At 33.4% G+C, this 144,179-nt stretch overlaps 6 protein-coding genes across 17 annotated transcripts in view; 3 read left to right on the top strand and 3 right to left on the bottom strand.

The window, feature by feature from the left end:
* Nucleotides 1-29,669, top strand: part of LOC113511525 (uncharacterized) — a 371,241-nt gene extending 341,572 nt beyond the window's left edge. For 4 of the 5 annotated variants that reach the window (XM_052894558.1, XM_031909263.2, XM_026895154.3 and 1 more), the window contains 14 exons: nucleotides 4,381-4,542; nucleotides 5,481-5,559; nucleotides 6,405-6,508; nucleotides 16,841-16,961; nucleotides 17,356-17,463; nucleotides 18,533-18,690; nucleotides 19,978-20,175; nucleotides 21,034-21,229; nucleotides 21,873-22,005; nucleotides 23,209-23,344; nucleotides 24,376-24,581; nucleotides 25,566-25,711; nucleotides 26,008-27,577; nucleotides 27,897-29,669. In XM_052894558.1, the coding sequence (XP_052750518.1) occupies nucleotides 4,381-4,542; nucleotides 5,481-5,559; nucleotides 6,405-6,508; nucleotides 16,841-16,961; nucleotides 17,356-17,463; nucleotides 18,533-18,690; nucleotides 19,978-20,175; nucleotides 21,034-21,229; nucleotides 21,873-22,005; nucleotides 23,209-23,344; nucleotides 24,376-24,581; nucleotides 25,566-25,711; nucleotides 26,008-27,577; nucleotides 27,897-28,232 (3,653 nt within the window). In that variant the 3' untranslated portion in view covers nucleotides 28,233-29,669. The remainder of the gene's footprint in view (nucleotides 1-4,380; nucleotides 4,543-5,480; nucleotides 5,560-6,404; nucleotides 6,509-16,840; nucleotides 16,962-17,355; nucleotides 17,464-18,532; nucleotides 18,691-19,977; nucleotides 20,176-21,033; nucleotides 21,230-21,872; nucleotides 22,006-23,208; nucleotides 23,345-24,375; nucleotides 24,582-25,565; nucleotides 25,712-26,007; nucleotides 27,578-27,896) is intronic. The other variant, XM_031909262.2, reaches the window with a different exon arrangement.
* A 1,710-nt stretch (nucleotides 29,670-31,379) lies between these two features.
* LOC113511761 (hydroxysteroid dehydrogenase-like protein 2) lies at nucleotides 31,380-50,667 on the top strand. 2 transcript variants are annotated; one of them, XM_026895487.3, is made up of 12 exons: nucleotides 31,380-31,600; nucleotides 31,675-31,838; nucleotides 34,274-34,365; nucleotides 37,492-37,613; nucleotides 39,830-39,916; nucleotides 40,757-40,875; nucleotides 41,719-41,815; nucleotides 42,682-42,776; nucleotides 47,502-47,581; nucleotides 48,258-48,369; nucleotides 49,010-49,138; nucleotides 49,477-50,667. In XM_026895487.3, the coding sequence occupies exons 1-12, from the start codon at nucleotides 31,578-31,580 to the stop codon at nucleotides 49,587-49,589; spliced, it is 1,233 nt and encodes a 410-aa protein (XP_026751288.2). In that variant the 5' UTR covers nucleotides 31,380-31,577; the 3' UTR covers nucleotides 49,590-50,667. The 2 variants fall into 2 exon arrangements, with proteins under 2 accessions (XP_026751288.2, XP_026751281.1); XM_026895480.3 differs by lacking the exon at nucleotides 47,502-47,581 and adding an exon at nucleotides 44,771-44,901 and having other exon boundaries at nucleotides 31,382-31,600.
* A 1,566-nt stretch (nucleotides 50,668-52,233) lies between these two features.
* Nucleotides 52,234-101,029, top strand: LOC113512928 (adenylosuccinate lyase). 2 transcript variants are annotated; one of them, XM_026896896.3, is made up of 3 exons: nucleotides 52,234-52,548; nucleotides 98,807-99,102; nucleotides 99,890-101,029. In XM_026896896.3, the coding sequence occupies exons 1-3, from the start codon at nucleotides 52,381-52,383 to the stop codon at nucleotides 100,902-100,904; spliced, it is 1,479 nt and encodes a 492-aa protein (XP_026752697.1). In that variant the 5' UTR covers nucleotides 52,234-52,380; the 3' UTR covers nucleotides 100,905-101,029. The 2 variants fall into 2 exon arrangements, with proteins under 2 accessions (XP_026752697.1, XP_052750626.1); XM_052894666.1 differs by lacking the exon at nucleotides 52,234-52,548 and adding an exon at nucleotides 94,537-94,642.
* Nucleotides 53,762-78,937, bottom strand: LOC113512938 (uncharacterized). 3 transcript variants are annotated; one of them, XM_031909344.2, is made up of 6 exons: nucleotides 78,377-78,937; nucleotides 63,154-63,324; nucleotides 60,896-61,001; nucleotides 57,505-57,636; nucleotides 57,229-57,270; nucleotides 53,762-56,531 (listed from the first exon to the last, which is right to left on the bottom strand). In XM_031909344.2, exons 2-6 carry the CDS (start codon nucleotides 63,283-63,285, stop codon nucleotides 56,386-56,388), a joined length of 558 nt encoding a protein of 185 aa, XP_031765204.1. In that variant the 5' UTR covers nucleotides 63,286-63,324; nucleotides 78,377-78,937; the 3' UTR covers nucleotides 53,762-56,385. The 3 variants fall into 3 exon arrangements, with proteins under 3 accessions (XP_031765204.1, XP_031765203.1, XP_031765205.1); XM_031909343.2 differs by lacking the exon at nucleotides 78,377-78,937 and adding an exon at nucleotides 68,996-69,191; XM_031909345.2 differs by lacking the exons at nucleotides 57,229-57,270; nucleotides 78,377-78,937 and adding an exon at nucleotides 68,996-69,189.
* LOC116412626 (protein snakeskin) lies at nucleotides 80,850-95,907 on the bottom strand. Of its 4 annotated transcripts, none has more exons than XM_031909346.2 (4): nucleotides 95,749-95,907; nucleotides 83,162-83,358; nucleotides 82,476-82,626; nucleotides 80,850-81,493 (listed from the first exon to the last, which is right to left on the bottom strand). In XM_031909346.2, the coding sequence occupies exons 1-4, from the start codon at nucleotides 95,797-95,799 to the stop codon at nucleotides 81,398-81,400; spliced, it is 495 nt and encodes a 164-aa protein (XP_031765206.1). In that variant the 5' UTR covers nucleotides 95,800-95,907; the 3' UTR covers nucleotides 80,850-81,397. The 4 variants fall into 4 exon arrangements, with proteins under 4 accessions (XP_031765206.1, XP_031765207.1, XP_052750644.1 ...); XM_031909347.2 differs by having other exon boundaries at nucleotides 82,476-82,605; nucleotides 95,749-95,906; XM_052894684.1 differs by lacking the exon at nucleotides 95,749-95,907 and adding an exon at nucleotides 94,386-94,463.
* Nucleotides 101,016-141,464, bottom strand: LOC113513838 (uncharacterized). The gene is made up of 9 exons (XM_031909342.2): nucleotides 140,819-141,464; nucleotides 117,827-118,135; nucleotides 114,137-114,372; nucleotides 112,968-113,165; nucleotides 112,344-112,461; nucleotides 111,122-111,232; nucleotides 110,463-110,616; nucleotides 107,362-107,574; nucleotides 101,016-106,685 (listed from the first exon to the last, which is right to left on the bottom strand). The coding sequence occupies exons 1-9, from the start codon at nucleotides 141,062-141,064 to the stop codon at nucleotides 101,368-101,370; spliced, it is 6,903 nt and encodes a 2,300-aa protein (XP_031765202.2). The 5' UTR covers nucleotides 141,065-141,464; the 3' UTR covers nucleotides 101,016-101,367.
* Nucleotides 141,465-144,179: the final 2,715 nt, after the last annotated feature.

The raw sequence follows: 144,179 nt of genomic DNA, 5'->3' as shown, positions 1-144,179 counted from the left end.
AGCGTGTCACTACTGTACAACTTGTCTTGATGTTACAAAAGTTATTTATTGATAGCAAACTCCTTCCGAACTAGACCCTTCCGAAAATGTCATTTGTAATCCGATTGTCGTGTCAATTTTCTAAACTTTTATCGACATAAATTTTATGTTTTGGCTCCATTTATTTAAAGCTAAAAATTAATACGTAAAATATTGTAAGTAGTTATAACAATCTAAACTCGAATGAAATAGCAGTAATGAAACTATGGACCAATCGAAATTCTTAGATTAATATTACCACAAAAAATAATTATTTACCTATACATGTATTTATTCAGCGCTAATACCTAATATTATAAATGTAAAATATTGTATCGAAAGATTTTTGGATGTTCGAATGAAATTTTCCCATTTTCATCTATTAAAAATATCTACGCACAAAGCCACGGGGCAAGGCTAGTTTAAAACATGCCTTCGTCCATGCCTTTACCAAATATCTATCACGAACTTAATTCCCGTCATGCGGCACAAACAGAATTCAAACAGTACGAGCAATAAGGTTGTGCAGTTTACCTTGTACACGTGGGCTCACCGTCTAATCATAATGTATTGCGTGCTCCCGAATAAGGCTATTGTACATAACCTCGGAGCCGCCTTGAGGACGGAATACATTCGGAAATCCGCCCGAGCGCCCACACTTGTATGGCCAGCTAAATACAAATTTATTGTTTCTAATTAAAGTGAAAACTCCTCTTTTGCTTGTCTACAATTTTATTTATTCATTTCAATTCATTTATTTATTTAATTTACTTTACATTGGTACCAAATTATCTTTTATTATAATTAACATCCTAAACATGTCCTGCCGTTTCTGTCATATTAATATGTAGTTAATTCATCATTCTTATACATGAAGTCAAATAAATCTATACTTATAATAAAACTGTAGGGAGGTCAATTATGTACATGAAATATATTTCCAAAATAACTATCAGGAGGTGATTAGTGATCGATACTGATGCCAAAAATGCAATCAGTAAAATTTTTGTCTGTCTGTCTGTATGTTCGTTATAGAAACAAAAACTACTCGACGGATTTTAACGAAACTTGGTACAATTATTCCTCGTACGCCTGGGCAGGTTATAGTATACTTTTCATCACTCTACAAACAATAGGAGCAGAGCAGTGAAGGGAAATGTTGGGAAAACGGGAGAAGTTACTCCATTTTTAAGTTTCCGTCGCGTGCGCAGTCTTAATGGCTGCTTTTTAAAATGTAAAAATGTCCATCCATGCGAAGCTTGGACGGGCTGCTAGTATTAAATATTATAATAACAATATTTAGAAACATAAATATTACATTGCGAAAAAAATGAGTTATGTCATATTTATATCACGTACTTATTTTGTACGTTTAAATATTATAATAAATTGTATATTTTTAAATTGATTATTTTTTAATTTTCTAAAGTACACTGCCGTGCAGTGTACACTTTTTGAAAACAGTGCTATTCTTTGTTGAGGAACATGTAGTTTGTATTTATGTCTACTTCTACTTCCTTTAATATGTCAGTTACTTTTAAATAAATATGAATATTATTAATAAATATGTACATTTTGTATACATAAAAGGAGAATTGTAGGAAGGATTTTAAGTTTTCTTAATAAAGGTATACAATTCTCCCCATAATATACTCCACAAAGCGATCTAATAATTTTTTTTTTTTTTGGTGTTTTAAATACTTTATCAATTCTACGGAATTTAGGTACGTATCATGTTAATAAATATAATATTGTGATCTGTTTGGTTAAAATATATGAAATATTATCAAATATTTAACTGATCCAATTTTAAGACTGTTAATGTCCAATAGTAGAACAAATTAAAAATCGATTAATCTATTAAATGTTTCGATTTATTACTAATTCCATGTAGATAGTGTTTTGTGTGATTATTTCAACAAAAGATGATTGGCTTTCCATTAAGTTAATAGAACTGTTCCCAATAAATATACTACAGTTTTGCCTTATTTGCTTTGCCAGTATTTGCCACGCTTGGCAGACGAGTTGGCAACCGCAGTTAGGCCTTGATGATGTTTTAAGAGAAACACTACCGTCCCTAGAACATTAAAGCCCCTTAGTCGCCTTACGACTCGGAACACCCACGAAAAAGGAAGGAAATGGAAAAGGAATAATTAGAAGATAAATTTTATTAGCCTCTTACCGGTCAGGAATACGTTAAAAATAAAATCGTTGAATATTTTATAATGATTAAAATTAAATATTTGTACCAAGTAACAAGAATCTAGACACGACTAATACAATAAGTAATTCCACAATTATTTTCTCATCTAGATATTTCATTCTCTTGAATGTTCTTTTTAAATTTATATTTTGCTCTCGAGGTTTTTGACGGCATTCCGAATTAATTCCTACCTATTTAAAACCATCCTAATAATCCATTTTTTGTCAGCTAAATTCAAGCTGACGGCCATTTCTCTTTCAGGTCAGGTCTTAGGTCTTTTATGTTGAGGTAATAACTCACTAGGCCTCGATGCTTCCAGGCAATCTAACGAACCTAAAGGGCAGTTCCCCTTTCATAATCACCGTATCATTACCAAAAGACGTGACCGTTTATCAAATCAAGTAGCTCACAAAAACATAAAAAAAAACATGTCAATCATAGATAAACTAGACCAACCATAAAACAACTAGTCATAGATAACCTAGACCAAATGTCAAAACAAATCCGAAATAAATCCTTCGTAAGCATAACGAGATTTTTATCATTCATTGGCATTTCCAATGAGTATTAAACTCTATATTTATCCGAAATAATAAATCATTTGTCAGATAAATATCGTATTTTATAACCGTACGCGCACAGCACAATCATTTAAATTTCGCCCATCTGTCTGTTTGCAGCAAATATTGAATGACATTTTAAAATAATTAAAATACACCATCAATAATGCCATCCATCTTCCATGCATCGGACATTTCGGACTGATATTTTTCCGCAAAAGTTAACTATATATTCACTTTCATTCATTTATCATGAGTTATGACACTGTTGCATGCCATTATGTAGTAAAAACTTATTTGTAAACCTTTTTTTACAAAAATAAATAACCGGTTTATACTGAACACATTTTTTGTAAGAATTTACGACATTGGGTAAACTTTTCACACTACATTTTTATTTGTATTTTATAGCTGACTGACTATCAAATATATTTAGGTCATAGGAACACGACGACGGGATATAACCTGTGAAATTATATGAAATAAAATTCAAAAATATTTTATTTATTTATTTATTTAACACTTTATTGTACCAATATTAGAGAATCTTGAAGAATTTTCAATAAGCATAGTATAGTACAAAAGGTAATTTTATGTTTTATATGCGTGCGTGCGTGCGTGCGAGCGTACGAGCGTGCGTGCGTGCGTGCGTGCATGAGTGCGTGCGTGCGTGCGTGCGTGCGTGCGTGCGTGTGTGTGTATACAATACTAATATACATATAAAAGGCCTAAGTTATTATAATTATGTGTTTGGAATAAATCAAGATAACTAAAAAATAAGGAAGGAACCATTATTAAGGCCTTTCTCTGCAGCAACTAGTCTAAAAGTAACTCCAACTTACTGCCTCATCGTTTCACTTCATCTCCAAATATTTAAATACAAACATACTCGTATTAAGGAATATTTTCAGAAATGAACAAGTAATAGCTAAATCATAAATAACTCTAACCATGATTCTGCCATTTGTATTTCTTAGAATTGACTAAAATTCACTGGTTCGTCGTATTACTTAATATAATATGCTGTTACTTTATTAAGTATATATTATAATTTACAAATAAGGAAAACGAACAGCAAGAAAATTAGAATGTACAACAAAAGGCTATTTACAACCAACTTCAAAAAAAAGAGGGCCTCAATTCGGTTGTATTTTTTTTATATTTGTTACCTCATAACTCACACATAACAGACTATACATAATCAGTTCTAAACGGATTTGGATATTTTTATCTAAAAAGATGTACATACACATTGGTTTCATAGAAATGTTGACAAAAGTCCGTCAATAGTTTAGTTTCTAAGTCAAAATAACTGGTTTTCTCTGAATTGAAGTCGGTTTTTTTTTGTGGGACCACAATCTTTAATTATCAGCAATAAACATTGAATTAGCGTTATTGACATTTATTTATTTATAAATTGCTCATCACACTTACAGTATCCCAAAACGTGTAGTAACCCATAGGTTTATCTTACAAACTTAAAAAATTTTAAACTTTTGTTTTTAATTATTTGCATATTTTATAATTTTTTAAATAATATTTTTTTTTTTTACTTTTGTTTATTTTCTGTTTTTTTTATAATTTCTTTTTTTTCTTTAGAGTTTCAATACGGCGCGCTCCTCGATGGTTGCGGGGGGGAGCTGCCGTCGCTAAGCGCTTGCGCTCCGCTCCCCCCCAACCTAGATAAAGCAACACGGCGTCAACAGAAGGATGCGCGCGCGCAACAAGACAAAATTGCTCAAGTTAACATACATTTGCATGGTATTTTTTTTTTATGTTTTATTTATTTTATATATTTTTTTCTTAATTTTTCTTTTTGTTTTACATATTCACTGCGTATTATTTTTTCTTAATAGATAATAATACAATGGTAACTCCACCTACGCTATCGGTTTACACTGACAGGGCACCAGTGAGGGATGATAGATGAGGATGAAAGCAAGTCATTTGATCAATCTTGATGAATACATAAAGAATAAATCACGATGGTTTCCAGAAGAAAGCGCATGGAGGTAAACCTAACTGGACATATTGCTAATGATGGGGCAGCTAGTCCCCATTATTAATAATCTCTTCTCCCTCCATCATTGGGATGTAGCACATACAAGAATATTATGTTAGCTGTATCTACAATATTGACACAAATAACGGTATAAAGAAAGCTCAATGATAGTCTCGAAAAGCCTAGATTGTCTTTCAATTCTCACAAGGAATAAATTAAACACCTTGTCATAATTATTATAAAATAAATAGATTTTTCATTAGAACTACATAAATATAAATCGTATCAGCCGATAACTGTCCACTGCTGAATATAAACCTCTGTCAAGCGTGGCAACTACTGGCAAAACCCCACTGCCCCACCTGCAAAGCCTAAGGGCGCATTGGCAACCTTAGGCTTTGCAAGTGTTTTAAGAGAGACGCTGCTGTCCATCCCTCGATCATTAAGTTCTCTCAGTCGCCTCTTACGACACCCTCTGGAAAGAAAGACGTGGCCCATTTTATGCCGGGACCATACGGCGGCCATAAATATGAATAAAATTATATAATAAGCAGACAGCCCACCTAATGCAATGTAGATTTCTCTCTGTCTATACACCCCGTAAGAAACTAAGTATCAAGATAGGTTAATGTTATCTATCAGTATATTTGTTAAAGTTACGTATATATTTTTAATTTTTTTTTTCTTCTTGTTTCAGCATTGTTTGCGGCGGTGGAACATGGATATTTGGATAAAGCGAGAAACATATTGGACTCTACAGATGTGGATGTTAATAGGTAATTTTTTTATTTTTTTAAGTTCTACCCAGACAAAATATACCTTGTTTATACAGGCTATTAGGGTTCATCATGTAATCCACTTTATGGTCTTTGTATCTTAGAAAATTTAGATTAATTACGTCTGCAGTTTCTTAATTTTTATTTTTAGCAAAAAGTATTATTATCGTCATGTCATTATGTATCATAAAGTAATAAAGTTGTTAAATATATGTATTAATTAATTGTCCTCTACATGAACCCTGTCAAGGTTTTGTAAATTACATATTAATTTTTGAATTATAATTATTAAAGTTTGTAAATAAGTATGGATCGTTATTACACAATCAGCCTTATACGACTGGGCAGAGTTGATTGTAATTTAGAACAGAGATAGACCATAGCCTTTTAAGATAGGATACTTTTTGTTCTTATTTACACTGACAAAACGACAAGTATGATTAATGTTCCAATAATCGTAAAAATTATTTTATGACAAGCTGACCCAACAGACGTCTGTCTTATCAAAAAAAAAAAAAACTCTCTGCTAAATTCACAATCATCAAATGCGCGAAGTTATAGTCGTTATGTTTTCTGAAACTTTCCAACTTGCTGCGCAATTTTCTTAATTTCTTCTTCCGTCTGAACGTTTTACAAAGTGTTAGAAAACAAAAAAAGTGATTAAAATCGGTTAAGTCGTTCTCAAATTATGGCGTGACCAAGGGAAAAAAGCATTCATTTTTATATATAAAGTTATATTGGAGGTGTATTTTAATTATTTGGTAGTCACTCTCTTTCATGAAATCCTGTTTGTTACTCTCAGTAGTGTAAATATACGTAAATAAACTATATTATCACTACTGCAGCCTCAACGCTGACGGGCTGTCACCCCTGGACGTCGCCGTGCTGTCCAGCAATCGACCTCTTGTCAAAATGCTCATGGAGTTTGGGGCCAAGGAAGGCACACAATGTAAGTACAATTATCTATTCTCTTTACATCGCACAAATACATTTCTGTTTTCCAAAGGTCGACTGAGAGAGAACGCTATACAGTACGTCAATTAACGCAACTGATTCCTTAAAACTAGTGTTAGTATTCATTAATGAGGTCTCAAAAAAACTTTTTTTTCCTAGAAAAAAAATATACATATTACTGAAAACTAAAAACTAAATTTGCCCTGTAGTCTCGGCATAGAATTGGCCACCCCTTCCTTTTCCGTGGGTGTCGTAAGAGGCGATTAAGAGAGAACGAGAGATGGCCACCAGCGTTTCTCTTAAAACATCTCCAAGGCCTAACTTCGATTGCTAACCTGTTTAACAAGCAAGGCAACTACTAGCAACCCCCCTTCTTATAGGGGAGGCCAATGTTTTATAGTCTGTAACGTTTCCTTTTACGAAATGTACTGTGTTTCCGACAAAAATAAAAAATACTGTTTTCTTCAAAAGTGAATCACAATCCCTGTGAATAATATATAAGTTGCTAAAACATATGTATGCCGTCACTACCGGAAAACCGAAAACTAACTCTCATTTTCTTGGTTTAACAATAATGTATTGGATTACGGGCTACGCTCCCGAAAATAATGAAAGGGATTGGTACATACTGAATTTAATAATTGAACGTACAGTTACATTATATTCGAAGATACAGTAAATTTTAACAGGAAAAGCGAAATTGAAGTAATTGTCAGAATCGACAAAAATAGTAAATTACATAAAATTTATATATAGACGTTAATATATTTGATATTAATACGTATCCTGTGTGGTCCCGGTATAGAATAGGCCACCCCTTCCTTTCCCGTGGGTTTCGTAAGAGGCGGCTAAGGGAGGGCGAGGGATAGGCAGCAGCATCCCTCTTAAAACATCTCCAAAGCCTAACTGCGATTGCCAATCCCCCTGCCAAGCGTGGTAACTACTGGCAAAACCCCCCTAGGGGGAGGCTTATGTTTAGCAGTAGACAGTTAAAGATTGATAGGTTAAAGGGTGATGATGAAGTAGTAGGTATATTTATTGCGTGAGATGATCTATTCTATGCCGTGTGGTCTCGGCATTTCTATGCCGGATCTATTCTTGGACCACTCCCTTCCTTTCCTGTGGGTGTAGTAATAGGTGACTAAGGAAATCTAATGGTCGTAGGGTAGGCAGTAGCGTCCCTTTTAAAACATCACCAAAACCTAACTGCGGTTACCAACCAGCCCTGAGGATGCCCTGGGGATGTTCAGCGGTGGACTATTAAGAAGTAATATATAATAATAATAAATATATTTATTTTTGATACTGTAATTGGATTTGTACTGTATTTCGGTTTAAAGGGTGGGATATGGCGTGAATTTACTGGGTACAGAGGAATAACACCTGAGTCCTCAGGAATGGCAACGCATAGGGGGTATCATGGGTGAAACAGTATACTCTGTTATGTCCATGGTACTGCTCATGTCTATAGGCGACGGTTATCACTTTCCATTAGGTGGACCGTCAGCTTGTTTGCCATTCTAAGTTGTATAAAATTTTTTTAATTATTTTAGTATTAAATGCACTGCCTACATAATTTTCTGCTTGCCTCATGGTTGACTGGTAGAGAATGCCGTTAGGTGTTATGTCCGCCATATATTTACTTATATAATTGTGCATTGAAATTTAAATAAATGAATAAGTTTTAAAAGTGAAAAAAATAAACATATATAATAATATCAAAGGGAGATTTTGTATAAAAGTCATTTGTTTGATTACCTCTGTCCCACTCATATTTCTGGAGCCAAACTGCTATGCTTTCATGGTCGTGTTTTGATTTGAAACGTGGGCTGTAAGATTACAAAGTATGGAAGAGGTGCAGTTACCAAAACAGGTGGATCTTAAAATAAACTACAACGATTACAATTGGAAATAAAAGGTAATTCAGTAGCATTCGAAATTGATTCTATTTTTAAACGATCTTATATTACTTTTATGTCTTTATTAATATTATAAAGATTTGATTGTTTTTAATGGATTAGTTTAAATACTAATCAACCGATTTTAAAAATTCTTTCATCCATAGAAAGCTAGATTAACAGGTAATAATATGTATTATTTTCGGAAATTCTTTTTACCCGTGAAAAGACGAACCGAATCGCTAGTATGTATTTTATAATCTCATCGCCAACTTTGCACAGATTTGTTTTTTTTTTTCAAACCACTGTATTTTACTCCCATTGATCTTGATTTCATTTCAATTTTATAATGATTAAAGCCAGTGATTGTGAAAAAAAACTTGTTTGACTTATTTGACATTCTTTCTGTTTGCTCGTATCCTTTTGCTCTTGTAATGATATTATTATGGGAGCAAAATGGTGGTAGTTATATATGAAACAGGGTTCACCAGTTATGAGCTTCGTAACCGTAAACAAAATATTTTTTTTTACGCTATAAGTCGAAACTAAGGTCAAAGCTTTGTCTGCGAAAAAATAAGAATCAAATAATTAATAAAATAATTATTAATGAACATAAGCGTAAAAAATATATATAAATAAGAAATGTGTGTCAATACATTTGCTTGACAAATTTCATTAAAAAATTAAATTGTGAGTAAATCCAAACATCTTTATAAACTCTCAAATTTACCGTAGACTGTATAAATATGCCTAATCAAGGAGTAAAAAATATTTGTTAAGCTAATTCTGTTACGTTGCAAAAGTCAGTCGAGTGCTTTGAATGTGTTTTTCATTATCTACTAAAGAGACCCTTTATATATAGGTAACACTCCAAAATTTTCGTACTGAAAACTTCTTAACCTCTTGTTACTAACTTTCTCTCTCATCTTTGGGCCACGGTAATACATATAATATTATATCCAAGAACTGTATAGCATTACAACCCAGATGTATAGGGGGAAGGGATTGTTAAAAATGCGGATTACCAGTCCTATTGCTAGCAATATACCCTGTCAGGTCGACCTCCACGTGGTTCCCCCTGGTGCTAAACCATCGTGCTGAATTCTAGGTATATTCATCACAATGGGCTAACTGACCTGCCTTTTTCATTCTTACGTATCATCCCTCACTGGTGCCCTAACAGCGTATACCGTTAGCGCAGGCGGGGTTACCATCCCATCCACAAGTGGCTAAAAAGATTCAGAGAGGGCCGAGAAAGCGTTCAGATGACCCACGTTCAGGACGTCCTTCCACTTCACATTCCGACGAAAACGTGGAAAGAATTCGAACTATTACGAGAAAACGTGGAAAGAATTCGAACTTGTGTAATTCGTTTAACGGTCAACGAAACCCCGTGGCTGAAGAGCTTAATTTGCGCAAAACCGTGGTCCACGAAATTCTAAGAAACGAACTTCAAATGAAAAAAAAGATTTGCGCCAAGATCGTTCCGTGAGTTTTTGAACCGAACACCCCCCCGAACTATCCATTTGGGGGACATAAATGAGATAAAAAAAGTACGGGGCAACAACCAGAAAAGCTATTACGTAATAGCATCATCATCATTATCATCATTTGTGCCATTATCCATCCACTGCTGGAAAAAAGCCTCCCCCATAGACTGCCATAAGGAACGGTCCTGAGTAGTAGTAGTAGTAGTAGAGCAAATAAAGTATTTGAATAATTGATTAACTGATTTTTTTTAATGGATGATAATGGAATGGTAACCCCACCCGCGCTATCAGTATACACCGGCGAGGCACCAGTGAAGGATGAAAGGTGAGGATGAAGTAGGTCAGTTAGCCCATCGTGACGAATTCAACAAGAATTGTTCACGATGGTTTCCAGGGGGAACCACGTGGAGGTCGACCTAATAAGGCATATTGCTAGCAATGAGGCTGTGAAACTCCATTGCTAACAATCCCTTTCCCTCCTTAATTAACTGATTAATTCATCGATTATTTTCAAGCATGAGCTCGATATAAAAACTATGAAGGATCCGATCCTTATAAGACGAGAGACTGCTAGGTACAAGTACAACAAGTTTTACCTTCATTAAAAACTGTAATAGATTTTTTTTAATCCTGGTCAATTTATTTATTTACTTCTAGAGGGATTAACGGTATAATGTTACATATTATTTTTTTATTAGTGAAGATTTTCCTCTTGTCGAGGAAACTAATTACATATTATTAAACATAGCAATATTCCAATCTATGATGCCCATCATTACACAACGTACTTTTGCTTTATATCATACATATTTTTAAATTAATGCTGGTTCTGGAAACTTTGACTCCTCCACAATTCCAAACACTGTCTATATGGTCACAATTGGTGGCCTAACATTTCATTTACTTTCTAAACATATGTAAAATAAAATAATATTTAACAATGTTAATATTAGACTACTAAAATAAATGAAGTTATTTTTCCACAAACCAATTCTCCGTATAAATAAATAACAAAGTAAACTCATAAATAATAATTACGCATGAAATGTAATGAATTGAAAAGGAGGCTGTTTTTGCAAATAATACAACCCCAAGTGAACTCAATTCCATTATAATTTATTTGGCCACCCTTATATTGATTATGGTGCTTTCTTAAAAGTTGATACACGAAAAAGACAGTCATACTGTGAAAATCTTAGATTATTCATTTAGTGTCGAGTCTTCCTAGAAATGCTTCGATAAAAACATTGTTTTTAAATGACGCTGTTCTTGAAATGTATATAAAAATGCATTGTTATTATAATACATACGATATGAAAAAAAAACAACACGTCCTTGGTAGTTGGCTAATCGATTTTGGGACCTATTTGACACTATATTTCATGTAGATACGTATAAATAATAAATATTTTCTTCAATAAAAATAGTAAACAAAGTACAAATATTTTAAATGATATCATAAAATCGATAATAAAATTATTTTTTTATAATAATTATGCCATTTTGGTAATTAGGTCGTGTATCAACCACGAAAAGACATAAAAACCTTATGGTAAATATAAAGGAATTCAATATACTATTGCGGAAAGCAACAATTCAGCCATTCGCAACACACGTAAACCTTAACGAGATGTGAAAGACATACAATGAATAAAACGTCTCAGGAAATGGTTCACTAAGCAAATCCCTAAACTCACTGTGCTAACACATCGCCCATACCTATCCTTTAGGAAAACGTGATTTGCATTTAATAAACGTCCCCCAAAGGGAATTTTCTCGAATCCTTGCTCGTTTACAAAAGTTTTCTATAAATAATACATACATACTTTAATGTCTATTTTTGCGAGCAGGTAAATATGTATAATATTATAGGGAAGAATTTTTACATTACAGTATTAAAGTCCACATTGTTGCATAGTAGCAGGAGTAGTAATAATAGTAACACTTATGGTATTATAAAGGTACGAACATAAAATTTTCTTCACGATCTTTCTTCACATAAAAGCAACTGACCTATCACAAGAACTCTGACACGAAACAGTATTTTGATATTTCTAAACAGGAACAACCTAATATAAAGTTTTGTGGGGGAAAAGGATTGTTAGTAATTGAGACTAAGAATCCCATTGCTAGCAATATACCCAACCAGGTCGACCTCCTCGCGGTTCTCCCTGGAAATTATCATGGTTAATTCCTGATGAATTCATCATGATGGGCTAACTGGTCTGTTTTCATTCTCATCTATCACCCTTCACTGGTGCTCCGCCAGCGTATCCCGTTAGCGCAGGCGGGGTTACCATTCCATTTTCACCCATAAAAAAAAATATATATATAAGGTTTTGTTTATATAGTAGAGTGTCTCCATACAGATGCTTCGAGAAAAGCGGGTCAACTTTTTCTTGCAATTTTGCGTGATAAATAGTTATAGCGTTTCCTTTATAACTTCTGTATTTAACATTTTTTATTATTATTACATTTTGCATCTTTTTAATGTATAAAAACTTTTTATTTATTAAATAATAAAATATAGACACGTCAAAATACATTATGTACGTAAGTATATAGAATACTGATAAAAAAACAAGTCAGCTAATTTGACAAGTAGTTGACAAGAGTTGACTAATTTTTGAGACTCGATGCTCTATCTATATAATCTAAGTATTAAGGTTATATTATCAAATTAACTGATCTAGGTACCCGTATATATTTTATTTTTTTCTGTGTGTGTGGGTGGTAATATTTATAAATTAAATTAAATGAAGAAATAACAGAGACAGAACAGAATGTTACTTATATCAAAACTTATATTAAGTTGCAGGTAAAATGTCTGCATTACCATCAGTCCTCAAACTAGGTTAGACCTGTATCTTGAGGACTAAAAATTTAGTAAATTTTAAGCTAGTTTTAATGTTTAGTTTTGCAGTCATTTGAGTTTACTGCTATACTAATTTTGTTACTATCACATTATTTCATCGTACAACATCCAAAACTATAAAATACGCAAGTTTGAACGTGCCCTCATCTTTCATGATTAGTTATTACTTATCATCTATCATTGTTGTAATCAAAATAACAAATAGCAGTTTATTGGCATTGGCCGAGATAATGAACTCGCAATGAGTACCGTTATCGAACAGTTATCGGACGATCGCATTCGTCATTGTCTCTGATTTTACTATCGTTTCGTTATCATATAGAGGCGGTACCGGTACGGTTTTGATTTTCGAATGTGACGTATACTCGAAGTTGTCTTGATAAACAAGTAGTTCGAGTGGATATGACAAAATCACTAAAAATGGTGACTGTTAAATTGCCAATTAAGAATGTATTTTAATAATTCTTCTCTCCAAACCTTAATTCTGTTTAAATTATTAATATTTTTGTTTCATCTTCTTTATATATTTGTTTAAATATTATTTTGTATATATTTATGTAAAATTGTTTTTAATTATATATATTTATATTAGTAGATGTTGCTTTTAATTAGTTTCCCTTTTACTTTAAAGTACCGCCACCAAACATGTCAGAGAACCTACCATGACATGTTTTCTGAAATTTCGAGGCTGAACAAAACACAAATTTCATATTTAAATTGCATAATAAGTACCATTTAAAAATATTAAAAATGATAAAATATCGTTACCTTTGGACTTTTGTGATAGAATTTATGACGAATAAAATACATTACATTTACTAGTCCGATTTCAGTAAGAATAAAAACACGAAATTGAGTCTAAAAATTCGGAATATCATTTCATTGTAGACCCCCAGTCTACCCTATGGTTGACTGACAGAAAATGCCTGTAGAAGTTATGTCCGCCAAGTGTTTCCTTATAATTTTGTGTACATGAAAGTTAAATAAATAAATAAATTCATTTTGTAATAGTTAATGTTTATTCCCATGTTGATGTTGACAAAACAACAAATATCTTGTGAACATATGAATACCCTTATACTCGTTTTAGATTAATAATTAATTAGTCTATGCTACATTCATAGCGCGGTAGATCTAAACATTAATCTACTACGCAGGTAGGTAAGTATTTTCCGAAGCAAATACTATTTATTGTAAAGCAAAATCTGTTAATAAACACAACACGATTCGTGTTGTGAACACGTTTCGTGTTCTAAATTTAAATATTTTCAATCTAATATGTCTATTCAATTGATAGAGTTTTTTTTTTTTTTTTTAATTAAGTGCGTTTTTGCCAGTGTCATAGAAAATTTTAACAAAAAGGTGAACTAATGTGAAGCAACAAGATGTATTTATTTGAATATTGTTTTTCACTTAAAATTATTTTAAATGTATTTGGGAATCCTTGATTCTTTTATTTGTTTATTACTAGCTTCTACTTCGTGAACAAATTATTACCAACAAAAAAAAATCAAAACCCCAAAATTTTCTCTTTATAATGTTAATGTTATTTTAAATGAAAAGGTACCCAATTTGAAAGATCTGTTACTTAGTACTCACTTATAATATTCATTCATTATTTTTATTTATTTATTTAATCTTTATTAACTACATTACAAAAAAATCTCTGGTACAAAAGGCGGGCATAATACTAGGTATATAGCATTCTCTCCCAGTCAACCTTTAGTACAACAGAAATGTAATTGTACGGTGAAAAAATTTTTAAAAACGTACGTATCCATATAGACTTAAAAATCACAATACATTATCAACAATAAGTACACATCAGTGCGTCAAATGCAATCTTGATAATGACATTTATTAGGTAATACAATTATGAAGTGCAGATAACGGTATGACGTTATAAATAATCAATGATTTCGTTATCATGGCTACCGATGTGGGCTGTAAATTTTACGGGCTTACCAAATTATCACCACCTAACACCGCGCGTCACGCCTCGTAAATACTATGTGTTAATTTCATTTATAATTAATTAATTAATAAATACCCACCCCGGCTTCGCATAAATGCAATTTAGTTAGTATTGAATTTATCTATTTATACAAAAGTTTGATTAAAATATACAGTATTTAAGTTACTTTTAAACGTTCTGTATATAATATCTAAATAACAATGAATATTATCCGTAAAATCGTTTAAAAACCACAGGTATGGTCCTTAATCTATGGTTTAAATGAATAAACAAAAACAGACGCAGTCAGCAACATAGTTTTATAATGTACTATTTAAAGGTATCCTATATTTTAAGGAACCACACGCCCCGGTATAGAATAGGCCATTCCATCCTTTCCTGTGGGTGTCGTAAGAGGAGTTTAAAGAAGCTTAATGGTAGAGGACCTACCTCAGCAGCGTCCCTCTTGAAGCGTTTCTAAAAGCCTAACTACGGTTGCCAACCCGCCTACTAAGCATGGCAACTACTAGTAAAGGGGGAAGGGATTGTTAGCAATGGAGTTTGACAGCCCCATTGCTTGCAATATGCCTTATCAGGTCGACCTCCACGTGGTTCCCCCTGGAAACCATTCTGAACAATTCTTGTTGAATTCGTCACGATGGGCTAACTGACCTACTTCATCCTCACCTATCATCCTTCACTGGTGCCCCGCCGGTGTATACTGTTAGCGCGGATGGGGTTACCATTCCATTATCACCCATTAAAAAAACTACTAGTAAAACTCCTTATGAAGTTGTGAAGCTGTTTTTAGTCATCATCCATCTGAAAAGGTCTTAACAGATTTTTTGGAATGGAATTTTTGAAGGTCGATTTTTGATGAATGGTGAATTTGTATCGATACAAAATATCGATATTTTTCTAAAGATTTGAAACTGAAATAGTTGCTGTTATGTATCAGAAGTGGTACTATTTTTAATCTATACTTTCATACAACAAAATATGGATTAAATAAATTATTAATAAATTGTCGTCTTGGTGTCAAAACGGCCTTTTTGATAAAATTACTGGTTTTTTAATATTTACCGGATAATAAAATATTTAATGTACTTTAACCATCGTATTAACCACACAGCCATTTGTAGTATGAATGTTTTAAGATATCTCATATTTGGACACCTGGAGAAAGTTTATTATGAATAGCAACATTGGCAACCGCATTTCCATTAATTTACCAAATCCCTATAGCTTAGCCCTATAGTTACCACAGCGCACGTGCGTAACAAACAAACATATACAACAGTATGTAACATACGCTAATATCCAATCCGCTCAAAAGAGAGTTGGCCCCTGAAGGCATTAGCTTCGTTGCTCCACTCACAAACTATCGATTCACAGAACTATTCTGGTACAATGTTTTCTACTCACGTTACGCAATCACTCACGATTTTTCTGTTTACAATATCTATATGTTTACAAAACAAAATACTAGAATAAATCGGTTGCATTAAAAGTAATTAACATATTATGGAATATTAAGGGTGACATAGCAGCGAAATTACAAGCTAACAAGTCTTTAGGAACACACAACACGTGTGGGATACTATATGTATCACAGAGTATTCTATAATATTCATGATATTATTCATATCTAGAGGCGATTGTTACCACTTTCCATAAGGCATGGGTAGTATGGATACCGGTCCAATGTCTATATATAAGGTTTCTTTGAATATTGATGGCGGATAAAAGGTCATCACCCATTTTGGAATTGCCCATATCGGTCGCCTATCTATTTTTGAATATGTTAAAAATCAGTATATTATGTGCATGTAAATTATTTGAAAACATTTTTAATATGTATTAATAAATCCTAAATTATTAACAGTTTACTTCAGATATAATGACATTTCAAAAAAATGAAAATTTATTTACTCTTTAAAAGTAAAAAAAAACTTTTCATTACCTTCGGAACGCAATTTCAGCCAAGAACAACGAACAAGAAACTCAGCTGTCCCATTTTTAAAAGTTTAATTATATAATTAAACAATTATACTAAGATTATGATGATAACGATTATTATTAATTATAAAATATATCTTCTTTGTTACAGTTAAAATACCAGAAGCGTTAGGCGCACACCTTCGTCGGTTGGTGAGGGAAGCGGAGTCGCGACTCCATGAGGTGGTCGGTTGCGCACAGGACAAAACCTGCCGGGATGATACGTGCACAAGGTTCTTATTATTTTTATACTAGAATAGTGACAAACAAGCATACGTTCTGTCTGATGGTATTGTAACCTATAAACACCTGCAACGCAACACCAGGAGTGTCACGTGCGCGTTGTTGACCCTTAACGATACTTCCTATTTGTACTAAGAAGTATTTATGTCTTTTATGATCTGTGCATTTTCTATGTTTTAAAAAAAAGTAAAAAAAATATCTCTTAGAAGGATATTATTTTAATTTTACTCTGTATCTGTTATGTTGCATATATGTTGCAGTCAAAACTCTTAACCAGTAAAAAGTACTATTGACTAGCAAAATCATTCAAAAGTACTTTTGACTGAACAGGTTGGTCATAAGTGCTTTCCCCCAATTAATTTAGTATTGCTTTTATTATTCAAGGTCATCGGCTGGTGGTCAAGCGGCTGGTACAACAGGGTGCGCCGGAGGTGCTGGGTCTGAAAAGGATAAGCAAGCTCAACACTGGGAAAGGAGGGTGCGAACCTTAAAGTGAGTTCTAAAATAATAATAAATAAGAAAACGATGAAAAAGGGGCGAAAGCCCTTATAACAGTGTATAGATAGATAGATACTCTTTATTGTTTCCTCCAAAAGATTACAATAGTTAACTTATTATAGATGTAAACAATTACAAGAAATAATCACAATGAGAAAACAATGGGCGACCTTATCGCTAAAAGCGATCTCTTCCAGGCAACCTTTGGATGGAGAGGAGTAATTATATATATATGGCGTTTAAAATCAATTCAATTATTAATAATCATTACTAAATAGGATAAGGGTACTCATTATTAAACCTATTCATTGTCGACCTAGGCCTTCCCCATAAACTATATTACATCCATTGACTACCTGCGACACAATTGAAGTCGTCGCTCTATTCAGAGAAGAGTCCTACAGTGCATTTGCTTGTACAGGATCGCAACTAGTGTAGAGTATTCTTCCCGATCAATCGTCGGTTCTCCGAACTATCGTCAGATCAGCCGTTAACTGTCCACTGCTGAACATAGTCCTCCCCCATAAAGGGTATTTTGCTAGTGCTCCGAACTACGTGTTCAATCAATTACCATTTAGTTTTCTGTACCTTTTAGCCTAGTTAGTCACTGATACTTCTGTGAGTATTCTTACCTCGGATTCTGCCGTCGTCTCCATAATTCTATGAATTATATTTGAATGTTATAACTACCGGTTTAACTTACATGTAATTCGATCGAGAAAGCTGGACTTATTTCGAGACCATTCGGAACCCTTGGCCTTGAGCGGCTGTAATGCGAACGTGGGTCTGACTACACGAAGGTCCCTAATTTTCCCGAATAGTCGAACGTTCTCGATTATTACATTAAAATATAATGTGTACTTAAGAAATTCTATGAATTGTCTGAGATTTGATCTAAATCTAAATGTCTTTTAAACTTAGATATCTGACATTAACATATTAAGTTCTGCTCGTCTCGAATGACATTTTTATGTACATCATTAGGCCACACAGTTTTTATACTAATTTATGAAGTGTCTGGTGTCTAATAGAACTAAAATTAAATTACTTTTAAATCTTCCAGACGTCTTCTGTTAGGCTGGCAACAGTCTCGCCCGCCGGCCGGCCCACCGCCACCCGATTTGGAAGTATGTAGTGCCCACACAGTCTGCGTACGGCTAAAGGAATCTCGTGTGACACCAGCCGCACAGAGGGACCCACCTATTGTTACCAAGTATAGAGGTAAGTTACTGTGTGTGCCCCTGCATAAAATTGGCCACCCCTTTCTATCCAATGGATGTCGTAAGAATTGACTAAAGGAGGGCGAGCGATGGGCAACAGCGTCCCTCTTAAAACATCTCTAAAGCCTGACTGCGATTGCCAATCCACCTGCCAAGCGTGGCAACTACTGGCAAAACCCCTCAAAGGGGATGCTTATGTTCAACAATGGACAGTTAAAGGCCGATATGATAATAGAGATTATGGTTCTGGACGATTATGGACAAATGGTAAACAAATCTATCGATAAATATATTGAATGGATGTATCATATATCAGATCGTATCATAGATCAGGTAGAATCATAAAAAATACTGTTCAATAATTTAAAATTATGTTTCACAAACAAACACTCTTTCTTTTTGAAGTCTATTGAAAAATTGCTATAAAAAACGGCAATTTCAGTCATCATAAAATCAAAATAAACACGGAAAAAATTCTATTGATTGCAAAAAAACAATAGTGAAAATTAGTAACGTATTGCGTAATTCAATCGTAAAAAAAAAATTAGACGAAAACCTTTGTTTTGTAAGTCGCGAACATAAACTTTTTAACAGTCGTCGGATGCTTCCTTATTGTTAAGATCCCTCGGAGCTTGTTACATCAAGTTTGAAAAGTGTCTCGTCATGGGAAATGTGTGGGTATGTGGACATAATGGAAGATTGTCTTTGTTAAACGTTGTGAGGAAATTATTCCCTATGTAGACTGAGACTCTACAACATTGTTTGTGTTGTATCAACTTTAACCCTTTGCACTCCAGCCTCGTAACCCATAGAGGACATCAGTGACAGCACTATATTAGTTACAAGTACATACCTGTGATGTAAAAGAAAAATGGAGTCGTTGCAATAAAACACATCGTTTAATTCTTAGCTGTTTTAGCGGGACGTCCCGATTTTCAGGGGTCTGAGGACGCGTCCCAATTTGTACCTGATCAGGACGCTAAATGTCCCTTTACACACACACTTAAAGTACAATTTTATTTTATAATTTCTACTAGTTTATATATATACATATATATATATATATATATATATATATATATATATATATATATATATATATATATATATATATATATATATATATATATATATATATATATATATATATATATTAGAATGGCAAACAAGCTGACACGAATGGGACAGAAGTACCCAAGCAATCGACTTTTGTACAAAGACTCCTAATATATAGTGGGTAAGATAAATAGCTTGATTAAGTTAACAAATACAATAAAAAATATTTCAGTGGAGTGGTCATCCCGCGCGGATTTCTCTAACGTGTGTGGTAGCCGTGACGTGGCCGCCTCGGGTACAAACAACGGGACCAGGGTTCTAGCGGCCGGGTTGACCAGAGGCAGGCGGTACTTCTTCCGAGCGGCCGCCGGGAATATCAAGGGATGGGGGCCGTTCACAGTCTCCGTACCCAGGAGTGTGGTTCCCAGTAGTGAGTATTTCCTTTAATTTGTTCTTTATTTTATTATGTTATGGATCATTTTGGAATGACCCCGCAAGAGTAAAGTAGTAGAAAGGTAGTAGAGTAAGAGCACGTTTTTTTTTTATACTACTTAGAATGGCAAACAAGCTGACGGTCCACCTGATGGAAAGTGGTAACCGTCGCCTATAGACATGAGCAGTACCATAGAAATAACAGAGTATACTGTTTCGCCCATGATACCCCCCATGAGTTGCCATTCCTGAGGACTCAGGTGTTATTCCTCCGTACCCAGTACATTCACGCCATATCCCACCCTTCAAACCGAAACACAGCAATACAAACACAACTGCTTCACGGTTGAAACACGAATGGGACAGAGGTACCCAAACATTCGATTTTTGTAAAAATCTCCTTCTGGTAAATAATAGTATAAATAGTAATATGGATAAAACGTTATACAAATAATTAAAATAAAGGCAAAAATATGTTGAATGGAATCAGATGTATGAAAGCAGATGAATTTGTTCATCATGAGGACATCATCTTAATTTAATCACAAAACAACTATTTAAGAGAAGAGTCGGCACTGCCTTTATATTGACAAAACTAAAAAATGAATCTATGCAACCATATAGAGATATCAACATAATTATTAATGATTATTCAATGTTACTTCCTCTCTCCAAAATATTAATATCGATAGGTATCTGCCATAAAAACTTACGTATGTACTTTAAACTTTTCAAATTCAAGGGTCAAATAGATTTCACATTAATCTTTTTTTTTTTTTTTAAGTGACGGTTGCCTTAGTGATGTGATATGTAAATTGTTGAAATAAGAATTAAAATAAATATATTATTAAATCAGGTTGGCGTGATGTGTCAAGTAGAGCGATCCGAGGGGAAGGCGGCGGTACGGCGGCAGCGCTTGAAGCGCTTGCGAGCGCTGCAGCGGGCGCTCGCTCGCGACCGCCTGCACCACCGCCTCGTGCCACCCGCAAGAAGGCCGCCACTATACGGCAACTGTTCACTGCGGCTAGCAAGTTCCAGAAGAATTTGAGGAGGTAAGCGTTATCTACACACACTACCTGACCCGGCAAACATAGGGTAGCGATTGTTAATAATGAAGGACTAAGGACCCTATTGCTAACAATATACCTAACCAGGTCGACCTCCACGTGGTCCCCTTGGAAACCATCGTACTGATTTCCAAGTGTATTCATCATGGTGGGCTAACTGACTTGTTATTTCATCTTCACCTGTCATCATTCATTGGTGCCCTGTCAGTGTATACCCATAGCGCAGGCGGGGTTAATATTCCATCATCACCCATTAAAAAAAGACCCGGCAAACATATTTACCTCGTACTTGATTTTTATGGTTTATGAACTTGAACTTTATGGTTTGGTATTAAAGTTCAAATTGACTTTTAAGTATTATACATCGTTTGAATAAGAGTATAGAAAAGTGTTGTTTTTAAACTTTTTCAGGCAATTTTTTGAATTTTTCTCTTCGTAAGAACCATCCTCTTACTTCAAGGAATATTCTAAAAAAAGAATTAGCGAAATCGATTCAGCTGTTCTCGAGACTTGCGCATAGCAACACATACAGTAACTCATTTTTATATTATAAGATACCTAACATGAATATGACAATCTCGTCACATAGGTAAATGCCCGTCTAAATTAAAACGCCTGATATTTACAGAGGTGTGTACCTGGCGTGTATTCTGTACCACGAGGACAAGGTGCTGGTCACCAGTGAGGAGTTCCTGCCAGTCATCGAGGTGGACGAAACGTATCCCACTTGTATTTATGCAGACTTCCATTGGCTAATGAAGGTAAGAGTATATTTATGCCGAGTCCTTTGTAGAGAAAATGAATTAATAAAAACTGTTTATTGATCTCCTGAAAGAATGATAAAATTATTTATATAAAATATGCAGAGGGAGACTTTGTACAAAAGTCGATTGCTTGGGTACCTCTGTCCCATTCGTGTTTCAACCGTGCAGCAGCTGTGTTTGCATTTATCTGTGGAAATATGATTGATATTGGGTCTAAAAAAATATAGAGCTATAGAGCTACATATGGTTTTTTTTATACAATATAGAATGGCAAACAAGCTGACGGCCCACCTGATGGAAAGTGGTAACCGTCGCCTATAGACATGAGCAGTACCATGGACATAACAGAGTAGGTATACTATTTGGCCTATAATTCCCCTCTACGTGTTGCCATTCCTGAGGACTCAGGTGTTATTCCTCTGTACCCAATAAATTCACGCCATATCCTACCCTTCAAACCGAAACACAGCCATGCACTGCTTCACGGTTGAAACACGAATGGGACAGAGGTACCCAAGCATTGCTATATATTACCCACCCCTAGGTGTCATGCCTCTGTACCCTCTAATTTTACTGCCATATTCTTCTCTATCCATCAAACTGCCAAAAAGCACAACCATCCAAATACAGCTGCTTTATGGCAAAAACATGAAAGGGACAAAGGTACCCAAATATAGGACGTCCTATACGTTTGTACAAAGTCTCCTTTTGACAAAGGTCGACCTGATAGAGGATATTGATATTATTATTAATAAATAATAAACTGAGTCGTAACCATTATATCGCGTAAGCAAGAAAAGAAGAAAAAAAAATTATAACTTATATATATATATATATATATATATATATATATATATATATATATATATATATATATATATATATATATATATATAGCTTTTTTGTGTATACATTATTTTATCTCTTTACTGTTTATGTATGTTGTTATTTAGATAGATAGATATATCGTTTATTTGTTTGTTACTAATCACACACAACATGTTCATAAGAATAGACAATACATAATTTGTGTGTTGTATGTAATCCAAATAAATAAATAATATTATTATTTAACAAGACTGTTACCCTATTTGTAATAATCCCTTTCGCCCTTACATCGACGGGTTCGTCGACCTCAAAATAAATCCTTTTACGATTCATACACGGCGAACATTTTTAATCCCTCTGATCTTGTGTTAGGTGGCATGTTGCTGGGACGACGTGAAAGCGCTACGGGCGGACATGGAGAAACACACGTCTTCCTCTATACACTTCAGGCTGAAACTGCTCACTGCGGCTGCGCAGATGCAGTCAGCTCTCTGCATACAAGACTTAGGTGTGCCTTCATTTCTTTATAAAGACTTTATAATTTTATTATAAGTACTTGAAAGGTTCTTGAATGGCGACCGTGTACGTGTAAATGCAGTGTGAGACGACCCCCCACTAGATGGAGTGACGACCTGAAATGCATTGCAGGGAGTCAGTAGATGCAGCTGATTCAGGACCTTTCTTTATGGCAGTCTATGAGGGAGGCTTATGCCCATCAGTGGACGGATTATGGCTGAAATGATGATGATAATGACATGAATCTATCTATCTATGTACTACATTTTTGTTTTATATGTATAACAACATCAAAGTTGAATGTTTATCGTCTGAGGTTAAAGCAAAAATTGCAAACAGCCATAGATCTTTATGTCTACCTACTAATACAGGGGTTCCTAAACTTTTAAGATAACGGAACTCCTACAAAATACTTTTTATTTTATGGAACCTCATACCAAATTATTACAATATATACAATACAATATTCTACCGCTTGTACAACGGATTGTGCTCAGAGGAATTATTTAATATGATGCCTGCGGCCACTTTCTATCGTCGTTCGGCTCGCCATCGACAGGGAGTTTACCCTCATAACTTACAGCCTAAATGGTCGCGTACAACGCGGTTTCAGAAATGTTTTCTCCCACGAACACTCAGGTTGTGGAATGAGCTCCCTGCCGAGGTTTTTCCAAGAGACTACAGCATGGGGTTCTTCAAAAAGGGGGTAAAGAGGTTTCTTCAGGGTTGACAACGCGCGCGTAATTCCTCTGGCAGGCGTTCATAGGCTACGGTAACCGCTTACCATCAGGTGGGCCGTATGCTTGTTTGCCACCTCAGTGGTATAAAAAAGAACTGTAATTTGAATAAGAACAAGAGCTTTTATTAAAAACATTTAAAAAATATAATAGTTTATAGTTTCGTTTATCTTTTAATGTGAAGAATGAAATTGTTGCACTGTATAAATAATCACACGGAACCCTAATGACTTTTTATGGAACCCACTTTAGGAATCGCTGAACTAATATATCTTTTCTCCCGCAGGACAATTATACCACAAGCCACTGCGCGACTCGCACGGCACTGTGGTGATATCAGTGGTCACAAGTGTCAAGTCGGCGAAATGTGTGTCGGCACTGAACTCGCGCTGGGCCGCCGTTAACCGACTGCGGCGCCGCGTGCTCAGTGACGACAACACAATGGGCGAACTGCTCATGGCTTCTGTGCACGACCAGATCGCCTATCACCAGGTATTACCTCTCACCACATACTCTTTCTCATAGCGATGTCGCTGCTGCTGGTCATAGCTTTCGAACACAACCAAGTCGCCTACCACCAGATGCCAAACTGGTGGCTTCTTTTAATGGATGATAATGGAATTGTAACCCTGCCTGCGCTAACAGTATACACTGACGTGGCACCAGTGAGGGATGATAGATGAGGATGAAGCAGGTCAGTTAGCCCACCGTAACGAATCTAACAATAAATTAATCACGGTGGTTTCCAGGGGGAACCACGAGGAGGTCGACCTGACAGGGTATATTGCTAGCAATGGGGTTACTATTTCCCATTACTAACAATCCCTTATCCCCCCTGCCAAATTGATGGCACCCCCTACGCCTACTACTTCTAGTCCTAACCACATCTAGGATAATCATCATGATTAGCTGCTGATAATCTTCATACATAACCAAATCACTACGTTCCAGACTCTCTCGCCATCCTTCCTACTCATAGAGGCGGCGAGGATAAAATAATCATAGGTTCTGTGCACGACTAAGTACCAAATCCTGGGGAGGGAGAAGGATTGTTAGTAATGGAGACGTTGCTAGCAATCCCTATTGCTAGCAATATACCTCATCAGGTCGACTCTCACGTGGTTCCACCTGAAAACCATCGAGATGAATTTTTGTCAAAATCGTCGCGATGGGCCAACTAACCTGACTTCTTCTTCAGCTATCATCCCTCACTGGTGTCCCGCCAGTATATACCAATAGGCGCAGGCGGGGTTACCATTTGACTATCATCAATTAAAAATACCAAATGCACTACCTTCTTTTACACACAGTCTACTGACACCGTATCTTACTGAATTGAGCTGTCCACTCCTACTCCTGTGTGTATGGAACACACAGCACATTTCCATGGGCGAACTTTAAGTAAATATCATTGATAAGGGAAGCCTATAAATCAATGTTCTCATATTTAATGTATTTAATTTTTATTAACATTAGGTGTCCCGAGTCCAATTGCCCCGAGGATTGTACCTTGGTTACCTGAAGCTGCAGTCGTCGGTGGAGGTGGTCCGCATAGTGGCACCCGCTCGCACGCCCAACGTCCCGCCGCACACTCGAGTGCGAGAGAACCCTCATGTCTCTGCGTAAGTTATTTTTAAATCCTAATAGTAATTTAGTACATAAATAAACCATATCCTGAACATATAAAATATATTTTCCAATATGTTTACACCGAAAATCCTTTAGAAGGAGACTAGAGAAATTTGAGTATTAGTCTGAGTACATAATGGAAATTTTTAATCAAATTGTTGATTTCGTCACTTGATTTATAATAATGATGTGATAAATTAAGGTAATTTACGAAGTGCTCGAATTAAATATTATGTTCGCTCAATTATGATTTTATAATTTATCATGTACCTTTTTTCGTTTTTTACAGTGAAGAATGGGATTACCTAAGAAACCAATCAGGCAAACCACACTGTGAAGAAGTTCAGCCAATAAACAGTCTTGTATCCATCAGCGGCAGTCAGGAGAAACCTTCAGAATCTCAAGAAATGTTCCTAGACCAGATCGCGTCTGCAGCACGTCGACTCTTCAAGGAAATGGAGATACCCATAGAAAGTGTCATCGCCCACCGAATTTATGATCTCGAAGTCATAGAACTTAACAACGATGTCAGTTTCGTAATGATATGCCCGCCAGCAGAGCAGGCCTGCTCAGTACCTGGGCAGAAAGAGATACTCCTGCAGAAAGGAGATTTGCTCAGTCTACCGATTCAAGCCTTCGAAATGATACATCTGCAAACGTACCACACGAATATCTTAAACAAATACTCGAAACTTAGTTGTATATTAGAATTAGATGTAGCTTTAGCCGCCCATTCCCACAGAGAGGCTTTCTCTTGTACAGAAATGCAGACAGCCAAAGAACGATTAACTAAATTAGAAGAGCTCCAAAATAATCTTAACGCGATCTGGAAAGCAGAACGATGGCTTATGGATTTGATAGGATTCGCGAGAGATAAAGACAAAGCGGTGCCAAGTTCTGGAATACTCCTGAAATATATTCTTGATAAAGCGGCGTCACAGACAAATAAAGATTACCCTGATATTAGCGGCACCAGCGATAAAGACTCCAATTTGAAGGTAGACCTCCTTCAAATACCTTCGAGAGATGGTAAGATCACCAAGATGTCACCCGGACGAGGGTCATGGCCGGGACCAGCTGGCAATGGGAATCATGCGAATTTACACCCAGAATTTAGTAAATCTGAACAGCAACTCAGCTTGGCGCCCCGACAGACATCTATATCGACACTTAATTTAACTAGCTCACAATATTTGAACGCTGAAAACCAATACACAAGTAGAAAAAGCAGTGCAGACTCTCAGTTCACCCAATCGAGTGCTATGAGTAATAATTACGTGAGCAGTAACTCGCAGTTCGATATAAAATCTACCGGTTCACAGTGTAGCAACACTCGCTTGCCACCTTCTAGGAGCGAAGACACCTTAGTGCTTCAGAATGAAAACGTCGATCAAAAACCACGTCCACACAGTATTAACACTAGCGTATCAAATTCCTCAAGTCCTCTACTCACCGTGAAAGGTTACTATCCAGGAAGCATGATAAGCATGAGAGCCTCCAAATGCAACGTCTCCGAATCCGCCCAGAGTCTATCGAGTGACTCAGAAAGCCAAAGCTGTCCAATAACATCAGTTCCTTTAAAAATCCGTCCGCAAGGAAAGCATTATAGGACTTCGTGCAACGTAATCGCTTCAAAGAGCATGACTAATGTGAAATCGTCGGATGTTGATTATACGGACACTGGTCAAGAAATGTATCCTAAAACGAATTTGTGCGTCAAACGGCAACCGTTATTGGAGACACAAGAAGACACCGAGTATAACAATAAGGTTCCTAAGACTGATGAGAGGTGTGATAACGAAGAACGCGTTAATCCAGCTTCAGACGAACGGCTTCCTGACCAACCAGGTATATTACAGGTGAGATGTTTCTTTACTATAATGATTTATTTAATACATAATTTTAAATTTGATAGAATAATAAAGCATACAGGAAATAAAGGAAAAGTTCAAAATAGTATAAAAAATATCAATGTATCAGTTATTCTATAACAAATGAAAACATAATAACCTGTTTTAAATTTTCTTTAAAAAAATCTATCGACAATTACATTTCTGCATCTACATAAAATTTTAATCATATAATCTTCATATTTAGAAAAACAATGTAGTATATGAAAAAGATGCCAATTAATGAAAAAATAATTCGATTTGTAATATAAATTTCACTTATTTTCAGGTATTCGCTGCCTATGAAACCGGTTTAGCGGCTGGTACATCTTTGAAACTTCATGTAACGCCGCGCACATCAGCCCGTGAAGTTATCGACCTAGTTGTGAAACAACTCAACATGGCTGCCGTCTTGAAGGGAAAATCGGGCCCAGTGTACGGCCCTGAGAAACTCCAAGACTTCTGCTTGGTCGCTGTCATTGGAGCGAGGGAAAGGTGTCTTAGGGATGACTTTAGACCTCTCCAGTTACAAAATCCATGGCGAAAAGGGCGTTTATATGTTAGACTCAAACACGACGTCCTAGCAGCTTTGCAACATTCGGCTAAACAACCAGCATATATATAAAGACTTACGAGTGTGTTGTGAGCTAGTAATGTACAGGATTTATCGTTGTTTCACATTAGATAGAAACTATGAATTGATACTATACGAGTATATTATTTTGGTGCCAATTCTAATTATGTTGATGCTTTAAATAGTTAAGTCGAAGTTGTGAGTAATTAATAGAAAATATTAAAACAGAATTTATGGTGCTTTTCACTGTAAAAAAAAAAATTATATCGCTTACGTCTGCAAAGAGAGAAATTGAAAATGAAAATAATGAATTCATAAATTTACTAGATATCTAGTTAGGCTGACAAATCTTTACTGTTGTAATAGTTTTTATCCTGTCTAGATGGACTCGATTCTTCGTCGTTCTATTATTAGGTAGGTAATTACCTAATCTATATTGTAGACTTTAAGTACCGTCACGGGAAGACATATTACATTGTAGGTGGAAGAAAGTAAATTCTATTTTGAAACCAATACTTATAAAAAAGTAAATAAAAAAACATTTTAATATTTATCTAACGCAATTCCATCCCTGTATCAATACAAACTCCTATAAAAGTGCCTCATTAATTTGGAAATCATTCTGATAATATTCATATCTCTTAGGAAAACAGGGTTTGCCTACAAAGGAGCAAGAATTATATGTATTTTTTAATCTTATTTCTTGTGAATTTATCTGTCACACATTTTATAAACAATGGATGTTCTGAACTCCACGAATTAATATATCAATAAAAAATTGTCTACATAATCAAAGTATTCGAAATGACACTTTTACAGAATGTTTGCTAGGGTATATAGTGTATAGATATAATATACGAGAATTTCATAATAATTGAAAAAAAAAATGGTACATATTTTGTGTAAATAAAATATTTAAGACAATGTTTCGAACATTAAATAGATTGTTATATTTTCTGCTATACGATATACTCGTATATGTGTCATTTGTTTTGTTAAAATAACTTAGCATTCAATTAATTTGCCCTCTAATAATATTTTTGTAATATCACATTTTCCGATCTCTAACTAATTAGTAGGGAGTATTTTACGTATCTTTCAATGTACATTAGTACTTGCCCTTATAAAATGAAAGGGTATATTGTTATAAATTATATAGTAATACTCAAATAGTAATATTACTGTGTTAACATTAACTCCGCGGTGTACATTATGTAGTTAGTGCCAGTGTACAAAGGAATGTAAATTAGAATGAAGTATTAAAACCTAGTAATGAAAGAAAATAAATCGATTCGAGCCATAATTATTTAAAAAAAAAAAAAGGTTGCAATTGTAATGAAGCCTAAATAAATGTCTTATGATATTAATAAACTATAGATTTTATTTTAGAATATTGTGTAATATTCACCCTATCCGGTGTTGTATTTTAGAGTTTAGAATGAATTGGAGTGTGGAAGTGATGCACAAAATAAATGTATTTCAAATCTACTGATTTTTTTCTTAACCCAATCCAGAGTCAATATAAATAATATTTTGCTATTACGGGCAAATGTATATTTGACGCCCTTGATAGTGACATCTTTTTTTTAATGGGTGATAATGGGATGGTAACCCCGCCCGCGCTATCGGTATGCGCTGCAGGGCACCAGTGAAGGATGATAGGTGACGATGAAAGAAGATCAGTCAGCCCATGTGACGAATTCTACTAAAATTAACCACGATGGTTTCCAGAGAGAACCGCGTGGAGTTCGACCTGATAGGGTATATTGCTAGCAATGGGTCAGTTAGACTCCCATTACTAACAATCTCTTTCTCCCGATACACCTTATACAATTATACTACATTCACGATAAACAAAAATAAGTCTAAGGACTTATAATCTGCTCAAACAGATATAAGTATCTGTTTAAGCAGAATGTTTTTTTAATGGATGGTAATGGAATGGTAATCCCGCTCGCGCTAACAATAAACCGGCGGAGCGCCAGTGAGTTATGATAAGTGAGAATGAAAGGCAGTGATGAACACACCTGGGATTTATCACGATGGTATGCAGGGGCGATCACGTATATTGCTAGCAAAGGAACTGTTATTCCGCATTACTAACAATCCCTTCCCCCCCAAGCAGAATGTTGAACCCAGTTTAATAGTTAATCGATCTCCATTTCGTAATATTGCCACTCGGAGCATTGCCCGAGTTAAGTTTTCATTCTGTATCCAAGTTCAGCCTTAGCTTTTTGATGGTCCTATGTATTTTTTTTTATAGCTACGTAATCATCGTAGTGCTAAGTGCCCTGGTTTTTATTGGTCGCACAGTCACTCTCTTCAGTGAAAAGTAAATACAATATCGAATTTGATAAATTCCGTTACTAGAGCAATTACTGTGACACTCCCTAGACTAATGCTACACCAAAGTATACATACTGTTACCAGAGGTGATTATTATTTCATTTTCATCCTATAAACATCTATTATGTAAACATAAAAAATAAAATTAAATACTTTTTTTTGTCGTGAACACAAATGTTTGAATTTTGCGAGGATTGAACCCATTACTATCGGTAAACAAGATACCTGGCAGGCGATTGCATATATCAGCAAACATAATTTTTTAATGGATTAAATAACTTTTTTGCAATTAACAGACTCATTTGTGATAAAGCGGCAAAAGAAGAACACATATTATAACGTAGTAACATAATATTACTCGCTCTGTGCATAATATCTTCTCCTCTGTTGCAATAGCACCAATAACCTTAGACAATATCATTTCCAACCATAGATAGAGGATATATCTGGTAACAAAACCGTCATTCCGCTTCAATCATTTCAAAAAATTACCGACGTCATTCACTACTACATACATTATTTAAGAGTCAACACTGCTTATTATAAAAAAAAGTTAAAAATAGTTTGGGTAACCATCTAGTATCAATAACAGAATAAAATCATTTAATTTCTTACTGTTGCTAAACTCTTTATAATATGACTTTCGATTATATACTAATATTAATAGATATTGTATATGACCTAGCTATTTTCTAACACAAAAATTGGATTAGTTATATAGATTTAATACAACCTTTTTTTTTATCAAGTGACAATACCCTGATGTTATTCATAGTTCATGAATGATTGAATGACTGCAAATGAGAAATAAGCGCTGGTTGCCGACATAAATAAAAGCCCTACATTTGTCTCTATCTGTCTGTTTTACCTACTTAGGTGCTTACCTACCTATTACACGTAGTGATCACTAGAAATTATTCTTTCAGTAATTATTATCATATAAGAAATTGAATAGTAATAAACTGAATTATTATCAAAAGATAAAAATATTCTGTTTTTATATATTAAAGAAGGTGGTCATTCAATACCGTCGTCTATTACACATCGAACATGAGTTTAGTGGCTAATACTGGGTGAATATATTATGGAGTAACTTTATTTATTGTACCACTTTCACATATATTTGACTTTATATATTTTTTATTAGAAAATTAGCGGGTCGCACGCTGTTTATTACTGGCGCCTCCCGTGGTATCGGAAAAGCTATTGCTTTAAAAGCTGCAAAAGATGGTGCCAACGTTGTTATTGCCGCTAAAACTGCTGAACCGCATCCAAAACTCCCAGGAACTATTTACACGGCAGCTGAAGAGAGTAAGTCCATTTATTATTCTCAAAGTCTCATCTCTAATTCTCATAGTTTTTGTGTCATCTTACACTTACCTTGAATACAATTGTTACTTTGGACTTTGAACTTGTACTATAGGATTATAACATAATTATTAAAAATTTATTTGTTCATATACATTTTTACTTTTACTTTCAATTCTTATTGTCCATTATTAATCATTTCAATTTATTGTTTTATTGAAGTATTTATATTCTTATTTTTTTTTATTCAGTGTCAAGTACTTAGGTACATCTTGTCAAGACCATTCATCACGATCAGCTGTTTTTGTTTTGGCCAATCTGTCCTTTCCAACCTGTATATGAATATATGTATATTAATATTATGAGAATATATTTTTAAATGTTAACTTTTCATTTGAGATATTTTTCAACTTAATATTTCAAAATTAAATATATTAAATAACTTAAGAGTTTCATACTTAAAAATTTAAAAGAACTGGTTTTTTGAGCACTTGATCTACTTTAGTATTTTTTTTACAGTACACATACTTGTATTTGTGACTTATTTTTTTTTTATGAGTGAAATTGGAATAGTAACCCCACCTGCGCTATTGACATACACAGACAGGCTACTAGCGATAGATAATAGTGGAGATGAAGGCAGGCTAGTTAGTCGAATGGTGATGAATTCCTCAAGAAAGCTTTCCAGGAGAAACTGCATGGAATTCAACCTTATACCTATAGCTAGTATATTGCTATATTATATATATAGTATATTGCTATATTATATATATAGTATATTGCTATATTATATATATAGTATATTGCTAGTAATTTCGTAGTTAGATGCTTTTACTAACAATCTCCTTGCCCTCTGATTTGTATATATTTTTAATGGTTGTGAATGGAATCCTAATCTCACCTGCACTATTAGTATGTGTAGGTGGAGACTAGTGTGAGACGATGGAGAGGAAGGGATTGTTAGTAATGGTGAGGCTAGTCCCCATTGCTATCAATACACACTATCAGGTCAACTTCCATGCTATTCCCCCTGGAAATGATTGTAACTTATTTATCATTAACTATCATAATGGGCTTACTGACCTGCCTTTTCATTAATTTATCACTTCTCACTGGTACACCACCAGTGTATACAGATAGCGCAGGCAGGGTGCCATGCCATTTTCACCCATAAAAGAAAAAAGTGTGAGATGATAAGTGAGAATGAAGCAGATCAGTTGGCTCATCATGATAAATTAAACAATTTTTAACCAGGATGGATGGTAGTCGCCTAGTCAAGGCCAATGATGTGAAGGTCCATCTGATAAGATATATTGCTAATACAATATATTAACTGCTAGCAATGGGTCTAACAGAGCAGTTACTTTATTGTGCATTATTCATACATAGTGTACTTACGAAAAAGTATTTTTAATAATTAAAGTATAAACTCTATTTAGTTTGAGACTATTTAGTGAAATGAAATAAAATAGCCATTTATTCTTCCCCAACTCATACTTTTTTAAGTTCTAATTTGGAGTAGACACCTTTTTGGCATAGGCCTCCTCTCTTTCCTTCCACATGATCCATTACCTCTTCATCTACCTACTGTCTGTTTGGTCGACCTCTGTTCCTTTACTTTTCTTGAGATATTTATTTTTATTGACAATGCCGTGGCCTTAGTCTTTGGGTGTTTGAATTTGATCAATATCTTTGTGCCTAATTTTAATTTCTGATCCACAGAGATGTGGTTGTTAACATAAATTTACATTAAAACTTAAAAAATAGGACTATACACTTATAGCTCATAAATAGGCTCGAAAGTGTAGTTTAAATCTTTATATAATAATTGATATACCTAACTATTAAATACTTTATGATATAGTATATATATATATAACCTTAGGTAATCTACTTTATCTAAATTGTTTTCTAGACTATATGTTAAATTTATAAACATAAATAAATGTTTATCATTTTGTTTAAACCTATAGGGTATATAAAACATGATATTTTAATAAATTTATTGTATTAAGTGACTTATATATAATAAATTATCGATAAATACAATCATTTATCATTGACCTTGACTGGAGGAAAATAATAAGATTAAATGACGTTCTGGTTTCTTTAGATAGGAGAAAATGAAACGTTAATTTAATGTGGTATATTGGTATATGCTGGTAGAGTGAGGAATGATATGTTAACTTGACTTGCTCATTTACTGGCTGACTGAAACTGAAATCACCAGGAATTGACCACATCAATTTCATGGGAAATATGTGGACAAATATGTGTGTTAACAATGGGACTGCTAGTTTCTATCACAAAAAAATCCCCTCCCTCTTCTTCTTCACTCCTGTCTCTTTAGATAAGATATTATCGAATCTAATGATAGAATTTTGACAATTTATGCAAGAATACAAAAGTGCATTTGTAATAATTTTGTTTGTTTTTAGTTGAAGCACTCGGAGGGAAAGCTTTGCCATGTATTGTGGATGTGAGGGATGAGAAACAAGTGCAAAAAGCTGTTGATGATGCTGCCAAAAAGGTAATTTAAAGAATAATTATCCTTATATAATACTAGCGGCCCGCCCTGGCTTTGCACAGGTTGTAAAACATATATGCTTAAATTTTTTTTACATTAGCTTGTTTCGGGTATGAATTAGATAAGTATATTAAGCTATCCTTAAAAGATAGACTACTAGATTTTTTGAAGACCTATAAAATAGAATCAATCATACCATACATTGTTTTGCCAGTAGTTGCCACGCTTGGTAAGCGGATTGGTAACTGCAGTTAGACTTTGGAGATGTTTTAAGAGAGACGCTGCTGCTCATCTCTCGCCCTCCTTTTGGTTGCCCCTTACGAAACCTACGGGAAAGGTAGGGGTGATCTATGCCGGAAACACACAGCATTTTAATGCTAGTACGAAACATATCGTACTAGTTTTACTACGTCCACGTGACCGGGTTTTCTTTAATGGGTGATAATGAAATGTTAACACCACCCGTGCTATCGGTATACACCAGCGGGGCACCAGTGAAGGATGATAGGTGAGGATGAAAGCAGGTCAGTTAGCCTATCGTGACGAATGCAACAAGAATTGTTCAGGATAGTTTTCAGTGGTTCCCACGTGGAGGTCGACTTAATAGGGCATATTGCTAGCAATGGGTCTGTCAAACTCCATTGCTAACAATCCCTTTGCCCCCCCCCCTTGTGTTTGCCCCAACCCGGATAAAAAGGGAGGAAAGGGATAGTTAGTAATGTGTCTAATAGCCCCATTACTAGCAATATACCTTCTCAGATTGACCTCCACGTGGTTCTCCCTGGAAACCATCATGTTTAATTCTTGTCGAATTCATCATAGTGGGTCAACTAACCTGCATTCATTCTCACTTATCATCTTCCACTGGTGCCTCGTCGGTGTATAACGATAGCGCGGGTGGAGTTACCAATCCATTTTCACCCATTAAAAAAAAAACCGGGATAAAAAGTAGCCTATCTCCCTCTCCATCTCGTAATATGCATATACCAGATTTCATATTGATTGGTTACGCCTTTAATAGCTTAACACTACAAGGTAACAAAGTTTTTTTTTTTTTATACAACAGAATGGCAAACAAGCTGACGGCCCACCTGATGGAAAGTGGTAACCGTCGCCTATAGACATGAGCAGTACCATGGACATAACAGAGTATACTGTTTCGCCCATGATACCCCCATGCGTTGCCATTCCTGAGGACTCAGGTGTTATTCCTCTGTACCCAGTAAATTCACGCCATATCTCACCCTTCAAACCGAAACACAGCCATGCAAACACAACTGCTTCACGGTTGAAACACGAATGGAACAGAGGTACCCAAGCAATCGACTTTTGTACAAAGTCACTTTCACATATTAATAAGGATACTAAGAATTGCATTTCGCGTACCTCTGTACTTGTGTAATCAGTATTTCGTACTTGTTTTTGTTACACGTAAATCTTATCTTTTAATGTTGATGATTTGTGAATATGCTTGTTGTCATAGAGCTGGCTCATAAATTTATATACCTAAATCGATTGAACTAATTATATATAGCTTACTTTCAAATTGAGACGTCGATTAAACCTTAACCAGGTCGATCTTGAGAGACTGTTTAATGTAATGTAAATTGGACTCTCTTTTCTACACTTAGCCTCTCATTTGGGCCGTTGTGCGTATATATAACTTGAGAGACTAATTTACCTATTGATATTCTTGTTAATGGATGAGAATAGAATGGTAACCATGCTAGTACTATTACTTGTTTGGCGGAGCACCAGTGAGAAATACTAGGTGAGGAAACAGTTAGTTGGGCCATTGTAATGAATACGTTAAGACAACTTACCACAACGGTTTTTAGGAGCGACCGTGCGGCGGTTAACCTGACAGGGTTTATTATTAGCAATGGAGCTGTTAGACCTTTTTTTTTAATAGATGATAATGCAATGGTAACCCGCCTGCACTAACGGTATACGCTGGCGGGACACCAGTGAGGGATGATAGGTGAGAATGAAAAGGCAGGTCAGTTAGCTTAACATAATGAATACACTTGGAATTCAGCACGGTAGTTTCCAGGGGAGACCACGTGGAGGTCGATCTGACAGGGTATATTGCCAGTAATGGGACTGGTAGTTTGCATTACTAACAATCCTTTCCCCCCCGCTGTTAGACCTTATAAGTACAAGCCTTTATCCCCCGGGTTTTCAGGGGGGAGCCACTAGTCTTGGTTACTAACAATCCCCCTCCCCCCTGCCCAACTGATCCCACTGATATGCTAGTTAGGACGCCACCGAGCGTGTGCCAAATTATGTCGTTTGTAAACAACTATTAAATTTATACTTATTATTTGGCCTTCAAACTAAAATATACTCGACTAGTTTTCACCTGCGACTACATCTGTGTAACGGATATATTGATTGATTTGAATAAAAAGTAGCCTATTCCCTTTTAAATAACACTAAATGTCATTATTGATTCAACCGTTAAGGCGACAGAAAACAAAAATAGCACATTTATAATATTTGTGAGGATTATTTTTAGGATTAGAAGTTATTTAACTGTCCACTGAGATACAGGCTCGGCCTTTGGTGGCTAGTACATCTAAGTAAATGTAATTTATTATTGTACAAAAGTCGATTGTTTGGGTACCTCTGTCCCATTCGTGTTTCTACCGTGAAGCAGTTGTGTTTGCATGGCTGTGTTTCGGTTTGAAGGGTGGGATATGGAGTTACAGGGTAAAGAGGAATAACATCTGAGTCCTCAGGAATGGCAACGCATGGGGTGTATCATGGGCGAAGCAGTATACTGTTATGTCCATTATACTACTCATGTCTATAGGCGACGGTTACCACTTTCCATCAGGTGGGCCGTCAGCTTGTTTGCCATTTTAAGTTGTATAAAAAAAATACTATCCCTCATTCATAAAATTAATAAAAATAAAAATTAAAATAAAAATTTTAACTATTACACTGTTATGTCACTTTCTTTCAAATTGACTAATTAGCGCAAAAGAAAGAGACCTCAAAACGTCAAAACAGTTGAATAGCTAAAATAGGTATATAAAAGGTTTGACTTTTTTAACCCTGTAATTATATATTTTTTTTATTTTACGTCAAAAAAAATATTAAATTATGAAATTCTTATATTTTCAGTTCAATGGTATTGATATATTAGTGAACAATGCATCGGCCATCACACTCACCGATACAGCGCACACCGACATGAAGCGATACGACCTGATGCATAATATTAACACGAGGGGTACCTTCTTAGCGTAAGTATATAAAAATAAAATAAAGAAAAAAGAATCTAAATACTTCTCTTTGAAATGGAAAAAAAAAATAAACAAAAATTGCAGCATTTTAGAAATAATTTCATATTTATTATTAGATATATTACTTATCTATATTCTAAAGTCTCCCTCACTAGAGGGAGACTTTGTACAAAAGTCGATTGCTTGGGTACCTCTGTCCCATTCGTTTTTCAGTCGTGAAGCAGTTGTGTTTACATGGCTGTGTTTTGGTTTGAAGGGTGAGATATGGCTAATAATATATAATGATTCTATATCCCTCTCCCCCCATTCCCAAGGTCAGTAAAGTATGTAATTTGTTTTTTTTTTTTCCTGATATATTTAATGCGTAAACAAGGTTGGAATATTTTAATTAAATTTAATCATAATAAGAATTAAAAAAATTACATTACTCATTACATTAAAAATAATTTTGTTCTAGCAATTGGTAATGGTATAATTTAAGGATTTACTGAATGTGCTAAGTAGACAATTTACAATAAAATACATACATGTATATGTATACATATATATAATTACTAGCTGACTCGGCAAACGTTGTTTTACCATATACATTATTTCTAGAACTATACATGAAATTTTCTCGTACTACAATTATTATATTCGATTGCTATCTTGTAACCCTTTTGAGGCATATAAAAATCGCGATTAAAAAACAGGGGTTGATCGTAAAACGGTGAAAATTTGAATTTGTATGTATTTTTCAATGCTAAGTCATAATAAAATAAAAATAAAAAAATTGTCAAAAAAATAAAATATTTAGAGGTGGGTCACCCTTATCATTGAGGGGTATGAAAAATAGATGTTGGCCGATTCTCAGACCTAGCCGATATGCACACAAAATTTCATAAAAATCGGTAAAGCCGTTTCGGAGGAGTTTGGTAACAAACACCGTGACACGAGAATTTTATATATTAGATTATAGTAATCCATGAAATAGAATAGTTTATATTACATAATATCATACAAAAATATCGAGCAAGTTACGTCAATTACACATAATAAATCATAATTGTAATTGTTTATAACGATATAAATATCTCGATATCACTCATTAATAGTAAATATTCTCTAATTAATTACTTATTAAAGTAAATATTTATTTATTACAAGGATTAATTGTATCGTTTATATTTTTATAAATATAAATGTGTACTAAATGCTTATTTATAAAATCCATTGTTCAAATAAGTTTTTTTTTTTTTTTTTAATGGGTGATAAAACCTACTTGTGCTATCGGTATTCGCTGGCGGGGCACCAGTGAATAGTAATAGGTGAGGATGAAAGCAGGAAATGTTTTCCGAAATATCGCGGGCGAACGAAACAGAAATTTGAGGTTCAAATTACATAATATCTACCGTTTAAAAATATTAAATACATTAAAATATCGTTCCTGTAGACTTTTATAATAGGATTTATAATGAATGAAATGTTAAGCTTCATTTACTGCGACGATTTCTGTATGAACGAAAACACGAAATTGGGTCCGAAATTTCGTAATTTTATTTCATGGTAGACCTCCAGGTCAATTAGCCTATCGTAAAGAATTTCATAAGAATTAACTACATTGGTTTCCGAGAGAACTCGGCGTGGAGGTCGTCCAGATACTGCTAGCAATGGGGCTGTTAGACCATGTTACTGAAAATGTTATCTACCGCATAGTTATTGATTTGTTACATTGATTACACATTATGTGAAAAAAATAAGTACTTATAAACAATCTACCATAACGGAATTTAAATTAACCAAGATAATTAAATAGTTAAATTAAAAATTGTACCTTAGAAATCTTTATTAAAAATAAGCGCCAAACAATCAGACACATTATTGCCTTTTCTCTAAATTAAGATAACACGATCTATTGATAGAGACATTATCGCTACTTCATGTATGAGATAGGTTCAGAGTGACGTCCGGCGTCTTCTTTCTCGTGCGCATGGTAACACTGATAAATTATTTTAAAAAAATAATATCCTAAATTAACTGTACTGTAACTGAGATTTGAATTTGAAACTCGTTTATGGAAAGGCTCATGTCTGCACAGCACCACGGAAGTCTTTTTTTTATACAACTTAGAATGGCAAACAAGCTGACGGCCCACCTGATGGAAAATGGTAACCGTCGCCTAAATATAAAGTCGTCAAAATGCTATAGAAATTTTAATTTTATTACATTTTCAGATCGAAGCTATGTTTGCCACATCTCAAGAACAGCAATCATGCCCACATCCTAAATTTGTCTCCGCCCCTCAACATGAACCCTTATTGGTAAGTTTATTGGAATCCTTTCTAATATTATAAACATAGTAATTCCTTTTCAAAACGGCTCCAAAGTTTAACTGCGGTTGCCAACCCTGCCATGCGTCTGCCAAACGCGGCAACTACCTGTAAACCCTCTTTATGGGGGAGGCCTGTGTTCAGCAGTGGACAGTTAATGAATGGTATGATGATTATAAATGTAAAAGTGAGTTTGTTTGTTTGTTACCTCTTATCAGCTTCACGGATCAATCAGTCGTCACGAAATTTAAAATATACAGGTTATGTTTGAAACTGAAAAAGATATAGTTTACTTTAAGTTTGGTCAAACGACACATCCTGTTCAAACGGACAAAACCGCGGGTAAAAAAATACAAGTTTTTAACCTTGTATTTTTTTATTTATTTATTCTTTATTGCACAATAAAACTTTGTACAAATGGCGAGCTTAATGCCATATGGTATTCTCTACCAGCTAACCATTGGGTAAACAGAAAGCGTATGAAGGGCAGATGTGGTGAAAAATATGTGACAGTTATAATAACAAATTAAGGCAATACACAATATAAATATATATTGTATCTACATAGCAACTACATTAAGTACGGACAACACAGTCGTCTGCAAAAGAAAGAATTTATAAATTTTTTTTTATACAACTTAGAATGGCAAACGAGCTGACGGCTCACCTGATGGAAAGTGGTAACAGTCACCTATAGACATGAGCAGTATCATGGATATAACAGAGTGTACTATATCGCCTATGATACGATTCGCAATTTGACACCTTTGTGCAGTCTGCCAATAATTTAGAAAGTATTTCTGAATATAATTATTATAATTTATGTTTTAGGTTCTCTCTCCACGTAGCGTACACGATGGCCAAATATGGAATGTCCATGTGCGTATTAGGAATGGCGGAAGAATTCAAACAGTTCAACATCGGTGTCAATGCACTGTGGCCACGCACAGGTACTGTCATTCTACTAAGTAAATTAATCGATTTATTTTCAGTACCAACAGCCATAACCAGAACAACTGATGATCCAGTACTGGATACCAGTTTCCCCACATATTAGCTTACTATAAATCGACGGTGATCAGGTAGCTTATGATGAGTATATTGCTAGCAACCATGTTTTCTCTCTTAGTTGCTTTTTACTGGCATCACAGGAATGAAAAATGTAGTAACTAACGTGAATGAAGAAACAAATTTTACCACAACAGAAATGTTAACTATACATAAAAGGATATTCAGAGTTTGGGATAGTTGTTTCCGTTACTCTTTATTTTTTTTTTAAATGGATGATAATGGAATGGTAACCCCACCCGCGCTATCGGTATACACCGGTGGGGCACCAATGAAGGATGATAGATGAGGATGAAGCAGGTCAGTTAGCCCATCGTGACGAATTCAACAAGAATTGTTCACGATGGTTTTCAGGAACCACGTGGAGGTCGACCTAATAAGGTATATTGCTAGCAATGGGGCTGTCAAACTCCATTGCTAATAATCCTTTTCCCCCTACTCTTTATATTGTTACAATAAGGTTATCACATCAATGCGGGGAAATAACACAGTTATAATGACGAACTCCGAGTGCAGTGGCGGCCATGTTGCTTTGTATAAATCCTTCGTAAAGGGTTCCATTTGCCTGTCGCCCTAGTTTAGTAAACGAATTGCTTCGGTTTTGGATGTTCTAGATTGTGTCCTCAGGTGTTCATTGCCTGGTTCCTCATAACACAGGGTATCCTTGCTTGGTGACCATTTGATTTTGTAACACTTAAAATTATAATAGTAATGTTTTTGCACAGCCATCGCCACAGCCGCCATTGAAATGCTGACCGGTGACACGTCAACCAGTAGGAAAGTTGACATCGTATCAGATGCGGCATATGTGATGCTATGCAAGTAAGTTCTTTTTTATTGTATTTATTAGAACACGTAACAGTTGCAGTCTATTTTTTTTTAATGGGTGAGGATGGAATGGTTACCCCGCCTGCGCTATCGGTATACGCTGGTAGGGCACCAGTGAGAGATGATAGGTGAGGATAAAAGCAGATAAATTAGCCTATCGTGGTGAATTCCACAAGAATTAACCAGGATGGTTTCCAAGGGGAATCGCTTAAAGGTCAACCTGAAGTAAGTAGCAATGTTAACAATCTATTAGGAAAAGTTGAAAGACTTCAAAACCGGCAAATCTTCTCTTATGACTTTGGTCAGCTTAAGACAATTTTGAAAATCAGTTTATTATTTTGTACTATAATTGTTTGGGAATGATTAAGGATCAACACTAGATTTTCCTTTGTCAGTTTAACCAGAATGATTTTGCGAAAATCCCGAACTTTATATTTCCGAAATTTATATTAAAATTAAAAAAGAAAGTAGAGAAAATATCTTGTTTTGCACAAGAATACTATAATAACATGCCTTAGGTATGCATAGAATTATAAAAACACAGGCTTTGGTTTTAAGGCTACGTTTTAAAAGAAACACTGCTGTTCATCTCTTGATAGGCAGCAGCATCAAAATTTCGATCAATATTTAATTGTAATGTTAGAATTATCAGCTAGGAACAACTTGTAAGGGAAAAATAAAAATGGAGTTCTCGGTATTTTTTAATTTTTAACCACATAAGACCCTTCGTCGGAGTTCAACTAATATTGAAAAGAAGAAACGCTGAATTGGTCCAATCATTCTTAAATTTTAAACTGTGCAGCACATTTACAGATTAGATTTTGTTTTTTCTTATAAAGATTTAATTAAAATTTTCACAGAGACCCGAAAACTTACACAGGAAACTTCGCCCTCGACGATGACATCGTCACAGAAGCTGGTGTCAAAGATTTGACTCCATATGCTTGTGACCCCAGTAAGTACAGTATATTCTTAAAAAATTTCAGAAGTAGAAATCCTTGATTGTCGTATATTTTTAGTAGCTTTTAACGAGGGTCTTAATTTATCCTTATTTTATGTGTATATACATATATACGCCAATTTTAAATCGAATTTCATTATTCCTTTTGGAATTAATGTCCCTCATGTTGGTCCCTATATTAATTTTGTTATCATTAAAATCACTGTTTTTTTTTAATTGAAATGTTAATTTTAAAGTCTGTAATGTCTATAAGTAATATATTTAGAACATGATTGGATTACCACGTGACCTATGCAGTAACTAATTTTTTTTTTTCACATACAAGTACATTATACAAGTTTGGTTGTGCTTGTTTTTTCTAAATGCCACAGAATAAGTAATGTTATAAATAATAATCAGGAATAAATCAGTTATAAGATTGTAAATTTGATATTAATATGCATATTCATAATAGATCATTCAAATAAGAAGCCTAACGGCTGAGAAACAAATAAAATCTGGTAATAAATAACGTGTAGGTATTTTCATTGTCCTTGAAAGATTTTTATGTCATGAATACAGAGTAGAAATGAAATTTACTCTCACTAGGGTATTTCATTGTTTTTAAAAGATTGTGTAAAAATTCAAATTTATATTTGAAAGTTTTATAAATTGAACTAACTGTGATCCTATATCCTGCTAATTACAAGTGTATAAGTCTATTATAACGTTACTCCAACTTTCAATAAAATTTGCCATATTTATTAATCCTGTCCTGAACTGTAGATAAACTGCCTGTATTAAATCCGCTTATACTGGCAGTTTAGCAGACGGTAACTATACGCTTTTTATTATACACAGTGTTATTTACAGCTGTAAAATGATTTTTTTTTTATTTGTTCTCTTCAATACGACGCCTTGTCGTTCTTTTTTCGAAATGAGATTGTCATGAAGAACTATCCGCCGAATTAGTTTATTTTTAACTGTCGGCTTGTGCGAAGATTTTGTTAGTTGCAACCTCCTGTTATTATTCATTTAACCTATTATTCACATAGTACGACAACTTATATCAAAAAAAGAGTAAAATTGACCTGATAAGCTCGCTTACAACGCATGTTGTTATATGTCGTCGATTCTGAGTATTTAAAGAATAGTATAATACTGATAATTAAAAAAGGAAACCTTCTATGAGTTTGATTGTCCTCAATGTCTTATTTGTTAACTATTAATGACTTTTTTTAATGTATCGAACTTTGGTGTATTTTTAATTCTCTACAAAGTTGCCCAATTAACTGACAATATATCGGAATGCTGAGATGACCTGTCATGCAATATCGATGACCGTTTTTATAATAAAATCGGCATATTAATCATGTCCCGTTTCTGTCGAAAAGTGACATATGGGCATGTCTTATTTCCTAGATTGTCTATAACTTAGTGAGGTATGGAAAAAACTATGCTCCTATTTCTCTGAAGAAGCGACACCTATTCGTCAGAGGATCAACATAACCAAATAACAGTCTGAAGTGGTACATCTAACGTACATTACGAAGTGGCAAACGTAGTAAGACTATCTGCAACTAAGAAGAACGGCAATACTTATGTAACGAATAATAACTAGAAGCAAAAATTGAGGATCTTACTCAAAGGCCAATTTTAAAGCCTATGTCTAGCAATTGACTTTAATGACTGATAATGATGATAAGAAATGGTGTAAATTTATATACGTATTTAATCTAACTAGCATAAAAAGATATTGCTTCCGATATGTTTCTCGTAATAAATAAGCTTAATTTATAGAAGTGTAACAACCCCTTTATAATAAAACTAAAACCTTCCTGCATACCTACTTTAACTATGAGAGTTCTGTCACTTTATTTCAAATTAAGAATTTAGTGAAAAAGAAAAAAGATATAAGGTGATAATATTCAATTTGTTTGCAGCCTGTTTTAAAAACTTATGGTAGTTAGATAAATCAGACATTTGACAGTCCTTATTGTTGGCCTCAGAAAACGCGGATAACCTATTATTGGACGGATTCCTTGACGACCCGGTCGCGAAAACACAACACCGCGCGACTGTGTTCTCTGTGGCGGCGCGACGTTACCATACGTCCGCGGTTAACCGCAAAGAAGAGAAGGTTTGTGTGGCAATGATGGCAACACTTATTTAAAAACATGTAGTCTAAAATCACTGGTTTCCAGAGCAGTAATTTTTTTTTTAATAAGTTTTGCCTTTGCCTTTAGTCAAGGACAAAAATGTTTTTTTTTTTTTTACTAGATAAACGAGTTTTATTAAATCTAATAAGAGACTTTTTCCCGCCAATTCATATGTCAATTCAAATGTGATGTCGAGATTGTTACGAATAATTTAATAAATAATTGCTTAACCGTAAATTATTATAAAAATACATACCATTATGACTTATAGAAGCAAACAAATAGGTTTAACCATTGGCGTATTTAATATAAGATTATTATCAAGGGGGAGCCTGGCTCCTTTAAAAAGACACATGTACTTTCAGACATGTCTTTATCCATAGTTGAGAGTTCTACTCGCATCTTTGGGTTGACACCAGACAGTCCTGTAGTGGGCATGGGTCACCCTTAAATACGCCCATGGCTATACCTATTTGTATTTATCTATATGTTACTCCAGAGAACCGAGTACCTAAATCTCGCCATTTCGTGCTTCTTCCTCTCATAACTCGTCTCATGCTTGCACGTTGGTTCCGGAGACTGTTCATTATATGTCAAATAATATGCACAATACTTAGTATAGTATATTTCAGGTACTCTTATTAGTATATATGCTTAAATTATATAGAGTGTCTCCATATAAATGCAAATTCCATGCAAAAAAAGCGGGTTAACTTTTTCATACAATTTTACGTGATAAATTGTTATGATTTCTTTTTTAATACGTAAACACTCATTAAATAATACGTCAAGATACATTACTATATAAGTATATACTTATACAATTTTTTTTATCAATGTTCTATATAGAACACATAAAAAAACGAGCCAGCTAGTTTGAAATTTAGCTGACAAATAGTTGACCCGTTTTTGAGACTCGATGCTCTATCTATTATAATCTATGTTATTATTATTATTAACTTTCGCATTCTATTTCTCTTTCGTCATCTTTTCACGCAATGATTACTATGAATATTACTTATTATTATTGTATAAATGTATTAAATATATGTACATATAAATATAAAATAAATATATTTATTTATTTATTTAACTCTTTATTGCAATAAAGATATACAATAAAAATATACAATGACAAGTGAATAATTCTAGTGAAATACAGTAACATAAATACAGATTGAAATATACACATAAAGGTACAAAAGGCGGTCTTTTTGTTTAATTATTAAATATGATTATTATTGAAATAAAATATTTCCGGAATATTTAAATAAAGCCCTATAGTGTATCTATGTATAATTTTGATACTATTGAATTGAATTTATAATTGTATCAACGATGCAAAATAGCCTAATAATAGTTTTGTTATAAAAAAACGTCAAAGATATGGTCCTGTCAGTTCTGTTTCTTTTTGTTGTTTGACATAACGTGCAAGGACTGTAGGTGCCTATTCGAATTGGTAACTCTAGATAGACACAATAGATGGCGGTGTAGTGTAATGTATTTATTTGAATTATATTTATTTATAATTATTTATGTACCTAATTGTTTTGGTTGATATAATGTATATATCGCGAACCCCTATTTTTAAGTATTTCTTGAAATAATCATTATTACTATTATAAGTCAATCTGATTACTAATTTATTACTATGATTAATGAATTACTAACTAGACATATATATGTATGTAACAAAATATGATAGAAGCATTTCGAAAATGTTATCTTCTATAAATTTTTAGATTTTGTTCCACAAAACTTCTTGACTAAATTGGTACCTATGTGACCGATAACAGTAAACCGATTGAAAACAATCGTCAATATCGGTTTTAAATTAGCGATGATTATAGTAAAAAGAAAGATTATGAGGAAAAAATCGATAATATATTTTTTTTTTTCTATACAATTGCTTAAAGATACGAGTGTAATGTTTTCAGAGTTCGAGTATGTGTATTAGTTTCTTTATTCCACCATAACTTCTCAATGCCTTCTTAAATATCACTGGTTTTTTTTTTTATAATTCTCTTTTCTGTCAGGTCAGTTGTATTTAATTCACGGAACAAAGTTTAAAAGAATAATTTAGAGAATAACGTTTCAGAAACAGTCCCTTTATTGTCATCAATTAACCAATTAATAATGTTTCACCTGACACGTTTTTTATTTAAAAAGAATATGTTTTTAAAAAAAGCAAAGGTTGAGGTTAATTGAATGCATAAATTTTACACTAATACATTTTTATCAATCAGTGGTCATAGACATGTCAAGTACACATATTATTTAATAAAAAAAAAAAAAATTACAGTCATAGTTTTTTACATATTACTGGCCATCAAACGCTTTCTCCTTCTACCTAATGGTTAGCTGGTAGAAAATACATTAGGCTAGCCATTTTTTAATACAATAAATAAGTTACAATTATATAAATTACGATCATAGACAATATAGTTTGTAATCCTGTATTAATTTTTTCACTGCAACTTTTCTAGGCTATTATAGGCTTTCAACGAAAGTTTGAAAAAAAAAATTATCTATGGGTAAAATTAACGATTATATCTGAAGTCGACAAATTGTTTGTCCACAGGTAATGTATCAAATCTATTGCTGGATTTCTTTTTGAACGAGCCCGGTTGGCCCACACAGCCAAAGAGTGAAGTTAAAAAGGTGTGATCAACTTCTAAATTCTCTATGGCCACTGATTCGTCGTTCTTGTTGTATGATTTTTATGTTATAGCCAGTGCATATTATAGTCGAGAAGTGTTAGATATATATTTCCAGGTTAGCTGTTTTCGATCTATTTCCGAAATTTCCATTGTTACCATTCTGTGGAAATTTCGAGATATCTATTCTTAAGAGATGTCCTCATATAAAGAACGAACATTCAAAATTTTAAATCATTACTGTTATTTTTTTTTTTTTTTGGCTTTTTAGTTAGAATCATATAATTTTTCATTATCACATTTCATATAATATGCCCAGGCATTATAATTTTAACAAATGCCCTTAATACCATCATACTGTATATATTATCTAAAATATATAAAAATGGGTTTTGATATTTATATATTTGAAATTCATACTTTGAAACCGTTTCACCAACTCGCCAACTATCGCAAAATGTGGTACATAAAACATTCATGCAAAAGGATTTTATGCTGTCCGATTGCTTATATGACATCTCTAGATGGCGCTGCAATACATCAACTTGTATCAACCATTTTTATATATTTTAGATATCAACAACTATATATAAACATTATTGCCATCTTTTGTTAGTTAAGAAAGTAATTTAAACATAATTGTAGTGATTTTTTTAAAACGAATGAAATATTTTACACAGCCTCAAGCAGGGGCAGGTGGTCAGATTCCACAGCTGTTTGACGCCATCAGTAAAACTCTGTCAGCTGACCTGGTGAAGAAGACACAGGCGATTTATCAGTTCAATGTGAAAGGTGAGGATTATTTTTTACTCGATTTAAAATGACAAACAGATTGAATAAAAATCTGATGGGAGTAACTATTGTTGTAGAGATGTCTGATAGTTGTAACTATTGTCCACAGACTTGAATAGTGCCATAGACACCACACAATGCACTATGATACTCGTGCATTGTGTGGTGTCAATGGCACTATTTCTTATGTGCCTTCTAAAATATACATAAAAATGAGCCGTGTCGCTCCCGGCATAGAATAGGCCACCTCCTTCCTTTCCAGTGTGTGTCGTAAGAGGCTACTAAAGGAGGGCTTAAAACATCTCCAAAGCCTAACTGTGATTGCCAATCCGCCTGCTAATCTTGGCAACTACTGGCAATACCCCCCAAGGGGAGGCTTATGTTCAGCAGTGGACAGCTAAAGGCTGACATGATAATGATACATAAAAATATAACAGAGGTAATCAAATGTACAAAGGCGAGCTTAACACTAAAAGAGTTCTCTTCCAACAAACCCAAAGTGGAAAGCAGCATCAAAGTCAGCTGGTAGAGCAGTGTACAATATTGTAACAATTTTCAAACAAATTTTTATCTTATTAGAGAAACCGTTGCCAAAACTCTGAGAACTGTTGATCTAGTAACATTATATTTAATATTTTAGGCAAAGAAGAAGGTGTATGGCACATAGATCTAAAGAACGGAGACGGTTCGTGCGGCCAGGGCGAGCCGAAGAGCCCTCCCGATGCAACCCTCACAATGGACGGCGCCAACTTCGCTGACATGTTTGCTGGTAAGCTAGTGTTTAAAAAATATATATTAAATAGTATTATCCGCGTTACTTCGAAGAAAAATGTTTATAATATGAAATCTATTTTCTTTTTAACGTCATTTAGAATGGCAAATAATCTAATTGTAAGCCGTATGATCCCCATATTGAATGAACCACCTATTCCTTTCCCTTGGGTGTCGTATGAGGCGACTAAGGGAACTTAATGATCGAGGCATAAACAGCAGCGACACTCTGCCTCTCGGCCTGCCAAGCGTGGCAACTAGTATATTGTGCAATGCCTGTCCTTAATTAATTAATAAGAATATATATTAATTTTTTTTTTTCGTGTTTCATCATAGGAAAACTGAAGCCAACTACAGCATTCATGATGGGCAAACTCAAGATCGCTGGTGACATCCAAAAGGCAATGAAACTGGAGAAGATGATGAAATCTCTGAAGAACAAAGTCTAACCCCCATCACCAAGTATACCAAAACTCAACTCAATCGCTGTACATTTATATAAACCACAAAACAATCTTGATATTTAATATTATTTTAAATCCTTGTATTTAAGTCCCAGAAGATATTATTATTTATTAGAAAAAGACAAGAATTTCAAATAATATCGTAATCAACATGATAAATAACTATCGAGAAGTCACCAACAATAAATTATGATTTTTAAAATGTCAACAATCGACACAGTATCTAGTCGACGTTAAGTCAATGAAAAAATGTGTTACTAATATGATGGCTCAAAATTAAGTCTATTTAAAGCTATTGGAACTCGAATCTTTAAAATGAATTAGAAAATTTTATAAGCATCAGTAATTAGGGCTAATTTTAATCGATTAATAGTTTTCAGTTTTTTAAATATGTATTGTGTTCTAGGTATTAAAAGAATTAGAAAAGGTCAAGATCGGACCATGCGGGTCTATATTTGTCGATTAAAATATGATTATATATTTTGTTAAATTATTAATTTCTAGCAAAATTAATTGGTAATAACAACTTTTTCGTTTAGAAACGTGTAAAATACTTGGTTGTGATGGTAGTAGTGTATATTTTTTAATAAAACTATGAATCAATAAATGGATTAAAAACTGTATTACATTTTTAAAATAAATAGTTAATTTTTAATTTCATGACTCCTTTAGTTTTGGTTTTCATACCAAACTTCGAATGTTTATTATAATAAACTACATCGCTAACGTACTGGCTGTTTCGTAACCTTTTTATGAATTAAAACTTATTGTTTTTGAATAAGGAATAATCCTTGATTTTGATCGTAGATTTTGTTAAATTTAGAATTAAGAATAATGACAAAAGAACTGCTGAAATATTACTTCCGATTTGCATTGTGGTTTCCATACTTACATGTGCCTTAATGATGTTATAGATAGATTGATATAATAAATGACAACCTTTTTGACATAAATAAGAATCATTATTATTATACTGTTATAAAAATATACATATACTGTATAATATGATGTATGTAATCAGTTTGATATATATTGTTGTAAATAAAGGTTTTATATTGCCAAATGTATTGTTACTGGGTTCTAATATAGTATATACTAGCTTACTATAATATAGTTAAAAAAACCGGTCAAGCGCGAGTCGGACTCGGGCAACGAGAGTTACGTACAAAATCATTAACTTAATTTTTTTGTGAAATAATTACAATTTTACGTAATTTTACAATTGATTCTTTACTTGTACTACACACATTTACATACATTGCTTCTTGACAAATTTCATAATTCTAGATCAACGGGTAGCGGTTTTGATTGTAAAAACATGTTTAGCATCAGTGGAGGCAATTCGTTTTTAATTGATAGAATGTTAGCCTCTCTGCGCTATTTTTTTGTTTTTTGATGGGTGAAAATGGTATAGTAACCCCGCCTGCGCTAACGGATATGCTGGCGGAGCACCAGTGAAGGGTGATAGATGAGAATGAAAACAGGCCAGTTAGCCCATCATGATGAATTCATCAGGAATTAACCATGATAATTTCCAGGAAGAACCGCGAGGAAGTCGACCTGGTTGGATATATTGCTAGTAATGGGATTTTCAGTCTCCATTACTAACAATCCCTTTCCCCCTCCCCTGCGCTATTTGTATACATTGACGGAGCACCAGTGAGAGATATTTGACGATGAACTCACATCAGTTGGTCCATCGCGAAGAATTCGACAAACATTAACCACTACGGTTTCCAGGGCGGATTATGTGGAGGTCGACCTGCCAAGATACTTCCTCTCCCCGTCAGGGTATTTTTTTTAATGGATGATAATGAAATGGTACCCCTACCTGCGCTATCAGTATACACTGGTGGGACACTAGTTTTTTTTTTAATGAGTGATAATGAAATGGTAACCCCGCCTGCACTATCGGTATACGCTAGCGGGGCACCAATGAGAGATGGTAGATGAGAATGAAAGCAGGTCAGTTAGCTCATCGTGAAGAATTTTACAAGAACTAGCAATGGGGCTGTTAGACCCCATCGCTAACAATCCCTTCCCCCCCGGCGGGACACCAGTTAGGAATGATAGGTGAGGATGAAGCAGATCAGCCCACCGTGACGAATCTAGCAATAAATTAATCGCCATGGTTTCCAGGGAAAACCACGAGGAGGTCGGCTACTAATCCCCATTACTAACAATCTCTTCTCCCCAATCCATCAGGGTATTAGCAATAGAGACTAGTCTCTTTGACTAACAAAGCCTTCCCCCCAATGGAGGCGGTTAGTTCACAGAATGTCTTAATTAAGGCAATCTACAAAGTCAAGCTCTATTTATTAATAGACAGATTAATATTCTTAGTAACCTGTCAACCAAATAGAAAATAAATTCCACTACTTTATTGCATCATTAATTATTTATCTCATATTCATAAGCGTAAGAATGTTGTTTGGAATGTCTCACAATAAATACCGTTTTATCAGTACTATATTAGTCCCCCCGATATCGCGATCCCCTACAGTAACGTACAAAACAATCGACCTATTTTCGTAATACTGTTTTCTAAATTACATCAGTTGGATAACCTTGTTATCTTACGTGCACAAGTTCAATATTCGCGGGTCTGGAAATCGACCTCGGATAGGATTGCTTGAAATGAAATCTGTCAGTGTCACTTCTATTCGACTGTCAACGACATCTCTACAGCTGTTCTGTTTTGTTCAAGCGATTCACGGTTTCGCGCAAATTATAACCTAATTTAGTTATTTCAAGTACTAAACAAAATATTAACAAGATGTTTTCCATTGATGCTCCTGTGGATATACAAAATTCGGAATATTGTAACTATAGATCGCCGTTAAGTACAAGATATGCATCTAAAGAAATGCAATATAACTTCAGTGATCAGAAGAAGTTTTCGACCTGGAGGAAACTTTGGATTTACTTAGCTAAAGCTGAAAAGGTATGTGATTGTTTATTATTCACGTGTTTTTCTAAAATCATGAGAAAATTTGTACAAGTTTTAATAAAAATTTTAAATAACCTAGAATCTACTGCAGCATCTTACAAACAAGGTTTTCCTAGTCTTCTCTAGATAATGAATGTGAATTATTATTTACACATTTAATAAGCAAAATATTTACCTGTCATTATATTTTTGTGAGCTCTAGATAAAATGAATATTTCTTAGGCATATAGCTTTATTTTTTAAGGTTTAATTTTTAAGCATAATATTTGTGTGCGTTGATTGTTGATTTATATATATACAAGTTTAATATAATATTTTTATGAAAGTACATACTCAAACCTTTAATGTAAACTTAAACCTACCCACTCATTTAAAATAAAACTATGTACCTGGCAGCTTTATAGATATTATCTTATCAACAAATGTCAACAAGAAAATGGAAAAGTAACTCCCTGAATAATTATTTATAATTCACATTTATTACTGTGATTTATAAATGTAACAACAGATTCCTGATAAATTATTCACGACGATGATTTTATATTAAGTATATTGATGTTACAATATATATTTAATTACTCTATAACATAGTCATAATGTGTACTTGCTATTGCTCATGTGGTATTTGTGTTTCTCTGCTAAGTTGAAATTTTCAAAAGTCCTTCTGTAAAATAAAGTTTCTTTTTCTTCTTTCTTTCTTTCTTTTTTCCTTCTTTTTTACCAGATGCTTGGTGTATAGAATAAACTTACAAGCTTGTTCCAAATTTCAGCTTACTACACTTGGTAGTTTAGATAGCCAGGACAAATAACTATATAAGTATAGATTAGGTATATGAAAGAGCCAGTGTTCAGTCACACCTCTCCATCATGTTTTCTACTCACCTCTTTTGCTCGAACTTCAAAGTTAGGAATTACCCCCAAAATAGTACTATTTCGAATTATGTTAATTTCTTGTTCATATCCATGTATTAATTGTTCTAACATTCATCATCATTAATTCAACCTATCAATCATTACTGCAAAACATGTTTTCCCAATATTTCACTACAAAATATGTACCAGAGCCACATACATCAATTGAATGACCTGCATTCCTGCAACAAAACTGTGTTACCAGTAGGCAACAAGAATGTGTTTTTTTTCTACACCATTTATTATTTACTTGAGTTATGTAGAATAAAATAATGTATAAAATTAAATAAGAATGTAATTTTAAATTATTTATTATCATTACGACGGGTAGGTACATGAAACAATAATACATGATATTCAAAAGGCCAATCAAGTTAATATAAATTGTGTCAAAATTAACTTAATTTTACAAGTAACTTAATTTCAATTTTACAAATCAATTTATGGTTTGCAAGAAGAAGAAAGGTATCATCTTATTATTTCATCTTAAGTTAGTAATTATTGTATGAACAATTATGTTAGTTTTTCATTATAACAATCTACAACATACAATCAATAGAGCCTGCTTCAAATTTCTTCACAATGAATTTTAGATAACTTATCTATGATATTACTTGTCCTAAATCAATTTTGAAAATGTTAATATGCTAAACATACAAATATTAAACATATAAATATTGACATAAGTCTGTCCATCTTAATAATAATTTTAATCTGTCTTACAATTTACAAATGAATTGCATTTTTTTTTTTTAATTGATTGGCGTTTCAAAAATCTAATTAATTTAGAGACAAATAGGTTTTTTTTTGCTGAAATTTTCGTTTGCGACGCGAGTACCTCACTGTGATCGAATAGGATGTATATATAAGGTAACATTAGCGCCAAATACACATACACAACTATATCCGTTCATCGCTATATACATGTCTAAATATTACATTAATATTATAATTATGTTCTTAATTACATTCACAACACATGCAATGTTTTAATCTTATATCTAATAAATAATAAATGTTTTAACTAAAGCAATGTCATAACATTAATATACCTATATTTATTAAATATGTTGATAAAAATATATTTAAACGGTTAACTGTGATATAAAGTAACCATAATATTCATAAAAGGGTAAATCTGTGTTAAACCTAGTTCTCAATTAGTGTGTTATATTATACTTATTTATTATTTAGCTCGAATGAAAGAGGTGGAATACTTCTAGAGCTGAATATATTTATAGGTTTTATATTTACGTTCCTTTCTTATGGATTAATTATGAAATAGGAGGTAATAGGTATACATTTATGCAATTGTAAATAATAATATATAACATATTTATTAATTGAAAATTGTAAATATGTTAGTAGATAAATTTAGTATTATAGAAAAAAATTGAATATTAAGTATTTAATATGTTAAGTAGAACATAAATTCAGGAAAGGAACACAAAGAGCAGCAAGAAAGAAACTTAACTACCTCTGGACGGATACTGATTACTGCTTTGGTTCTCCCTTTTTAATTTTACATAACTAAAATATAATTAACACATAATTACAATTAACAATGAGTTCAGTTCGTTAAATGGTACGATAAATAGATAGGCATATGATATTTAAGCATTTTTATTCAATTATTTTAATTTTTTCATATAATATATTTTTTTAAACTTTGTTAAAAGCACAGATTAAAAAATATGCCTTATAAAATTATTTCACTCTGGAATAGACAGTTAAAATTGTCGTACTCGTCTATTTTATTTTTGTGTTAATTAGGTATTTGCGGGGTCGGTAGTTTATTTAATTTTCAATGTTTACGTGCCTATCAAATCATCTATACATCATATTAACAAAATGTGATAAAATTAACAGAAGAATATTATTGTTTTTCTTGTGATTTATACTACACTTATTTTAAGAGTTTTACAGGTTCAATCACATCTGAAAAAAGTTATGTCTTATAACAAATAGCTATAAAATAAAAAAAATTGCTTTTCACGAACTCAATGATATTGAAAATATTGAATTTTCTAGCAGAATATAAAAAATATAGGCCTGCAATTTAAAGTTACCAAATAAATAAAAAAAAAAAAAACAGGGAAGTATCTCATATGAAGTTCTCGAATTAGAATTAAAAAAAAATCATTGAGATCGTTATGTTGCAATCTGAAGAATACAAAACTAATTCTAAAATCAATGAAACGGTGGTCACTTCGTTCAAATTATTAACAAAATATTGATTTACAAATAAGATTAATAAATAAAAAAAAAATTGCGACGCGGTCGCCTAATACTATTATAAATTTGGTCTCAGCGGAATGATTTTAGTAATAATTACATTACAAACAAAACTTAAAAACTAGCATACACTCACAATTACAAATCATTCAAAAGTAAAAGCACTTTCCTTTGCCTCTTTATTACCCATTTTTATGTGGATTATATTAAAAAAAAAGCTACTAATGTCTATTTCTACTATTTTCAAACTTGCACATTCGGCCAAAAACTTAAAAAAATTAAATAATGTATTTAACATAGCTGCATTGTGGATTTTACAATTATTAATATATTTTTATAATAGTGTATTTATTTCTCATTAGCTACTGCGCAGGGCAAACAAGCTTAAAATTAATTAATACATAATAGATATTATAATTTTTCAAAATACCGAAACCCATAGCTACCCGCAGGACAACACAATCAATCTGAAGCATTATATACAAAGCAATACTGTCTAATAAACATTTGTCTTTATTTATAAAATTATTACTTAATAATACACTATTAGTTTTAATTACGTATTATAAAAAAATATACATAAAAAAATTAACCAAAGCCGAGCTTGATCAAATCATACAAATATTATTATTTACCATATTAGAGGAATCTTAACGTAAATGGTTACAATTAAAATACAAAATATTAATAGTCGGCCTCCTTCCTGAAGGTAAAGAATGCGTGTACAAGAAACACGGCAGCATTTATAACGGCGAACACCCCAGATGCAATTAGAAGATCGTAAACTTGCTTGTTGGGACGTAGATTCGCGTAATACGAGCTATGCCAATCTGTAATTAAGAAAAAAAGACACAAGGTCAAAATTGCAACGCAAATCTGCACATAAATGCTGAACATAGACTAATGAATTTTAAAGCAATTTATATGGTACGCTATATCTACATAAATAAATCATATTAATACATACAGCGCAATTAATACACACTTAAAAAACAACCCTATTAATAATAATCGACTTGACAATTGCCTTTTTGAAATCAGTTCAATACATAGTTCTTCTTCGAGAAATTGCAAATTTTTCTAAAACATTGAAATATGTTTTAAAAATTTATTACTTAACAGAAATTACTACATATGGAAAATTAAAAAAGGCAAGATGGCATAACAGCATTTTCTATAAAATATGCCAAAGCCTTAAGAAATTAAAAAAAAAAGTCTCTAATGACTGACACTACTTTTGTCTAAATAAGAATGGTAAAAGTACTACAGTATACAGTTATAGGTACAACCTATTTTATTCTGTATACACTATGCATATTAATTAGCTATGACTAATAGGATAGTAATTCAAATTGACTGTATTTATATCTATCTACTGAAGCAGGGGATTGTTTTACCATACAAATGGAATAGATAATGACATGCATATAAAGTATTCGTGACTAAAACTACTTGTCATAATACGTAAATAATGAGGTTATATGGTTCTAAATTACAAGGTTCTGTTATCACTAAATGATTACCAACCGTAGTTGTAGTTATAAAACTGATTTTGCTCTTGCATCACATCTGTTTGCGTCCAGGTTCAATTCCGAGAGAGGTATGCGTGAAATGTGCATGTGTGTACATTAGACAGAAATATAAGTGTTTTATAACATAGGTGTATAATTCGACAACAAAGTGTTTGTCTTCACTTTTCAATTTGTAGTAATAAGCATGCTATGTTTTCTTTGCCTTCCAAATAATTAAATTAAAATAATCCAGGATTTAGTCACAGATAGAGTAATAAGGTCGTATACTTACCATAAAAAATGACCGCTGCTGCTGCTGTAAACATGATTACGCCCAACACTGAGAAACCAATAGAAGTTTTCCAACCCGCATTCTCACCAAACAGCTTAGCGATGATAAGGACCCCAGTTATGATGATGAAACCTAAAAAGTGAATAAATTGTTACAATTGAAAAAAGAATTATATTTATGAGGTTGATCAAAGAGGACGTGTTTATAGAAATCTCGCTAGTCAGTCACAATTCAATATATCTACGTAGAAAAACAATGCTAGTCATATTACATAGATAAAGAATAGTCCTTATCTATGTAATCGAGACTACCTAACTTCACATTTTAAAACGAGAAAAAGGTAGGTACTATTTTTAATCTATGTCAGGGACATAGATTAAAAATAGTGCCTACCTAAACAATAACAAAAAAAAAGTATTATTATTTATCTGTAATCAAGAGGGTGATTAGAGTAGGTATAGCAATTAGTTTATGGTTCACCGTTTAAAAGGTGCCAACAGTTTCGCTTTCACACACAAGTTCAATGAAACCAATTTTCCAGTTATTGCAGAAGTGAAATTGATTCTAAAATTGTACATTGCGAAATAATTCGTTTGTATTCTCTTTTTATGGACAATGAACGTTTGCCTAATAAGTTAATAACAAGAAAATAAAATTTAATATCTACTTATAATATCTGTAGACGTAACACATTGTATTGTATTGTACTGAAGATTTAGTTTAGAAAGCGTAAAGATTTTTTTATATATTAATGTGAGAGTAAATAAACTGTTATGGAGTCGCCTTAGAAATATTTCATGTCCCACAACGTGATATTTATCACAGTTGCACAGTAACATAACTAGTTTATCTGATTCTATACTGTGTGGTCCCGACGTAAAATGGACCATCCCTTCCTTTCCGACAGCGACTAAGGGAACTTAACGGTCGACGGATCGGTAGCAACGTCCCTCTCTAAACATCACCAAAGCCTAACAGCGTTTTCCAACCTGCCTGCCAAGCATGGCAACTATTAGCAATACCCCCCTTATAGGTAGGTCTAGGTTCAGCAGTGAATAGTTAACGGCTGTTGTAATGATGACAGGTAGTCTAAGATTTTTTTTTCTTTCGCCCAAAAACGCGGAAGGGAAAGCATTGTATGTAACACGTTAGTTCATTTCTATATAGGACAGGCACAAGTTTACTCCAATCAAAATGTAGTTCATAGGTTCATGCATTAACTAAATTGGAGAGAAATTAATTATTTATTTTTTTATTTAATCATAATAACAATAAAAGCCTAAATTGCTGGATCTTCAAATAGGAAAATTTCCACTGGGCAATAAAAAAGGCTTTTCCTGATTTTTAGAAACAGTCATAAAAATAAAACTTGAGTTACATTAAAGATGTACAAATAAATAAAAAAATCTAATCATCAACTTTTACCCTTACTTAAGAACTTTCCAGATTATCTTCTGGAATATTTTTTTTTAATTTTAATTACCTCTGAAACAGGAGAGACGTTCAAGTTCCGTACAAACACAGACGATGACAAGAAACTAACAACAACAACAACAAAAAAAAAAAAAAAGAAACTTCCAACGGATAAATATTTGAACCGTCCAATTCGTAACAATGTAAGTAGTTTACCGTACCTAATTTAGAATCGTTAAACAGAAGAAATATAAACAAGAAAACTAAGAAACAAAGTACTCTGATGTGACTCAACATCTAAAATAATGACATGCTAAATTAAAAGTTAATTATTATAATAAAATACAATAAGTACACTACCTATAGTCAGTAGTGACAGAATACTCAAACGCGTCGCTCGTAGGTTAATTAAAGATTTAAAAAGTTAATTAATTTTAGTTAAAGACTAATAGTTCCAATACATATGTATTGTATACATATGTATATGTAGTGTCCACACCATGTAAGACATAACTGTTTATTTAGTAATAAATGCACATAATTAAACTAAAATGAATTTCAAATTCTACAATTACAATTAATAATAATTATTATTATTATTTATTTGGAACAAAAACATTGGTTACAATATTATTGAAAAACGATGATATCAACGCCCCCCTCCTCATTGCAGGATTCCAAAACAGACATATAAGACGTATGGTAGCTAGCCACATCAACGAAGACATTTTGTTACATCTAGCAACCAACTACAATACTAATAAACTACAATAATTTAAAAAATTGAAAATTTAAATACAGTAACACAAAATTAACAAAGAAGTAATTTTTCATGCAACTAGGACATACAAGCAAGCACGTTTATCTGACGGAAAATGGCAACTGTCACGCACAAAAAGGTGCACACATCACGGTACACTATGACGTCCATAACAGAGGGAGATTTTGTACAAAAGTCGATTGCTTGGGTACCTCTGTCCCATTCGTGTTTTTACCGTGAAGCAGTTGTGTTTGCATGGCTGTGTTTCGGTTTGAAGGGTGGGATATGGCGTGAATTCACAGGGTACAGGAATAATATCTGAGTCCTCAGAAATGGCAACGCATGGGGGTATCATGGGCGAAACAGTATACTCTGTTATGTCCTAGGTACTGCTCATGTCTATAGGCGACGGCTACCACTTTCCATCAGGTGGGCCGTCAGCTTGTTTGCCATTCTGTTGTATAATAAAAAAAAAATCATATTTTACCATTCCTAAGGACTAATATTTTAAACCTCGTACTCTGTAATGTCATGGACTTTTCCCATTCTTAAAACCAAAACAGCCAGATTTTTGAAATGACACTCGAAATATAGTAATTAAAAAAATTACAATTAGTAGGTTCCATAAAATATTTGTATTTCTATATACCAGTAAATCGACCATGAATCGATCAACTCGGTAACAATCGTCCGTAAATTGGAAGATTAGAACTAAAATCCATTGTGACAATTAGGTCATGGACTGGTGTTGATACCCGATTGTGTTAATAACGGAAGATGGCTTTGTAATCATTTCTATTGATTTTTTTTTAAATCGGAGGTGCCTCTATATTTGTATAAAAAGGAAAGCTACCTTAAATATTGTTAATAATAAATCCAAATGTTTTGAACTGTTCCTAACCATAATTCCTTATATAAGATACAATAGCTGCAAAGCCGCAAAAAAGACGCTCGTGTGAAAATCGAATATAAGGTTTTGTGACTTTATTTTATCGAAATACAACCATTTCTTTCAAAAAACATACACAACAAATAATTTTTCTCCTCAAAAGAAAAAAACCTACATCAATTTTATTAGGTATCTATGAAATAGAAGCAAAACTCCAATTAAAACGCTATACCAGGCCGTTTGATCAGAATATTAATAGTAAGCTAATATCTTGTTATAGAAAAAGTCTTTGTCTATTAATAATTATGGTAGGAAGCAATTTGACTTACTCGAATAAGCAGAATATATAAGAGCAATATGTTGATGGTCCGATTGTACCACTCTTGGATTGTGGAGGGCGCCAATCATCAGGCCGGTCGCTATAATGGCGATAATCTGTAAAACAATAGATTGATATATTATTCAATATTAATATACCGAAGTTAAAAGTGGAGAAGAGGAGTAATGATCTCTTTGCTAGCAATATGTCCTGTCAAATGGTCATCACGAGGTTCCCCTGGAAATCATCGCTGACCTGACTTCATTCTTATTTCATTCTTCGTCAGAGGGGCCATTGTGTACTATTGGCATAAGTGAGTATGCCCACTATAAAAATATTACAAATTCTTGAAACTTTCTTTTTCACTAAATTTCATTTTAAAATACTCGCTTCCTCATCATACTTTGTTTTTGCTATGCTAATGAAAAAAAAAGTAGATAAGTAATTACCAAAAGAAATGTACGAAATGGAGACAGTCATTAGAACTCGTGATTAGTTTCTCATTATGTTTATTTTTAAATTGTATCCTCCTTTCTCTAACTTTCAACAGTTTTTAGATAATTTCAACATAGCTAACAAAAGTCACGTACGTGTATAAAATAGAAGAAAAAAAATATCAAATAGTCTATGATCAACAATATTATTTCAGTGAAAGTCTAGTGACGCCATTTTCACTAGTCATGATGCCGATATTCCTAGACACCGCAAAGTAATTTTCCAACTTCAAAGACTCTTTCCTTAGCCACTATAGGTTAGTTTTCACTTTCACATGTACTTACTTAGATGAAAATAAATTGTTTAATGTGGTTAACATTTATTTTTATGTGCTATCTATCATAGACTTGTTGAATACTTCATCTAAAATTATCGAGTTGAATGTATTCAACCGGCCATAAAGTTTAAAGTGCATGTATCAATGTGTGTGTGTTGATGCATGAATGAGATGCGTCCCTACAATGGATTACCAGTTTTTAGAGTGCAACTTTTTTACTCATGACATTGTCCACTTTATATTTTGTGTCCTTCTCCAAGTACAAAATGTATATCTAATTTCATGACGATTGGTATTACCGTAATGACAGCAAGAGATGACAAAGAATCAGATTTGCTTTCACATTTATACTATTAGTAAGTATTTACTTATTTATACTTTGTCGTATACATTAATAATATTTAAAAAATATGACAGAGGTAAGTAACTCTGCAAAGGCGAGCTTAACTCTAAAAGAGTTCTCTTTCAGCAAATTCGAAGTGGAAAAGAACATCTATGTCAGCGGGTAGAGCGGTGTACAATATTGTGACAAATTCTTGCATAGTAGATTTATACTGCCTTATCTATTTAATAATAATACATTAATCTATCCCTAAAACACCATAACATTAATTAACAACTGACAATTTTTTCAGTATTTCTATTCTATGTTTTTATGCAGAGCGGAATGGCAAACAAGCTGACGTCTTAACTGATGGAAAGTGGTAACCATAGATATCATAGTACAGAATCTGCACATTATTCTAAAAAAAGCTTCATATGAATTTTCATTAGATATATGATAGGTATATCGCAACCTCTGAAGGGCAAATTAAACTATATACCTATACTTTAATGATCGTTCTTGATAATGCCATCAAGGCTTTTCCCCCCTAGTACACCGGTCAGCTGCATTTCTCTCTGAATATCTAATTAGATATTGATTAAATTGTAGTTTCAGTCAATGTAATGAAATAAAAAAAAATTACAGTTAATTTTCTAAATAAACTCATGTAGCAATATCTACTTTTTTAATTTTTTTTTAATATTTGAAATGAATGTTTTAACACGTCACAGATATAATCGCATAAAAAGGCTTAAATCTTGAATTTCATAGATTAAATTGAGTTGCACTGCAAATTGGCACTAAAAGCATAGACAAAACAGGTTAATTTGTAATCACATGACCTAAACGTGTCAAGTTTTTACAAGTTTGCTATTTGTTTATGGCATGTATGCCGTGAAGCAGCTGTACTAGCATGATTGTGCTTCGATTTGAAGGGTGGGTTATGGCAGTGAAATTACAGAGTAGTGAAACTATAGTAAAATAGTAACGCATGAGGAGTACAATGGGTGCCACATCCTATTCTATAACGTCCATGCTGCTTTCACGTCTACAGGCGTTGATTACCAACTACTTTCCATCAAGTAAGTCGTCTGCGTCATGTTTTCATTATATGAACTTAAAAAAATAAGTCCCATATTGATAGTCGTTTATAAATGCACATCATACTTACCAGTTCGATAGCCCTGAGCCCCACACACCAGTGCTGGTTGACGGCAGCCGCCACCCGGCTGTCCCGGTCTGACGCAGTCCCCTCCTCGCCCTTCTTGGCCTGAGCCTCCGCTTCTCTGTCGCCCGCCGACATGGCCCACACAACCCGCGCTCCGCCCCCGTACTCCGACACCTGGATATTAATTAAATATTTTAAAATAGATGTAGAGGGTATAGATCAGTTAATTCAGGGTGAATTCACCATGATGGGCCAAGTGACCTGTTTTGATGTTGTATACTGATAGCACAGATCATTTCATATTATTAAGTAGTACTAACTAATGGATTCAAATAGTAATAATATTCGATTTTCGTGTGTAAAAAAATATTTGTTCATCCCGTATTCATACAGACCGAAAGAACAACCAACAAAACAAGGACACTAGACGAAGACTTTAAAAGTCGTTTGCTTGGATGCCATTTATGTTTCTGCCGTGAAGTAATTATGTTTGCATAGCATTGTTTCGATTTGAAGGGAGGAATATGGCAGTGAAATTACATATATAGAGGCATAACTCTTTAATCATCATTAATGGAAACGCATGAGGGTTATCATGGGCGACACAGTATTTTCTGTTATGTTCATGGTGTTCATGTCTATAGGCGATTGTTACCACTTCCCATCAAGTGGATCATCAAATTGTTTGCCATTCTGAATTGCATAGAAAAATGTTACCACTTTTTACTCGACTACGGCGAAGCAAATAGGATTTGATGATTTTCACTGGAATGTATGTATGGGTCTGTTCATCTGTTCTCTCATAATTTTATCCCCAGAACGTAAGATCCTCTTTTTGATGGCTCTTACATAAAATACAAGAGAAGAACAATCTAGAATAAGTGTTTAAAGTTATTCGTATATCAAAGGGAGATCTATACTCAGCGTACACTGCTAAATGATTTTGTAGTACTATGTGTGTTTTGTTGTATCTCGAAGGTGGTTTAAATGAGTCACTTTAATATTCACGTGCCGACATAGAATCATCAGTCAGTACTAACTACAATGGCCACATTGAACAGGCTCATTATCATGGAGTTATCATGATTCATCACTAGACACTGGACTAGGTAGTCCATTCAGTTTAAATATGTATATTAATCTGCTACTACATTACCAAACAACATAATGCTATGTTTACATTTTGTCATTTTTCGAGAAATATATTTATCTATTCAGGACCAGCAACTTCACAAGCGTACAATTTACTATTAAATTTACTAGGATTTTTAAAGTACTACAATTCTGCAATATATTATTTTGAGATATTTCTTAAGATTTAAACAGAATTTTTTAAATAAATGATTTTTTTTATGCAACCTGATGTTTCGTAAACATTTATCTACTTTATATTTGTTACTCAAACGGTTTTTTTAATGGGTGATAATGGAATGGCGACCCAGCCTGTGCTATCGGTATACGCTGGTGGTGGACCAGTGGGAGATGATAGATGAGGATAAATGCAGGTTAGTTAGCCCATCTTGACGAATTCAACTAAAATTAACCATGGTTTCCAGGGGTGATCACCTGGAGGTCGATCTGACAGGGTATATTGCTAGTAATGGGGCTAATTAACCCCATTACTAGCAATTCCTTTCCCTCCAGTACTCAAACGGTTAAACATATCTAAATGAATTTTAGTACGCAGGTTACATCCTAACTTAAAACATAGGATACTTTATATAAAAATTTGCGGTGGTAAAACCACGAGAAACTGTTTTTAATAATAATTTATTAAAATTTAAAAAGTAAGTTAGTGTTACTACTGTAACATGCACATATATAAATATCTCAATAAAACATTCACTTTGCAAATATTCAAAATCGGAATATTTCCCATTTTACGAGCTTCAAATTAAAAATTGTAACCAATCAATATTGTTTGTCAGTCACTAAAATCAATGCCAATTATCAGATTTTCTTTGATGTTTTCAAGAATTTGGGTTTGCGTTTTGTTAACAACGCTACAAATCTGTTTAGGTGCGAATAAGTACCTAGATTTTCGACGGTAAACAGGTTTTGATTACCGACTATACACTAATATTTAGATTAAACTTTACTTTCCACATTTACTTATATATTTCCGTAGTTTTAAAAACATTTTGTTATTGAACAAGAGAATTTGAATTTATATGTGTCTTGAAATCTACGTTTTTAGTACCTAGATATTTAAATTTTGAACTAAGACTATAACACTAATATTTTTGATGTAATAAACAATCCCTACTGTATTTAAATAGTCTGTAATGTCCTTATATTAACTAGGTCTAGAAGAGATCACCAGAGGAAAAAATAATATAAAGGAAAATAAATTAATATATCGTATAAATATTTTTATTGTATCTGTCCATAATATTGGTATCAATAGGTATCATAAAAGACCAAGCTGATTTTTGATGTAAACATTTCACATTTAAGGCACTGGTTTCATAGATATCATGCAAGTATTTTTTTTTTTTTCAAAGTGACACGGACCTAATACTATTTAATTCCTTTTTTTTTTGCATTACGTGAAATGAAATTTAAAATCAAATCTTTTTTTACTGCTATCGTAGCTACTTTATATACCAAATGTTGATTGACGTGCTTAAATTAATTTTGGCGCGTGATTAGACTTAGGCAACATTTAAAAGAAATAAATAAAGGTAACCGAAAAACGGGTTCATTAAAAATTTTACTTTTATGAATAATACAGTAAATAGATTTAGATGAAATATGTTTTATTATAATTTTCCTCAGTAATATATTAAAATTAAATTAACGTTATTCCCCAAAAGTATATACATGATAAGTATCAATATTAGAAAAGCATAGATCACAGGCCAATCGTACCTGTACATAAATCATAAACTGAATGCCAATCAGTGGAACGGAACGCACTGTGCACGCACGCCGCCGCGCCGTCCACTTTCCAATAAATGTTTGTTGATTTTTTCGTAGAACGGTGAAACTATAATGATTTATGTGACATTTTTCTAGATTTTACTAATTGAATTACATTTCCATTGTTTATTGTCTATAGTATCATATGTAGTCTATAATCTAAGATAGGTTGTAAATAACATTCTAAAAGTTACATGTTTTTTATCTATGCAATATTTGAAGCATATTAATGAGAGTAATAGACGATTTAGACTTAGATTCACTATGTCTAAATCGTAAAAACATCTTTAATGATAAGTTCCAACTTGCTACCCTCATTTATAAATGTAAATAAGCTTGTTTGTTACCTCTTGTCGCTTTAAGAACTCGACCAATCGTCATGAAATTTGATTATACATTGTAATTGGGATGGAGAAAGACATTCGATCAATATACTCCCCTAATACGAACAAAGTCGCGGGTAAAGATTAATAAATATTAATTTAAAGTTATTACTGTACTAGCTTAATGCTTTGATTTAGCTATATGTAACTCGTTAACTGCAATTAATACAACTGTTATACTAGAACCGTCGATTAGTTGGAAAACTTGGATTTAGAACCAGTACGAAACTATTATAACCACTTTTTCACGGATGTTATAGCAATGTACCTAAGTTGAAGTAATTGTACAATAAATTGCTATACTAGTAAGTTAACTATAAGTTAATGAATGTTTTTAATGAAAATGCGTTACAAATATGTAATTTATAAGAAACGAACAGTTTTAACAAACTATTAAACTGTACATTTTTTTCAATTGACTTTATCAAGAAGGGGTTCCCAATTCGGTTGTATATATATATTTTTTTTTATTTTTCACCTCCTGACGGAGTTGTCAGTTGTAAAATGATAATTAGGATTTGACATCCCTTCTATATTTCCACTTCCTTCTCAGACCAAATCGTATGGATCATATTCAAGTTATTCTGCCTACGCACATAGTTACCATTGTCTTTCCTCTCCCAATTACATTAATTATAATCTTAACGCGTCCCGTTATAAAAAGAATTCGGATCCACCTACTCATAATTACTGCGTGGGACCTGGCGTTGCGTGCATTTAATTGTAAAAATAATTATCAAAATCGGTTCTGATATGGCGAAGATCTCCACCATTGTGTTGCCATTATAATAATCGTATTATAAAAGTATCCGGCTTAAATACGACAAGGTACATTAGGCAATAATTAATTTATTAAATGAATTATTTAATTTGCCAGGCCCTCTGCCCATAGAGACTATATGCTATATGCATATTTTTTGTATAATATACATTAAATGTTGTGATAATGCAATAGTGAATACTGCTGATAAAAATATTGAAAAATAAAAATACAGTCGAATTAAGAATCGCCTTTAAAAATCCATCTTAAAACATCGTCTATAATTATATAGTCAACATACGAATATTATTTTAACTTAGTATTGCCATTTATTTAATATTTGTGACTCGCAACGTAACGTAAAAACTACCTAATCGAGTATGTTAATATAGACTCTATCTGTGTACCAAATATCACCGAAATTCGTTCATCCATAATTGAGTGATAAATATCCAAATTATTTTATTCAAACTTGCTTATACTGTACACTTGAATTATTAAATTTATTAAAGTTTATGAGGACTTTCCTGGCATCTACATTTGATATTGGTTTTTACGTTTCTCTTATTTTTGCCATAATTCAATAATTTATGTCATTGTTGTTTAGTTCCGAAACCAACAAATCGCTGACCTCTGTCACAATAATTAACAAGTAACATAACAAGAAAGAAAGGAAAAAAAATATATTTGGCGCATAACAATAACAGTTACAACTAAGACATAAACAATTATAAACTTAAAGAAAAAGGAAATACTAAAATAAACTAATACCTAATTAGGAATTATGCGACCAAAATGGTCACCACTCAGCACATTCCAACACATTATTTATATTTATTAATTGCTGAATTATTAAATACAGGCCTATTTTATTTAAGCAGGATAAATTACTAACATTCTTACTTAACATTCCAAAATTGATAATGGTTACAGCCACTCTAAATAAGTCAATACATTTGCTTCTATAAATAGATAATATAATATTTCCAATTCGGGAGACCGCAACTGCGCTGGTGTAGCAGCTTCGACGGCTTCAAAAAGGCCAAAGTTTGATGTTGGATAGAGAGATATCCACAGAGCAAGTAATCACTATAGTCTACTTCTATAGAATAATTATTGAAAAAGTAACAAAATTTTGTTGATATCACACTCTCTCAATGAATTTAGCAACAAAGCGAAGCGTTCCATCAAATTATCGATTTTTTTATTTGTTTATTATATATTGCTGTTGGACATTAACAGATTGTCTTTTATTCGAGTCAATTATTCCTTTACATTCTCATTTTAAAATAAACAATATCTTACGTTATTTGAGAGTTGACACTGCCGTTTATTAATCGTATATATCTATGCAATCATCTAAAAGTATCAACAAAACACAGTAGTCTTCTAATATGGATATTTATATTGTACGAATATTTATAAAATGCGTCTGTCTAAAATATCCATATTAATAGGTATCATAAAAATGTAATCATTTATAATGTTAAATTACCATTTTCAATTATATAATATGTAATATGGCCCGCGTAATTCGAACAAATATCTTTGTTCGAATTACGCGGGCCAGGACATATCTGACTAAATTAAAAAAAAAGTGCCTGTTTTAAAATATTCAAATACGTAGTATGTCGTTTTTGTTTTGTTTTTTTCTATGAATTATTACATTAATTACCCAAGAAACTATTTAGCTTCGAACATTAAAAACCTCACTAAGAAGGAAGCTCGTTTGACCTGGTTATTTATTTATTTATATTAAATGCAATAAAAAATATCTCACCAAAGACAATTAATTCAAACTCCTTTCCAACGGTAGCACTTTCAATTTTAGGAGCACAATATTTCTTTTTATTTTAATACACTTCCACTTTTAATTCGAAATTTAATTTATGGCGCGTTCGGATACGATGCGATGTGTTCACTAAGCTCAGTGGGGAACGAGTGCGTTCTGTGTACGACACGAAGCGACTATCGTTGCGACGAAGACTACCGTTCCTCTATAGCTTATTAGAAAGAACCTAATGATCTCTGACAGCTGTTATTTCCTCCCTTCTGTCGTCGTCACAGTTCATAGTGAAGGGGACATAGGGTATCAAGTTAGAATGGCCGGGAAAACGTAGGGCCGGTAGCGTAATAGGTAATAATTGTATGGCAAGTGAGTAAATTTTCATTCATTGTAAAATTATGACACATTTTATTAGTAATAATTATTGATATTAATTAATTATTCATACCCATATTCATATTATTATTATTTAATTATATTAAAATTTAAGTAGTAAATTTGTTTTTTAAAATTAAAGTAAAAACATATCGTAAATTATAAGACTTTCTTTATTAATTTTCAATCTATATACTATAGATTAAATATATAAGTATATATGTATATTAAAATATTTTTATGCGTAAAGATATTTTTATATATTTTCAGTGTATACAATAAAGTATAAATAAATAAATAAAAGTAAAATAATTTCTATGTTGAAAATAAGTAGGTTTCCACTTTGTATTTGCTTGGAAGAAAACTTTTGTAGAAATAAGCTCACCTTTGTACATTTGTTTTGTACTACCATGTATTTGTACATATTATTTACGTGTGCAATAAAGTATATAAATAGGTAGTTTAGTAATTTAGAAATTCATTCGACTAAGTCGAATCGATCTCCCACATTGTGAAAAAAAAATGTCTTGAGATATTTTTAGTATTCGTACCTTTGAAAGCTAATCGAAAAGAATCATTTATATTGATCAGTTCTTATTGAATGACTTGAGTGTTTTTTTTTTTTTTTTTTTTTTTTATCGTAAGTGATTTCCTAGTGCTCTAACGCCTCAGACAATCTTTGTAAAATTTAGCATGCACGTAATTATTGATATTTAGAAGGACATTGGTTTTTTTGTCTCAATCATGTGGGATAATTATATGCACCAGTATTTCAGTTTAAGTACTTTCTTTCCATTTCCCTTAAAGCCGTGGAGCAGCAAAATCTTAAACTATATATAATACAGCTACTTTAATTGTCATAAAATTAATATGATGCCATTATATTAAGTGATGGATTAATTTATAAAGGAATAAAGGAGTAAGCATCTGTTACTAAAAATATTGTCAAATTAGTTTCGAATTAGTAAAGATATCTCGTGACGTACTCAAACAGAAAATACAGACGTATTTTCTTCCATTTTGTAGTCGCTTATAAGTGCTTGAGGTTACTTCTTTACACGTAAAAAGTAATATATGAGTGGCACATTTGAATGTGTATAAAACTATTGGATATTTTGTTTGTGAATTACCAGAGGGAGACTTTGTACAAAAGTCGATTGCTTGGGTACCTTTGTCCCATTCGTGTTTTAACCGTGAAGCAGTTGTGTTTGCATGGCTGTGTTTCGGTTTGAAAGGTGGGATATGGCGTGAATTTACTGGGTGCAGAGGAATAACACCTGAGTCTAAGGCAACGCATGGGGGGTATCAAGGGCGAAACAGTATACTCTGTTATGTCCATGGTACTGCTCATGTCTATAGACGACGGTTACCACTTTCCATCAGGTGGGCCGTCAGCTTGTTTGCCATTCTAAGTTGTATAAAAAAAAAGAATTTGTAGAGCAATATGTTCTATTTTTGAAACCGTTATGATAGTTCAATAATAGTTTATATCTAAACTAATTGACTATCAACGGGTTCAAAACCCCATCAGTGTTGCGAAACATTTAATTTGGGCAATAATTGAACAGAACCAGTAGAGGTAGGCTGTTTCATTTCATATTTTACGACGCCTAGTCGTTGTGGCATCGTGAATAATATAATCGTGTGTGTGTCTATTAATAAATTCGTAATAATTACGTCGTAACATTTGCTTGTGTGCAAATGACTTGCTCGTGCTAGGATGGGTTACCACAATCCGTACTATATGGGTAGGAGGCTACTTTACACCGCTGTCAGTATATATGTCCCGGCCATGCAAAGACGCGGGCGAAAGATAGTTTCTAATAATAATAAAAAATAGTTGTAATAAAACAGTTAAAAAAGGAGGAATTCTACACTAGATGAACAATTTTCAGTTTTGTTAGAAAAGCACTCAATTTAATATATTCAAAATTATTTTTGTGTTAAATGTAACGATTTCACATTAAATTGTACTAAAATATTTAATTTTCGATTTAATAATTTCATGTCACGTAAGGAAAAGTAACTACATACGCGAAGTTTCATAACATTACGTATTTTCCAAATACTGTTTATAGTGACGTAGTAACAGCATTCTACTGAAGATAGGGATGTCTTGCGTCATATTCCGCGTTCGATTACTTACGCTGTGCGTTGTTGAACAACTAAGTATATACAGGGGGGAAGGGATTGTTAATAATGGACACTAAAAATCCCATTCCTAGCAATATACTCAACCAGGTCGACCTCCTCGCGGTTCCCCCTGGAATTGGTGAATTCCTGTTGAATTCATCATGATGGGCTAACTGGGCTGTTTTTATTCTCATCTATCACCCTTCACTGGTGGCCCACCATCGTATACCGTTAGCGCAGGCGGGGTTACCATTCCATTTAAATCCATAAAAAAAACCTATGTATATACATAGTATCCCGTAACCTTAAATTATATAGTGTCTCTAACATATAAAAATGCTTCGAGAAAAGCGAGTCAACTTTTTCATACAATTTTGCGTAATATATATAGTTATGAGTGGTTTCTATATTTATATTTATATATATATTTATATTATATAAATATAAATATAGAAACAATATTTATTTTATTTTATTTTACAATTTTAGCATATTTTTAATGCGTAAAAACTCATTTTATTTATTAAATAATTAAATATAGGTAGATAGGTCAAGATACATTGTGTGCGTAAGTATATGGAACACTGATAAAAAAACAAGTCAGCTAATTTGACAATTAGCTGATAAAAAATTTACCTGTTTTTGAGACTCAATGCTCTATCTATATAAGCCCGTAACGTGAGTACGATCATTGTTTCTTTATGTAACATTGGCTAAAGTTTCCTAACTACCGCACTTAAAATTCATTAAATTAACTACAGTTTTCTTGTCAACAATTAACTCGCATACACAGGATGAATCGGCTATCGTTTATTATGTAGCTATTCGAAAATTGAAAAGCCACTTTCTAGCGTTTTCCGGTCTAGAAGCCAGCGTGCAGCATAACTGCATAATATGAGCAGTGCGCACACGCACGACACTCGCAGTGATATCTCAGTACGTGACGATTGTGAATCGTTATAAAGCTGAAACATTAGATACGTAAAAATGTATTTTTATATTGTCGCCATTCGTTTCTTAAATAACCTTTTTTTTATTTTTTGGAATATTTAATCTTTTTTATCTAAATTTATTATGTTTATCATTTCAAACTAAAATTAAACAAAATTTCCAAAAAAAATTGTGTAAACTATTTTTGAAAGTAAATCGGTATTCAAAGTAAAAGAAGTATTCAGAATTTCTACATATTTATATTAATTTAAAAACTGTATTCTTTTCGAATTGTAGATCCGAAATCTAGCCTAAGTATGAACCAAAACTGACACCTACAGTACTAATCGTTGCAACATCCATTTGAATTCTTATCTATGTACAATGTACACAATACCATAGTCATGGAGGGAGAAGGGATTGTTAATAATGGGAATTAGTAGCCCTTTTGCTAGCAATACATCCTAACAGGTCGACCTTCTCGCGATTCCCCCTGGAAACCATCGTGTTCTATTCCAAGTGAATTCATTATGAAGGGCTAAGTTTTCATTCTTACCTATCAAATTTCACTGGTACCCCGCTAGCGTATACCGTTAGTGCAGACGAGGTTACCATTCTATCATCATTCATTTAAAAAAAATGTACCATAGACAATGAAAACTGATAATTCTACATCTGTCACTGTCATATTTATTTATGTGAAGAGTTTCGACTAGTATTTTTTCAAGGTATTGTCAAGTGTGAATTGCTACAGTTCAATAATAAAGCACAGTAAACCATGCATATAATGACGCTATGGCCTTGCGCACGCGCTTGTTCCATGGTCGTCATAAAGGCCATATCCACAAAAACTAGGGACTAAAAACAGAGAAATATAAGTAAATTCAATTCAAGTAATAGTTCGTTTAATACTCCAATGCATGATATATAATATTTTAAATAACTAATTCCCGTTTCTTATAAAACACAAACGATATAGATATAACAAAAACGAAATAGATCTTGTCTCCAAAAAAATTATAAATTTATAAATAATGTGTTTTCTGATTTTTATTTTTTATATTCTCTCTTTTATATTTATTTTATATTATTCATTTTATGAGTAATAAAATAAATTACGTTGAAAACAAAACTGAAATCAGGATTTCAGTTAGTCACGCATAGACAATGACGAATTTCAGTCTCCGTTTTCATTTAATATTGAAATTCTCCGTAAATTTAAATTACAGGAAAATTTACGACAAAATTAATGCAATAAACCTTTTAATGGAATAATTTTATAAAATATAAGTAAATTCCTACAGTATTATACAGTTTTCAAAAGCAAACCTTACTTATTTTTAAAAGAATTATTTATTTATTACTAAAAAAAAGTAAATTTGAAATTCGACTTTATTATTTTACGCTATATCCTGAATCCGAGCTAATGAAACGAGAATCAGCTTATGAGAAATGAGTAAGTAAAATATTTAATCCAATATTTAAACGTCTATATATTTAAAAAAAACGACAATTTGCAATTTATACTGCGCGCGCAACCTCGCATACGCTCTGTTATTCATAATTTATTTTTCTACAGAAATTCAAAAGGTTTAGTTATATATAAAGGTTTGTAATATATACAATATATATACGCCACAATCTAATAACTTGTTAAAAATTAAACAAACACTTATTGTCAATGTTTAGATATTTTTTTTTTATTTACTAAATTATTTTAAAATTTTAATTTGAACACGGAACAAAGTCTCTATTCTTTTCAAACATAATTTTTGGTGGGTTCGAAATATTTTTATTGCTCCCACACTGCATTTAAACGTGCTGTTTATACCATTTACGAAGCAGCCATTATAACTAAGGATACATGCACATACAATGATTGGAACAATACGTCTTTGTGCTCACGGCAAATGTTATTAGGCAGTATGGGGCATTGTTCCGGTGGCGGTTACTTACTCACGCGCACCCGGACTAATTCTATAGTTTAGGATATAATACAAGGTTTGTTTATCAAAAAATTATACCTATTACAATTTCCATACACATATGGAAATTTTATATTAATATATAAAAATTGTGTTCTGCTTCGATGTTTTCTTCGATTCTGACATATAAATTTTGTTTACAACACGCAATCTAGATAGTTCATATAAATAAAGAGCTCATAACGGTAGTGTCAAAATCTGTATGGATTTCCTGAGTAAAGTACATTAAACTTAACAAAATTTCATGAATACGTAGTTTGTTATAATCATTAAAATATTCACTAAACCTGTACAAACTAAAAAGCTAAACGTTCAAGTCTGTTCAAGTTTATTTCTTAAATATATTGTTTCCTTTTGAATTAATGCCACATCGATATTATTAATTTGCAAAACGATTATGTCAATTTTAAACAGTTGTACTTCATAATTCGAAAAGTACAACTACATATCTGGGATTGATCGCATAGCGTCCCGGTTTAGTTTATACACAGCCAGCCAAACGTGCAGAGCGCCACGCGACGCCGCCATTGTGGCGCCAGTTTTGGCGCCAAAACTCCTGCAGTGGTCGGGGGTGCGTTCACGAAGGTTGTTACTCTGACCTATATTTGTCCAAATGACACTATCCCCTTTACTGGATATAGTATAAACCACGCGAAAACTAAGGTAATATCTTTATTTATTTGGACGCATTGTAATCACATATATGGCCTATTTAGTGAATTAATTGAAGTTAAAATAAACTATTTACCTATATTTATAATAATAATAATCGATTTATTTCTCTTCACAATTTTTAATTTATAATTAATCTATTTGTATATTCAAGTTACTTAGTAAAGTTAATAAGCCCCCGAATCAAAGGTAGAATAGCAAATAATGGAATTTAGTTTGACACACGTAAATTAAGATAAATAATACCACTATTAATTAATCCAAGATACCTATTGTTCGTTGTGGACCAAATGTCGAAAGCATTAACATCGAAACATAGGGAAGTGTGTTAAACCAATGCAACTACAAAGTCGTATGAGAAGTCGAGCTGTCAAAACTATGTAAAAGAATGGATAGTGAAAGTTCATTAGGCGTTTTGAAATGACAAAATCGCATCTATTATAAAGCTATACGCCGTATAATATGAAAATCGCATTAAAAACTACTCACAGCTATTACCAAGTGATTTAAAGTCACTAAATAACTGAACTGTCAAGAGAGCCACCTACTTTTTATGCTAATAGCGAGTCCCTTACCGTCCTACAGTTAATGAGTTCTATGCACGCGCGACCCATCAACACTGACCATAGACTAGGAAGAGATAGAGGTAAATAACCTCTATCGCGGCTAATCGTGTTCTTTGCAGAAAAATAGAATAAATTATTTATTTATAATTCTATAAAATTTTACAATAATTTGGGCGTAGGGCGTAAGAAATTGTCAAATACTGGTGGCAAGAATCAGAATATCGAAAACAAGGAAAGATTCACCAAGAAATAAGAACTTAGTCACAAGTTTATTTTCTTTCGCCAAAAAACACTTCAATATAGGCGTAATAGTGAAGGGGGGGAGGTGCCTATCCCAGAATTGTCTGTTGTCCAACCCGAAATCAGGAACGGAGAAGATATGTATTTTCTTTTTTAGTTAAAGTTCATATATTCAGACATTCCGTCCTCGCTATTTGTTATGGGTGGCGGGATGCCTGGTATATTTAGGGATAGAGTGCAAGTTAAAGGACAAAGAGTAAGTAAAATAGACGGTCTAAAATATCTATTGAAATAAACGAAAGTGGTCGATCATCGGTTGTTTGTACTTTTTGTAAGGGGCTAAGCCCCTTACAACAATCATGGATACATAACGTGTACACGCTGATAAACGCTTCGTTGACATATTGGATAGAAAATATTTAAATTAAGAACGGAAAATTGTGAGTCTACAAGTAGATTTTGCTTCGCAACAGTTTTTAGATCCGCAAGAAAAACGCAACTTTAATCCCTATAAAATTAATATGAATCCAACACTACTCTCGTGTATTATGTTACCTTATTTATTATATAGTTATTGTGAAAATTAGCTTAAAATTGGCGACATAATCACATAATATAGGATGGTGAAGATTTTTAAAAATTTTTAGTGAACTTTTGCTGAAAATCTTGGTATATATTTCTGATGAAATCGTGACAACGAGCTAACTTATCTACCTTTATCCTCACCAATCAATCCTCATCGCTGCTCCGCCATCGTATACAGATAATTCTAGTGGGGTTACCATACAGTTATCATCCATTAAAAGATGTCATTATAGCCATAAAAAATTTAGACATTACTTCGTTTACCTCGTTTAGGAAGTCGTTTAAAAAGTAATGAAGTACTTACACCGAAACGACTGTGAAATAACACTACTTCTGTACAACCTGTATTCATTCAACAAACAACGGTACTCAGTACTACGCTGGACCAAAACAAATTCCAGTCGGCAGCTCACACACAATGCTGGTACATACGGAGTGCGTTGACGCGGCTAACTCGTAGCACGCATTGCGTTTTGCCATGTTTTCATTATCAGCTTTTACCCGCGATTTCGTCCGTGTGACTGGGATAAAAGTATCCTATGACCTTTCCTATCCCATATAGTGAATACCTAATTTCATTCTAAGGAGTAACAAACTGGAGTAACTGGTAAAAAAACCGATTTTCTCATTTATAATATTAGTAAAAAGTATCTTTTTTTAAGTTTTTGCTCGCAACTTTTTACGCGTAGATTTTTAAAGTAGGTAACCAATTCTAGATGGCGTTTTAAGATATATAACATACACTTAATTTAAATGTAAACTCTCCGTGAAACTAATATGAAAACCGCGCCTAATTTGGTACAGTAGTTTTTGCATGATGTCAAAAGACAAAAATACTAAAAATTATAACTTCTATTGCCCTAAATAAAACACCCATATCAATTTACTTTATATATCTCCTAGATACCGAAATCGTCCAGTTATAAATGTATTATTTTCGTAGTATATTCTTTATTCTATACCTCTATCAGTCGTAAGGTCTCGATGGAATCGCATCACACGTAAAACCAGCAATGGTCATCGCAATTTCAATGGAAAGTTGCAGTTACCAGTTACTATGCTAGTCACTGTACTTTTATTACCGTCACACAACGGCTTGCATTAAAAATGTGAATATGTATGGAGATGTTATTTAGCACGTAATTAATATTTATTAATAAGTAGCCTTAACTAGCGGACCTAATAGTTGTTTATATATTTTTCTTTTCCTTAGATTCTTAATCAAACCATTAGAAATTGTAAGAATATAAAAAAAAATATTCCACATTAAGAAGGCTCCAATTATGCTAAAACTATTATGTATATTATGGTAATTATGGTATTTCGATTAAAAAGTAAATTACTTAAGCGATTTTGATTAAAAAAAATCTATGGGATCAATCTGAAAGTTGTTTATATATATATATATATATATATATATATATATTTTATCTGAAACTTTCACATAAAAAATATTTTTTTTAAATTGACGATGTTTCGAGGTTTGTTATTTGACCTGAATAAAAAATCCGAATTAAGAACCTCTTTTTTTCGAAATCAGTTGAAAAATATTTCCCATATTTTCTTACATTTCAAATATGACTAAAATTCCCGAATATATTTTTTTTTATTTTTGAACAGACATAATTTTATACAATAAAGAATATTATTTACTAACTAATTAGTTCCACTATATTCATGTTTACTATTACATATAATAAAAAAATATATAAATAAAGATAAATAAAAAATTTATGGGAAATAAAACTGAAATCATGGTCCGCCGTCGTAATAAAAATGGTCCTTATAAGTGGATTGTATCGTGTCACATTTATCACTTAATTATAATATTTCTTTTATTTTATATTTTTTAATTTTGAAATCATTACAATAAAAAATAAAAAACTTACGCTGTCCGTTAACGGCGCAATGGTGGCGGCTTCTAAATCCAGTTCGCAAAGAAACTCTTTTGATCTCGGCGATATTGTGACCAGCTGGCCAAATACAAAGAATCCGCCTTCGACGAACGATTCCACTTTGTAACAGTATAACGACGATTATTATAATTTAATTAAAAAAACAAAATACTGTATTAACCACTCATCAATTTTTCGAAAAATGAGAGCACAGTATTTTGGAAGACTCGAGATATTATTCTACTTCTCACCCCCTTATTCATGAAAATGTCTAATAAATCTATTTTTTGAAATGTTTTACCTTTGCGTGAATTTCTCAATTAAAAAAAAAGTGATAAAACACTAACAATTAAAATAGGTTTGTAGGACGCTTTCAATTCTATAAATGAGAAGGTTTTTCAGCACCTCGTGTCCTGTTACTATACTAATAGCAAGATAACCCACAATTTTTTTCTCTGTATAGAGAAATATGGTAATTAATATATAGTTTTATTGTAAACAATAATAGGGTTCGTCGGACACTCCTACTCGGCCGTTATAGAACTAATGACTACTGAACGAGGCAAGGAGATCTCATTTAACGATTTAACCCATGACCTGTTAATTTTACTTGCATTGACCCTAGATAATGATTCAGTTATTTCCCCCTGCTGTGTTAATAAGTAACCAGGGACTGACCCAGTAGTAAAATCTAAATGTGTTACAAAGGTATCATTCATTTGATTTAGTTTTCATAATTGGTTCTCATCCCCCTTTTTTTTATACAGCTTAGAATGGCAAACAAGCTGACGGTCCACCTGATGGAAAGTGGTAACCGTCACCTGTAGACATGAGCAGTACCATGGACATAATAGAGTATACTATTTCGCCCATGATACTGAGGACTCGGATATTATTCCTCTGTACCCTGTAAATTCACGCCATAACCGAAACACAGCCATGCATACACAACTGCTTCACGGTTGAAACACGAATAGGATAGAGGTACCCAAGCAATCGACCTTTGTACAAAGTCTCCCTCTGGTACACGAATGGGACAGAGGTAAATTTTTTTTGTTTTATTGTAGTTAGATTGGCAAACAAGGTGACGGTCCTCTCAATAATATTACAGAGTACAAGCCATGTAATATAATTTAATACTGTACTCCTCATGGTATCCCTTATGCGTTGTCATGAAAAAGTATATGCCTTATATCGTAAATACTTCATACACACGTATTTCAATATAATAACTACCAGTTTAATTAACGTGTAATTTATTCGGGAATATTCGACCAGTTTCGGGACCATTCGGGATTCCTAATCTTTATATATAAAAACATCAAATCTTGACAATTGCGATTACGCTGTAAGAGTGCCAGGAACTAACTAACATTTATGTTTCAGAATAACCCTAAATGTTTGTAAGTTCGGAATATAAGAAAAAGTGACGATCGTGATGGCAAAATAAAGTTTATCAAATCGGCTATATCAATAATAATAAAAAAATATTTATCGTAAGAACTTTACAATTGAATGGGAACTCATTTCTTATTACATGCAATATGCACCAAGATAGAACTTTACAAACTCATGACGTACCATAACATATTACTTTTGTATCTTTTTCCTCAATATGCCACCATTAGTGATTCATTAAAACATGACTTTAAACAAACGTCACATAATGGGGGCTCTGAAGCATCATTACTTATCTATCTCTAATACCAATATTACAGAGAAATCATTATAGTAAGAACTAGAATGAACCAAATTTACAATATATTTAAGTCAGAACTACTATAAATTTAGTGTTTGGATTTCTGTACATATGTAATATTTTAGTTAAACTTTTAATTGTAAAGATAGAGTTTAGTCATGTGAATACATGATCAGGTATATAATAAAATATTTATGGAATGGCATTTTAGAATTTTCATTTCGTCTGTATTTTTATTGGTCTTACATTAAGCAATATTATCGTTAATCTTAAACCGGTTTTAATTATTCTTTTTATAAGCAACAGCTGTTTTCCTTTATAGAACAAATTCTATTTCTTGATGTTCTAAATTCTAATATTTGAAATCTAGTGTGTCTATGATATATCTCGTTATCCATCTGTAGGTATATTTTATTATTTTCGTTATATTAAATAAAAAAAAAATGAAATTACTATAATTTAAATTAATTTAGTAACAATCGAAGTTGCTCCATTTTGGAGAGTAAAATCGAAATTATATTAAATTAAATATCCAGAATATAAAGATTATATATATATATATATATATATATATATATATATATATATATATATATATATATATATATATATATATATATATATATATATATATATATATATATATATATATATATATATATATATATATATATATATATATATATATATATATATATATATATATATAATGTACAGTTGTTACAATGTTATTATAAAAAGTAATTACATTAGTAAAATAAAAGACAATTTATATTTAATATTAAAATTTATTTTCGATATAACATTGTTTTATTACAAAATACAAGACAGCTTTGTAACTTAATAGTATCGTAGAGGTGGGAATTCATAAAAATCATTGTAAATTTGTTCAAATGGCTTACTCTGACTTTGCACTGTAGAATCTATTACTAAAAAATAATAAAGAGCACAAAAAATATAATCATAGTCATTTAATACATTTAAACCACTTTACGACACCAATATGGCGTCATCCGTCAAAAATGATTTAGGTGAAGCTTAGATTGATACTAGATTACTACTAGATTTGCTGGAAAGTGCTTGACAAATAAAAAAAATATTTGGTGCTTAAGAGTCGATATTTATAATTGTCTAACCTGTAAATTGCCTAAAAGATAATGTAAAGTGAATACAGAAGTGACACTTCATAATGCATAAATAAGACTTTCATTCAGAAATCATTCCGCCATGTCTCCAAGTGATGGAATTACAACGACATCATAATTACTCATTAACTAAATTTAAATATGGTAATTAATTATAATTATGTTGTCATTTTACATCTCTTTCGTGAAGTGAATGACTGAGAGTGCCGTATCCAATAAGTAGACCGCACCCTGTATGACGCACAGCGCACCAACCGCCAAACCCACCTGAAAATATAAAACAATACTTTTTAGTATTAGATATAGATAGATATAGTTAAAATAACATGATATTCACTAATGACAAAAATGAAATCCGTGCTTATCAGACAAATAATTCACAAATAACACCATAATATAATTCAATGGCATACAACTTGACTGACCATCATATACAGTTATTTCTAGACAAGAACATAAGCTTGACACGGGATTCACATAATAACCCCTTGCTCCCTTTGGGGGGAAAGGGATTGTTAGTAATGGAAACTGAGAATCCCATTACTAGCAATATACCCAACCAGGTCGACCTCCTCGTGGTTCCCCCTGGAAACTATCATGGTTAATTCCTGATGAATTCATCATGATGGGCTAACTGACCTGTTTTCATTCACATCGATCACCCTTCACTGGTGCTCCGCCAGCGTATACCGTTAGCGCAGGCGGGGCTACCATACTATTTTCACCCATAAAAAAATCCCTTTGCTCCCTTATGAGTTGCTATTCCTAAGCACTAATATGTTAAGTTTCTCTCCGTGCTTTGTAACTTCACTGCAATGTAACAACCCTCAAGTCAAGATCGATAGCAGATAGTTTACCTTGTCAGGTTCGTGCTTAATTGCAAGTGAATTCATTGACGTTGGGCTAACTAACCTACATTTATTATTTCCATCTATCATTCCTTACTGGTGCTTTGCCAGCACTTACCATTAGCGCAAGCGGGGTTACCATTCAATGTTTTTTTATGACGCTTAAAACGACAAACAATCTGACGGCCCTCCTGATGCAAAGTGCACCATGGACATAACAGAATATACTATTATGCCTATTGTACCCCTCATGCGTTGCCATTTCTGAGGACTAAAATGTTATGCCTCTGTGCCCTGTAATTTCATTATTCATTACTTTAAAAAAAATCCAAACACACTCATACAAGCACAGTTACTTAGAGATAGAAACACGAGTTGGAAAGAGTCAGGTGTATACTAACTTGTTTCTCGGAGTACACGAAGTGGTACTGTTGCTCGCCCTGGTATCCGCCCCAGTAGTGCAGCGCGACAGCGCCCACCGCGATCCACAGGAACACACCCACGAAGTTCATCACGATATCTGACAGAGCTCTGTAAGGTCCACGCACACCACTGTGTAAATAATTATTATTAATTTAATTACTAGTTTTTAATCGTAACTGTACCCGCGTAACCAGGATATAAGATAGCCTATGTGCTTCTCTATAATACTATATGTATTTCAAATTTCATGACGAGCCGCTGAACCATCGAAATGTATTGTAACAAAGTCACTTTCACAATATTAAGAATTTATTTATTAATTGAACATAAAATACTAATAAGGTCTATTTAATATGCATAGGTAATATCTGTAACGCTTCGATATCTATATATTGGGTTTCTCTGGACATTGATGACGAAGAAAAGGTTATCACCCATTTCAATATCGCTCATACCGTTCGGATATATATTAAATACGAACGGATCCATCAATTCGATGTATAAAAACATCGAAATTCGAAATATCTATTTTCGAAAATTCTATCTGCCCCTTGCGAAGCTGGCCTAGATCACTAGTCATAATTAAGTGTTTATAATAAAATAAACTTTTTAATAAAATTAAAAAAAAAAATTGTTAATAAAATGTTCTAAAAACTATAATCACCTCTTGTGTTCAGTGGTGCCGAATAGATAAGTGACCACTTGCACCAGTGTGTATATGAGGTAGCCCACTATAACTCCAGACGCGACGATCTCGGCATCTGGATTCTTCTCCTCGTTGAGGTTCCAAGTGCCTCCCACCCCCAGGAACTCGCCATTGTATCCTGTTCGGTATAGAACCAGGATTATGATGTTCAATACCTGGAAAGAAAAAAGGAGAAATTCTCAGTTCTTCCGTTTTTACCGGCAATCTTTTACGCGACTTCTCAATTATGCACCTTAAAGTTAAGAGAATAAGATTAATTATCATGATGCACCCATATATTCTAATCTTAAAAACAACAGTTGACTTTTAAATTTTTTATAAACAATTATTGTTTACTGGCTTTCACCCCTGACTTTTTCTGCGTAATCAAGATACTTTCACTTACTGAGTTAAAAAGTAACCTATGTCCTTCTTCATTCCATTTAGTACGTGTAAATCAAATTTCATAATGATACGTTAAGCCGTTAAGGAGCTAAAAGGTAACAAACATACACACTCACTTTCACATTTATAATATCAGTGAAGATTAAACAGATACTTAGTGGCTTTTGGGAAAATAAAATCTTAATGAGTGTCGTAAGAGATTGTAAAATATTGTTTATTGATTTTTTATCTGAAAAGGGTCTGAAACCAAAAGTTGCACGAGAACGAGAGATGACGGGTTCACACGTTGTTCAAAAGTTGTTCTAGATAGTATGTAAATAATTAAAAGAATAGAAGAATTAACATAAAGGATGTAATACGCATTATCTCATAGAACACATCAAGTCTTCTAACAATCAATGTTAGTAATATAGACTTCCTGTTGTTTTCCGTCTACAATCGAAGTGACTAATTTAGCTATCTTAAACTTTCATAAGATAATATTTATCAAGTTATCAAAATTATTTGCTTCATACATTTGTACATATGTCTATATGAAACGGCTCACGTAGTTTTGCCCTCTGTTTAATGTTTATCCCTATTTCATTTATTACCGTGTAGTTTTTTTTTTTTTTTAATAGATGATAATGAAATGGTAATCCCGCCTGCGCTAATGGTATACCAGTGAGAGATGATAAGTTAAATAGAATGAAATAGCAGGTCAGTTAGCCCATCGTGATGAATCCATCCGGAATTCAGCATGATGGTTTCTAAGGGGGACCACGTGGAGGTCGACCCGACGAGATGCATTGCTAGCAATGTGACTAGTAGACCGCACCACTAACAATCCCTTCCCCTCTATTACGGTGTATCTTTTTTTTTTGATGAGTGAAAATGGTATGATAACCCCGCCTGCGTCTACGGGATACGCTGGCGAAGCACCAGTGAAGGGTGATCGATGAGAATGAACACAGGCCACTTAGCCCATCATGATGAATTCATTAGGAATTAACCATAATAGTTTCCACAGAGAACCGCGAGGAGGTCGACCTGGTTTGGTATATTGCTAGCAATGGGATTCTCAGTCTCCATTACTAACAATCCCTTCCCCCTATTACCGTGTAGTACCGGCATAGAATGGGCCACTCCTTCCTTTCCCATGAGTGTCGTAAGGGCGACTAAGGGAACTAATTCAATGGCCCAGGGTCAGGCAGCAGCGTCCCTCTAAACATCAAAAGCCTAACTGCGGTTACTAACTCGCCTTCCAAGTATGGTAACTGCTGGCAAAACCCCCTTATGGAGGAGACCTATGTTCAGCAGTGGACAGTTAATATCATATCAGCTGAATATGATGATGATGTGATGATGATACCATTTATTAAGATAAAAACTAGTCTATTTCTTAAACGTTACAAATTTAGAAGACATTCAAATTGGTCATGCGATTTCGTCTCCGAAAACAACGTGGTACTATATTTCTATATATTAACATATAAGGCTGTTATTATTAAATATTCTCTGTCCATAACATAAAAGATGGCGTGAAGATATAATATATATAGATAGAATAATAAAATACATTTTGACGAACTTCACATAGTCGCGATATGGCATATCTACATAAATCGATAAATGCTATCGTCTGATAAAAATAAATGTTGACTACATACATTTATGGATCATAAATAATACCTATATGTACTTAGTAATAAAATATTATATGAAATCAAGGCATGAAATTGTCAAATATAATATTATGCAAAACAAATTTAGAATCTCGAAGAAAAAATTGTCAATCAACTTAAAAAAAAAAGAAGGTTCTCAATTCGATTGTATTTTTTTTTTATCTAAAATGATATGCTTACAGATTGGCCTCATATAAATTCTATCAAAATCGATTCACTAGCTTAATTTTTAAATCAAAATAACGGAGTTTATCACAATTGAATCTCAATTATACTTAATCTAAAATTACATTTGGTTATCAATAATAAAAAAATTGTTCTATAATATATATAACTTATAATTTATTTCTGTTTCTTTTCATTAATTTTTTTGTTTGTTTTTCTACTTGATTCACCGAATAAAAGTTGCTATGTACTCATAATAACTATAGAATTACAAACATATGTCATTGTAAGTAGATATTATTTAACAGTATCGTTACATAAAGGGTAGTAGTTACATCGTAAACAAAATAATCTCTGTCAAATATTACAAAAGACAATAAAAACAAAAAAATAAGCAAGGCTGGTTGGAAAAAAATGGATCATTTTAGTTAACAACAGCGGTTTCAATATTATATAGGTATTAATTCTGTTGTCCGTATGGCCTCGTGCCCATGATCATTGTCAAAGAAATAAAAAATGTACAACATTGGCCATAGCAACAACTAGAGTTGAATTGATGACATATCATCTCAGTTTATGAATGTTTTAATTATTTTAAATGCTAAATTTATATTTATGATGTTAAATAATTAATGTTAATATAAAATATTCTGACCCAATTAATTGACTGGATTATTTGTAATTTGTGTAATATAATATTAAGAAGTAAATATGTTGCCACTATAAATATATTATATAACATTCTATTTTTTTTTTCGTTTGTCTGTTTGTTCATAGGACAGTTAAATGAATTTTGTATGCCAGATTCTGGTGAAGAGTATGAACAATATTTAAACATTACGTACCATCCTTTTTACTACTTTTCAAACAAAATAAAGTTCTTATTGAGCATCTTGTTAAATTTATTAATTTTATTAACAAGATGCTCTCAATGACCACACGCGATGTCACTTTAAATAATTGAGTCTAATAATAGAAACACAAGATAATTCATAATGTGAAATGTTCGAATGTTCGAAGGGTTTCCCGCATACCAGATTGTGTTAATACCATTAGAACTTACTATGTTATTTATAATTGACGAGTAATTTATGTGCATATTGCCAGTGATGACCTATGGAACCGAAACAAGGTCCTACAAGGTTGCCCGTATGCAAAAACTTCAAATCACTCGGCGAGCTATGGAGAGGGCTATGCTCGGAGTTGCTTGACGTGACAGATTCCGAAATGAGGATATCCGCAAAACAACCAAAGTCACCATTATAGCTCTAAGGATAAGCAAGCTGAAGTGCTGAAGCTGATCACATAGCTCGAAGGACCGACAACCGATGGGGATGAGACGAAGGTTCTCAAGTGCCCCCCCCACCCACCTACCACCCGTCACTAAATACATTACAGGGAGTGGGATGCAGGTGGATAGGTGCTGACGGTTCCTTGTGGTGATCTATGAAGGAGGCCTATGTTCAGCAATGAACAGATAATGGCTGTGATGATGATAATAAGTAATGTATCCTAATTATTCGTGTTTCAACCGTGAAGCAGTTGTGTTTGCATGGCTGTGTTTCGGTTTGAAGGGTAGGATATGGCGTGAATTTACTGGGTATAGAGGAATAACACCTGAGTCCTCAGGAATGGCAACGCATGGGGGATATCATGGGCGAAACAGTATACTCTATTATGTCCATAGTACTGCTCATGCCTATAGGTGACGGTTACCACTTTCCATCAGGTGGACCGTCAGCTTGTTTGCCATTCTAAGTTGCATAAATAATAAAAATTGGAAATATTTAATATTGCGAAAGATAAGTCGTCTTTACTAATTACTTATGGGAAGCTTATCTATGTAAAGAATGTTATCAGCAGAAATAGTTTGTTGTTGCAGTCATACAGTAATTCTCTTTGTTTTTATAATTATTATTATTGGGGATAGGCAATGGGAAAGTGATGGGGTCTTATCTCTTTTCCCCGAATTCAAGGTACTGCAGACTTGAGTATTTTATTTAAATTTAAGCTTGATACCTCTACACATATGTAAAAAAAAGGTCAGATAGACAGATAGACTGACAGCTAAGTGTTCCTAGAATTGTACCGTTTTTCCATTTGAGGTACGGGCCCCTAAAAAGTGATCACTTGATGAGTTTGAGCGCAGTGAATCTATGATTCACGTCTTTACGTTACATGACCTATACACTCATCAATCATTCAATCGGTCATGTTTATTGCTTTCATTCCTCACATTCTTTGACCTCAGGGTCACATACGTAGTTCTAATAAAGTTATGTATGTGAAAGTGGCGAGCTAACGTAATTTGTCAATCTTATAAATGAAGGCTGTTAATTGACCGATAGACTGTTTAAATAAACATAAACTAATAACGTATCTATTTATTTTACAAACATTTTTACGCATTTTTTTTTTATATATATTCGATCAAAACCGTTCAGTAGTTTTTGAATAAAAAACTAAGAAATATCCATCGCTACTAACTTTCACATTTATTTTATTAATAGGATCTTTATTTTTTTTTTTATAATATAGTTATTAAAATGAGGTAATTAAAAATATGTTGCATTTGTTTCCATTAAAAAACATAATACATAACGTGTGTTAACACGTGTCTTAACAGCTGTTATCTGAGGGGAAAAAGATTGTTGGTAATGGGGTCTGATAGCCCTATTGCTATCAATATTGCTAACAGGTCGACCTCTACGCGGTTCCCTTTGGAAACTATCGTGCCTAATTCTTGTGAAATTTGTCACGATAGCCCATCGTTCAACTGACCTGATTTCATCGTCACCTATCATCCCTCACTGGTGCCCAGCTAGCGTATACCGATAGCGATAGCGATAGGGTTACCATTTCATTATCACCTATTAAAAAAAAACAGATGTAATGTTGATGTGTTCTAATAGCCTTAGATAGATAGATAGATAGACAATTTATTTGCATTACTTACAGCACACAAATTACAATAAAAAAAAACATACACGTAATACACAGCAAAAGAGACAAAAGAATAAAAATAAAAAAAGCACAAATAAAAAAACAAAAATACAAAAACAAAATACATAATCTAACAATCTCCTTTGTTAACATTCCTTCATGCGTGTGCCATAGTAACACAAAATTCACAGCTCAGTTTTTGATATTCTGCTGTGACCAAAGTCATTTCATTAAAAATTTACAATATAAAAAAAAATATATATACATACATACATACATATCTGTCACGCCTGTCTCCCATTAGGGTAGGCAGAAACAATGGAACGCCAAATGCTTCGATTCAAACAAACCTCTTTCGCTTCTTCCAAAATATATATATATATATATATATATATATATATATATATATATATATATATATATATATATATATATATATATAAATAAACTGCATTGTATGTGTCCATTATATTTGCCTCCACTTGACATTATATTCTACATAAATAAATAAATAACAGATACCATTAGATGAGGGGTAGTCAGAGATCACTTTCTGTCACATTCAGATATTCAGGCAATAAATATTTCGGCTACGTACCTATTGGGTATTCCAATTTTTTGTTTATTAATTAAAAAGATTTTAAGTTTTTTTTTTAAAATGTGTTTACTATTAGACAATAATAATAAAGCCTTAATAAAATTTTATTAAATATTTCATTAAGAAACAAATTAATATGTAAGCACTATATTAGAGCACCCACATCTCTCACCGGATGAATGCATTTAGTTGAGACACATTAGTCACGCCAGAGGTCAGGTCAGGAGTTAATTCATTACAATGTCTCTCATTTAAACCACAGTATACTTTATAAAGTCTGTTTTTTAATTAATCGTCGAAATTGAAAGTTTAATATTTTACAAAATTACAATAATACATAATTAAATTCACCAGAGTTAGACTTTGTACAAAAGTCGCTTGCTTGGACAAGTTTCTACCGTGAAGCAATTGTTTGCATGGTTGTGTTTCGGTTTGAAAGGTGGAATAAGGCAGTGAATTTACAGAGTACAGAGGAAAAACACATGAGTCCTTATGAATGGCATGGGCGGTATCATGGACGAAACAGTATACTCTATTATGTCCACGGTACTACTCATGTCTATAGGTGACGGTTACCACTTTCCATCAGGTGGGCCGTCAGCTTGTTTGCCATTCTAATTTGCATAAAAAATAATTATACATAAACATATATTATTATAATGTATGTTTTTTATATCTTTTATAATTCCCATTATTTTTCCAATCACTCAAATAAACTTTAATCTATGTTAGAACCCAGTAATTTCAATAGTTTTGATAAATTCATCACCGTTACCTTTAACTTTCAACAACCTTTAAATTAATAGCTTAATAGAAATACATATAATTTTTTAATACACTCATCATCAATTAATCATACAATCATCACCAATTAAGACCGCTTTATTCTTTGTACATTTCACAAATTTCACCATCGATTGTCGACGTAGGTGCGTGTCATCAATTAGTGCTCTATGTCCGACAGCTGACGATCACAGCTGTAGTCGTAATAAAGTTTAATTATCTTGACTGTCGCAGGAAGCATTGATTTAAACATCTACATTATGACTTCCGAATTAGGTTTACTTTCGCAATGATTGTACGTATCTGTGGGGTCGTTCATATTCGTTACATCCATACCGTCATAAGCTGAGGGCCTACCATGAAGTATTTTCCGAAATTTCGGGGACGAACGAAACAGAAATATGTTGTAAAAATTACATAATATGTGTAGTTTAAAAATTTTAAAATGTCGTTCCTCTGGACTATTAGGATAAGATTTATAATGGACGAAATGTTAAACTCCATTTACTGGGTACGAACAAAAACACGAAAATGAGCCCGAAAATTCGTAAATTCATTTCATGGTAGACCACCAGGTTATAGCTATTTTTAATTTACTAATATTAAAAATGTATTTTTTCATCATGCTTCAAGGGGAAAAGGAATTGTTAGTAATGGGGCCTAAAATCCCCATTACTAGCAATAGACCTATCAGGTCGACCTCCACGCGGTTCACCCTGGAAATTATCGTGGTTAATTCTAGTGAAATTCGTCACGACCGGCTAACGTACTTTTCGTCACCTATCATCCCTCACCGGTGCCATGCCAGCGTACACCGATAGCGCAGGCGGGGTTACCAGTTCATTATCACCTATTAACAAATCACGCTTCAAAGGATAAACGGATTTGAGTGATTTTTTTTTATTTTACACAGTTTATACCATGTATTTTTTTATGGGTGAAAATGGAATAGCAACCCCGCCTGCGCTATATATGAGAATGAAAACAGGCCAGTTAGATCATGATGAATTCATCAGGAATTAACCATGATAGTTTCCAGGGGGAACCACGAGGAGGACGACTTGGTTGGGTATATTGCTAACAATGGGAATCTCAGTCTCCATTACTGATAATCCCATTCCCCCCTATACCATGTACTAATTTATGGAGCACTTTATATATTCTTGATTGCACTAAAACATACGTCTGTCAACACACATCTGTCGGTCTGTGCATAGGGCATGTTTTACAAGAATTTTATATGGGAAATCTTTATAAGAGCAATAAAAGCCAAATCAACAAGTTTAAGAAATTCTTTGTCTGTCTGTATGTTTGTAATGTATGTATGTATGTATGTGATGTAAAAATTACGACACCAAATTAGATGCAGTTTTCACAGTATTTAGTTATATTCCTCAAGGTCTGACTTAAAAATTTATATTTGATCTTGGGTCTATTTTATTGACTTTCTTACTTCTGGAATCAAGTAATAAGGAAATAATATGGAAGTAAATAATAATCAAAGCAAATCGATCACGTGTAAATGTATACGTGTCTCTCTAATGTACCGCATAATGTGCATATCCAAGGTAAGGGCGATCGTCTAGAGGACTATTGTCTGCACATAATTATATTATTATCAAGGAGCTACGCATCGCACAACATCTTATGAATCTCAATTAGATCTAGGAACAGTAAACAACAACATATTTTTATTAACGAAGTCTTTTGAAAAAATTAAAAGAGTAATATATTAATTTTTTGAAAAAAACTTCAAGAAATAGCAGATTCTTATCTGTATTTTTGTGTGTATGTATTCGTCAATTCTGAATTGAATTCTACGTTATTTTTTTTAAATCAGAAGAAATCTTTGGTTAAAAGTCTGGCAGGATAAAAAAAAACAAATACATAGTGCGAACATATTTGAATTTAGAACTTCAAATCGTGTGTCAAACTAAAAAAAAACAAAATAGCAACTTTAATCGTCACAAAATTAATATGGAAACAACACGCGACTAAATCCTTTTAATTGGAGAAAGAATCAACAAAATCAGTACAGAATTAGTGTCATAGTTGCGTAAAATAAATACAAAAAATAGACGAATTGAGAATCTACCACCTCTGTAAATCATTACATTAAGGCCACCTTCCTATCACAGGTATCTCCTAATATACATTAGCCTTCAAACGCAGTTAATGCAATATTGTCGTACAAACATACCTTATCTGATATCAATGGGCTTAGTCATGGCATATCTGGACGTACTACACAATGGTACATGTGACTAAGTTTATGAGTAATTAGGGTTATTAGTAATACAGTATGCGGGACTTTATGGGGAGTTCTTGGTCTTCCAAATGGTTACATTCTGCGATAATAGGATTAATCTATAAACGATGCATATATTAAAACAAGCATTTTGCGACTGATCTACACGTGATATAATTTTTAAGATTTTTTTACATTAAAGCTCGATGCATATTTTCAAATTATTAATCAAGTTCTTGTTTTAATTTGCAATTGTATATAAATAGATGAATGTACTTAAAATAACATGTTCCTATTAAAAAAAAAAAGGATTAAAAATTTTAGTAAAATTAGAACGTCTCCCGTTAATGGTTTAATAATACTACTGTTAATTAAACTCTACAAGTAAACTGACGTTAATTTAATTAAAATTTTGTCTCTATAATATTTTCAACTTAACTTTCCGCTGATAGAAATAACTGTTAAAAAACAATGTAAAAACGAAAAACGTTAGGTTTGCTACCTGCTACATTACTTCGAATATGTTAAAAAAAATATGGATGTATCAAATGTTACGTGAATAGTCGACATCTTTATTATTATATCAGACGTTAACTGTCCGAACATAAGCTTTTCCCATAGAGTTGCTACGCTTGGCAGGCGGATTGGCAATCGCAGTTAGGCTTTGGTGATGTTTTAAGAAGAACACTGCAGTCCATCTCTCGACCATTGAGTTCTCTTAGTCGCCTCCTACGACACCCGCCGGAAAAGAAGGAAATAAAAATACGAATATAGTCCGTTGACTTGAAGTTTGATATGACTTTATTTCCTAAATAAGGTCGTATCACGTGTTACGTGAATAGTCGACAAATACCTCTCTATAACTACCTCATTTGAGCACATTTTTTTCTATTTTTTTTTTATAGTACAAAATAAAATGCTGCTAACTATCAACAAGGCGCGGCCGTGCCAAGATAGCGAATGAGGTCATAAGGGCTGATTACACTGTATCCACATAATTACGAATGAATCATAGTCTCACTGCGCTATTTGGACCTATCTTGTCTGTATTAATATGAAAGTTAGCATATTTGTTTGTTTAGATATTTAAAAGAGCAAATGGATTTATATAGTCCTAACTTTTTAATCGCTTCTTCTTACTTAGTATGCATGGTTTTAGAAGTAGGAAAAACAATGAAGTAAATCACTCCAAAATGGCGTGTAACATACACCAAATTTGAAAGTAGACATCAAAAACACAATATCTGACCGCCCCAAATTTTGGTGCTGCAGTTTTTGCGTGATGCGGGAACATATAGACAAATAAAAAACAATTTATATCTGTATTTTTTCAACCCTTCATATTACTTTAATAAGATTTGCTAAACAGATAGACCGTATCCAGAATTAACATTTTTGACACGTTTAAAATATTTATTATGCAAATTCACGCAGGAAAAGCCAAGAGATATTAACTAGTAGTATTTTATAAATATAAAATCGTAATACCATCTGATCGTTAATCTTGATATCTCCGAAAATATTTCACAAATTTCTATGCTGAAACTCTCTGCTCAAATACGTCACTTGATATGGAAAGGACCAAAAAAGAGATATTTTAATATCACAAGAAATAGTGAGTCCAATGAAAATTATGCTACGGGAAACAATTGTAGCGTCTGTAAATAAATATTGTACATATTCATATCATAGCCACTTATCAACATCATTACTTTCTTTTCCATCAAATAGGTTAATTAAATTGTACATAGATATTTCACCTCTTTCTATCTTTCGGACTGGTCGTACAGACATGACAGCGACGTTTACTTTTTACATTAAATTCTGCTGTCATTCTCTCCATCTCGATCGCTTGCCTCTTACATTCGTAAATTCCGTTTTTATATATTATTTTCTACATATTCCTTTGTATTTACCTTTAATATTTACCTTCTGTATATAATATATGTAAATAGACAAAGCTAGTTGTTGAACTTATTTCCTCCAAACAACTACACAATCAACGTCTGTTTACTAGCTTCTACCCGCAACTACGTCCGCATGACCGGGATATACGTACTGACCGAGAAAAAAGTAGCCTATATTCTTCTCCTTCTCATGCAATATGTCTATACCAAACCTCATAGAATTACTTGGTTGAGGTTTGGTAACCAATTGGTTAAGCCATTAAGACACTATAGGGTAAAATAAACTCACTTTCACATTTATGATATTAAATAAAAATAATATTACAGAAACTATTCTATTGCTTTCGAGTCAAATCGATTTAAAAGTAGGTACTCGTAGGTACCACATTTAATTTAATCATGTGTAAATTTTTTCAACATTAATTTCATATAGGAATTCATGTTAAAAGAAGAAATTCCAATTAGTAAGTATTTTTATGTGATCGTTTACCATAGTTTGTCTACAATTCGCGAAAAACAATATCGATCGACTGTTATCTCTGTTACACCACATAGATAGGTGTATTTAGTATTACTGCGTTCAATTTATACTCCGCATTATGTTTGCTATGTATTATATTTATTTTATTATATTATTAATCCACTTGAACAATGACTCATACGCAATTATTCACGGACTATTTGCCTATTATTATTACCTGTGTTATTCATCTGAAATTTTTACTGTAAACATCTGTAAATATAAATGTAAGTAAATATTTTTCTCGTAGTAAGGATGTAACATAAAAGATGTATCAAGTAAGGATGTAATATAAAAACTTACTAATTTAGATAGATAGATAGAGTATCTTCATTAAAATGCTTCTAGAAAAACTGGTCAACTTTTACATACAATTTTGCGTGATAAAACTTTATAACTTCTATATTTATTTTTTCTTATAATTTCTGCATCTTTTTACTGCGTAAATACTCATTTTAATTAATAAATAATACGTCAAGATACACTGTATGTGTAAGTATATAGAACACTGATAAAAAAAATGAGAGGTAACTTGAAAATTAACCGACAAAAAGTTGATCCGTTTTTGAGGCTCAATGCTCTATCTATATAATCTAAGCTTACTAGTTAAAGTGATTTAGAGAGAATAGTATTATACAGTAGTATTATATTATTACAGTATGCTAGTTCATGTATGCATTCTTATACAAATGTATATCTGTATCTCACAGTCATTTCCTATTGGGATAGGCAAAAACAATAGTAAATATACTATATTTTATACAGTCAATCTATGTATTGTGTGTTTGTGTAGATATCTGATGTTCCATTTAGTTTAAATAACCAGTAAACAACAGAAAAACGAAGTTTTCGAGTAGCAACTCCATTTAGACACACGTGGAGTAACCTATCGCTGGTGGAAGTCTGCAGTTGAATCTCAAATATGGCTCGGGATTGTTTCTTGTGGTAATTTATGGGGAACGTCTATGTTGAGTCATGGACAATGTGACCACAATATTAAATAATATTTTACAACACTTTTATGTGCATGGTCCTTCGAGCCGGATCATCGTTGTACCTTAAACGTATTGTTGTTGTAACTTAAACGTATTTTAAAAAATATTATTCTATTCTGTTAGTATGTTAGTAACCCGGATTATGTTGTACTTATTATATTTAAGTTAATAAAATATTGTAATTTAATTAATGACAGCCACCATATTCATCTGCGACTGAGGTACCATCAACTGTATGAATGAATTTGGAATAATTTTCAATTGCATCAGAGATTCGCAACACTTTCGGTATAATCGATTCACCATACTTCCATTACAAAAACCATGTCCCTACTTACAATTTTGAACGATTTCACGACTATCGTGCCGATTGTCTGGATCGAAACCATTTTCACTAACTTTTTTTTTTGCACTTTTCACTCTTTTATCTTTATGCCACTTGGACGCCTTTGTCTTGTGTCTGTTTTTGTTCACGGATAACTTGTCACTAATACTAAGTTTATCGCGGTGTGGTATCAATGATAAGCTGTTATCTTATCTGCTTCGAAGAATTACTAGGGCACTTTGCAATGTATCTGTTCGGTACATAAAAATAATTAACAAATTCCGTTGTACAGGTTATTTTCTGTTTTGGCTACTATGATAATATTAAGTAGTTCACTTGATAACAAATTTTAACTGCATTACTCAACTTGTACCATGAACTAAAAGTGGCATGTCCCCTCAAGTAAAGAAGTATGAATTAAAAATACATCAAGTACTGCATTCCTTCTGTGTAGACTACGCTATGAATATACTTATTATATGTATTGTACTTAATGGGAGTAAGGCTATATATATATATATATGACAAAACAATATATATATGACAAATGACAGTTCATAGACCAACATAACTATAGACAAAACCATAGAAAATTTATTACTGAAACCTAATTTACGAAGATTCAATAGATTCTGCAAAACACATGGAAAGTATAGTACAAATGAGGGAATGCAGTCAATCACATCTATTGTGGCTATATTATGGTATCTATTAATTTATTTGAATTGGATACCATAACCATATTTCCTGGAGCCCTTTTTTGGGGCCGCACAAACCGTCGAAAGTAGGACAGTGGGGCACACTTGCGCGCTAAATACCACCACAGCAGCGCCACGCCGGGCACGCCGGTGTGCACAATTGGTTACAGTTAATAAAATATCGTTTGCTTTCTCTACTTTCTGCTCAACTTTGTGTTAGACAATCATCATTTTGTTAGCTGCTTTATATTAATATGTATTTACTAGCTGTTTCCCGCGGCGCTGTCCGCGTGATTCTTTATACAAATAATCCTATGAGTTAAAATATGTTATATAACCTATTCAGCCAATTCTTACTGATCGGTTATTTTATAGTATTTTTTCTTTAGATTGATATAACTTTTTTTATTTGTAAACCGATTGAACTTAAACAAACACTGACTGTTAAGTGGAGCAAACCGCAACGCATTAGTGAAAACCGCATTCAAATCGGTTAAGCTGTTTCTGAGATTGACGTGCACAAACATACAGACAAACAAAGAAGTTTTTTTTTAAATCATTGTTTTGGGTTCTATTGCAATTATAACCGATTAATTAAATTGGCTGAAACTTTATGAAGGTATTAGGTACGTAATTATGATTTAGGTATATAATACAATTAAATAAATTAAAAAAAATACAAAATAAAATGAAGTATATAAGACCGGATTCTAGAAGGGTTCCAATAGAAATGATGTACGGGAACTACATAGTTAGAAGCGGGCAACGCCGCGGGAAATAGCTAGTAAACAATAAAAATACAGAGGATATATGTATGTAGACATAGATCACTAAAATCAATCACTAAACAATACCTAATCGTGTTAGACACGACTTTGGTTTACGAGTTGTGAAAACGACTCGAGCGCGCCTTTTCTCTGTTTACTAGGTAAATATAAATAAGTACCTAACCACATACCTGCAGGTATCGCAATAGCCCTGCATCTTTGTTTTTACGAGGATATTTAGTAACGTTTTGGAAAGTTTCAATTTGTTTCGGCTTTGGTCAAAAATGCCCTTGAATTGTATTAACAATGGATTACCGAATTTAACTCTATTGACAAATTTGTATTTCGATTGGTTCCAATGAAATTTTCAAGTCGGTGTAAATGTTGAGTTTGTGAAGGATTTATAATATTACTAGTGACCCACCCCGACTTCGCACGATTGCAGATGCAAAGATAGTAAAGACTATGTACTCGCTAAGAATGTAGCTTTGTATACGTTAAAGAATTTTAAAATGAATGTTAAAGTTCATTATGTAGTTTTTAAGTTTATCCATTTAAAAAAAAACAAATCTTCCCTGTTTATAAAATTATTATACGAGTAGATTAACAGACTTTCTGCCGACCCCACAAGTGGCCTAAAATAAAACTTTTACCTATTATTATTATTATTATTAAATTCAGAAGCAGTGAAAGAATGAAAGATTTAGTACGAGGTCATATAATGAATCTGTCCCATGTAGTTATTCGACACCTCGGTCTTTCTCTTCCTCTTTTGCCCTCTATTTTTCCTTCTACTATGCTCTTAAAAAAATCGTCATGTCGTATAAGGTGGCCCAGCATTTTGCCTCTTCTATTCTCTATTATAACTACATGGGACAGCTAAAGGAAACACTGGGTGTCATATCGTATAGGCAGATCAAGGATATGGCTTGGGATAGAGCTGGCTGAAAGAAGATGCATGAATTAGTTGCACCGACAAGAGGAAACTCTTAAATGAAAAGAAAAGAAGATATAATGAATACTATTTTCAGGAAATTAATTCAGAGATATTTGTATGTATATGTATATGTAGAGAGATATGTCGCGGTATAAGAATATTTTCCGTAAAACAAAATGCTAAAGACAAAAAGATTGTTAAACACGTTACTATTTATTTTCCTAAACCTACGTAGGTTTAAAATAAATGTCATGTCAATAAATGTAATTTTTACACGCACCTTATATGGTCACTTATATGGAAAAAGTAATTCCATTTCCTCTCTTATGAAATCCTTATAAATTTTAATATTTTTTAGATTTTTTATAGCATAATAATGCATTTTTCTTTTAACTTGTTATATAATTAACTTTTTTTTACGGAGCAATATAAAATGTTAATCCAGATAAACTTGAGATTAACTAGAAAATAAATTATAAATAAATTTAAGAATAACAGAAAAATAAATATACTATTGCTTAAATCATACCCAAACTTTGCTCGACTTTGTTGAGATAAACACTGCAGGCGCCGTCGGACTTCTGTACGAAATGCCCTGAAGTCCTCAGGGACTGAATTAATAAGATCACACGTCACACCGTACTTATTATCTCTTTTATGCAATTTCAGGAACTCGGACTCGATATCACGAACGAACAAATTGCCGAACTAGAGTCGGCCGTCCACGACATTGACTTCACCAAGGCGGCGGAACACGAGAAACGCGTCAGGCACGATGTGATGGCTCATGTCCACACCTTGGCAGAACGATGCTCGCTTGCAGCCCCCATCATCCACCTTGGTGCGACTTCGTGTTATGTAGGCGATAATACAGACCTTATCGTGATAAAACATGGGCTGGAACTGCTGCTGCCAAGAGTTGCCGCTGTGATAAAACAGCTGGCAAAGTTTGCTGAAGAGTACAAGTAAGTTGTATTAAAAATCAATTATATTTTGTCATTAATGTATTATATATTTTATGTATATATATTTTTTTATACCACGGAGGTTGCACATAAGGTTAGTAAGCGGTTACCGTAGCCTATAAACGCTTGCAATACCAGGGGCATTACGCGTGCGTTGCCAACCCTGAAGAAACCTCTTTATCTATTTTTTGAAGAACCCCATGCTGTGGTCTCTTGGAAAAACAGTGACAGACAAATTATATATATATTTATACAATAGAAAGATAGATTTTGCTTTATCTTGAGATCCTTAGCAAATTATACTTTATAGTATGACTTCGTCTGTCCGTCCATTTGTTTGTCCTTTTATCACAGTTTTTCAACTATTTATGTATCTAAAATTTTAAATAGTTTTAAACATTACTTACTCAAATTTTTTGTAAGTGGAAAATCTTTTAATGTAATAACTACAGGTAATGAATGTAATTTGGTCGAGAAATTTATCACTAAGGGCCCCGAATGATCCCGAAACTAGTCGAGCTTTTTCCCCATATTACACGTAAGTTAAACCAGTAGTTATTACATTAAAATATAATGTGTACTTACGAAACTTTTGACACTGAAAATCTTTGTAAAACTTAAAAAACTTTTTAAACTATTAAACTATATATAATCAAGACCTTCATTCATTCACATTTTAAAACAGTTTCTCTCTGAAAGTGAGGAAAAAAAACATAAATACAGTTGATGAACGTAAAAAGTTTGAACGTGACAAATTAATACAATAGACATTTGTTTATATTTTCAGATCACTCCCAATTTTGGGTTTTACACATTTTCAACCAGCACAATTGACGACTGTTGGTAAGAGAGCGTGTCTATGGCTGAGTGACCTTCTCATGGACGAACGTGCACTGTCACGAGCAAAAGACGACCTCAGATTTCGTGGGGTCAAAGGTACCACTGGGACTCAAGCTTCCTTTTTACAACTTTTTAAAGGAGATACGTCTAAAGTCCGAGCACTCGATGAAAGGGTAGCACAGTTAGCGGGTTTCGATAAACGTTACCTTGTGACTGGCCAAACTTATTCTAGAAAAGTCGATTTGGAAGTAATTTCTGCGTTATCTGGCCTAGGCGCAACGGTACATAAGATGTGTTCAGATATTCGCTTACTCGCTTCTCGTAAAGAACTAGAGGAGCCATTTGAGGCTACGCAAATTGGATCTAGTGCTATGCCCTATAAGAGAAACCCTATGAGGTCTGAACGCTGTTGCGCGTTAGCTCGCCACTTGATAACTTTACATGCCAACGCCGCTAACACGCATGCAGTACAATGGCTCGAACGAACCCTGGACGATTCTGCAAACCGTCGCATAACTCTTGCCGAAGCTTTCTTGACAGCTGATGCGACTCTTCTTACATTGTTAAATATTTGCCAAGGATTGGTAGTGTACCCGAAAGTTATTGGTCGGCATATAGCTCAAGAGTTGCCATTCATGGCCACTGAAAATATAATTATGGCTATGGTACAAAATGGGGGAGATCGTCAAGTGTGCCATGAAAAAATAAGAGTTCTTTCTCATGAGGCAGGAGCACAAGTAAAGCAGCAAGGGAAAGATAACGACTTAATTGATCGCGTAAAGAACGATCCATACTTTGCACCTATTCTTTCACAACTCGATAGCATACTGGATGCTTCAACGTTTATAGGAAGAGCTCCCGATCAGGTATCTGAATTTATCGAGGAAGAAGTCAATCCTATAATTGTGAAATATGCTGATATTTTGTCCAAAGTGGAAAAGCCTGTAACCCTGAATATTTAATTTTATTGTTGTACTAAAATAAGTTTTATTGTTGCGAATGATTATGATTCTTATTAATGTTTTTATTATTATAAGGAATAAAATTAAAATAAAGTTTGTTTAAAAATTATATATTTACAAGTTCAGCGTATTATTTCTTAATTTAATACAATCAATACTATACAAAGTATCACTATAATACAATATGTCACATTTTACATGATCTAGACAATGGTAACTGATGTTCAATCAATAAAACCGAAATTCAATTCTTAGCAAGCATCAAGCTAAATAAGAACATGTAATAATAAATTAAACTAAAATTACATCAACAAATAATCAAATAAATAAGCTTATAATAATTCAAAGAGAGACAATTTATAATTAAATTCATTATTATCTTAATATAGGTCAAGAAAAAATACTGTGACATTTTATATCACAATTTAGATGGCACCAGCGCTAAATAATGTTTTATATCCCATTAAAGAGTATTGGTAAGCAGCGTATCTCCTTGGCAAGCCGGTCCCTGGCTCGGCCAATTGCATGCGCCCATATTAGGATCAAACGTCAACTGAACAGGACAGTTAAATACATGAAGTGTGAATCGCTGCTTATTACAATCCCATCTGCACGCATAGAATTTGTTACATTGTTTCGGATGCCTGAACAAACCTGCTCTTTGGCAGTCTACTGTTCCTTGTAATGTCTCATCTCTGCTTCTCCATCCGCCTGGCCCATAGCGATCAAAAGATTGTGAATTAATAATACTGTCTGCGGATTCTGCTTGTTTTACCTGCGCATCAGATGATGCTTCTTGGTTTAATAAGACAGTTTTGTAAGTTGGAGCAATGGTCACAGCCTTTACTCTGGGATTTAGTCTCACTGTCTTTTCTGTTGATGAAATAACAACAGGAGTATTAGAAACAAAGTTTTCGGAGTATACTTCATTTGTTTTAGGAGTCACTACGGCAGCGTAATTGCTGGGTTCCTGGTATTCCTGATAATAGGAATCATCAGGTACAATAATAGGGTTGATGGTTGAAGAAATAATTGGAGAAATAGTAGCAGAATTAACTGATACTTGTAAATTGCCTGATCGTTGACCATATTGATTATCATTGATATCTCCGCGATCAGAATCGTCATAATCATTATTATAATCGATTGTTTCTGGTTGTGTTTGTACATTTGGCCTCTTTCCTTTCAAAATCAGCACAGGCGATTGGCAACTACATACAGCTCCTAATTTACGTACAAGCAATGGATTAAAATCGTTTATTTTAGTGACGACAGCTACCTTTGGTTTTGTCTTTCGAATTGGAGCCGTTGATGTTACTTCAACTAATTCTTGATTGAATGGTGCACGTGTGGACGTAACTATTTTTGGTTGTAATAAATAAGATTCAGTACTGGATATAATTGGTTGTGCTGTAGTGTATGTCACAGGAGATACAATACCAGCATCAGGTTCTACAGTACCGAAACCGAATTTTGACTTTGCAGTTTCTACTACTATATTCTGTTGTCTTTGTACTGGAACTTTTTGATACCGAACTTTATCTGACGTTACCTCAACAGGTGGTAAATATTCCGGTGCTTTATATTGAGTTGTTGACTCAGAGTACGTGTAAGGAGTATTTGTAGAAGATACAACAACAGGTGCAGCTGTTGTATAAGTCACTGAAGATACTAAACCAGCATCAGGACCGACTGTGCCAAAACCGAGCAAGTTAGATTTTGCTGTTTCTACTACTAAATTCTGTTTCCTTGGAGGTATGGCAGTGGATACAGTGTATTCCTTGTAAGGATTGTTACTGATAATTTCTCCTGTATTTTGTTCATTAAAACCAAAGCTTTCAAAATTAACTACGTTAGATCCACTCTCCTCCGATGGCGGTAAGTATTCAGGAGCCGAATATTCTGTAGTTGATTGGGTATATTTGTAAGTTGGTCGTTGTGTAGTAGATTTAACAGTAGGTCTGGCTATTCTTGAGGGCAAATAGGTATTTTCCACTTTCGGAGGTAAGTATTCACGATTATTGTTTTCAACGTTTTCATCAGATGGCGGCAAATATTCGCGTGTTGTAGAAGCTGTGCTAAAAGTACTAGGTTTATATGTCGATGTTACTATAGGCGTTGAAACAACTGGAGGCAAATATTCTTCAGCTTTGTAACCCACTTGAATTTCAGGAGATTCGTTAGGAACTTGTTTGTATTTAGTGGTAATTGTAGTACCAGGGAACGTTGAAAGGTGAATAGATTCTTTTCTCGGTTGCGAAATATGAGATGTACTGTAAGATATCTGTTGAACTGGTAATTTTTGTATCGCTGGTTGTTGTTCTATGGGTATTGAAGCAGTTGATGATATACTATAGGATTGTTGATACTCTGCTTTTGGCGGTATATACTCTGGCGTTTTGTATACTTGTGCGACCTTTGGAGATTCATATTCAGAATAATGCTCCTCGTATGCTAATGTTGATGGAGTCGATGACACAAATACTATATTTTTTCCTGACTGGTATTGATTATTAGATTGATGGAAGACTTGGTGAGATACCAGATTAGAGTCTGAATATGATTTTTGTGTATTCAAAGTTTCAGTGTTACGTTGTATTTCTGGTTGACTGTATGAATATCCTTCTTGATTCAATTGGATGTTTTGTGAAACATCATATTTCACAGGCTGGCTGACATGACTCACCTCATGTTGATAGATAATTGGCTGGTATGTTTGGGTATAAATAGAAGCAGTTGGTTTTACATATGTAACAGGAGTGACTTTCTCTGTATATTTTAAGATTGGGTTTTCATAAACCGAGACGGAAGGTTGTTGATAAGTTAGTTCTATTTTAGGTGTAGATGAAACTGGAATATATTTCTGGCTTTCAACTTTATGAATAGTTTGTTGACTATAAGACTGTGGCTTGTAGGTGGAAATTACTGCAGGCGCTGGTGTAGAATGCTCGTGTATAATGTTCGGTCCATCTTCAAATTTAATTGAAGGTGCTTCGTATTTGTAACTAGAAGATACATCGTAAGTATTTATTTTGCTTGCTTCAACATTATGCAAAGTTTGATGACTGTAAACTTGAGGCTGGTAAGTAGATACAACTTGTTGATTAGCAAGTGCTGGCTGAGCAGTGGTATATGTTACCGTTTTTGGTTCTCCGTAATTTACACTTGATTTATAATCAACTTCAACCGAAGGAGTGTAATATTTGCTATCCTCTAATTTATGAATCGTCTGATGACTATAAGCCTGAGTTTTATATGTAGGGTTTACACTAACTTCTGGAATTACTTTTTCTGTGTATTTTAAAATTGGATTCTCATAAACTGAAACAGGTTGCTGTTGATACGTAAATTCAACCTTAGGTACATACTTTTGGGTTTCAATGTTATGAATGGTCTGATGGTTATATGATTGCGGTTTGTATGTCGATATTATTGGTGTAGGAGTAGAGTATTTAAACGTGTTTATTCCATCTTCGAACTTAATTGCTGGTTTCTGATATTCGTAACCATGCTCTAAATTATCTTTAGAATAAGCGTTCACTTGACTGGCATCTACTTTGTGTATCGTTTGATGACTGATTACCTGGGGTTGGTAAGTAGATATCACAGCTGGTTGTGGTGTAGTTGATGGAACTGGTACATACTGTACTTGTGGAGATTTTATTGTTGATACTACTGGAGTTGGTGTAGAATACTCGTATGTTTTCACAGCATCATCAAATTTAACAGCTGGCTCTTGGTATTCATACCCTAATTCCGATTCTTTATGAGAATACGTCTTCACTTGACTAGTGTCCACTTTATGTAAAGTTTGATGACTGTACACTTGTGGTTGTTGATAAGTAGATACAACTGGTTGCACAGTTGTGAATTGGCTGGGTTTTGATGTTTCGTATGTGATTTCAGATTTCGAAAAGTCATATCCTAATTCAGCTGCCGGTGTATATGCGTTTGATTCAACTTTATGGATAGTTTGATGGCTGTAAGACTGTGGTATGTTACTATCGGATGATTGCGAATAAGTGGTTGATGGACCAGTTGTATAAGCTACCAGTTTCTTAAATGGTTCTTCAGTAACGGGCGTCGGAGATGAATATTCAAATCCAACAGATTCTACTTTATGAAGAGTTTGTTGACCATGACTAAAACCTTGTGGTTTATATGTCGACACAGATACGACGGGCGCTGCAGTTGTATAAGATATACCATCTTCAAATTTAATACTCGGTTTAGAATAATCGTATCCAGATGTTACAGACTTGCCGGTTGACAACTGACTTACAGAACTAGCACCATCGTACTGACTAGAACTGTAGCCATTTTGTTCGTATTGGTAATTCAAGCCTTGGTTGTAATCCGTAATTTCTACTTTAGGAGTAACATACTGTTTTTCAGCAACCACAGTTGGTTGTACGTAGGTGACAGCTGGTTGAGAAATCCCGAACAATTGTTTTACAGTAGCCTTGGGCGCTTCTGGGACGTATGTTGTCCTATAGGTCGTTACTGGTATAGAGGTTGTAACAGCTAATGGAGTAGCAGTTGTAGGAATACCAGAAGATGTAGGTGTTGTCACGTAACTATATCCATCTAGATTATGACTGTCAGTTCCATCATGGTTAATGGAAACTGCTGGCTGAGAGATATAGGATACATGTCCAGGATATGTTTCATGTACCACCTCGTGTCCCGATGTAACAGTTTTAGAAGCAGCATTGGCTCCACTTTGATAATTGAATTGATCTGTGTAACCATTATCAACCAATGTAGTTTTTCCAACCAAACCAACATTCACCGCACCGGCGGTTAAAGTATGGGAAACGCCGGTATAAGCTTTTGAGTTACTTAAGTAATTTCCTGTATTTGAGTTACTGTAAGTTCCATGATATTGATTTGTGTTAACGCCATTTGTGCTTTTACCCTCTACGCTTAATGAAGCATCACTACTGTAACCCCCAATGTGTCCGTCAGCTCTATATACTCCTCCCTCATAGTTTCCAGAATTGCCGTTGTAAGTGTCAGAATAATCAGCGTTGTAAGAACCGGAGTAACTATTTCCTCCAGACTCTGTATGTACATAAGATCCGGAATTATCATGCACATATTGTCCATCATTATTATTTACGTATTTACCATCATTGTCACTTTGAGACGTATATTTGGCATTATCGTAATATTCTCCAGTATGTTTGTAACCAGCATCATCATGAGTATATGGTACAACAGCAGAATCAACATGTCTGTAAGGTTCAGCGTAATCACCAGAAGGATCGTGAACATAAGCGCCGGAATTGTCATCGTAATTATTATAATTGCTCTGGTAATTTCCTGAGCTGCTTGCTATGGAACTAGAATAACTATTTAAACTTTTAGTGTATCCACCATTTTGTACACTAGCTTGGACAATATTGTGGGATTTTCCATAAGTCGTTTTCGTGGTAGGTAGCCTATAATCATCTAATATTATAGAACCGCTGGTATATTTAGGTGCATTGTTATATTTGGTTGGTTGAACCAGCCCTAAGTTAGCATCACCAACCTGATATGTTAAGCCTTGCCCTTGAGGGACGCTTGCATCATTTCCAATCTCGTAAGATTGACCCGATCTAAACGCGCCATTCGTTAATTCTTGGGAAGCAATGAAGTTCGAGTCCAATGCGTCATCTTTGGTTAGGAATCCGCTTTGGATTCCGACCAAGTTATCTAGCGAAGCTCCGGAGACGAGGCTCTGGTGAGCAGCGATGTTGACTGCGTCGGCTGTCTTACCATGGTACCCTGTGGCACCTGTAATATTAATTTAAAATAGAGTGAATATTTAATTGTAGTAGCTAATAATAAATTCATGTGGGGAAGAGATTGTTAATAATGGAGGTTAGCTCCCCATTGCTATCAATATATCTAATATATATATATAGTAAATAGTATATATATATATATATATATATATATATATATATATATATATATATATATATATATATATATATATATATATATATATATATATATATATATAGTTACTAATTTATCGTTGAATTCGTCACGGACCAACTGACCTGCCATTCATCCTCCAATCATCCCCCACTAGTGCCCCGCCAATGTATACCAAAAGCGCAGGCGGGGTTTCCATTTCATTATCATTTATTAAAAAAGAAAATAATTTATTGCCAGTAGTTTCCACGCTCGGCAAACAAGTTGACAACCACAGTTAGGATTTTATGATGTTTTAAGAGCGACACTGTTCCCCATTTCCTTCAACCATTAAGTTTCCTTTGTCGCCTCTTACGACACCCACGGCAAAGGAAGGGGTGGCCCATTCTATGCCGGGGCTACACAGCATTATACGATTAAGTAGAAGTACGTGTTCACATAAAAATTGCGATTGTGTGTCAGTTGTCTAGAATGTGACGCTATATTTATATACAAAAATATCGAATTCTATATTTATTTGTAACCTTACCTGTAAGCGTGGCAGACGAGAAGCCGTATGCCTCAGCTTCATATCTGCCGATGTTTCCGCAAGCAGGCACCAGCCACGGCCAGTCGCACTTGAGTTTCTCGGCGTCGAAGCCAAGACCGAACGGACAACGGAACTCGTAAGCTGTCAGCGGCGCCTTCCCGTGGTCGAGGCAGGCGAAGAACCAGCGGCAGTTCTCAGGGTCAGCGTAATAACCTGACATAAATGATTAACATTTATTATACATCTGTTATAGTACATTCCATCATGGTTGTCAGGTAACCTGAGACCTGGTAGATAGTCTGCGCAGAGATAAAGCCTAAAGTATCTTCAGTATACTGCCTGGAGGCAACGTGTTGAAAGTTTATAAATATATACTTTCACCAGCCATCTTACCAGAGAGTGACTTTGCACATAAGTCGACTGCTTCGATACCTTTATCCCATTCGTATTTCTGCTGTAAAGCTATTGTGTTTGCATGGCTGTGTTTCGGTTTAAAACGTGGTATATGGCAACAAACTTACTCTCTCTCTCTCTCTCTCTCTCTCTCTCTCTCTCTCTCTCTCTCTCTCTCTCTCTCTCTCTCTCTCTCTCTCTCTCTCTCTCTCTCTCTCTCTCTCTCTCTCTCTCTCTCTCTCTCTCTCTCTCTCTCTCTCTCTCTCTCTCTCTCTCTCTCTCTCTTTCTCTCCCTCTGGTAAAGTCTCTTTCTCTTAAAGTGTCTTTACCTAACAACTGGTGCATGAACTTCATGCGTTGCCAGTCCTGAGGACAACTGTCCTCAGTACTGGCAACGCATGAAGGATATTGTGAGCGGCAAAGTATATTCTGTTATGCCCATGGTACCGTTTATATTCAGGCGATGTTACCACTGTCGATCAGAGTGCCGTCAGCTAGCTTCCCATTCTGAATTGTACAAAATAAAGCTGCGACATCACCCAGGTATCCGGGATATGTTGTTTAACCGGGATAGCCTGTGTCGTATTCATCCCATATGCGTAGTTAATATTACCTATTCAAATACATATGACGACCATTGCTTCACCTGTTACGATGCTAAGATGTAACAAACAAACACTCTCTCATATTAATAATATTGCTAGCTAATCCGGCAAACGTTGTTTTGCTCCTTATCTTCAAATACCATTTTTCCTTATTGGGATAATAACTATCCTGTCTCTCAAATTGGAACAAACAATGCAGACATACAAAATTTCATTAAAACTGGTTGTACAGTTTAGAAATTTAGCGTAAACCAACATCATGGCATGACACTACCTAATCCTATTAGATGGAAAGGAGGGATTGTAAGTAATGCTTTTAGGACGACCTCCACGTGGTCTCCTCTGGAAACTATCGTGTTGAATTCCAAGTGTATTCATTGCGATGGGCTAAATAACCTGCCTTTTCATTCTCACCTATCATCCCTCACTGGTGCCCCGAATGTGTATATCGTTAGTGCAGGCGGGGTTACCATTCTATTATCATCCATTAAAAAATCCATTCTATCGGATTGTACTATTAGATTGTAACACATTAATTTCATCGTATATACTCTTCATCATTAATTTTTTTTTTCTCTTTGATGTACATTTTAGGTATTTATTTACGAATTCGTACTATTTAGGATTTGCTAAATGAATTTTAGTAGGCGTCTTCATTTTACAATGAGTAAGAAAACTAAAATAACCTGTTTAAATACAAACCTTATGGTTACTTTAATTTTATTTAACCACAATGGCTTCCAGGGGCAACATGTGGACTGTGGAGGTCACCCTGATACCCTATCAGCTATACCCTATATTGCTAGCACTGGAGCAGAGCTGGGCAAAATATATGCTTGGTTTCAATCAAAATACAAATTACAAAGTACTTTACTAACTCATGCGTATTTGAAATAAGGAATAAAAAATATTTTAAAGTCATATATTTGAAATACAAAATACATTTTTTAGCTATTTTTATTTAAATTACAAAATACAATAAAATACAAAATAAAATGGAACTAATCCAGAACAGCCTATTAATCAGGAAAAGATAAATTCTCTTTCATGAACATGTTTTTTTTTTAAATGTATAGTTAGACCAACAGGCTCTTGTTGGCGAATGAATAAAACCTGCTAAAGACAACAATCTTTCTACAGGTCCTGATGAGCTCAAACTTGTGTTAAATTGTATGAACGAAAGCTATCAAACGCTATTTTCTGAAGAATATACTTATTGATAAAATCGCTAAATGTATTTACGTTAAAATGTATTTTGAAGCTATTAGAAATACGGAAACCACCAACAAATTGCCTATATCGCTTTGGAATCATAATTTTCGTTTGTATAAATAAAATCAGATATTGGCTGTATTCATAAGAGACTTAGCATGTAAGTTTTTTTTTTTTAAGAGTGGATTTTTGTATAAGTAAAATAAAATAAAAAAAAAAATGCATTTCCAAAGGGGATTTACGTCATGCGGCCGGTCGTAAAACTACAAGCCAAATCTTTTTATAATATGCATAAAAGAACATATAACGCCGACTTCAAACAATAATTGGGATAAGGGTAGAAAGATGATGAGGTGAGAAATACTATCTACAAAATACCACAGCGTCAGTATTTGAAATACGAATTACTAATTACATTTTTAGGAAATAATTCAAATACAAATACCAAATTTATATTTCAATTTTTTTTATACAACTTAGAATGGCAAACACGCTGACGGCCCACCTGATAGAAAGTGGTAACCGTCGCCTATAGACATGAGCAGTACCATGGACGTAACAGAGTATACTGTTTCGCCCATGATACCCCCCATGCGTTGCCATTCCTGAGGACTCAGGTGTTATTCCTCTGTACCCAGTAAATTCACGCCATATCTCACACTTCAAACCGAAACACAGCCATGCAAATACAACTGCTTCACGGTTGAAACACGAATGGAACAGAGGTACCCAAGCAATCGACTTTTGTACAAAGTCTCCCTCTGGTAATAACGTATTTAATTAAAATACTATCCAGTCTTGCAATGAAGCTGTAAGACCCCTATTTATTATTAACAATCCCTTTCTGCTAAACTTATAGTATTCATAGCTGTAATAAAAAGTCCGTCGTACCTTCCTTATCAGGGCAGATGAACCTGGTGCGTGGTACAGGCGCGATCTCGGCGGAGCCGGGGCAGGCGGCGGCGTGGGGCAGGCTGCCAGGCCACACGCATACCTCGTACCGGGCGTCGAATGCCAGCCCTGCTGGGCAGTCGAACTCGAACACCTGCACCAGACGGAGACTTTACATTTCTACCACCATGCAACTGTGCTCATATTGCTATGTTTCAGTTTAAGGGGTTTTTGTAATGGATCGTAATAGAATAATAACATTGCTTGTGCTATCTCTGGCGGGACACCGATGAGGGATGATGGATAAGATGATAGGGGACGATGGTTGTCAAAAAGAAGTTATATATAACTATCATTGGAGCATTTAGTTTCCCTTACTAACCGTCCTTTCCTTCTGTTTAAGAGGCAGGATATTAGTTTGTGGTACTATTCATGTCCATAAGCGACGGTGACCTTTTCCAATCATTAGGTCACTAAATAGAGAGTTACTATCAAATTAACTGGCTAAAATAAAAAAGTTTAGCTTTCTTTTAAAGGCACTATAAACGCAAATAATTGTGGCAAGATCTCGACTCACAGTTTTTCAGTGATTTCATTGGCTTGTGATACTCTAAATCGAACCTTCAATATAATAAAATAAGGCAATTCTCATTTCTTACCGTATATTCAGGCGAGAGCTGATCGAACTTGACACACCGGTAGAACCTTGCACACGAGCGCGGGTGCACGAAGTATCCTTGTCGAGAGCAGGAGAACTCAGTTCTGGTATCCTGAAATACATAAAAAGCCAATGTATTAGTTTTAGTAGATTAGACTGATGAAACATGTACATATATATACCGTTATTGTCAGAACAACGTAAATCTAAACCCACAGCCTGGCAAATTAAAATATTGTTCCCTTCATGTTTATATTTTTATAAATATCTATGAGGAAACAAGCGCGAGGATAAATAAGCGACTTATGATCTACAGAAAAATAACCCTAATTTGATTATTTCCGGTCAATAGACCAATATACAGCTTTATTGATTTTAATTATTCTTATTTATAATATCTTTTGAATCTAAAAACAGAAAATATGCCCAAGACTGTAATCTCTGATGGGATGGTCAGTGGCTTTAGTCGACTATAGCCGTTGTAGGAAATGTAACACTTAAAATACCCATATTTCGCTGAGCATATTAGAATCCAGCAGTAGTATAATACCTATTTTGTTTAATGGGTGATAATGGAATGGTAACTCCGCCTGTGCGTATACGTTGTGGTATACGCTGGTGGGGCACCAGTGAAGGATGATAGGTGACGATGAAAGCAGGCCAGTTAGCCCACCGTGACAAATTCCACTAGAATTAACTACGATGGTTTCCAGGGGAAACCGCATGGAGGTCGACCTAATAGGGTGTATTACTAACAATCCCTTTCCCACCAGTAGCATAATAGCGTAAGAGGTTTACAACAATCGCTTGCAATAATCTGTTTGTAACTTCTGAATTAGTTAAAAATATTTTTTTCATGTCATCAGGAAAAGAGTGAATGAGAATCGAACATTAATTAAAACAATAGAAAATAGAAGAGGCAAAATACTGGGCCATCTTATATGACATGACGATTTTTTAAAGAGCATAGTAGAAGGAAAAATAGAGAACAAAAAAGGAAGACCAAGGAATAACTACATGGGACAGATAAAAAAAAACACTAGGTGTAATGTCGTATAGGGAGGTCAAGGATATAGCCTGGGATGGAACTGGAAAAAGATGCATGAATTAGTTGCACCGATAAGAGGAAACTCTTAAATGAAAAGAGAGAGAGAGAGTCATCAGGAAACCTCTGCAAATGTACTTAAAAACTATTTCGACTATTACATTATTGGTGGGCTTACCTCTCTTATAGAGTGTATGACACCGTCGGAGTCGACGACCTGCGTGATCCTGTAGGGAGAGACCTGCAATGCGTCCAGCGCGCGGCCCGGCGCCGACAGGATCTCATGTTCCAACGACCTAGAGTCACATGGCAATGTTTACTTCATCTTCATCTCTACATTTCGGCTATAGAAATCTCTATGATTAAAACTAAACAATGCTATTCGACGAGTCTTTGGTTGAATTGATCTAATTGATTCCATGTTCTGGCTGTGATACTTTTAGTCCTACATAGTTTTACATAGAAGAGAATCCCAATTCGAAACGACTATCACCTAACTGTTTAATAAATAAAAAGTATTTTATATCAAAGGTAATTTATTAAGAAATATATCGCGAGTGGGTGAAAAAATCCTGTCCAAACAAAGATTAATTAAAAATCAAAATATATCTTTTTCTTAAACATTGCACTTATATATTTAATGAATAAATTTAATACCAACCGAATGTATGAAGCCTACAGAATAAGCAAAAGTTGGGTTGTTTATTTTTTCTTGGTATAACTATTTCACTTTAGTAAGTATTAAAAGAATTGATGGAATGTATTAAATTATATGACACAATTGTATTGAAAAGATACGCACCTGAGTACAGCAGCTCTGGGTGCTCTGCTCTGTTGATTGAGGACTTTAGCCAGGGAAGCCTTCAAGCTTGCCCCGCATGGAGTCTCCGCGTCGCGGTCAGCGTCGTGCAGCGCAAGCCCGGCCAGGCCGCGCACTCGCGCGTACTTCCCTTTCACGTCTACAGAAGATGAATCTTCGAACGATATCCATGTTGTGTTCCTTAAAATAGATGGACATTTTGTTATGTTATAAAATTACGATAATAATGTTTCCTTTAAATTATAAACAGGTTAAAAAAAATAAGTTCCAACAACTTGATCCGATGGGATTCTAACCCACATCTCTCTGCTATCCGAGCTGAGTGTGTTCCCAATTATGTTTTCAAACTATTAATAACTGTTTATATCCCGCAGCTTTGTCTGCGTAAATTAGTATATAAAGAGTCCTATGTGCTAAGTTTTAACTTTATTCTCTATCTGTATATATTCAAGAGGGAGACTTGTCGATTGCTTGGGTATGTGTTTGTGTTTGCAAGTTCTAGTCTTGGCAACGCATATTCTCTATCTGTATATATTCTAATATAACTAAGTTCTATAAAAAAAAAAAAAAAAAAAAAAAAAAAAAAAAAAAAAAAAAAAAAAAATCTAATATAACGTACCCGGGGGCAAAGTTTAATAGCCCCTTGCTAGCAATATACCCTCCCAGAGTGACCTCCACGCGGTTCCACCTGGAGACCATCATGGTTAATTCTTATCAAATTCATCATGTTAGGCCAACTGACCTGCATTCATTCTCACCTATCATCTTCCTCTGGAGCCTCGTCGGTGTATACTGATAACGCAGGCGGGGTTATCACTTCATTATCACCATCGTCTTATGTTAAAATTATGGTAGCCATATATTCAGATATACCTATGACCATTAACTACCATATTCACAGAAGACATCTAATGTGTTGGACTTCAGAAATAGAACCTCATTGAAGTTTTATTATGCAGCAATATGTTTTTAGTATAAAAATTATATAATATTTAAATCTATAATATATATAAAATTATATAATCTGTTAATCGACAAATAATCACCATACAAACTCCTTTTATTTCGAATATTAATCCTGAAAGTTGAGAGTTTTAATTACCTTAATATAGGTGTTCAAATGTATACTAAATGACCTTTTCTAAACTCACTTGAAAGCGTACGGCGCTGACAGATCCTGATCTCTCTCCAAGGTCCACCTTCCCTTCTGTAGTAGCCTACACACTTCAGCTTGATCTATTTCCCTGGGTTCTTCCTCCACAGTCGGGCTGCCTGGAGTACTAAGAGTCTCATTGAGCAAAGTAAACTTGCGTCCCGTTGCTGGTAAGCTGATGACAACCTTAGACGCTGGTACTCCCAGACCCACCACTAAGTCCACTACAGAATCCTGTAAATATAAGTATTTTTATTTATATTCAACTGAAAATAATGGATTTCTATTGATTTCAGTTACTTTCATATTTTCGTTATTATGGGCGAAACAGTATACTCTGTTATGTCCATGGTACTGCTCATGTCTGTAGGCGACGGTTACCACTTGCCATCAGGTGGACCGTCAGCTTATTTGCCATTCTAAGTTGTATATAAAAAAAATATAATGATTCTTATTTTGTCCGAAAAAATAAAATAAACCTTACGACGTCAGAATAATGAGAATAGACATCAACATCATAAGCCTCCCCCTTGGATGAGGGGGGTGGGTTGCCAGTAGTTTCTACGCTTGGCAGGCGGATTGGCAACCGCAGTTAGGCTTTGGATATGTTTTAAGAGGGACGCTGCTGCCTATTCTTCTTCCCTCGACTCAGATCCTTAGTCGTCTCTTAAGACTCACGGGATAAGAAGGGATGGCGTATTCTATGCCGGGACCACACAGGTATAGACATGTTCATGGGAAATTACTGTGAAATAGTTTTGTAAAAAAATTAAACTATACAAGTTGTATATTTTTCAAACGATTTCTAACCGACTCATTTTATCCCATAGAAACTTTATCAAAATCGATACAGTAGTGTAATTTTTAAATCAAAATAACTGGTTTTGCCACTATTGAAGGCTGTATTTTTTGTAGAACAAAACAATATTTCAATTAATTTTAAAATAAACATAAAATATTAAAAACAAAATATAATAAACATAAAATATTGCTTAGTGATAAGGCCGCTTTTTGTATCACTTCTCATTAATATTTACTGTATTTGTTATTTCTCTTTTTACTTGGTGCAATAAAGTGTAAATAAATAAATAAAATAAAATAAAAATACCAATTTATTTACTACTGTGGAATTCATTAGAACCATTGCTAAACTATCAAAATAGTTAATAGATGTATGGATGCACCTGGCATGTGTGGCCTAGTTCATCTATACTGTACCAACAGACATGTACCTAACGAACTTAAACTTGGGGTACAGAAAATCGTACTTTATTGACGTTATCCCAAATGTGAATATTGCACAGCAAAAATAGTGACGATTCTATTTTTTGCATTTACTTGCTCACCTTCACCATAATAAATTTTAATTACTCATCCCAGTACAGTTGTCGTGTCATATGAATTGGTTAAAAATATTTCAGTATAAATAGGTACCAAAATTTTAAAATCCCTATTTACACTATTTTTAATATTAGGCTTATTAATGAAGAATTTAATAATAATTTAAAAAAATATGACAAAATACTTCAATAGCATTAAAAATAAAGTTTAACTTTAATAAAGATTGTGTCCTTCAAAAAACTGACTTCAATTGTGACAAAACAGGTAATTTTGATTTTAAAACAAACTATTGAAACCGGTTTTGATAAAATAGCTATGGGACCAATCTGTAAGTATATCCTTTCAGATGAAAAGAAACCTTAAATTGGTTTAGAACTTAAAAAAATGACCAAATTTAGATCCTTCTTCTTTTTAATGTCCGTTGAAAATAAATTTATTATTAATAAATCTAAAAAAGTCTAACAAATTATTAGATATTTTTATGTGTTTCCTAATTCATACCTCACTGAGACTATGTCTCTGATCTCAGTAAGTCAAAAAAAAAAAACAAATTATTTACTACTGTTATCAAAATTTGCAAATTAAACTCATGGTGGTTACAATATTACTTTTTTTTTACTAAAGTATTAATTTTATAATTATAAAAAAATATACAAACGATAATTTAAAAAAAAAACTTTTAATTTTTAATTTACGATTTTAGAAACTGTACCTTAATTCAATAGAATTTAAACGATGCACATAAATCTAAACGATTCGAATGGAACGAGTGATTCCTAATCACTATAACAGTCTTGATGTTACTCATTAGGTCACATACATTGAATACATTAAGTTTATATTAGGAAAGCAGACTGCCAACTGGCGGGAGTCGACAAAAAAAACTTGTCTTTTTACTGAACTTCCAAAATAGGAGGGTAATTGTAATTCAGGTGTATGTCGGGATCTCTGGTGCAACGCTTGTATCCTACAGACTTGCTGAGTTTTAATAAATGAGTTTTCGTTATTTTCGTATCGTCACAATGGCAGTACCATAGACTATGGCAGTATATTTTTTTTTATCAGAAAAAGAAGCCTAAAGAAAGAAAGTTATATTACACGACAATGATATATAATTAATATGTATATATGTCATAAAATATCAAGAAATTGACTTTAATAATTAATCAATTAGTCTTTTTTTTATACAACTTAAATGGCAAACAAGCTGACGGCCCACCTGATGGAAAGTGGTAACCGTCGCATATAGACATGAGCAGTACCATGGACATAACAGAGTATACTGTTTCGCCCATGATACGCCCCATGTGTTGCCATTCCTGAGGATTCAGGTGTTATTCCTCTGTACCCAGTAAATTCACGCCATATCCCCCCCTTCAAACCAAAACACAGTCATGCAAACACAACTGCTTCACGGTTGAAACACGAATGGGACAGAGGTACCCAAGCAATCGACTTTTGTACAAAGTCTCTCTCTGGTCTATTTTTTTTTACTTAATAAAATTTATAAGGTCGATTTCTGTAATGTTTAATAATAATAGTAATTCTGTTGTTTACACCTACTAGTGTCGGTCATCACTTTTCACCAGGTAGTCAGTCATCAGTATACTTACGTACTAATTCTTGTAACTAGTGTAAAAAACTCAGGTCTGTAAGTATATCTAATTTTTTACAATCAATTCATAATCGATGTTGAGTCAGTTGTCTGTCTTAATTAGAATCAACACCGGTCTTATCTCTGATAATAATGAACTGTCTGTCCGTATCTGTTACAATCGACGTTATATAATATCTTGATTTGGTTTCTCAATTACTTCACAAATAACAAACACTTATTATCGAATTTACGATCTTTTCGAACAATATATGTATCCAAACGATAAGTTGTTAGTTAGGGACTTTACAAATAAGCAGAAATTACTTATTTTTTAATAACTCTTATTGAACTATTTATCATACAATAAATCACATATTGTAATAATATTGTCTAATATTTTTATATATTTATTTTAATGGCAACACTGTAAATGACAATTTTTCTATAATTAAATTATTAATAATTAAATAATAATTTAACTGCCATATTCCCTTTAAACTAAAACGCAACCATACAAGCAGTGTTGCTTATATTAGGGCCACAAATGGGGCAGAGGTACTGAAGCAGTTAATTTATGTACACAGTATCTCTTTGCTAAATATTGCAAAAAGAATTATTAAAATCGAATCAGCCTAATGAGAAAATCGCACAACAAAGCTACAAAAAAAAAGACGAAAATCTTTTTCGTTTAGGGATTATTTAAAAAGGTTTAAATTCTAAAGGACATTTGAAATTCTCTCTTACACTTACCGTGTTCATCATATCCCACATTCCACTCAGCCTACTCGGATGATATGTCATCTTCTTCACCAACCCCAAAGCATGAGTTTGAACCATCACCAAGTCCACTTTCTTCACCAAAACTCTAAGATCGTAATACTTCGCCAAGAGTTCAGGATGAGCTGGTAATGCCAAAAACAGTGGGCCCCCACCAGACGAACTGATGGTAGACCTGGCCGCTTCCACCGCCTCCAGGACTTTGGTCTTGTTGAGGAAACGGTGCGCATCGTATATCTCAAGACCTTGAACATGTTTGGACTTGAGGAGCTTACGGAGATCCTGTAAAAGATAAAAATTGAAATGAGAATATGCTGTATAATTATTTTTTATGCAACTTACAATGGAAAACAAGCTGACGGCCCACCTGATGGAAAGTGGTAACCGTCGCCTATAGACATTGACATTTATTTATTAAGAACAAAACACAAAAATGAACCTACAAATGTCTTTCTATCATTGAGTAATTGATATACATACCTACCATACATCCAAATAATAAATTTTGAAAAGTCTTGTCTCTTTACGCATTATACATATCAATAATACAGACTAGTTTTCAAAACGACGCACTTTTTATGCTTTCAGACTCTATTAGGAGGATTAACCTTTGAACACTTAATAAAAAAAAACGATGCGTCAATTTTTAAATTGGTTGATCTTTTTTGGATGTTTTTGACACTTGTGGCTTCATCTAGATGTGTATTATCTACGTAGAATATAAGGAGTAACCTCTTACTTTTTGAAGTTAAAGTACTTTAATTAAAATTATATTCAAATTATCACATATCAAAGCATTTAATTAATTAATTGACTTTTAATTTGTACTAATTAATGTAAGATATCAGCAAACTGTCCATGCTCTTATTATTCATTTGTTTACGTTTTCAATAAGTTTCGTTGAATCGAACTAGTAAATGTCGACCTACAGTGAGTGTGAGTTTATCAGAACTTTTTTCAAAACAACAATTTACTAAGTGACCTATTTTAACTGAATTCACTAGCTGTTGACATTGAAAACGTCCATGCAAGCGACGCCGCGGTTCGCCACTACTGTCGTGTGAATAAATCCTTCGACGGTGAAATCTTGCGTAACAAGGGTGCGCCTGACGGCTGTACAGGCGCGTTCTAAATATCAAGTTGTTTTAGTTCCCGCTATATCAATTTCTTAAGGTGTCAAATATTATATATGCCCGGTGCAACACTTGAAATAAAAATAACATTTGGCGCCATTTTTAACAGTTTCTTTTAATTTTTGTAGTTGTAAATGAATAGTTGTATATTCCTTTTGTCGAGGCCCTAATTTACTGGTATGTTACAATATAATAATCTTATATCTGATTTATCTTTAGAAGTCAGAAATAAGAAGATAACTATTTACTATACGATCACTTTAATATATATATATATATATATACATAATATGTATCTGTTAATTTTTTTCCTAGTATTTCAATAACAGCATTAACTTTAGACTCTAACTTTAGTTTACTATTGTAATCTTTTGGAGGAAACAATAAAGAGTATCTATCTATCTATCTAATCTCTTAAAATGTCAGGTTGGCATCCAAGAAGGCGTTTCAAATAAGTGCTATTTCATTCCCATGTGCTGAGAATGAAACTTCAAGTAAATTAATTTAATGAAGAAAAAAATATCATCTTGACTCCATTAGCCATTCTGCAGGAAAAGAGATTCAAGACTCTCATGAATAAAGACCTAAACTTATAAAGTATATTATGTAAGATATAATTAACATAATATTTCAACCCTAGACTACCTTAGACATAGCTTCCTCATAGGAGTACTTTATCTATCAAGCAATCTTTTTCGCAAATATTTCGAAGCACGTGTAAAACACTTTGCAGCTGCTAAGATTCTGACCCGCGGAGACGTAATCCAATGGTACAGGAGTCTTATTTAAAAGTCCCGAAAGCTAATTGAAATTGTAATATAATGTAAAATGCAAAGTAAATAAATAGTTATTGCTATTATTAGGTCAGGCTGCTTGGAATAAGTTCTTGATATATATTTTCTTGTTCTGGTGTGTAATGCGATTTGTTCCCCTAGTCAATTATACCTTAAACATGAAAGCAGTGATGACACATTGTATTCTTACGCTGTCACGATTCATAGAGATGTAAGTACCGAATATTATTCAAAACGTAAACCACTTTTCAAACCGTATGTACGTACAATGAATAACACGGTCGTGTCGACTTAACAGGAGCGTATCGCGACCGGTTTTCTACAAGATTTAAATTATCGTTACGTCACTATATGATCTCTTAACGTATCTCTTGGTCTATATATAACAAAAGTCCGGCTAATTGATAATATAATTTGATTGTTTATTAATGCAGTTTTCAAATACAGTATTTATCTGTTGAGTAATACTTATTTCAATAGTTAATGGTAGATCAGTGTTACTTATTTATTACATTGTAGGTACCAACTCGATCTTACGTAGTATTATATACATTTAGTCATTAAATTTAAATCTATTTTGGCCACATTTTACACATATATTATATTTATAGCACTAAACACTTATGTCAAAGACAAATAGTAAAAACAAATAGATACGTTTAACTTAAAAAAAAAATTTAATCATCTCAATAAAATTTTTATCAAATGAGATAAATGCAACGGAATATAAGATATTTAAATGGAATAACAAGTACTGGTTCCTAATAAATATTTTTTTATACAGAAAGAATCTTGATCTTGTGTTATTATAGCACACCTGCAATTGGTGTTGTGGGTGATCATGGGCGGCGGTAGTCACTTACCATCAAAAATGCTGTTTGCCCCCTGTATTGTAAAAAAAAAAAAAATCTGAATTTAAAATTTGTGTTTGGCGCGAAATCTCTTATGATTTTTTTTTTTTTTACTACTGTGGAGAATCAAGTATTTAGTGGAAAGCTTTGATTATTATATTAAATATAACATGAAAGGATCAACTGAAGAGAGATAAATTGCATTTATTTAAACGCATGAATAACATACGTTCTACATAGAGTTACTTATTAGGAGTTCAGTAAATCAAGTGCTATAGTTTTGCAATAGCTACAAACAAACGTAAATCTATTTATATAGATATAAGTTTTCTTTGTACATTACACTCTCGCTGATTTTTAAGAATATCCATTTATAATAATTTCATAAAACTAATATTTATTTTTTTTAAACAATATTTATTGGAGCCGATTTTAATTAATGTTAATTGAAATACAAATCCCATAAAACAATAGCATACAAGTGACCTCTACATACCGTCCCTGGTTTTAAAGTAACGCCCTTTCTGTGTTCCAATGCGAGTTTACTATATAATATGTCATCGGCTCGCCAACAAAAGAAGGCCATCTATATCGTCCAGTTGTATATTTCCGCGCCATTGTTCAATGTCCAAGGATGGGAGTGACAGTACAATACGATTACCTAATAGCTAGTTTATTTAGAAGATTGATAGAGGGTAAAACTAGGCGTCCATTGTTGTGCGGTGATTTAGTGGTAACGATATTGTTTAAACAGAAAAATTCTCTTTATTAAAAAATTCGATGGTGGTAAGGTAACTGTCAAGGGTATATAAATCAATCTTAGTCCGGTAGGTAACTCAGTCAGATGACACTTACCTGCGATCTGCAGAACCCGAGATCGAATCCTGTAGTCTTAGATTATATAGATATAGCATCAAGTATCAAAATGTTTCAATATTTAATTAGCTAATTTGACGTTTGGCTATTTATTTTAAATCAAAACAGTACCTACACGCTTTTTCAGTATTGTAAGTAATTGGATAATTTTTTTTATTATAAATTTGGAACTATTTTTTCTGATATAATATACATATGTATAAAATGCTTATAAATTAATATACAATTGTATTAATCAAAATGGCGACCGTTTTCAACAATTTAAAAAAGAAAACATATTTTATGTTCATACTCATCATAAATCAAAGTAAAGATAAACATCATTAAGAACCACTATGCATTGTTTATCTCATTCTTTCAAATTATACTAATTCATAATATATAACTCTAACTATAATAACTCTCTCACATACTTAGTATAAATTATATATGCTAGTAACCCGATTTACGCACACATGGATTAAGAAAAGTTCACCTGTTTTTGGGGAAACATTTGTATGGAGACGCTCTATCTATATAACCTAAGCTATAGCCTAAACAAATCGTTTAAAAATATTGTTTTTATTTATTACTTTATAAAAGCCATCGGTCTATAAACTAGAACAAGTAGTTAGAAGCTTTCTTGTATAACAAAGCGGCCTAGAAACGTAATACCAAAGGGCACCAATGAGAGATGATAGATGAGGATGAAAGCAGGCCAGTTGCCCCCTTATGACGTATTCAACGAGAATTAACCACGGTAGTTTCCAGAGTGAACCACGTAGAGACCGATTTGATGGGATAAACTGCTACCTATCCTACTGACAGACCTATTACTAACAAATCTATTTCTCCCTCTTTTCACGAGAAATAGTGATAGTGTAATCTGTTATATGGGGGGAAAGGGATTGTTAGTAATGGAGACTGAGAATCCCATTGCTAGCAATATACCCAACCAGGTCGACCCCCTCGCAGTTCCCCCTGGAAACTATCATGGTTAATTCCTGATGGATTCATCATGATGGGCTAACTGGCCTGCTTTCATTCTCATCGATCACCCTTCACTGGTGCCCCGCCAGCGAATCCCGTTAGCGCAGGCGGGATTACCATACCATTTTTACTCATAAAAAATCTGTTATTTTGATACTATCAATAGAAAAATGTATGAATGAATAAAAACTCTTTATTGTTTCCTTCAAAAGATGATACAGAGTAATGTAGTCTCTAAAATTTCTGGTAGATGCAACCGAGGATATTAATCTTGTGGAGGGGACAATAATCAGTATCTATCTATGACATCTTTTATTCTCATATTGTAGACGTCCATATTTACATAGATGTAACATTGGTATGTACAAACAAAATTGGCCATCTTAAACGAGTACTTTCACGTTTTAGAAGTCGATTGAAATTTTTAATTTAGAAATTAATTAGCCGTATCTCAGCATCCTCACATATGAACCTGGTTCACAATAAATGTCAATCGATCAGAGATTGATTAAATTCCAAGGTAGTTCCGAAAGGCTAAGGCCGTAATTCTATAAATGCGCTAATTACAGGTAATGAACTATATGATCATACCATATAGAAGCTGTTATTTTAGAAACATAAATACTTGGTGACAAAATTACAGTAATCGAAACAAAACAGTACGATTACGTGTTGGATTATGGTAGGATCAAATATTTATTTTCAAATTTCTACAAATATTAAAATGAGATTTATTCGTAAAAAACATACTGTAGTTTCTTAACTAATATTAATATTATAGTTTTGTAAGGGTACAGTAATTATGGTTTTAGAACTGGGCTCCTAAATAGGTTAATATAATAACGTGTGTTAAAGGGTCGCAGCCCTTTAGTATTTATATATATTTCTTAGGTAGAATTATTGCCAATGTTTTTCCTAAAGACTTACAGTATGGGATTTTCCGAAAAGGGTATATTAAGGTTTCTTCAGAGTAGGCAATGCGCATGTGACACCACTGGTGTTGCAGGCGTCCATAGACTACAGTGATCCCGGTGAATATCTCATCCATGCGAACGAAGTCGCGGTTAAGAAATAGTATATCACCATTATCTTCCTACCCTTTATTATTTGGGGTCGGCGTAATATATTTTTATCCATGTTACTTAAGGATTTGGCTTATAGTTTTACGACCGGCCGCCTGCCTGACGTCAAACCTCTTTAGGAAGGTAAGAAATAGTATATAATATAAGTTAATTACATATAACTTGTCTAAATTAATTGAAATAAAAAAAAAATTAAACGAGACTTCCATTCCAATTTTAGACAAAATATATATCTTAATTGTAGTAACAATTATGTTAAGACATTACAACTATTAATTACATTGTACAATTTTTTTCGAAAGACTACTAAATGGCTTCTTTGTTTGCAGATTTTGGCAATTTGTCTATGGTCTGCGTGATTAATTTCTTTCTCGAAGACGAAACTGAGTCGCTTATTTTTAAAAAATCATGCGCCACATAATTTATTTTATTTATTTATTTATTAAATACGAGAAATTTACAACAGCGAGTACATTGGACCGCGCATTAGGCGAACCTGTATCGCGGGAGTCCATATGAGATTACCAAGACACGGTGATTTACAAATATAAATTAAATTAAAATACTAAGCCAGTTTTACGAAAGCAACAAGTTAGAATGAAGTGCTTCTTGAAGACATGCGCATAAAATAGAAAATTATGTTATTATTATGTTACTATTTTAATAATTGAACTGATTTGTCTCTCTTTATTTCATGCAAAATTAAATTATATTTAAAATTAATTAAATAAATTAAATTTTAAAAAGTGCCAAAACAGTGTTATTGTTAAAATAGTTTCGAAGAAGATTTCAGTTTTTATAAATAAGGGTATTATATTCTATTATTTTTTAATTTTAATTATTATTATTCTGTTCATTAACATCTGTATTATGCCTGTACCTGTTACACTAAATAAAAACGAGTCAGCTAATTTGACAATTAGCTGACGAAAAGTCGACCCGTTTTTGTAACTCGAGGCTTTACTTATATAATCTAAGGTACAAATATATTACCTATGTCAAGATGAGAGCACAGATTTATGCGGGCGAAGCCATAGTAATCAATTAGTATGAAATGGTAGCATAGTCTTTTTTTAATGGATGATAATGGAGTAGAGACCCCGCCTGCGCTAGCGGTATACGCTGGCGGTGCACCAGTGAAGGATGATAGGTAGACAATGAAAAACCAGGTCAGTTAGCCCAACGTGATGAATACATCTTGAATACAGCAGGATGGTTTCCAAAGGAACCGCGTGAAGGTCGACCTGACAGGGTATATTGCTAGCAATGAGACTGGAAACCGGCATTACTAACAATTCCTTCCCCCTGGCATAATGATTCAACACACTGTCTCATGTTTTAATGTCGCGGGTTTGATCTCCGCGCAATACAAATATTTGTACGCATATCTGTTAGAATTGGTCTGGATATGTTATACATAGGTATAAAAAAAATATTAAGTAGACATATTTACAAATAATTTTCGATGGTTATCTATAGTATAGGAAAAGCTGCTAGTTTAGAACTATGCTGTTTATTTTTTTTTTTATTTATTTCAGCCATTATCTGTCCACTACTAAACAAAGGTCTGTCATAAAGAACCCCCACAAACTGTCATACAACGACCTGCATCCATTGACGCCCTGCAATACATTTGAGGTCATCACTCCATCTAGTGAAAGTTATCCTACACTACATTTGCCCGTACAGGGTCCGATGGGGAAGAAAGGTTTTTCCCGCTGTCGATTCTTCAAGCTATGTGACCAGTCCCATTGTCACTTCAACTTGTTTATCCTTCTAATGAAAATATGTGTTTATTTATTACTATTTATTTATTTATTTATACACAACTGTATCGGTATGTATGCCAATATCGCAACAAATTTCTAACATACCATAGACACGTCATGTACCAAGTTACCAATGTGAACTGGTTGTTGCCAGATTGCCAGCCAATTAAATATAAAACACTTGGAAAACTGCCGATAAATCATCAATAGATTGCGTCAACGTCTGACCACAGTTAACTTGGTTTAATATTAACCTGTTTACATGTTCTATGGTGATTATATACAGACATACTTAATATTGCCACATGGTCCCGGCAAAAAATGGGCCATCCCCACTTTTCTCATGGTTGTCGGAAGAGGCGATTGAGGGAATTAAATGGTCGAGGGATGGGCAATAGGCTTTTAAAACATCAATAAAAGCCTAACTGTGATTTGCTAACCCGTCTGCCAAACGTAGCAACAACTGGCAAAACCCGCATTTTTTATTCCACCGAATGGCAGTATTTACCGACATGAATAGAGGCAAAACCGGTTATTTTAAATTAAAAATTAACTACTGAACCGATATTGATAAAATCTCTATGTGAGCAATCTGTAAGTTTATACTGTCAGATAAAAAAAGGAGTTTTCCAAATTGCTTTATAAATGATGGAGTTCTGAGGCAACAAACCTAAAGGATACAAACGAACTCAATTTTTGAAGTCAGTTAAAAATCCATCCACATTCGCCACGCCATAAAATAAGCCAATGACATTGATATTTAAATACATGAACATATAATCAGTGTGAAAGGGCACTAATACCAGTCGTAAAGTGTTTTAAGTGTCTCACTTGAACTCTATTTCAATGCATTAGGGGTGTGGTAATGAATATCATAATTTATGTGCATAATAACATTAGCTGTGAACAGATCTCATTACTTATTATCGCACCTGTGTCGCTAAAATTAAGTGATATTATTTATCTATGTAATCAAAATTAAAAACAAAATCTATACATACAATAATACTGTAGAGATCGAATGTCTGTACATAGAAAAAAAAAACGCTAAAAACCGAGTCAAGAGGATGTTTTTCAATTTTTTTATTTCTCTGTCTGTTTGTACGGGCTAATCTCCGAAACTGTTGGACCAAATCAAATGAAATTTTGCATTGTGGTACCTTATAATTATTAACTATAGTAACTTACTATAATACTACTATAATAACTTATATATAACTATAGTAACTTATATAGCTTAACACATAGTCTTAAATGAAGTCATTTTGACCTGGCAAAGAGTGAGAACGACACATCATTTGTTAATTTTGGTCCAGTATTCCCAGACATAATCAATAGAGAGGAATAACAAATACCACGCGGACAAAGTCGCGGACAGCAGCTAGTATACAATAAGTTTATTCCATTTTGTTTTAGTACCAAGATAGTAGTTAATATAAAATAAAACGTTAAAGTAAAATGTGTTTTTACTTTTTTAAAGAAACAGGGAACATTAGCACAAAAAAAAGGAAATTTAGGCATTCTAAACTAATTTGCTAGCTGGACGCGCCATATTAGTGTGGAAAGTGCAAAATTCTTACAAGCTTTTACCATTTATCGACCCATGTTCATTTGAGAAAAATTACTCAGTTCTACTGATGAAACAATGATCTCAATTTGACTCTATATAAAAAGTAAATATATTTTTCTCTGAAAACAAAACTAGTGATGTGCCTAATCGTAATATATAATAAATAATCGTAAATAGTAAGCTTATTACCACACTATTTCTATTTTGACATAAATAAAATACAATGATGGCGACGATGTTTTGTATTATATTACTATTATATTATTTTGTTTTATATTATTACTATTATATTGAAAATATTTTAAATGAGAGCGTGATAAAAAATGGATTTTGCTTTACAACTAGCTAGATTATATTTAATAAAAAAAAAATTAAACCACAGTAGTAAACCCTATGAATTGCAAAAAAAAATATTGAAATATATAAAGAACAGGCTACGTAATCATGCAGGATACACACACGCGTACACAAAAAAAAGGAAAGATAAATTCAGATGAATCTTTGGATGTCGTTTAAAAACTTTTAGGTTTTGAATGTGGAATAGGCGCGAAATTTGTATTATATCCTGTGTTATATAATGGACTTTGTTAGTAATACAATAAGTTATGTCACCAATCGTACAATAGACAGAACAATATATTTAAGTGACCGAATCACTCATGACCAAACAGGATCGGCCACGCCTCCGCCCCGGCGTAAATAATCGTAAACAGCATTTAACATGGAAATGAGTCTGTAACGTTCCCATTCACATATCTATTAGGACATTGTACACCGGAATATATTAACACATAGTACATTTTGCAATTAACCTGCATGCATAATTTATAACGTTATTTATGAGATTTAGACTGTATGGGGTCTGATGGCCTGAGAAGATAAATGGGTCTTAATCCATAGGGTTGCCTATTGCTGTAGTTACCACCAAAGCAATATTTATTTTCTATTCCAATTTTATGACTCAGATGAACTCAGAATGATTTTCCAGAAATACAAATAGTCTACCTCGCAGTTCTGTTTTTTTTTTTTTTTTTTTTTTTTTTATTATATTGCAACTGCCTAATCCTTAAGCAATCGCTTAATCCTTAAAATAGGGCATATTTTATAAGAAACGAGATTACAAAAATCTAGATCACGCTTTTTTATGCAACATAGAATGGCAAACAAGCTGACGGCCCACCTGATGGAAAGTGGTAACCGTCGCCTACAGACATGAGCAGTACCATGGACATAACAGAGTATACTGTATCGCCCATGATATCCCCAATCTTATTATTAGCTTATCTTCTATTGGAATAGGCAGAAACAATAAAGTAACCGATCATCTGGTTATAATAAATTTCTTTGCATTCTACGCATTTATTGATATAACCATATTTTTTAACATAGTCTATGTTTAGTAAACCGCATATTCTGTCAACGTCTGCCCATCTAGGGCTGCACCTATTGACATCACCTCTCTCTATTATATCTCGTAACACTACTTTCATTCATTTTTTATTTATAAATTACTAAATGAATCCTATTAATATAATAAATGTGAAAGTTTGTAAAGATGGATGAATGTTTGTTACTTTTTTTACGCAAAAACTATTAATCGGATTTGAATGAAATTTGGTATACTTATTATTATATATGTGTTTCCGTCAGACGAGAAACTGTAATAATATTACAAAATCTAAGACAATTTAAACCGATTTCAGTAAGACAGGTTTCTGTTGTACTACTTGTATTGCGACATATCACTTTATACGGAAATCAAGCTTGTTTATAAGTTATAATTGTGATATACTGATCATGAACGAAATGTATCGTCAATTGACTCCAAGGTCCTTCAAATGTCAGCTACACTTGTTTTTCTTACTGAGACAAGGACTAAGTTAAAAAAAAAAACCTCTGAACGAGGCAGTGTCTCAATTCGACGGATTTATTGTGTAGGTTACGCAAAATCTTCATTAATTCCGAACTACTTTTTTCACTATCGATATAGTTTATTCACACGTTTTTTTTTATATCCCACCCTTCAAACCGAAACACAGCCATGTAAACACAACTGCTTCACGGTAGAAACACGAATAGGACAGAGGTACCCAAGCAATCGACTTTTGTACAAAGTCTCTCTCTGGTAATATGTTTTAATGGTTGACAATGAAGTGAATAGAATTGTAACCCCTTTTGCGCTTAGTTTCCCCTGACGGGGTACCAGTAAGTGTTGTCAGATAATGTAGTAATATCGGTAGATGACAATTTATTTCAATTTTAAAGATAATTTTACAAAGTATTCTGAAATAAATAGTTTGTTCATACAGTATTGTGGAGGATGAATAAATATTTATAATTTGTGAAAAAAAAAAGTAATAAACTTATATGTAGACTTCAAATGTCAGTGTGAGATTGCTATTATCCTGTTTTTTTTTTTTATTTTAGTACCAACATTTGTTGTCGAACTATAGAACTATAACTTTTATAGACATCTAACTATAAAATGTTATCTGTTAGGAATTCTCTTTTACAGTATTATAAATTTTATTAATTAATAAATCTTTTAGCCTTTTACGGATTTTTTTTCTCTTTCTAATGATGTCAGAAATTTTGTTATACATTAAAGTTGGTCTATAATAGGAACTCGCTTTAAAAATTTCCATTTTCGGTTCCGGAAGGGCTAATTAGTTGCTTCGTCTATTATTCTTTTAAAATTCAAAGTATGTAAGGTGTTTACCTTGAATCTTATAAACAGAGGATTGAGTATCAAAAACGGGTCAACTTTTTATCAGCTAATTGTCAATTTAGTTAACTCGTTTTTTATCAGTGTTCTATATACTTACGGACATAATGTATCTTGACGTGTCTATATTTAATTATTTAAAAAATAAAATGAGTTTTTACATATTAAAAATATGCAAAAAATATATAGAAGTTATAAAGGAAACATAACTATTTGTCATGCAAGATTGTATGAAAAAGATGACCCGCTCTTCTCGAAGAATTTGTATGAAGACACTATCTATAGAATCTAAGTATTTACGTATAAATTTATCAGAAGTTAACCACAATGATGTTCAGGTATAACATGTGGAGGTCAAGTAATCAAAAGAGAGGTCAAGAGACTGAAACGGTAACAATCCCATCCACTCTCCAATCCCATACAAACTTGAAAATACTAAACTGATTTTAAAAACTGTTTCACCTATAGAAAGATACATTATCAGCGAGTAGCATGGACTTTATTTAAAAAAATCGTGCGAAACCGGGGCGGATCGCTAGTCTTAAATAATCTTTATTAGAACCGGAGTATAAATTTGCCGGGTGGTCGCGATATAAAATGGGCCACCCTTACCTTTCCCATGGGTTTTTTTTTATACAACTTAGAATGGCTAACAAGCTTACGGTGGGTGTCATAAGAAGCTACTAAGCGAACTTATTATCATGAAAGCAAACATCATTCAAGTCTAAATGTGGTTGCCAACCCATCTGCCAATTGTAGCAACTACTGGCAAAACCCCCCAACAGGAAGAGACCTATGTTTAATAAACAGTTAAGAGATAATATGATGACGATGATGATAAAATGTTTGAAACATACTCGCAAAATATTAAAATATTAGTTATACATATGTACATTATGTCGTATTATAGTGAAAGTGAATTAGTAGGCGATATCTAGGTGTATGTTTTTTTTAAAGCTTCAATGTCGCTACACTAGACTTAATCCATTATGGTAACCAAACGTGACCGGTTTAATAGGCTTGGCCTTTTACTGCTTGTTGTTATTTTTTATGCACTCATTAACATGTTATATTTGTGTTCAGATGATATCATAAAATTGCACACGCAAAAAAAAATAATTGACCCATAGACTAAATTGATTTCGATAGAATAAAGTCTAATATTTTTTTTTATTAGGTTAAGTTTACAGTTTATAGTTATTAGTCTCTATTTTTTTTCAAACTATCCTTTGTAATGCATAATTTTATATAACAAATGTGAAAGTTTGTTACACTAGATAGATGGATGTTTGTTAACTTTTCACGCAAAAAGTACTGAATAGATTTGAATGAAATTTAGTACATGGTTAAGTTATATCCTGACTTAAAATAGAGGATACTTTATACACTAATTCAAGCGGGAGAAGCCGCAGGATACAGGTAGTATGTAAATAGAAACAGAACTAAAAAACATAAATTTAAATAATATTATGTTGGTTAATAATCTACTAGAAAAGCGTAATATGGAACATACAAAATTTTAACATATATTCAATAATTAGATACATACCTAAGTTACTTGTTAATTTTAAGTTTGTTCTAATTTGTTACATATTCACTCACATTCACAAGCTGCAGAACAAATTAAAACATTCAACATGTTCTGTTAGAACCATTGTTAGTTTTCTTAGACATAAAACAATGTTTATTTAAGAAATTTTACCCTTTTGATTACATAAATTAGTATAAAAAAATGTTTGACACATAGCTCAAGTACTTACATAAATTTTTCAATAACCTGTATGTACTGTTATTATAAAATACTAAAATTTATATGGGTCCAACATAACCAAACCTAACCTAAACTTTATGAATTGGGGGAAGAAGAGATTGTTAGTAATGGGAATTATAAGCCCTGTTGCTATTAAAACAGTATGTATTGCTAGCAATAGAGCTGCTAATTGTGTCAGGTGTGTCAGGTTGACCTCCAAGCGGTTTGCCCTAAAAACCATCGTGCTCAGTTCTAAGTGAATCCATCACGATGGACTAACTGACCTGCCTTTTCATTCTCACCTATGAATTCTCACTGGTTGGTGTCTTGCTAGCGGATACCGTTAGCGCAGTTGAGGCTACCATTCCATTATTATTTATTTAAAAAACCTATCCATTGCGAAAATAATTAATTAAGCACGTAACATACAAAAAACATGAAATGGCAAAGCGTGAAAAGTATTATGGGTAGCACAATATACTCTGTCATGGCCATCTCGTTGTTTATGTTTGTAAGAAATAGTTGCCACTTTTCATCACGTGGGCTCGTCAGTTTATTTACCGTTCTAAACCGCATAAAAAATTTTAATTCAAATCATCTTTATTTAAATCCACTTGTTTACAATTTCTTTTTTTTTTTTAGTACGTTTGTTCCGTTGTGGAACAGGCTAAGGTCGGAGACCATGCTGCCTATTACAATTTCTTTTAAGACGTCATCGTTTATAATTCTACTGCTAATTAAAAAAAAAAAAAACATTAGTGTCTCTGTTTAATTCGTGTCCTTTCGAAGTCACTTATAAACTAATCTATCACTGACAGCCGAACAGAAAGACCGCTAAACAATGTTGTTCTAGGCGGTCCCGCTCGACTACATTCCTGTCAGTGATAGCTGTCAAAAGTGACAATAGCTCTACAATAGACAATAATTCTACGACCTTGACCTGATCTGTCAAAGACAAGGTCAATAATACGACCATTGTGGATTCTTGAATCGGCCGATGAATCATTACCTACGACAATGTCAAATGAGCTGGTATAGTGATCATTTAACTGCCATGATTGAAGTTGAACTAATTAAAAACTGTCAACTGCAACAAAAGTAGGTACAGAGTAATCTGTGCACAACTAAAACTGCTCGACTTAAAAATTTTAATTTACACATCGAAAACTAGCAATGGATATCTATTGTCCTATTAATATATTATAAAGTAATGTGAAAGTGAGTTTGTTTGTTTATTATTTCTTAGAGATTTAACGGCTTAATCAATCACTATGAAGGGGGAGAGGGATTCTTAGTAATGCGGACTACCAGTCCCATTACTAGCAATATGTCAGGTCGACCTCCACGTGGTCCCCCCTGAAAACCATCGTGCTGAATTCCAGATATATTCATCACGATGGGCTAACTGACCTGCCCTGCCCTTTCAGTCTCATCTATCATCCCTCACTAGTGCTCTGCCAGCGTATACCATTAGCGCAGGCGGGGTTACCTTTCCATTATCATTAACACGTTTAAATGTAAAAAAATTAAAAGATACATGGATGTTAATCCACAACTGAAAGAAATTGAATTAAATATTGAAGACACATAGATTAGGTCTTGGATTGACAAAATTTGATTAATATAATTTAAAAATTTTGTTATGTCTTTTATGTACTTTCTTTTTGTTTTTTTTTTTGTATATGTTTCATTTTATTCTTTTTTTTTAAATATGTACCAATATCTAATGTAATTTGTGTGCTATAAGTGATGCAAATAAATTGTTTGTCTATCTATCTACTCGTAATTCACGCGAGAAAAGGCGCAAGTTACCAATAGTTCCATATAAATTTATAAGTACTTGCAAAACTAGATTTTTTATCGAAATTGTAATCGATGTCGTATAGTAAAGATCTGTATTATTTCTAAGAAATATACCTTTAGATTAAAATCTACACGTGATGATATAATTGCAGATAATAATCGTTTTTTATAATTAAACAGTTTTTTAATAAAAATAAAATGGGTACAGTAATCGATTACATTCCATGCTACTTCTATCTGTATAGAATTCAACGTAATCATTACTGCTCGAGTATTATGAATGAACAATAAAATAGCGTTTTCTTTTTTTTTTTTAATAAAAAATATAGTTGTGTAGTTTTCTTCCGTGACCTAAAAATTACGAAATTAAGAATGTTCGTACCGAAGCTTGGCAAATGTCTGATATATATGTCAATTTTTAAAAATAGAATTCCCAATATTTCTGAATGATTATTATTTAAGAAGTGCTGTGATAACAAACCATAACGTTAACGTTAACAATGCGCCCGACCATTTATAAGGAAATATTTCTTCTTATCGGTTATTTGCATTAATGGACCATAATGATCCTGCGCTTACGCACTATGACAAGAATAGAGATGACTATGGTCATAGTTATGTAGTGATATTACAAAAAAATATAGTAACCATTACTTCTTTTAGAGCAAAATGTTTATTTAAATAATACGAAAGAAAATTATAAATATAAAAATTATATTAGTGGGATATGCAGAACCAGTTGGCAATAATAAAACGCTAGTTTTTACCCGCGGCTTGGTCCGCTGAATCGGGATACGTTGATTGATCAGAACGAAAAGTAGGTCGACTCCTTCTTGATCCCAAATTCTATGTGTATTTTATTATTATATCAGCCGTTAACTGTGCACTGCTGAACATAGGCCTCTCCCATAAATGAGGCTTTTGCCAGTAGTTGCCACCCTTGGCAACCGCAGTGTTTGGTGATGTGATGTAAGAGGCCCATTTGTGTGATGATGTGGGGAGACCACCAGAGGGAGACTTTGTACAAAAGTCGATTGCTTGGGTACCTCTGTCCCATTCATGTTTCAACCGTGAAGCAGTTGTGTTTGCATGGCTGTGTTTCGGTTTGAAGGGTGGGATATGGCGTGAATTTACTGGGTACAGAGAATAACACCTGAGTCCTCAAGAATGGCAACGCATGGGGAGTATCTCGGGCGAAACAGTATACTCTGTTATGTCCATGGTACTGCTCCTGTCTATAGGCGACGGTTACCACTTGCCATCAGGTGGGCCGTCAGCTTGTTTGCCATTCTAAGTAGTATAAAAAAAAATGTTTTGATGATGATGATGTTTTAAGCTGCCCATCCCTCGACAATTAAATTCCCTTAGTCGCCTCTTACGACACCTACGGGAAAGGGAGATGCATTCTATGCCAAAACTACAACTGAGTACTATGTATATACCAAATGACAATTGATTAAGTCCTTAAGGCACCTAAATATAACAAAGAAATAAAATCATTTCCACGTTTATTATATTAGCTAAGGATACTAAGGATTAGAATACACAAAAGTGTGTATACGCGACTCAACAATAAGGAACTAGTCTACAATGAGTTTGCAATTTTATTCACGGATATTTTATAAAATGTCGAATACGATCTGAAGATATGCACTCTTGAACCGGACTTTGTGACCTATTCACTAGAATAGTATGTATGCATTGATATAATATGATATATTTAAAAATTATATCTAATATATAAAATTTTGTCACGTGTTTGTTATAAACTCTTCCGAAACGTATATATAATATATATATATATATATATATATATATATATATATATATATATATATATATTTTTTTTAAATTTTATATATATATTATGACTTATTTAAAATAGAAAATTAAAATTTTCACGGTTTTACGATCAACCCCTGTTATTTAATCACGATTTTTATATGCCACAATAGATAAAGAGAATGTAATAATTGTAGTAGGATAATTTTTCATGTATAGTTCTCGAAGAAATGTATGTATATGTAAAACAACGTTTCCCACCCTTCAAACCGAAATATATATATATATATATTTCTGTGTAATTTTATATATATATATATATATATATATATATATATATATATATATATATATATATATATATATATATATATATATATATATATATATATGAATTTAAAATACTCAAACATACTCATCTAATGGAAAGTGACCGTTGTCTATAGACCGCCCATATGCGTTGATATTCCAAGAAATAATAAAATCAAAAAATGAGAATATTTCACTTATCACCCTTCAAACCGAAACATAGGTATGTCAAACATCATCATATCAGCCTAGAAACACGTCCACAGAGGAACAAAAGCCTCCCCCTTGGCGGTTTTGCCAGTAGTTGCCACGCTGGGCAGGCGAATTGGCAACCGCAGTCAGGCTTTAGAGATGTTTTAAGAGGGACGCTGCTGCCCATCCCTCGCCCTCCCTTAGTCGTCTCTTACAACACCCACGAGAAAGAAAGGAGTAGCTTCCTCTGTGCTGAGACCACAAGGCAAAACGGTAGGTATTATATTTATATTTAAGTAGGTTATAACTCACCTTAACTTAAAAAAATCTTACGTACTTAAACCATTTCCGACATACTCGTATTATTATGTCGAAATGCAATGCATTTTTTTTTTATAAACTGACCTTTTCAAGTGACGAAAACGTGTTGTATTTAAAAAATAAGGAAGCTTTCAACCCATTCAACTTAAAGAACGCATATAAATTAAAAGGTCAATAAGTGTATTATAACATAAAAAAAGATTGCTAACAAGTTTTTCGGAACATAATCGCTTAATAAATCTACTTAGTTGCCAATTACCTAATGCGGATGCTTTTTGCATGGATTTACAATTAAAGGTAATAAATAAAAATAAATTAAGTGATATTTTCGCACATTTTGAATTAATTTAGATCGATAAGCGTTCCTCTCGTTTTGCTCCATATTAATTTGATTATAATTTTTTTTATTCAAAAATGCTTAAAGTTTTCTTCAATAAAAATCTTTCTTTCTTTTTTTTTATAAAACAAAGTGTACTTATAGATATAATTTTTTACAAAGCAATATCTGCTTGATTTATTTACTATAATAATAGAATATTATTTATATTTTTATAAATAATTGAATAGATAAAAAAAACTGTGAATGAAAACTAGGTGTGGTCCTGGCATAGAACGGGCCACCTCTTCCTTTTTCTTGAGTGTCGTAAGAGGCGACTAAGGGAACTTAATGATCAAGGGATGGGCAACAGTGTCCCCCTTAAAACGCCAAGTGTGCTAACTATTGGCAAGCTTCCACTCCCCTTATGGGAGAGGCCTATGTTCAAATATTCGTAGGGCCTTATTAGTTACATGGATATTAATATCTTAATTGAGCTTCCTTATTTATGATAAATAGTTCTTGTTTCCTTTAAACAAATATGCTTATATAAACATACTTTGATAATAAATTTATTTTACATTATTTTTGATGCCGACCGTACTTCGTCCAGATCGCGTCTCGCTTCTATAATACCAAGTTTTCACTATAGCATTACATAACGTACCTACATAAGGCGTAATTGTTTCGTTGTGGACAGGTGCCAATTGTGTAAGGGCTTCAGTGTAGGTCAACTGCAGAATGCAGTATATGGCAGTTCTTAAATATTTCTCTTATTTTTTTTTTTTTGGGACGACCCATTAACCTATGACCATGGTCTTTTTATCGATGTACGATAAAAATTTTCGTAACGCTGCATCGGAAATTCGCTCTCTTATTTTGTACTTACTCTACGATTCGTAACTGAGAGCAATAAAGGATACATAGGATTTATTCTGTTCTCAATTTAGTATAATCTTCATTAGTGGTATATAAGAGATTTTCAAATAATGTGAGATTAAAATTAAATGTAACGGAACGTTATTATTTTTTTTTTTTGTTGAATAGACATTAAATTTAAATAATTCGAATAAAGAACATAGAGTATTGGAATTTTATCAAGGTATTGAAATGTTAACAGGGAATTGAGATTTTAAGAAGACAACGTTTTATAAAACTAACAATATCCTGCGGCTTTGCTCATGTGAATTATGATAATTACAATGGTAGGTAGCCGTGTGGTTCCGGCATAGAATAGGCCACCCCTTCCTTTCCCGTGGGTGTCGTAAGAGACGACTAAAGGAGGGCGAGGGATGGGCAGCAGCGTTCCTCTTAAAACTAAAAGCCTAATTACGGTTGCCAACCCGCCTACCAAGCGTGGCAACTATTGGCAAAACTCTCCTTATGGAGAAACCTTATTTCTAGAAGTGGACAGTTAACGGTTGAAATAATAATAATAAATTGAAATATTAACAGAGAATTGAGATTTTACAGAGACTGCGTTTTATAAAAACTAACAATATCCTGCGGCTTTGCCTACGTGAGTTATGACAATTATAATATTAGGATAGGATAAGATTTTAACTTACGCAGTCTGTTTGCAATATTTAAAAGCAATACGTTATTCTCCATCTATGGTATTATATGCATAAAAGTGACTATAAATTGTTTTTGGTATCAAGAACCAAAAGCTATGCTAGCTTAGTAGTTATTTGTCGTAAGTACTTAATCTAATAATTGCATAACGCAGACTGAAACTGCAAGGAGCCTATTTAATTTCGTAACTAGACAGATTAAACAACTACTCACAAGTTTCTTTTTTGTTTAATATATACTAATAATTTCATAATCCCTAGAAATAAGTTTTGCAAAAGATAATTACGTAAACGCCAATGAGTAGTAAATATTGATAGGTCGCCTTAAATTGACGTACGTTGACCCAAATAGGAGTTTTTTTTTTTAATGGGTGATAATGGAATGTTAACCCCACCCGCGCTATTGATATACACCGGCGGGGCACCAGTGAGGGATGATAGATGAGGATGAAGCAGGTCAGTTAGCCCATTGTAACGAATTTAACAAGAATTGTTCATGATGGTCTCCAGGGGGAACCAGGTGGAGGTCGACCTGATAGGGCATATTGCTAGCAATGTCGAACTCCCTTGCTGACAATCCCTTTCCTCCCAGCCCCCCCCCCCCCAAATAGGAGTTATGCTGAAAAAGAGTCAAAAGTATCAGTTTATCAATAAATTTATTCATAAACAGCGTATATGTATGAATGGAATAATGAATGATGAATGTGTGGGAAAGAAAAATTTATTTGAATCAGAATGTTTGGCATTCCATTGTTTCTTTCTTTTTATTTTTTTTAATGTGGAAAAGGTGTTTAGGTATCATATACATACGAGTATATACCTGCTAAGCTTTAATTATTGGGAGGAAGGGGTCGTTAGTAGTGGGGGGACTAGCATTCCCATTGCTAGCAATACACCCTTTCAGGTCGACCTCCACGCGGTTCACCCTGGAAATCATCGTTGTTGAATTCGTCATGACGGGGCCAACTGACAAGGTTTTGTCCTCACCTATCATCCTTTATCCCGTGCCCCGTCAGCGGATACCGGTAGTGCAGGCAGGATTACCATTTCATTATCAACCATTAAAAAAAAACTGGGCCTTAAGTACAGGTACTTGGGTCTCCCTATTAAAACTTCACTATTGCCATTTTTTTTTTTTTTGCAATATATGAGAAGTGAATGACAGTTTTGTCCAACCCATAGAGAATAGAAGACATACGTGTCGTATAAGGAAGTGTAGAACTAAAGAAACTAATAGTACTTCCGAGCCATCTCATAAATATTAAGGAGGCTACAGCCTAGTCACCTATTAGCATGTCAACAGACTTCTACATATACGTAACATAGACAATTAGCTACTGCTAATTTTGGCATACTTCTACTTTCTTCCTGGTATATTTGTTTTATTTATTTATTTAAACTTCAATGCACAGTATAATTCTATGTACATTTGGCGGACTTAACACCGGACGGTGTTCTCTACCAATCAACCATTGGGCAAACCGAGAAATACGTAGGCAGTGCATTTTTGAATCGATGAAAAATAAAGCAATACTTGATAAATTCATATAATGTAAACATACACATAATATATTAAATAAATATACACATACATAAATAAATACCCGAGGGAGACTTTGTACAAAAGTCGATTGCTTGGGTACCTCTGTCCCATTCGTGTTTCTACCGTGAAGCACAGAGGAATAACACCTGAGTCTTCAGGAATGGCAACGCATGGGGTGTATCATGGGCGAAACAGTATACCCTGTTATGTCCATGATACTGCTCATGTCTATAGGCGACAGTTACCACTTTCCATCAGATGGACTGTCAGCTTGTTTGCCATTCTAAGTTGTATAAAAAAAAAAAGCGTAAAATATTACTTTATAAAACAATTAAATAAAACAACTACAGTAGAAGAGCAAATAGTAATCTATGACTCAAACAGAGTAACCAGCAGGAGAAGCTTAAAGGGAAAGTGATTTTTCTAAGTAACATGTGCGCAATTTGTGTATATGGTTCTTAGCAGGTTATAAAAAATAATATCATCAATGTAAACTATAACAAAATATATATATATATAATAAAAAATATAACAAAATCTTGACTTGAGAATAAAAATTATGGTATAATTAATTATATTGATAAAATAAAGATAAAAACCATAGATTAAACTATAGCATAGAGAAAGCCTATAATTATGTAACTCATCTGAGTGATTGCATAAATTTAAGGGATGACTCATTGATGACTCGATCGACTTACGTTGAACTTGTAAAATATAGCTTTCATTTTTAATTTTAAGTACGACGATAAAAAAGCAATGTCATAATTTAAGAGAATAATATTTATACGTAAATCGTGGTATGGTCCCAGCATAGAATGGGCCACCTCTTCCTTTCTCGTGTGTATCGTGAGAGGCGACTTAGGAAACTCAATGGTAGAATGATAAGCAGCAGCGTCTCTCTTAAAACATCACTAAAATCTAACAGCGGTTTCAATCCGCCTGCCAAGCGTGGCAACTACTGGCAAAATCCAGAGACCTATGTTCAGCAGAGAATAATTAACGGTCGATAAGATAGTGTACATATGTATTTCTGATCTGGGATTTTGAATTTAAATATGTCATAATAGGTGTTATTAGCGTAACTAGTTAGCCTAACTGCGGTTGCCACCCCTCTTGCCAAGAGTGACAACTACTAGCAAAACTTCGAGTTATGTTCAACAGTGGACAGATAAAGGCTGACATAATAATTGTAAGTCCTAATTTTACTTCGATGTTATTTTTTACTCGTTGTGGTGATAAAGTTAGAATGTAATGTCACTCCTTCATCATTCCTCATCATCAACATCTCGTAAAAGGCAACTAACGTAATAAATCACCATACGAAGAGTTTTCTTTCTTTTACACTGAACTAAACAAGAAAAACTCAGTCTTTCTAGTCAATTTTTTTTTATTTATCAAGCTGGGATCAAGGGATCAAGACGGCCAGCGAAATAACCTAAGTATCCTCCTATAATTAGGAAAACCTTTATAGTTATTTGCCAAGGTTATGTTTTTATTATTTACATTCCAATTATTTATCTTTTTTTTTTTTAAACTTTCTTTTCAAATCTGAAGTTCGGATGTTATTTTGTAAATGTGTCAAGGTTTATCATTTAAAACTCACCTTATCCACTTCAGTGATCCTCAAGACGATCTTGAGCCTCGGATTATTTTTTCTGTACTCCTTTAGCAGAGCATCGAGCTTGTCTCCTCTCGCGTCTCCCGCGTAAACGAGATGTGTACACTCCGTAAACCCTTCTGTCGAGCGTGCGTTCTCCACATAACAGACTAAGCGCGCCGCGCCTGCGCCGGCACCGTTAGCACCCGACAACACCGCAGCGACACCCAGACATAGTAACCAACCCCACATTTTTTTTTTAAATAAAAAAATCAAGCTGTCATTTCCGAACGCGTTCGATTTTCGAAATTCGAATTTGGGCTTTGGAAGCGCGTTGGTCGTTTCGTTGGCGCAGTACGAGTGTCGGAGGCTTCGTGGCCAGCCGCAATCATAGGCGCCCCCGCCCTGGCACGGTGGTGGTCGCAAGGTCGCGCGCTCACCGCCCGCGCTCTCGAACTTGTATTAAGAAGCTTGTAGTGTCATAAATGTTACGTTACGACTTTTGTCTCGGCGTATTGGTATGTCATGTGTGGCATTTTTGGAGCATGGACCATGTAACGTATATCGGTAACGAAATCGATCAAGTTGTCAATTTGCAACAATTTTACTTATCTTTTTTCTATTTTAAATGATGCATTGCTACATTTAATCTAGTTAGGTACCACTTTGTTGTTTGCATTACCTGTAACTGTTACCAAGAAGCATTACTTCTAGTTACTAAACACGATTTTAATCTCATTAAATTAATCAATTGTGTGTGTAGGTGTGTTATAAAGATAAGACTTTGATTATTACGTTTTGTTATTTTAATTGAAGATATCCATATTAATTCGGCGGTATTTTTATTATTAAATACAGTACTTTGTTCTTTATTTTACCTTTTTTCTGTTTATTCTGTGGTTGTACGATCATGTAACAATCCTAACGTGCCTATAAATAACACAGTATAAATATTTCTAATAAACACAAAAAAAAAATCAGAAACTAGGTATTCAAATGTTTTTCGTAATAATAATTATTAATTATCGAAATAACGAATGAAGACATTTTGACTGATCCGAACGTTTGATTATTGCCTTTATTCTTTACACGATAAAGACTTTTTACTCATTTACGTTAATGCTATAATATCCATCCGAAAATTATTTGTTTATAACACTTTATTGTACAGTAAAGTTTAAAATAATAAGATACTTAAAAGGGTTTTAAGAAAAGAATGAGTACAATGGCGGACTTAACCCATAAAAGGGATTTCTTCCAGTCAACCTTTGAATGTCTGATAAATATTGTGAATTGGTGAAGACACGAAAATAATCAGCAGAATAACCCCAGAGTGTGTTAAGACTTGATTTTAGGACATTTACTAAAGAGTAAATTCTCAAATCCGTTGGTAGATTAGTAATTCATTGACAATCAATTGCTGAATTCGATTTTTTTGGACAAATTTCCATCTCCAACTCTTATGTCGATTTTAAATCCAATATTCTGAGTCTGAAGTTGTAAAAAAGGATATGATAGCATTTGTAGAACTTCCTCATACATTTTTTTTATTATTGAATCATACTATATTACTTCAAAATTAAGAACAACGGTACTAAATTACTTGACTTGATGTTACAAAATCCAGCGAGCGTGTATGAGTAGATTGATGAGAGTAGAACAAGCGAAAGAGGTTTGTTCGAATCAAGAGCATTTGTCGTTCCATTGTTTCTGCTTACTCCAATGGAAGCGTGATGAATATATATGTATGAATGTTACAAAAGTTATTTAATATAACTAAAACGAAAATACTGTTTGCTGATGTATGATATATATATATATATATATATATATATATATATATATATATATATATATATATATATATATATATATATATATATATATATATATATATATATATATATATCATACACTTTAAAAATTAAAAATAACAAATACAGTAAATATTTAATGAGAAGTGATACAAAAAGCAGCTTTATCGCTAAGCAATTTTTTCCAGACAAGACTAAAAGACGTCCATTTGACGTCTATTCGATATGATTTCGATTGATTAGAATTTGATAGTGACGTTATCGTTTTATGAAGTCAAAATCAAAATAAGAAAAATCAAAGTATAGTATTAAATATCTATTTATTTAGTAGGTAACGTAATCTCGTAACTCGCTCGTTTTTCGCTTTTTTCAATTTTAGACATAATCATCTTAATAATCAGGTCAATAAACCAATAATAAATTATGTAAATCATGTTACTATAAAACCGCATTTTTTACATAATATAATTTTCATATTAAAACTAGATATATCGTCTGATATTATCTCGATTCACAAACAAGAATAGGAATGTAAATAAAAATACGAATTAATTTTATTTAAATTTACGTTGGCGTGAAAATGGAGAAATTAAAACAGTTCTTAAAAAAAAAGATATAAAACAATTGGCCCAGGAAGAACCGCGTGGAGTTCGACCTGATAGGGTTTATTGCTAACAAGACGGTAGTTAGACCCCATTACTAACAATCCATTTCTCCCCCTACTAAGCAGTTGTAAAAGCGACGTGTGGTCTCACTGCTAGCAATATTGGGTATGTCAGGTCAAACTCCATGTGGAGTTCCTCCGGAAACCATCGTGGTTAATTCTTTATATTCGTCACGATGGGCTAACCTGCTTTCATCCTCACCTATCATCCCTCACTGGTGCCCCGTCAGCGCAGGCAGGATTAACATTCCCTTATCATCCGTTAAAAAAATCTTTAGCCATCGTACGTATATATATGTTTACATCACGATTCCGGTCACTTGTTATTTCTTCATCGGACGAACTGATCCACCAACTTGTCTGGCAATGCTAGTAGATAGTGATATAGAAGAATATTTAATGTAATGCAGAAATTAAACATTTAAATTTATTTAAATTTCCAACAACGGCGTTCGCTGGCCTTTTTCGTACACTTATTACCTAACATCAGTGTCAATGATCTTATGTTGTTGATGATAGTTAAGTTGTAGTATCCGACAAATTTTGTATACAAGTTGAAATCTAAATCCTTTATTTCCATTGAAGGGATTTTTTTTTATACAACTTAGAATGGCATACAAGCTAACGGCCCACCTGATGGAAAGTGGTAACCGTCGCCTATAGACATGAGCAATACCATGGACATAACAGAGTATACTGTTTCGCTCATGATACCCCCCACGCGTTGCCATTCCTGAGGATTCAGGTGTTATTCCTCTGTACCCAGTAAATTCACGCCATATCCCCCACCCTTCAAACCGAAACACAGCCATGCAAACACAACTGCTTCGCGGTTGAAACACGAATGGGACAGAGGTACCCAAGCAATCGACTTTTGTACAAAGTCTCC

This window comes from Galleria mellonella, unplaced genomic scaffold, assembly GCF_026898425.1.
Source record: "Galleria mellonella isolate WM207_F2 unplaced genomic scaffold, CSIRO_AGI_GalMel_v1 utg116, whole genome shotgun sequence".
Lineage (NCBI taxonomy): Eukaryota > Metazoa > Arthropoda > Insecta > Lepidoptera > Pyralidae > Galleria > Galleria mellonella.
The sequence above is the reverse complement of the archived record's forward strand: the minus strand, read 5'-3'. Positions and strand labels throughout refer to the sequence as shown.

Bases quoted from the DNA above. Each gene is read 5' to 3' on its own strand.
- LOC113512928 (XM_026896896.3), top strand. From the start codon at position 52,381: ATGTTTTCCATTGATGCTCCTGTGGATATACAAAATTCGGAATATTGT. The intron at 52,549-98,806 runs GTATGTGATTGT...ATGCAATTTCAG, and splicing joins ACTTAGCTAAAGCTGAAAAG to GAACTCGGACTCGATATCAC. The intron at 99,103-99,889 runs GTAAGTTGTATT...TTATATTTTCAG, and splicing joins AAGTTTGCTGAAGAGTACAA to ATCACTCCCAATTTTGGGTT.
- LOC113513838 (XM_031909342.2), bottom strand. From the start codon at position 141,064: ATGTGGGGTTGGTTACTATGTCTGGGTGTCGCTGCGGTGTTGTCGGGT. The intron at 118,136-140,818 runs GTGAGTTTTAAA...TATCTTTTACAG, and splicing joins GGATCACTGAAGTGGATAAG to GATCTCCGTAAGCTCCTCAA. The intron at 106,686-107,361 runs GTAAGGTTACAA...TTAATATTACAG, and splicing joins CTCGTCTGCCACGCTTACAG to GTGCCACAGGGTACCATGGT.
- LOC113511761 (XM_026895480.3), top strand. From the start codon at position 31,578: ATGAGTTTAGTGGCTAATACTGG. The intron at 42,777-44,770 runs GTAAGTACAGTA...TGTTGGCCTCAG, and splicing joins TCCATATGCTTGTGACCCCA to AAAACGCGGATAACCTATTA. The intron at 48,370-49,009 runs GTGAGGATTATT...TTAATATTTTAG, and splicing joins TTATCAGTTCAATGTGAAAG to GCAAAGAAGAAGGTGTATGG.
- LOC116412626 (XM_052894684.1), bottom strand. From the start codon at position 94,448: ATGTGGTGTAACAGAGATAACAGTCGATCGATATTGTTTTTCGCGAAT. The intron at 83,359-94,385 runs GTAAACGATCAC...TTTTCTTTCCAG, and splicing joins CGAATTGTAGACAAACTATG to GTATTGAACATCATAATCCT. The intron at 81,494-82,475 runs GTTAGTATACAC...TTATATTTTCAG, and splicing joins TCGTGTACTCCGAGAAACAA to GTGGGTTTGGCGGTTGGTGC.
- LOC113512938 (XM_031909344.2), bottom strand. From the start codon at position 63,285: ATGTCGGCGGGCGACAGAGAAGCGGAGGCTCAGGCCAAGAAGGGCGAG. The intron at 57,271-57,504 runs GTAAGTATACGA...GGACGCAAACAG, and splicing joins AGCAGCGGTCATTTTTTATG to ATGTGATGCAAGAGCAAAAT. The intron at 56,532-57,228 runs GTTGGTAATCAT...TCTTAATTACAG, and splicing joins GTTTTATAACTACAACTACG to ATTGGCATAGCTCGTATTAC.